This window comes from Jaculus jaculus, chromosome 6 (genome assembly GCF_020740685.1).
Source record: "Jaculus jaculus isolate mJacJac1 chromosome 6, mJacJac1.mat.Y.cur, whole genome shotgun sequence".
NCBI lineage: Eukaryota > Metazoa > Chordata > Mammalia > Rodentia > Dipodidae > Jaculus > Jaculus jaculus.
Window position 1 is genome coordinate 44,884,408 of NC_059107.1, and position 137,622 is coordinate 45,022,029.

General features: G+C 44.8%; 1 protein-coding gene and 1 non-coding gene across 4 annotated transcripts; one reads left to right on the top strand and one right to left on the bottom strand.

Moving 5' to 3' along the window:
• Window positions 1-2,238: 2,238 nt before the first annotated feature.
• On the top strand, window positions 2,239-74,271 carry St3gal5 (ST3 beta-galactoside alpha-2,3-sialyltransferase 5). Of its 3 annotated transcripts, none has more exons than XM_045153350.1 (7): window positions 2,239-2,346; window positions 43,523-43,646; window positions 47,294-47,405; window positions 59,720-60,063; window positions 65,303-65,489; window positions 67,676-67,834; window positions 72,882-74,271. In XM_045153350.1, the coding sequence occupies exons 1-7, from the start codon at window positions 2,268-2,270 to the stop codon at window positions 73,128-73,130; spliced, it is 1,254 nt and encodes a 417-aa protein (XP_045009285.1). In that variant the 5' UTR covers window positions 2,239-2,267; the 3' UTR covers window positions 73,131-74,271. The 3 variants fall into 3 exon arrangements, with proteins under 3 accessions (XP_045009285.1, XP_045009286.1, XP_045009287.1); XM_045153351.1 differs by lacking the exon at window positions 2,239-2,346 and adding an exon at window positions 31,577-31,595; XM_045153352.1 differs by lacking the exons at window positions 2,239-2,346; window positions 43,523-43,646; window positions 59,720-60,063.
• Window positions 42,264-42,399, bottom strand: LOC123461915. The gene has a single exon (XR_006637960.1). It is a non-coding gene; the product is annotated as a small nucleolar RNA SNORA70 (small nucleolar RNA).
• Window positions 74,272-137,622: the final 63,351 nt, after the last annotated feature.

Genomic DNA, 137,622 nt, shown 5'->3' on the forward strand with positions numbered 1-137,622 from the left:
ACCCCCACCTAGGGGGAGAAGAGAGACACCTCCAAACCAGCTGCTCTGTGCAAGCTGTAGGACAAGTGATAAGACTATTGGTTCATGCAAATGTGCCTGGCTCAGAGTGTAGGATCTTCCTTTTCAAACAGAGAAGGGCACTGTTATGCAGAAGATAGACAACAGAGTGGGGAGCTGAAGGAAGGGGTCCGAAAAGACAACCTAAGTCTTGTTTCTGTTTGCACAGCCTGACGATTCTGGCTCCAGTTTTCATTTTCATGATAAAGCCTCTACTTTCTTCACTGACAGCCAACCCTGAGCTCAATCATGGGATCTTTGAGAGTCTCAATAAGTGATAAGCAACACTGTAGCTGTGTTTTGGAAGCTGACTCCTGACAAGCCAGAATGCCCCTTTGTGTTTCTACACCCTTGCAGCTAGACAGGCTGTCCTGTCCTGTCCAGCCATTTCCAAGCCCAAGGCATTTTCCCACACCTGTGCACCACCAATGACGGATGTGTTCAAAGCTCTCAGTTGCATTATAATAAAGTTTACAATGAGCTTTTGATCGCCCTCTTTTGGACATTCCTAGAGGATCATGGAAAGACACACCCTAAAAGGGAGACCTGGCCCTTAACCCATGGGTATGTCACCTACCTCAAAATATTCAAAACACCTTCTTTAGAATCCACTAGGCAGAACGGCCTGTGCCACTATCTCCCTTTGGGACACCCGCTGCAATCTCTCATTGCGGTGTACGCTTTGCTTGGCTAAGCATAAACCCTATCTCTTGACTGGATTCCTTCCTAGAGAAGACAAACTTTGAGACACCATGCCAGTATCAGAGGTACAGGACCTCAATGCAGTGTGTCTGTCACCAAATTCTAAATAACTTCATTGGTTTCACCCAAGAGTAGACAAGTCCTAAGGCACAGGAGCATCGCAGGTGCATAGTCAAGTTTATGAAAGCAGTACCAATGCTTCAAGCTTTATTTCCCCAATTTTGAGATTTTCTAATACTTCTGCTTTTTTGTTTGTATTTTATTTATTTACTTGCAAGCAGAGGGAGAGAGAGAATGAGTATGAATAAGAATGAATACACCAGGGCCTAATGCAAATGAACTCTAGACACATGTGCCGCTTGCCGCTTTGTGCACCTGGCTTAATGTGGGTACTGGGGACTTGAACCCAGGCCATCAGGCTTTACAGGCAAATGCCTTTAAAAGTTGTATGAGGGCTGGAGAGAGGGCTTAGCGGTTAAGGAGCTTCTCCAGGTCCCACATAAGCCAGATGCTCATGGTGGTGCATGCATCTGGAGTTCCTTTCTAGTGGCTAGAGGCCTGGGCACGCCCATTCTCATTCTCTCCTTCTGTCTGTCTCTAATAAATAAATAAATAAAAATAAGATCAGAAAAAAAAAGTTGTATGAGCCGGCTGTGGTTGGCACACTCACTGTGGTGAGTTCGAGGGCAGCCTGGGACTGCAGAGTGAGTCCTAGGTCAGCGGGGCTAGAGTGAGACACTGCCTCGAAAAAACAGAAGCAAACACAAACAACTAAACTTGTATGACAGTTCCTCTCCAGAATGGGATGGGGGGAGGGTCCCAGAAGAATAGAAATGAGCGCCGCACACCCAGGTTCTCTTGGCTCTGCCATGAAAGGCCCCCGGTGACTTTATGCAGCTCACTTCTGTCCTCTGGGTATCGTTCCCTCCTCCGTAACAGTGGTTGGTGCCTCGGGTAATTAGTAGGATCATTTTCCCCGACCTCTGGTACAACAAGAGGCGATTCCTCAAGCCCCAAGACACATCCAACCTGTCCCTCGTGCTTGCCCCGCGGCCCCCGGGGACACCCGACCCGGGGACGTTCTGAAGACGCGGGCGCAGCGCGTGACGACGTCCAGCCTCCTGCGTTCCCTGCCCGCGCGCTTCCTGCTCGGATGCGCAGCCCCAAGGCCACGGCCACCGCGCCTCCCTCCGTCTCAGCGCACAGACCGGGCCGCGGGGCCGCCGGGCGCGCGAGTCGAGCCCCCGCCGGAGGCGCCGCGCTCCCCGAACGCCTCCGAGCCGCGGGGCCGCGCGCTCGGGGGCGGGGCCGCGGCGGGGCCCTCCTGCGCTCCGATTGGCCGCCCGCGTCCTCGTGACGCGCAGCCCCGCCCCCCGCCCCTCCTCCGCCTCCGAGCTGGGGAGCGGACGGTCCCCGGGGCTGAATGGGCGCGAGCGCGGCGCCGGGGGCGGGCCGGGGCCGGGGTGCGGGGCCGGGGACTGGCGTCCGGCCAGCGCCCCCGCCTTAGTATGCCCACGAAGGCGGCGGGCAGCGCGGAGCGGCGGCCTGGGAAGCCGCCCATCCCGGCGGCGGCACCTGCCTGCCGAGGTAAGTGGCGCAGCCCACCCCCGCGGTCGGGAAGGCGCGGGCTGGGGGGCGGCGGCCGCGGTGACTTGCCCTCGGCCCACTCGTGGCTGCGCCGGGCGGCTCCCCCCCCACCAGCTCCGCCGCGTGCACCCGTTACCGCACCCCACCCGGGGGGCGCGGGCGGAGGGTCGTGGCGCCGAGCCCCGAGGGGGGGGGGGGCGCGCCGCAGCCCGCGCAGGTGTGGACGCGGCGGCGAAGAGCTGAGGACCAACGGCCGGGATGGAGGGGCTCCGGCGAGGTGGTCCTCGCCCTCTGCGGCGGCGGCTCGGGGCTTTAATTCATTGCTGGAACCTTCGGAGGCGGCAGAGCTGAATCCACTCGGGGAGCCAGCGAGATGGGCCGGGCAGGGGGAGGCGGTGGGTCCTGGGCAGGGTCACCAGCAGCTGCCCCCAAGCCCCCCAGCATCCGAGAGGAGCACGTGCCACAGTGTGGCGGCGTCTGCTGGCAGAATTTCGCCGGTGACCTTCCCCGCCCCCTCTCTGCGGCCGGTCCTGTGGTGCAGACACGTTTTGGCGGCCGTTTGGGCTCCTTGGAAATTGTCGGCCGCGGCTTATCACAGGCGTGCATTCATTGTGAGCCGTGTTTTGCAAGGTTTTCAGAGAACATCTCCTAGGAGCTGTGCGCACGCCAGCTGCGTGACCTTGGCGGACACCAATTTCCCCGGTGAGGGGGGCTTGCTCTAACGGTTTGTTCTGCTGATGTCTGAGGTTCTTTCCAGGCACCCTCCTCTCCCCTTCCCCCTGTTCATAATTCTGACCATTAAAAATATATTTATGAGTGAAGAGCTTTCTGCAGAATCACTAACTGACTTGGAGATGATTTCTTTTTAAAGTATCATTACGTCTTAATTCATGTATATGGCCTTTGCGACATGGAGTGTCATTTTATTTAAAGGAAATGGGAAAATGGTTTTATGTGCCATGATTCGTCTGGCAGCCATAGTTGCCTGCTCCTTGTGCCAAGGGCTGTGCTGGGCTTTGGACTCGGACAGAGAAAGGAGACGTATCTCCTGCCCTCTGGTGTTTAGCTAAGCTTTCCCTTGGTTTATGATGGCTAAGACTCTTCCACCTGCAGACACGCGTTTGAAATTGGGCAGAGGGATCTACCTCTGTTGAATGAAGGGACCCAGGTAGGACAGGCTGTGGTTTCTCTGGTGTAATCCCAAAGTTTGACAGCTCACAGGGGTGTCTCCTGGTTACAGAGCAGGGAATCTGCCTGACTTCCAACCATCAGCTGGACAAGAGATTAGTGTCAACTTCAAGAGCCTTGTGACCAGAACGTTGGCTCTCTGTCCTGTTTCTCTAAGGTGGAAATGATGCTGGTGAAGCCAGAATGGACATGAATGATTTTTTTAAAAGAGGATTTCATGTAGGCCAGGATGGCCTTGAACTCAGTATACAGCCTGAGCTGGACTCCTGATTCTCCTACCTCCACTTTCCAAGTGCTAGGATTACAAATTTGCACCATAATTCCTGGCTTGCAGTGAGTGTGATGGAAATGCATGAAATGGTATGTTCTAAAAGCACACATTTATGACAATTTTGAAAATTTGTTCAGTTTTGCCACACACACATTTCAAATTGCCCCTGTCATCAAAATAGTAGTGACTTTCTAGAGATATTTAAGGCAGAATAAGAAGAAACTCCTTGCTTCTTGTTTTTTGCTTACCATACTTTGTAGCATCAAGGGAGGGTTAAGGATGTCACTTGGAAAATGCATGGGAGATGGAAAAAGGTGTGTCCTTCTAGATCCTGAGGAGGGCTTTAATCCCTGCTGCCTGTGAAAACAGGAGGATTGGGAACACTCATGTTCTTAATCTAGCTGGAAAGTTTTGGCATAAAAGCAACTGGGAATATACGTGTTAATGATGATACAAACTCCCTAACCACTGAGGAAGGAGAAGCGTGGACTGGATCAGTGTGGGTGGTGTAAATTAGCAAAGGCATCCGGAGAGGGTGTGAATCACAAGTCTGGTGTGAGAGGAAGCCATAAATACGGATGGTGGCTTGAGGACTCTCTTGGGAGCACACACAGGGAGCAAGTGAAGTGTAAAGAAAGGAACTCAAGTACTCAGGGGCACTGCCAGTACCTGAATACCAGACAGATGTTTTTCTTTCTTACGTAAATGTAGTACTTGCAGTCTTGCATGGTGGTGCACATTTTAAGTTCCAGCACTTGGGAAATTGAGGAATGAGGAGCCGGAGTTCAAGATCACCCTCTGCTACATGAGATCCTGTGTGTGTGTGTGTGTGTGTGTGTGTGTGTGTGTCTGTCTGTCTGTCTGTCTCTCTCTCTCTCTCTCTCTCTCTCTCTCTCACATACACACACACAGTGTAGGTGCTGGAAAAGTAGACATACCCAAAGTGTACTAGTGAATTTTCCATACTGAACATATCCATGCAAGTGAACACTCAGATCAGAAACAACACAAAGTGCATGCTTGAAAAGCTGAATGACCCAGGTTCAATTCCCCAGTACCCACATAAAGCCAGATGTGTGTGTGTGTGTGTGTGTGTGTGTGTGTGTGTGTGTGTATTTCTCTAATTTTTACCCATAGCCCCAGGAGTTTGGTACCATTATTCCATTGTACCAACAGGGTTATTGAGGTACAGAGGATATTGGGAACTAATAGATTCTCTAAGGCAGAGCTGGGATTCAGACTCAGACCTTAGGGGAGTCAATGAGGCCTTGTCTTTGCAGCACGTAGTATACTCTCACCACTTAGTCTGAATTCACAACATTGATCTGAGATGGTTTTGTCCAGGTTTGTACATGCCCTTGTGCCACATCATTGTCACTTTGTCTCCATAGCAGCCTCCTACCCTGTGCTGACTCATGAGGGGCTACCCCTATCTCCAGTCCAGCCATGAGAGTTTTCTTCAGAGTTCCCCGTAGGAAGTCCCCAGTGGCTCCCTTTTATTCTTCGGGGCAAAATTTCAACCCCTGTGGCAAGGGACTGCCCCCTTTTCCAGCTGCCTGTTAGCGTACAGCTCTCTCGGGCGGGTCCCTTTGCACTCAGTGCTGGGACTTCCCCTGTGCCTGCCTGTGCCCCATCCTGTGTGGATGGACCTGCCTCCTGCATCCCACACGCACCTATTCAGACCACTCCTTCTGGGAAAACTCTTCTTTTTTCTTTAAAATAATTGTATTGATTATTTATTTGCAAGGAGAGAGAGGGAGGAGGGAGAGGGAGGAAGAACGGGCACTCCAGGACCTCCTGCCACTACAAACCAACTCCAGACACATGCACCACTTTGTTCCTCTGGCTTTATGAGGGCCAGCAGGTTTTGCAGGCAAGCATCTTTAACCTCTCAGCCATCTCTCCAGCCCCATCCCTTTCTGCGTTATCTTGTCCTCAAATCCAAAATGTCTTGTAACACTCGCCCTTATGCCCAACATACAATATGTCAAAAAGGTGGGAAAAAGGTGACAATAATTGCATTGGTTATATACTTTCTGGTCTGTTATTTTTTTGGGGGGGACTTTGTATGTTGTGTGTGTGTACATGTGTTTGCCTGCAGGATGCACATGAATGGATGTGTGAGGGATGGAGACAGATATTATGATATTATTCTTCAAGAACACCATCTGCTAATTTTATTTATTTATTTTTGAGATAAGGTCTGTCATTAGCCGGGGCTAGATTGAGACCCTGCCTCCAAAAAAAGTAAACAAATAAGTAAAAATTTCTAAAAAATGAGATTACAAGCACTTTAGAAGTGGGGCTGTTGTTTGTGTTGCTGATTGTTGTATGCTCAGACACACACTGCATGTATGGTGACAAACTTGAGTATCTGTTGGGGAGCCTGCCCAAATGCTAGCTTAAAGTTTTTGGCCATAAGTTAAAAGGGCTGCATATTCAGTATAAAAGGAAATTACATGTTTTAGTTACTCCTCTTACAAACTTAAGTATGTTGCTGGTTTTATAAATAGGAACACACTAGGCTTGGTGGTTAAGTTGTTTGCCTGCAATGCCTAACAACCTGAGTTTGATTCCCCAGTACCCATGAAAAGCCAGATAAACAAAGTGGCACATGCATCTGGAGTTCATTGGCAGCTGCTAAAGGCCCTGCCATGCACATTGCCTCTGTCTCTCTTCTATTTCTGCTTGCAAATAAATAAATAAAAACTTTATTTATTTATTTGAGAGCGACAGACAGAAAGAGGCAGAGAGAGAGAGAAAGAGAAAATGGGCACGTCAGGGTCTCCAGCTACTGCAAACAAACACCAGACGTGTGCGCCACCTTGTGCATCTGGCTAACATGGGTCCTTAGGCTTTACAGGCAAGTGCTTAACTGCTAAGCCATCTCTCCAGCCCAAGTTTTTTTTTTTTTTTTTTTTAAGAGGGCTGGAGAGATGTCTTAATGGTTGAGATGCTTGCCTGCAAAACTTAAAGATCCAGGTTCAATTCCCTAGAACTCATCTAAGCCAGATATTCATGGTGGCACATGTGTCTGGAGTTTGTTTGCAGTGGCTAGAGGCCCTGGCGTACCTATATTCATTCTCCCTCTCTAATAAATAATTTAAAAAATAATTTAGTAAAAAAAGAGCTGGGCGCGGTGGCACACACGAATCCTGGCACTCGGAAGGCTGAGGTAGGAGGATCATAGCTATGAGTTGGAGGCCACCCTGAGACTAATTCCAGGTCAGCCAAGACCCTACCTTGAAATACCAAAAAAAGAAATTGGAACATGCTGGGTTTAAGGCGGCCCAAACCGACACTTATTTTATCTTCTTCTCTTTCAGTCCTTCAGTTGCCACACTCTTTGTGGTCACTCCTTCCAGTACTTTTCCCTGGAGCTTTGCTGCTTCCTGATTTGGGGCTTTATCTTCCTGGTTCCTCTGTTATTGTAGGACAGGTAGGATTTTGATTGGTTATTGGTCATTGTCACCACAGCCTTGCAAATCTTCTACCTCCTTGTCCCCATCCACCTGGTTGGCTGCTCCCTAGTGTTTCTGAGGTCCTGTTTGGTAATGCCATGCTCATACTCCATCACCTTGCAAACCTGACCCTTGTCTTTCTTTCAGGCATAAAGAATGGTGGGTATTTTAGAGTTTGCTTGCAGATCTGCCAATCATCTTATCCCCTGTGTTTTCCACTCTACTTCAGCTTAGGGGAAGACCCCCATGTTGGAACCTTATTTATGATGGTCTCACAGTTGCTTTTGTGAACTGTGCATCCCACTGGCTTTTGCTTTCCTATGAAGTATTGTTTTTCTAGTCCAACTACTTATCTTTCCTTTAGAGGGGACTCTTCCATTAAAAAAAATTTCCGGGGTTTGCTTTATTTGGGGCGTCCATGGGGTCGCCACAGACTTGTTCTCCCATAGCAGAATCTGCAGGGATAATATGCTGTCATGTGCTGTCACCACAGAGCTCTTACATAAGGCATTTGTTAAGGCTCAGTGGGACTCACAGGGGATGGGGCAGTCCTAAGAGCAGCATTTTCTGTTCCCCCCAGCATCCTGTCTCGCCCCCTGTGGCCACTTTCACTCTATTGGGTGCCCCCACCTCTGCCACTAAATCTTCTCCAGAGAGCTTGAGAGATCTGTAACTGCATACAAAGCCTTTTGTGTGTTGCCCCCTCCCCCACTCCATCTGCCTGAATTTATGCCACAGGCCAGATCTGATTTGGTGCTTTAAGAACAGTCCCTCCCAGTGTTATCATCAAATTCAGGGGCATCTTTCTTTCCCATGGCTCCTGCTCAGCTCCCTTGTTTCATTCCTGGCTCTCAGCAGCTCAGTGACCCCTCACAACCATGATCTGGTGGCCTCATGATCCCCCACTGCCTGGGCCTGATTCACCTCCGTGTGCTCTCACTACTCCCATTCAGAACCTCTGGGTGGGGGCTCTGGTGTGTCTTCTTAGCTGAATCTTGTGACCGTTTTTCCTTAGGTCCCCTGGGGGACCTCAGTATATCTCAGGGCATTTGCCATGCCCTTCCATCCAGAGTGCTTCCCTGAAAGCCTGCTCCCCCTTGGAGGACTCATCCACATACCACCTCCTTGAGGAGGCCTCCCTTCCCAGGACATACAAGCTGAACTACATCTCCACTATACTGGTTTTGTGAAGTACTTGAGCCTGGTAGGAGTCTCACATGCTAATTCTTACTCACCAACTCTGCTGTTCTCTCCAGCGCTAGCTTTATCCCTGAGATTTAAACTTACTCGACTCACATAAGTTCTATTCTTTCAGCAGAACTCTACCAGTGGGTATGGAAAGAAACAGATTTGGTAGAAAAATAGAGTATTTACTTAGTTCCTAGGTATCTCCCATCAAGTTACTTATTAATTTCCAAAGGGAAAAGAGCAACTTGATGATGGAGAAGCCTGGGCTTAAACCACTTTCGTCGGCTGAGCATGCTAACTGGGGCTGGGCCAGCTGGCATCATGTGCCTTCCAAGAAAACACACGCTGCTCTGATACTTTAGCCCAGGGTGCATACCAGGACCCCAACCCTGAGGAAACATCAGGTGAACCCGAAATAAGGGACATTCTACACAATCCTTGGCCTATACTTTTACAAACGTTAAGGTCATGAAAGATAAAGGAACTGTTTCAGATCAAAGGAGGCAAAGAGACAACGGCCGACCTACGTGTATTCCTGGACTGCATCCTAGAACTGAAAATAAACATTTGTTGTTAACATTTTTGTTCAGAAGTGTTATTGGAACCACTAGAGAGATTTTTAAATAAGGTCTTTATTATTAGATTCCAGTATTGAATTGATGTTTATTTCTGGATTTTGATCAATAAACTTGTATAAGGAATACCCTTGCTTTTAGGAAATAAAATGGAGTATCATCATGTCTCTGACTTACACTCATCTACTTTAACTACTTAAATAACTAATATGCATATGGTGTACTTGTAGAATGGCAACACAAATGTGACAAAATGTTAACAGTTGGGGCTTGGGGTGGAGGGTAGAGGAGAATGCTTCATATTCTTCTTGCCATTTTTCTGTAAATAGGGAATTATTTCAGAAAGAAGGTTGAAAGCTTTATAGCCTCGAGTTAATTGAACTGTGGCAGTCTAGCAGCGGGAGCTATGATGGGGCTTCTGGGTGTCTGCTGCGTCTGTGGTCATGTCCCATACCATTGAGCTCTCCTCAGAATTGACTGTGCCCCCCTTGGCTGCATCAGCAAACAGGGTGAAGACCACTGATGGTGTGGCTTCACCCCACTAGGACGGTTCTTTCTCCCACACCTGTCGGTGTTGCTGTTTCAGGAGGCTTTCTTCAGGCATTTGTCAACCAGTTGTGACCACCCCCACCCACCATTTCCTGACCTAGACCAGACCCACCACTGTCTTGCGGGAGAGGCTTCCCAGGTGGACTGTTAAGCATTGAAGGGTGCTTAAACATAGTACACAGATCAGAGCACTTGAAGTGCTGTGCTTGAGTCCTAAGTAACAAGGAAGGTTACTAGCCCTTGGAGGATGCATCTTGCTATTATTTGCCTCAAACATGCCCAGCTGTGCATGGTGGCTTAAACCAGTAATGCTCAAGGCCAGCATAAACAACATAGGAAAACACATCTCAGATAAACAAAAAGACATGTCTGTCCTCACGGTGAAAGAACCTCAGGTTGTATGTTTGAGCAGGGATCCCACATTTTCTTTGTTCTGAATGGTGACATGGTTCCTTTTCTAGTCTCTACTTTTAAAATCCAGTTTGAGCAAACTTGTGTGCTTCTGCCTGGGCTCTCCTGTGGAAGCGGGTAGAGGGGGCTGGTTGTTGAATTAAGGAGGATCTCCAAGTTAGGACTTGCATGGGTTTGTGGGTGGATCTTCTTATCAGTTCCCAGAGTTCCTCTGAAACTGCCCAGTCCCTGCCCGCAAAGGAGGGAAAACAGGGATGTGGATTCTGTTCCTCTTTTCTGTCTTTTTCTTTCAGCTGTCACACATCAGAATCTGCCCCCACCTCCCACGACTGGCTGTTACACTCCTGTGTCTCCCTACTCTTTCCCTTTTTATAAATTTTAGTCTTCCACTTACTCTCACTTCTTTTTCTCCCTAAGTGGCCCCAACATTTTAATACCTAGGGAACAAGCTAAGCTTTCTGTTTCCTATTTTTGAAAAGTAGATGCCTGACAATTCTAACATCTTTTTGGAGGAAGTAGAAATGTTCTTACCCAGCACTGCCTTTTGCAGATTAGGAAACATCCTCCAAGAGGTTAAGTAACAGTTCTTATCAAACTGCCAAACAATTGAGCATTTTAATTCTTTTTTTTCCCCCCTTATAGGAAAAAGAAAAGCAAAAGCAAAAAACAAACAGATCCAATTGTTCTTTTGTTTCCCCCAGTGCTGGGTGGGATAGTCACTGGATTTCGTTTAACCTCCCTTCCCTCAAAACACACACACACACACACACACACACACACACACACAGAGTCTTGTTTGGAAAAAGATTCCAAATCCTGTTCTTCATGGAAAATATAGCCTGGACTATTTTTTAAAATAAATTATTTATTTGCAAAGGAGAGAGAAACAGAAAGGAGAGAGAGGTGAGGAAGTGGGCACACAAGGGCCGCTTGCCACTGTAAATGAAGTACAGACACAAATGCCACTGGCCTTATTGAACCCAGGCCTTCAGACTTTTGCTTGCAAGCACCTTTAACCACTGCGCTCTCTCTCCAACCCTAGCGTGAACTCAATAAACATGTGGTGGTCGCTACATTTCAACACTTGGTATTCACATAAGTCATGGTGAATTCACAGGATCTTGCTCACAGGGCCCTCTATGAGACTGTGGTGACTGTAGGGTAGCTGTTGGCAAGGATCTAGTGGCAAGCTGCTGATCAGTGCATTCATTCATGCATCAGTGCAGTCACCCAACAGGTGCTTGTTAAGTGCCTTTTAAACACGACACTATTTTGGGCTGAGTTATAGCAGTGAACAAAATGGACAGAGCCCTTCCTCTAAGAGTCATATTTTATGTGTGGAAAGTAGAAGATAGGCAAATGTGTATCAGTAACAGTGAGTTCTGTGAAGTAAGATGAGGCAGGAAAGCAGATAGGAGGGCTGGGGGAGAAAGTTGCTTATCAAAGGTCTCCGTGAAGCACAGCAACTTCTGCATGAAAACCAGTTCCTAGAAGAATAGCTGCCACTTGGTAAAACCTTGGAGAAATACCATTTATATCTGCTGGGCATGTTCTAGTTTTGGAGAATTTTTATGTATTCCAAGGATTTAGAGTTAATTGCTTTAGTACTTTCACATTTGTAAAAAGCAGAGAACTAGTTATAGATTAAAATGCATAGCTCAGAATCACTGAAATGCTCGCTGCTTGGCCAGTGGCGAGGACTCATAGGGTCTAGATGCACAGAGCAGTGATTTTACTCCACAGAAGATAGACATTCACAACTGCTGAGTTTGTAGAAGAATTGACTGTGTTCAGGCTGGAACCTGTTGTTAACTGTTTGTTTTCTCTGCTGTGGAATGCATGGTGAAGAGCAAGATTTCTCAAAGTGCTGCACCCACATAACATGAGGGAACTTGCTTCAAAAAGCATATTTAGCATCCTCGTCTGGTCCTGCCAGGTGTTTCATCTGGGAATGAAGAGTGAGGACATGTGTGCTTTACAGCCTCCACAACTGGTTCTTGTACACAGTCAAGTTGCAAAACCATTGGCCAAGATGACAGACATTTATAATTACTTGTGCTAGATAGAATCTACTGAGAGATGGCTGGGTTGTCTTAGCACCCAATATCCTCACCAGCATTTCCTATGGTTTGGATATCGTGGATGAAACTTCACATGCTTAAAAGTCACACAAGGGCTGGAGAGAGAGCTCAATGGTTAAAGATGCCTGCAAAACCTGATGGTGGGGATTCAGTGCTTGATGGTGGGGGTTCAATTCCCCAGTACCCACATAAAGACAGGTGCACAAAGTAGCACATCATGTGGAGTTCATTTGAAGTGGGAAGAGGCCCTGGTATACCCATTCATATTCTTTCTCTCTCTCTGCTTGCAAATAAATAAATGAAAAAAATTTTTAAGTCAGCCAAGACCCTGCCCATCCGATAGAGACAGGAAAAGATATTGTAGAGAGACAGTTCCCACTTTGGGAAGTGAGGGAGTAAAGGTGCTTAAAAGGAGTTGGGCATGAGAATGGGTGCTTTCTTTCCACCTCTGTAGCAGCTGTTAGTGTATCTCATTGCCTTGCTCACCTGAGTGTGCGCATTCAGGCTGGTGTATAATTATTGGCTTACATATCTTCTACAGGTGAGGGCATGACTACTACCCTGATAAACCAAGATTTCTTGAAATTGTACATTCCAACCCAAGCAAGGAAGGTGATTAGGTACAGAAACACATGTATCATCAGTTTTAATTCTTGATTTCAGATTTTGCATTTAAATCTGATTAATTATCCTGGTTGACTTTAAAGCAGTTATTGAGATTTTAATATATGTGATGACTATTCCAGGGGTTAAAGCTAGAGGTACTTTTATACCTCAGGGGTTTTTGGCAACATCTGCAGACATTTTTTAAAATGTAACTTTTTATTTTATATATATTGTAACAGGTTATACTCTTTTATTCCTTTGTTCCAGCTCCCATTACCCTGGGGTGCTCTCCTGAGTAGTGTTATGGTATCCACTATGGGATCATGAAGGCCTCAGTCTGTTCCAGTAGGGTGAGGATGGGAGTTTGGGGACTTTGTCTCGGGGTATTCCTGCCCACCCCATGGCTTTTATAATCTTTCTCTTTCCCTTCCACAATGTTTCCTGAGCCATGGCAGGCCTGTCGGCATTCTGATTTAGTGTTGAGTTCTCTATAACCTCCGAATTTCTGGCTTGATAGGTTGTGCTTGATCACCATGTCTGTCACTGTTGACCTGGAATTTGTTGTCAGGCTAGCAGTAAGAGCAGTATTCTGTCACCACTCCTTCTCCAGTTTCTGCTAGACATATCATGTGGTCAGCAATCACCTATCTTCTTGTCTTATTGTTGAATTTTGGTTCATCTCCATTTTCTCTGCCATCTGTAAAAAAAAAAAAAAAGCAGATTCTTCAAACAAGGGTGAAAGCAGCTTGGGTTAAAGGGTTATACAAATTTATTTGACAGGTGTTTTGCGTGTGTGTGTGTGTGCGTGCATGCCAGTCCATTCTTCTTTTCCAAAGAGCAGTGAGCCTTCTTTCTGAAGTAATGTGTTTCTAGACTGGGGACATTTTTGATTGACACACAGAAGGAGGGGTATAGTTTAGAGATGCTACTAACAGTGAGTTCAGAGTCAGACTGGGCTACCTAGCAAGACCTTGGGCATGGTGGTGTATGTCTGTTGTTGCAGTCCGGTTTGTATTGCTGGTAGAAATCACCCAACCAAGAGCAGCTTCTGGGAAAAAGAGATTTATTTTGGCTTACAGGCTCGAGGGGAAGCTCCACGATGGCAGGGGAAAACGATGGCATGAGCAGAGGGTGGACATCACCCCCTGGCCAATATAAGGTGGACCATAGCAACAGGAGGGTGTGCCAAACACTGGCATGGGGAAACTGGCTATAAAGCCCATGAGCCCGCCCCCAACAATACACTCCCTCCAGGAGGCGTTAATTCCCAAATATCCATCAGCTGGGAACCTAGTATTCAGAACACCTAAGTTTATGGGGGACACCTGAATCAAACCACCACATTCCGCCCCTGGCCCCCATAAACTGATATCCATACACAATGTAAAATACAATGCATTCAGTCTGACTTTAAAAGTCCCCATAGTTTTTAATCAATTCCAATGATGTTCATACATCCCCATAGTTTAAGATCTTTTAACTGAGCCATAATACCAAAAAATAACCTCAAAAAACCCATAATGGCACAGAATAAATATTCACACTGCAAAAGATGGTATTGGGCATAGCAAAGAAACATTCAACCAATACAAGATTTAAAACAACCAGGGCAAACATCAAACTCTGTAGCTTCAAGTCCAGCAACTCTAGCCAGTGACAAATCTTCAAGTCTGATAATTCTAACCAGTAACAAGTCTCTGGCATTCCAATTCCACCCCTCCAGCTAGGCTACTCACAGTCCTGGAAAACTTCATTGGGGCCGGCAGCTCCTCGGCAGCCATCTCATGGTCCCGGCATCTCCACTGGGTCTCCACTGCAAGCCACGGTTCATCCTCATGGCCCCATGGGATCTCTATGCAGGCAACCAACAAACCTGCTTCACACTGCCCATGGCCATTTCCAAAACACAAGACCGTGTTGCAAACTCAATGACCCTTTTTCCAGCATTTTATACTCCACGATACCAGGTAGGTGCCAATTTGTTAATCCAGGGGGGAATAAAGCAGACTTTGAAGAACAGGGCACTCCTTGAGCACCCAGACCCCTTCAAAAGAGTTGACATTCTTCTTGTTGCCCCAGCGCAGGTCAGCTAGCCCAGTCTCAAAAGTTGTAATCTCTCAGTTGCAGCTGAACGGGCAAGAGTTCACCCAAAGATTTTTCTTTCTGTGCTACATCCCTCTGCACACACCAGTTCATTTCTACGCAAAGCAACCCTGCACAACTTCTCAGGACACAGGCATAAGAGCAAGCTTCTCACACAAACTGCTAGCCCAGTCCAAGCAAAGCTCTTTCTCACCCTCATAAGCCAAACCTCACAGTCCATAGTTCTTACTGCCTTCAGGTCTTGCAGCTCAGACCAGAATAGTCCATCAAGCTGTACTTACAGCACTGCAAGGTATCTCTTAGGCCAAGGTTTTAACTCCTTCCACATTCCTTTTGAAAATCAGCTACAAAAGGCTGAAGCCACATAGTCAGGCGACTAGCAGCAACCCCACTCCTGGTACCACTTTACTGTTGCAGTCTGGTTTGTATTGCTGGTAGAAATCACCCAACCAAGAGCAGCTTCTGGGAAAAAGAGATTTATTTTGGCTTATAGGCTCGAAGGGAAGCTCCACGATGGCAGGGGAAAACGATGGCATGAGCAGAAGGTGGACATCACCCCCTGGCCAATATAAGGTGGACCTTAGCAACAGGAGAGTGTGCCAAACACTGGCATGGGGAAACTGGCTATAAAGCCCATAAGCTCCCCCCCAACAATACACTCCCTCCAGGAGGCGTTAATTCCCAAATATCCATCAGCTGGGAACCTAGTATTCAGAACACCTAAGTTTATGGGGGACACCTGAATCAAACCACCACATCTGTAATCCCAGAACTCGGGAGGCTGAGGTAGGAGGATTGCTGTGAGTTTGAGGCTAGCCTGGACTACATAGTGAACTCTCCATTTTTTCCCTCCAATTCTGCTTATTTTTATTTATTTATTTATTTGAAGGCGATAGAGAAAGAGAGAGAGGGAGGAAAGGAGAGAGAGAGAGAGAATGGGCGTGCCAGGGCCTCCAGCCACTGCAAACGAACTCCAGACGCGTGTGCCCCCTTGTGCATCTGGTTAATGTGGGTCCTGGGGAATCGAGCCTCGAACTGGGGTCCTTAGGCTTCACAGGCAAGCGCATAACCACTAAGCCGTCTCTCCAGCCCTCCCTCCAATTCTGACCCATAGTAACCACTCTTTCATTCTCTTATCTCTTTGTTTTGAAGCTCATTCTTCTTTTTTTTTTTTTTTTCCCCCTTACACATAAGTGAAATCATGAAGCATTTGTCTTTCTCTGTCTGGCTTATTTCACTCAGCATAGTGCCCTGCAAGTCCATCCACATTGTAACAAACAGCAGGATCCTTGTCCTCCAATCCCACTCCAGTTTGCCTCTTTCTTTGAGGTACATGCAGATAGAGGCAGATAAAGAGCGAGAGAGTGGGTGCACCAGGGCCTCCAGCCACTGCAAATGATCTCCAGATGCATGTGCTACCTTGTGTATCTGGCTTATGTGGATACTGGGGAATGGAACCTGGGTCCTTTGCCTTTGCAGGCAAGTACCTTGACCACTGAACCATCTCCCCAACCCCCATATTTTTCCTAATGTTTGCTTTTCCTTCTTCCCAACCCCTTTAAGATGGATTTTCCCAGGTTGCTAAGTCCCTGCTTTGTCTTTCCATGGTGATCTTACCTCTGCGGGGATCTTCTTAAACTGTTTCCTCATCCAAGTGGCCCTCAGTCATCATCTTGTGTTGCCTGTATACTCCTCCCACCTCCTTCCTCACTTCCAGGCCATAATTTTACTAGAGGAGCAGCCTGCCTGCTTCTGAAAAGTCCCCTGCCAACTTTGTGGCTAGGAGTAGCCATGGTGTTTCTGGCCAAAGATGACAAATGGAAGGTGTCAGGGGTTTCTCAGAAAGGGTTTCCCGGCCCCGACCCAGGGACCACCCCTTTCTACCTCGCCCTCTTTTCCTTCCTGCCTGGAAGATGGAGCTGAGGTGGGCCACATTCTAATGTTGCAAGAGCAGAAGATGGCACAAGCAGGGGAGGGACACCCCTGACGTTACAGAACGGCTACAGCAGCCCTGGTCTGCTAACCCAGACTTCCTGTACTGGGGGAAAACAAATCCCTGCTCTGTTCAAGGACGTGACAGTCAAGGGTGTATCATTTGCAGCCAGGTGCAACCTCTGACAGTTCTCCAGATCAGCGCCTTCTGAGGCCCTCCCTGCCCATGGTATTGATCAACCTGGTGGTGGCCCACAGGTGTCCGAGACTCAGCCAGGCCAACTAATCTCATCATCACAGTCACATTTCTTCAACCTCTCCACACAGGGCTCCTTCCTCCCTTTAACTTGCCCTCTCCCTCACCCCACTTACCCCGCCACCCTCTGACTGCAGCTCCTTCAACTCCCAGACTGTCAGGACAGCAGCCAGCAAGCAGCCTTTGCTCTCCATGTCATTGGGTCACCTTCCTTGTGGCCTTTAGGGTCTCCCATTGAGCTTTCTAGAGTACTCGCCTCACCACCCACTCTTCCTTGCTGCTGCTACCCCAGGTGTTCTTTTGTTTGTTTTGTCTTTTTTTTATCATTTTTTAAATTTTTTTTATTTATTTATTTGAAAGTGACAGACACAGAGAGAAAGGCAGAGAGAGAGAGAGACAGAGAGAGAGAGACAGAGAGAGAGAATGGGCGTGCCAGGGCTTCCAGCCTCTGCAAACGAACTCCAGACGCGTGCGCCCCTTGTGCATCTGGCTAACGTGGGACCTGGGGAACCGAGCCTCGACCTGGGGTCCTTAGGCTTCACAGGCAAGCGCTTAACTGCTAAGCCATCTCTCCAGCCCAATTGTTTTGTTATGTTTTGTTTTGAGGTAGTCTTATTCTAGCTCAGGCTGACCTGGATTCACTATGTAGTCTCAGGGTGGCCTTCAACTCACTGCAATCCTCCTACTTCAGCCCCCTAAGTGCTGGGATTAAAGTTGTGCACCACCCACCACACCCATTGTTCTTTATTAATTTTTAAAAATTTATTTATTAGCCAGGCATGGTGGTGCACACCTTAATCCCAACATTTAGGAAGCAGGTAGGAGGATCGGCATGAGTTTGAGACTACCCTGAGACTACATAGTGAACTCCCGGTCAGTCTGGGTCAGAGTGAGACCCTACCTCAAAACAAACAAACAAACAATATATATATGAGAGAGAGCACAAGAGAGTGAATGGGTGTGCCAGGGCTTTTAACCACTGCAAATGAACTCCAGATGCATGTGCCACTTTGTGCATCTGGCTTTACATAGATACTGGGGAAATGAACTTGGGTCCTTAGGCTTTAAAGGCAGGCTCCTTCACCACTAAGCCATCGCTCTAGCGCACCCCAGGTGTTCCTTCTTCACATGATTCATGCCTTCCCAAGAATTTCTGCAAGGGATCATTGTTATTATCCAGGGCCTTCTGTACTACTTCTCATGCCTTGACCTCCCTGTCTTAGCTGCCTTCTAGAAGAAGGGGACCCAGGCTCATGGTTTATTGAGGGAGCTCCTAGAAAGGAGAGACTGGATTGGGGAAAGAACTGAGCCAAGCTGGACTCTTCCACACCTGGGAGCCCAGCTTGTTCTCACATGTGGTCTCACCTTGAGGCTTTAAAGAGATGGCAGATCTTGGGCTGGAGAGATGGCTTAGTGGTTAAGTGCTTACCTGTGAAGCCTAAGGACCCCGGTTCGAGGCTCGGTTCCCCAGGACCCATGTTAGCCAGATGCACAAGGGGGCGCACGCGTCTGGAGTTCGTTCGCAGAGGCTGGAAGCTCTGGCGCGCCCATTCTCTCTCTCTCCCTCTATCTGTCTTTCTCTCTGTGTCTGTCGCTCTCAAATAAATAAATAAAAATTAAAAAAAAAAAAAAAGAGATGGCAGATCTTCAGAGAAGTGGGCAACTGGGGGCTGTTAGCAGCCACCACTTACCATGGTCTGCCAGTAAGACCACAATGTCACCTTCCCTCTTGCCTGCACCCCAAACAAGAGCCTAGGCCTCTGCTGTGCTCCTCTATTCCATTTGTCCAAGGGCATGTTGTCGCTGCCCTTGGAGGCAGGGTCCTGGCATTTGCTGCCATTGTGACCCACGAAAGAAAGGGAAACTGCAGGCCACCCTGGGAAGAAGAAGAGGAAGAGGAGCATGATGGTGTTAACATAACGTCCCACATAGCCTCGGGGGTTCTGATTAAGCCTCATACTTGATCTCTCAAGATCATACTTAATCTTTCCTGTTGGAGCTAGAAGCTGTCACACAGTTGTTAGGAAATTTTAGACACATTCCCAACATACTCTTTTCCTGAGGTAAGCTTTTCTTCTCTATCTCTTTTTCATGTGAAACTCAAGGGTTTATTTTGGCCCATAGTTTTCAGGAGAATTTTCATCATGGTATGGAAAGCATGGTACCCACAGAGGCTACACGCCACATTGTCGCATATCAGTAGGCTGGCTAGCTCTGACAAGTGGAGCTGATTTATAAAATCCCAAGGCCACCTCCAGTGACACACCACCTCCAGCAAAGCTCTACCTCCCAAAGACTCCATCAGCTGAGAGATCAAGTATGAGGCTTAATCAGAACCCCCGAGGCTATGTGGGACGTATGTGGGACGTTATGTTAACACCATCATGCTCCTCTTCCTCTTCTTCTTCCCAGGGTGGCCTGCAGTTTCCCTTTCTTTCATGGGTCACAATGGCAGCAAATGCCAGGACCCTGCCTGCAAGGGCAGCGTGGCATTCAGCAGGCTGGACTTCTACCTGGCCTGCTGCCGGACCCCGCGCAGCGCATCTCAGCTGCGCTGCTCTCCTGCAGGCATGTTAACTGATGCGCTGCTCTCTCGGGTCCAGATTGCTATTTGAGATGATACGTGCCCCAGCATGCTCTCATTACTTAAAAACATATGCACACCAAACCACCTGTTGTTGCAAGTTCTACCCTTCCTGGGCAACCCCAACTGGAAGGCCAGATAGGGAGGTAGAGAAATGTGGGTTGGCATTCTTAGCGCCTCTGCTTACACAGGTGTGTCCATTGGCGGGTTACAAACAGATAGTAACCCAGAGAAGTGAGTGTTTTTAAGAATTCTGTGAGATCCCTTATAGGCTTATTGTTCCTGATGTATGAGTGCTCGTTCCATGTTCATGCCAGTAATTTTTCAAATAGCTAGTTTGGCACATCGTCATATAGTGCTTCATGGTAACTCTTCTACTCTAGACTAAGTGTTGGGTGTCAGGTTTTGAAATAATAACTGGTGATAAGTTCTATACAGTGTAATCACTTGTTCAGGTTCTCTTCAACCACCAGAGTCAGGATTCTTAAGTTTCAGTGCCACAAGGGTTCCTCATGTTCTTTAGTAACCACATCCTTTACTCTACTACCAGCAACCCTCAGTCTAACTCCTGGCAACCACTAACTTTCCCTTCATTTCTCAAATTTTGTCCTTTCAAAAATATTATATAGTTGGGGCTGAAGAGATGGTTTAACAGTTAAGGTGCTTGCCTGCAAAGCCTCAGAACCCAGCCAGGTTCAATTCCCCAGTGCCCCTGTACAGCAGGATGCACAGTGGCACATACATCTGGAGTTTATTTGCAGAGGCTGGAGGCCAGGTGTGCCCATTCTGTCTCTCTACTTGCAAATAAATAAATATTTTTTTTAAATTTTTATTTATTTATTTGAGAGTGACAGACACAGAGAGAAGGACAGAGAGAGGGAGAGAGAGAGATTGGGCGCGCCAGGGCTTCCAGCCTCTGCAAACGAACTCCAGATGCATGTGCCCCCTTGTGCATCTGGCTAACGTGGGTCCTGGGGAATCGAGCCTGGAAACGGGGTCCTTAGGCTTCACAGGCAAGCATTTAACCGCTAAGCCGTCTCTCCAGCCCTAAATAAATATTTTAAGAATATCATATAACTTGAGTCACAGAGCATAATTTTAAGTTTCTTCTAATTTGAACTACTATGGTAAACAATACGATAATCAAAATCTGCCTCATTTATCCATCATTGATTAAGGACTCTTCCACTCCATCCCATGGACATAGAGACAGTGGCAGTGTTTTTCCCTGCCCCACTCTGTTCTGTCTCCTAGCTGTCCTGGATGACACATGTAACATAATAATTGATCTTCAAGAAATATCTGTCTAGGGCTGTAGAAGTGGCTTAGTTGTTAAGGTGCTTGCCTGTGAAGCCTACGGATCCAGGTTCGAGTCTCCAGGTCTCATGTAAGCCAGATGCACATGGTGGCGCATGCATCTGGAGTTTGTTTGCAGCAGCTGGAGGCCCGGGAGCGCCCATTTTTACTCTTTCTCTCTCCCTCCCACCCCTCTCTCTGTCTCTTAATAAACAAAAATAAATAAATAAAATAAATCTTAAAAAAAAAGTTTATCTCAATTTAAATGGAGGGGGAAAGGCCTTCAATATGAACAATTCCTTCATCAAACATGCAGGCCCCTAGGAATCTCTTACATTTTCAAAATTTATTTTATTTATTCATATGCAAGCAGAGAGAGAGAGAGAGAGAGAATGGGCATGCCAGGGCTTCCAGCTGCTGCAAACAAACTCCAGACGCATGCACCACTGTGTATCTGGCTTTACGTGGGTACTGGGGAATCAAACCCAGGTCGTTAGGCTTTGCAGGCACTTGCTTGCCCCACTGAGTCATCTCTTCAGCCTTGTTATATTTTTATATGTGAGTAGGAAAGTATTTTCAAAATAAGCCTCTTCTATGAAAAGTGGTCAGTGAAGCCATGGTTTGGAGGCTGTTGCACAGCAGCCCAGTGAGGAGGGCGTCAAACTGATGTGATCTGGGAGCCCTAAGCACTCAGGAGATGAAGGAGGGAGCCACAGGAGGGAAGCCAAGCTAGTCCTTCTGGTGGTCTGTTCCTGAAAGCCTTGGAGGAATGCCTGCAGCTGTTCAGAAATCCTCTGAAGAAACTGAATGTTGATTCAGTAGTTCCCGGATGCCTCTCAGGTGTTTCTTACCATCCTAGGCACTGTGAATCCAGGAGTGTGCAAAGCAAGGACCCCTACTGTCAGGGACTCTATTCTAGTGGGAGAGACAAGAGTTGAGGATTACAGAATCAAAGGAAAGCCAGAATACAGGAAGCTGCATATACACAGTTTTAGTTTGCGGGGCCTGTGTGCCTTACTCCAGCCCAAGCATTGTGTACACTATGTAAATCAATTAAATTTACGACTATTAGTTGAATTGGTCACAAAAAGGGTATGGAGACTGGCCGTGGCTGAGCAGTGGCTTTAGTGTGGGGAGGTACTGCTTCTCCTGTGCTGCAGTAGCTTGCCAGTGGGGAAGAGTGGGTGCCTTCTGAAGTCTGTTGGCCTTGTGCATCCAGCATGTACTTGCCAGCTAGGAGTCCCTGCAAAAGATGCTGCGCCTGAGCAAACTGGACCTGCTGAGTGACCATGACCGTTGGTTTGCCTCTATGTTTTTACCCAGCTCAGCAGACATGTGGTCCTTTCCTAATGAAGTTTCTTTTGAAAATCTAGTAACTTAGTTTCTGCTTTTTCACTCTTAAATGTTTTGGTTTATGAGATATTGTCTCTAACATACCATAGAGATAATCCAGAGCGCCTAACAATGTTTTGTTTGGATGATGTTCAAATATTTTTTCTTCTTTAAAAATATTTTAATTATTCATTTATCTGAGAGAGAATGGGCACACCAGGGCCTCTGTAGTCCCTGAAAATGAGCTCCAGATGCATGCACCACTTCACGCATTTGGCTTTACATGGGTACTGGTGAACCAAACACTAGTCTTTAGGCTTACAAAGCAAGCACCTTAATCATTGAGTAATCTCTCCAACCCCTCAAATACGTTTTCATAGCTTAGATAACAATTGTAGTTTAAGGATTTTCTCCCAAAGTGAAAAGTTCCAATTTTTCAGACTAAAACTAGGAACATGTAAAGTTTAGGTGGTATTAAAAAGCATGCAAACACTCAGGAGGCAGAGGTAGGAGGATTGCTGAGAGTTCGAGGCCACCCTGAGACTACATAGTGTATTCCATGTCAGCCCGAGCCAGAGTGAGACCTTACCTCGAAAAACAATAACAACAAAAAGCATGCAAAAAGAGAAGCCAACTTGTAGTTGGACCATCTGCTTGTATATAGATGTACCTTCTTCCAGACATTCTTATACTTGTAATTACTTTTGGCTACATAAATAATCTTCCCCTCATTCTTGTCATTTTTATTAGTTAAAAGTTTAATTGCCATTGAAATATATGGTACACTGTTATTCCAACAGCTAATAAAATACACCTATGACTCAGTGTTTATATAATTGAACTTTTATTGCAATTCCTCCTCTAGTATGTTAAAAGCACAAAAAAAAAAAAAAAAAGATTAAACCAGTGCAGGTGATCCCACAAGCCCCTTCAAGGGTGTGCCCTAAGTGATCTCAGGACTCCCCACCAGACCCCATCTCTTAAAGGCTCTACTACCTTCCCAAAGGTCCACTCTGGAAATCAAGCCTTTAACACGTGGACCTTTGGGAAAGGCACTTATCCTAAGTATACCATAAACCCCAAGTTGCCTGAGGAGACATAGGAAAGTCACTTTGCCATTTATCCATTGTCAGGTGTACTTCTGTGAAGAACACCAAGGTTGGCCCTCATTTTGTGATGCTGGGAAGTATGGAGTCCAAATGGCACCTTGTAAACCCTATGATGACAAATGTTGGCAGAATCTAAGAGGATTTGATGATTCTTTGGGGGAATTTGTCTTGTCTCACCTTGAATCCCAAATCCATCCAGGAACATGATAACATGTATATTTATTACATTTTTATAAAATTACTTTTTACTATTATATTTTTCTATGCCAAGGATTGACTCATTTGGTAAAGTACTTGCTCTGTGTGGGTGGTTAGAGTGTAAAATGTTCCTCTTAGACTCATGTGTTTGAGTACTTGATCCCCGGTGCTGTTTAGGAAATCTGTGGAGCCTCAGGAGGTGGAGCCTTGCTGGAGGAAGTGGTCACTTGGGATGGGCTTTGTGGTGTTCTAGTCCAGCCCTGCTTGGGGATCTTTAGCTTATCTACTTCCTCCATGCTGATATGAAGATGTGACACTGGCTGGCTGTTCTGCCATGCTTTTTCATTATTTCCCCTCAAAACTCTAAGCTGAAATAAACCTTTCCTTCCACAAGATGCTTCTGGTAGAACAAGAAAGTAACTAGTATACTCCAAGTCTGAGAATATGAATTCAGATCCCAGCACCCACATAAAGGCTGGAATTGATACCACATGCCTATAGTCCCAGTGCTGGGGCAGTGGAGGTAGGCGGAACCCTATGACTTGCTAAGTAGCTAGTCAAGCTGAGTTGGTGAGCTCTGGGTTCTGCACGAGGTCCTAGTTTGAAAAGTAGTGGGGGGAGCAACTGAGGATCATACTTGATGTTGACTTTCTTTTTTAAATTCTTATTTATTTTTGCACGTGTATGGTGGGTAGGGGCATGCCAGGATCTCTTGCCACTATAAACAAATGCCTGTCTAGTTTTACATGGGTAGCTGGAGAATTGAAACCAGAGCCAGCAGGCTTTGTAAGCAAGCACCTCTAACCATTTAGCCATCTCCCCAACACCTTGATGTTGGTTTTTGACCTCCACATATGTGCACCCATCCACATAGAAACATACAAAATCTATGAGTATTGTACGTCTGCACTATTACAAGCCAGCACTGTACAAATTGCAGTGTTCATGTGAATCCTCTAGGGAGCTCATGAAAGTGGAGATTCTAGGTCAGCAGGTTTGTGCGACTGTTTATGTTTATCCTGCTCCCAGACACACTGATGTTGCTGCAAAGTGGTCATGTGGTTTGTGTCATAATTCACCAGTCTTTCATTTGGGTGGATTTTTTAGCTGTTTTTTTTTTTTGTGGGGGGGAGGGGAGTTCAAGGTAAGGTTTACTCTAGCCCAGGCTGACCTGCAATTCACTATGTAGTCTCAGGTTGTCTTTGAACTGACGGTTCAACCTTCTGAGTGCTGGGATTAAAAGTGTATGCCACCAAGCCCAGCAGAAAAAAGGACGCTGGGGAAGAATGGTGCGCCAGGGCCTCTGGCTGCTGCTGCAAATGAGCTCCAAATGCATGTGTCACTTTGTGCATCTGGGTTTACATGAGTTTTGGGGAATCAAGTTTGGGCTGTTAGGCTTTGCAGGCAAGTGCCTTAATAATTGCTGAACCATCCCTCCAGCCCCATTTTAACTGTTTATTTGATTTTAAAATAATTTTTGACTTTTATTTTTATTTATTTATTAGACACAGAGGGAGAGAAAGAGAAAGTGACAGAGAGAATGGGTGCACGAGATTCTCTAGCCACTGTAAACGAACTCCAGACACTTGTGCCACCATGTACATATGGCTTATGTGGGACCTAGAGACTCAAACCTGGGTTCTTAGGCTTTGTAGACAAGTGCCTTAACTGCTAACCCATCTTTCCAGCCCTATTTTTAAATATATTGTATTTATTTATTTATTCATTTGAAAGAGAGAGGAAGAGAATGGGCATGCCAGGGCCCCCAGCCACTGCAAATGAACTCCAGATGCATGCATCCACTTGTGCATTTGGCTTACATGGGTCCTGGAGAATGGAACCCAGGATCCTTGGTTTTGCAAGCAAGCACCTTAACCGCTAGGCAATCTCCCCAGCCTATTTATTGTTATAGTTCTTGTTGTCTTAATTTCTGTTAACATTCACTTTGGGTTTTACTCTTCACTGATACCGAAAAATTCTTTTCATGGACATTTTCTTGATTGATGACAGGCCACAGACTGATAATGTAAATTTCATTCCATTTAAGACATTTCTTTTTTTTAAATTTTTTTGTTGTTGTTGTTCATTTTTTATTTATTTATTTGAGAGCGACAGACATAGAGAGAAAGACAGATAGAGGGAGAGAGAGAGAATGGGCGCGCCAGGGCCTCCAGCCACTGCAAAGGAACTCCAGACGCGTGCGCCCCCTTCTGCATCTGGCTAACGTGGGACCTGGGGAACCGAGCCTCGAACCGGGGTCCTTAGGCATCACAGGCAAGCGCTTAACCGCTAAGCCATCTCTCCAGCCCTTAAGACATTTCTTGAGGGTGTGCTATGTGCTAGTTTCTGTCCTTGGTACTACGGGGCACAAGGTACACCAAGTTCTAGTCTGCAACCCAGGCTTTCTGAAATTGCATAAAGACATTTAGTTGTGGGAAACAGATGAAGAAATGCTGCCAGACTGGTGTTGTGTTTGGAAATGAGCCCATGGGCAGGAAGGATATGCTCAAGCTGACATAAGGATGAAGCTGGTCACCAGGCAGCTGGCTGGAATGAGATTCCTCGCCTAGGTGCATGTGCAGGGCCCTTGGGCAACAGTGTGGCCACACCCAGCCTTCTAGTGGAGCTTCTTTGTGGAGGGTGACACACAAGTTTGTCTCATGGAGTCACAGAAACTAAGAGGAGATAAGAGGCTAGTAAGCAAGTAGGTGTTATAGAAAAATGGTTTTGAGGGGCTAAAGAGATGGCTTAGTGGATAAAGTGCTTACCTGCAAGGCCTGAATTATCCAGGTTTGATTCCCCAGTACCCACATAAAGCAAGATGCACAAGGTGGTGCATGTATCTGGAGTTAAGTTGCAGCATCTAGAGGCCTTGGCATACCTATTTTTTCTCCATCTCTGTTTCCCCACCTCTGCTTCCACCTTCCTCAAATACTGTAAGCCAGCATCCAACAGAATAGCAAAAAATCACTGTGGTTAATTCAGGCAGAGGAAGCTTTCATACATGGCATTGATTACAGAAACATTGAATAACTCTAAGGCTTTAAGAAAAAAGGTTGTATGAGCCAGTGGTCTGGAAGCCACTTCTGGACTGAAGCTTGTGTTGATCACAAAGCTGCTGAAAGTGCTATGAACTCAAGGCCCCTTGACATCCATGGCCACTGCTGGTGTCTCATATAGACATCTCTGTTGATTCTGCCACTCTCAGAGGCTCCACAAAGGGAAATAAATATTCTTTCTTCTTGTCTTCCAATCTGTTCAGCACATCCCAGAATCACAGGTTTAACAGGTAGCCAGCTGTTCGGGAGAGAGTCTGGGAGATGTAGTTTATAGGTTTATAGTCCAAGGCACGGAGTAGAACGTGCTCCAGAGGCCCTGTCCAGCACACCAGTAGAGGGTACAAAAGTGGAAGCCTGGATTCTTTCTTGTACTCTCACTATTCACACCTTGGTGTGAATTGATGTCATTCTAGTCATATAAACTCTGGGATCTCAGAAATCTCAACTTTATATGTGTACTAGCTGTAGGTCTTCTCTTAGTTCTTACTACTGGGCTGATCATGTGTTAAATAACTGTTGTAGACAGCTTTAGGTTCACTGAGATGAACTTCCAGACCAGGCACAGTTATGGAGGAAGGGATTTATTGAGGCTTACAGATCCAGGGGATGTTCTGTAATGGCAGAAGAAGCTGGCCTGCTTTCACAGGTCCAAGCAGAGGGAGAGAGAAAGCCACAGGCCAAAAACCAAAAAACCACACAGCACACTTCAGGAACTCCAGGTAATTAGGTACTTTGTATATCTTTAGATTAGAATTTTAAAACCACCAGCACACCTTAAGATCTGCCCAGTGACACCTCCTTCCGCCAGGTGGCTACAGATCTTAACTACAAACTAATAAAACACGGAATATATTGGGGGCCATCTTTTCAAACTACCACATTCTGCCCTTGACCCTCAATAGATTCAAAACCTTCCTATTGTAAATTGTATTCAGTCTAATTTCAAAGGTCCTACAGTCTTGACTAACTTTTAAGATAGTTCCAAAGTCCTATCTGAAATTTAAAATTGTCTCTTAGCTGTGAATTCTATAAAATCAGATACTTTCAACATATAAAGGCTCAGAGTAAACATTTTCATTTGGTATAAGGCATAGTAAGGAGAGACTAAAACAATGCAAACTTAACCATCATCAAACTTCTGCAGTTCAAGTCCAATATAATCAGAGATGGACAGTCTCCAGATTTTCCAATTTTGTCCTTCCTGCTGGGCAATGTAAAAGGAAAACTTTCATCCCAGGCCAACAGTGTACTTCATGGTAGCCCTTGTATAGTCCTCGTATATCCAAAACATCTTTGGGTCTTCATGCAAACCATGGTCCATTTTCCAAAGGCTCTTTCAGCCTGTCAGGGTCATCATGCCCTGCCTCATGCTGCATCTCAGCAGTGGCTCCTGGAACCATGTGTAATTCATGACCACTCCATGCATTTTTCATGTTTCCAAAACTAATACCAGGTGTGCAGGACACAGTCATACTCTTAATTCAGAAATGAAATAAATCATGACTTTGAAGAGCAGATTCCTTCTCCAGTCAACTGTTTCCAAAAGAGTTTGCATTTCTATCATAGTCTTTCCTCAGGCATCCTCTCCATTTTTTTTTTTAAGTATTTTTTAATGTTGTATTTTTATTTATTTGAGAAAGAGGGAGGAGCAGATAGAGATAGATAGTGGGTGCACCAGGTCATCCATCCACTGTAAACAAACTCCAGAAGCATGGCCCGCCTTGTGCATCTGGCTTACGTGGGTACTAGAGAATTGAACCTGGGTCCTCAGCTTTGTAGGCAAGTGCCTTAATAGCTGGGCCATCTTCCTTAAGATTGCTGATGTGTTGACAATAGCAGCTTCAGTGGCCTAAAGTCCATCTCGGTATCTGTAATCTTAACTTGCTTGAGGTTTTCCAACTTAAAATCTTAAATCTCTCAATCTCATATCTTTAGCCAAGCACATTCACCCATTACAAACTTAACCTTGATCAAATTCTCTGGGCCTGGGCAGCAGAACTCAGCCAGCACTTATGCTGGTAACCCAGTTCCAACAAAGTCCTCTGCAGCCTTTCCTTCTTTCCCCATAGAAAGCTCATAAACCATACCTCAAAGTTCAATGCTTTCTGCACTTAGCATTTAAACATATTTTAATTTTTAAAAATTTATTTGAGAGAGGTAAAGAGGGAGGGAGGGAGAGAGAGAAAGGGCACATCAGGGCTTCTAGTCACTGCAAACAAACTCCAGATGCATGTGCCACCTGTGTATCTGGCTTACGTGGGTCCTGGGGAGTTGAACCAAAGTCCTTTGGCTTTGCAGGCAAGCACCCTAACTGCTAAGCCATCTCTCCAGCCCTGTACTTAGCATTTTCAGACTCTCATCAGAATACTTGATTATACTTGGATTACCACTGCAGAAGGTGTCTTCATTTACAACTACCAGATCCATGCCCATTATTCCAAAACAAAAGTTCCAAAAGACAAAAATCCACATGGTCAGGTTCATCTCACCCCACTTCTGGTACCAATTTCTGTTGTAGACAGCTTTAGGTTCACTGAGATGAACTCCCAGACCAGGCACAGTTATGAAGGAAGGGACTTATTGAAGCTTACAGATCCAGGGGAAGTTCCATAATGACAGAGGAAGCTGGCCTGCTTTCACAGATCCAAACAGAGGGGGGAGGGAGAGAGAGAGAGAAAGAGAGAGAGAGAGGGAGGGAAGGAAGGAGGGAGGGTGAGTGCCAGAGCAAGCACATGAGCTCAAGCCACAAGCCAAAAGTCAAAAAAAAAACAAAAAACACATATCACACTTCAGGAACTCCAAGTGGAATTAGGCACTTTGTATATCTTTAGATTGGAATTTTAAACTCACCCCCACACCTTAAGACCCACCCAGTGAAACCTCCTCCAGCTAGGTGGCTGCAGATCCAAACTACAAACTAATAAAACACTGAATATATTGGGGGCCATCTATTCAAACTGCCACAGTAACCATTGAGTTGGGGGTAGAAACTTTCCAGGGTCACAGTTGTTTTAACTTCTCGCTTAAGAATTCTTTGATTTTTTCAACAAAAGTTTCCTGGTAAGGTCTTTGCCACTAAGTTTTAAAACTACCACAAACACGATGATACTTTGTGTTAAATATACTTACAGTCTAGAATTGGTAAAAGTTTTTGCTTCACAGTTAAAATTGGAGTTGAGGAAGAGATTACAGTAATACAGTAAGGAAACCAGAAAAAAAAAAAATACTTGAATCTCAGTTTATTTATTTTTGAGACCAAGTCTCATTGTGTAGTACAGGTTGACCTTAAACTCACAGTCCTCATGTCTCAGCCTCCTCAGTGCTGGGATTATAGGCATGCACCACCATTATGAATGCCCATTGAAGATGTGTTTCAAAGCATCTCCCACCACCTCCATTGCAGTAAGGTTTGCATTGCTCCAAACAACACCAGACCAAAACCAGCTTGTGGGAAAAGGGGGTTTATTTTGGTTTACAGACTGTAGGGGAAGATCTATGATGGCAGGGGAAAACGATGGCATGAGCAGAGGGTGGACATCACCTCCTGGCCAACATCAGATGGACAACAGCAACAGGAGAGTGTACCAAACACTGACAAGAGGAAACTGGCTATAACACCCATAAGCGCACCCCCAACAATACACTGCCTCTAGAAGGCTCCAGTTCCCAAATTGCCACCACCTGAGGACCTAGCATTCAGAACAGATAAGTTTATGGTGGATACCTGAATCAAACCATCACGTTCCACCCCAAAGAAAATAACAAAACTAGCCAAGTATGGTGGTACATGCCTATAATCCCAGCACTAAAAAGGCTGAGATAGGAGGATCATTCATTCAGGATGATCATTTGTGTCATCCTGAGATATATACAATGAGACCCTCTCTGAAAAGGGAAAGAAAGAAAGTAGAGGGCATATGCGGAATAATGAGGTAAGAGTTGCCTTGAGGGTTAAAGGTGTACAGCTCAGCAGAGCACGTATGCAGCATAGTGATTCACCAGCTTCATCCCCGGCACCAACGAGAGAGGGAAAGGGGAAGAGAGATTGAGAATAATTAGTTTTTCCATTAGAAAAACTAAATTTAGTAAGTACATTATTAAATACATAAATTGGTCATAATAGTAATTGGTACCTATATGAGCTGGAATATAATTTTGTCTTTTTGGTACAAAACACATCTCTCATATTAAAGGGCACAAGAGATAGTTTATTCTGAGGCAAAATGAGTAATCAGGGCTTGGGAGCACAAATTCAGGTGTCCCAAATGACATGTTCCAATATGGAAGCAGTTACAAGAACTTTTTATAGTCATAGAGCAAAAGGAAAAAAAAAGCCATCGATTAAGGCATTCACCAAATTTATTGGTGAGGCATGATAAAGGCAAGTTACAGCAGAGCAGGGAAATCTTGGCTGTAGGTGCCACTTGCTCTCTTAGGACATTCTTAGATTTTGGGTTGGTGGAATCAAGTGGTCTGCTAAATTAGTACATTCCAAAGATTTTGCATCATAGTTAAAAGGATATTAAGTTAGAGAAGCTAGGTGCTCAATGTCTATTAAAGGGAGGTGGGCTGGAGAGATGGCTCAGCAGTTAAAAATGCTTGCTTGCAAAGCCTAACAGCTCTGGTTCAATTCCCTAGTACCCCTGTAAAGCCAGATGCACAAAGTGGTGCATGTGTCTGGAGTTCATTTGCAATGGCTGGAGGCCCTGGCAAGTCCATATTCACTCTTTCTGTCTGCCTGTTTCTCTCTGTCTCCTGCTCTCAAATAGTAATAATAAAAAAGATAGCCTAACATAATTTTAGTTTTGGACTTACAGCATTCTAACACTCCACAAATATGAAGTTCTGATGGTCAGTTGGCCTTGTAGAATCTTCAGCAAGTGTGGCTCTTTTTCTGGGAACTTCAGTTTATAGCTTTTCATTAATTAAAACTGTTTAAATAAGATATCTTTTTCTTTTATCTTACCACAGTCCAGGAGTGAAGGCTCTATTCTACGAGGTTGTCCAGGGACCCAAGCTCCTTCTCCGTTGTTGTCTCACCATATCTTGGGTAATGTCATCCCCTCCATATGGTTCAAAGTGACTCGTCATGTTTCTGTATTTCACTCAGCAGCGAGAAGCATAAAGGAACAGGGGGAATGTGCACCTAGGAGGTGAAAATAGGGATTTTGCTTGTTCTCCTTGGTTAGCACTTAATCACCGGCCTAGGCTTCAAGGAGTCTGGGAAATGTAGTCTCTATTCTGGGAGGCTGTGTTTCCAGCTAAAAGTCTAGAGTTCTGTTGAGAGGAAGGGGAAAACTGATAAAGGTAAAGATATAGTAATTTCTACTATAGCTCTCCTTGCCATGATATTTACAAATTGAAAAATAGAAAATAAAACCGATTCAAAATAATGGGGAGAGGAAGTTGTGAATACAGCGCAATAGCGCAGTACAGCGTGAAAATAAATAAATAAAAATAACAAACAAAAAACCTTGTACTTGTGAGGCCCTGATTTAATAGCCAGCACTGCGAGAAAAAACGATGAATTGGTAAACATCCCCATACAAGTGGGTTTTTTAGTCTTTTGTGTGCACATGAGGGTGGATGCATGTGTGCGATGGGGTGCATAAAAGGTCAGAGGACAGCTCCAGGTATCTCCTTGCCTTCCACTTTGAGGCAGGATCTCTTGCTGTTCACCACTGTGTACACCAGGCTAGCTGGCCTGGAAACTTCCAGGATTCTGAATCCACTCCCATCATATCATAGGACAGTTGAGATTACAGATGCGTGCTACAAGGTCTGGTTTTATGTGGATTCTGGGGGTCCAAACTCAGATTATCCGGCTTGTATGACAAGTGCTTTTTCTCAAGGAGCCTCTCTCCAGTCTCAAACATGTATTATTTAAGGAAACATTTCCTTTAAAGTTGTCATAATTGTTCTTTTTTATTGTTATTCAATGTAGGGTCTCACTCTAGCCCAAGCTGACCTGGAATTCACTCTGTAGTCTCAGGGTGGCCTCGAACTCATGGTGGTATTCCTACCTTGGTCTCTTAAGTGCTGGGGTTAAAGGCATAAGCCACCATGCCCAGCCCCCGTCTCCATTTTTTTTTTCTCTTGGTGTGACATGTATGGTTTTTTTTAAAAAAATTATTTCATTTAAAAGAAAGAGATGGAGGAGGAGGGAGAAAGAGAGAGAGAGAATGGGCATACCAGGCTAGGGCCTCCAGCTACTGCAGACAAACTCCAGATGCATGTGCCCCCTTGTGCATCTGGTTTATATGGGTCCTGGAAAGTCAAACCTGGATCCTTTGGCTTTGCAGGCAAACGCCTTAACTGCTAAGCCATCTCTCCAGCCCACATGTATGTTTTTAATGTAACTCAAATTCTTTTAATAGAAAATGCCAACCTACCAAAAATGGGAAATATCATAGCATGAACTTTTTTTTACTATGAATTACTCATCATATTTTTTATTTTATTTTTATCTTTATCCTTGGACATTCTTTTTTTCTCAATTTTTATTAACATTTTCCATGATTATAAAAAATATCCCATGGTAATTCCCCCCCCCCCATTTTCCCCTTTGAAATTCCATTCTCCATCATGTCTCCTCCCCATCTTAATCAGTCTCTCTTTTATTTTGATGTCACGATCTTTTCCTCCTCTTATGATGGTCTCATATAGGTCAGGCACTATGAGGTCATGGATATCCAGGCCATCTTATGTCAGGAGAGGGCGCGTTGTAAGGAGTCCTACCCTTCCTTTGGCTCTTACATTCTTTTCACCACCTCTTCCATTTTAGACCCTGAGCCTTGGAAGGTGTGATGGAGATGTTACTCAGTACTCCAGTTACTTTTTTCCAGCACTATAATACCTTCTGAGTCATCCCAAGGACACTGCCATCTGAAAAGAGAAAATTCTCTACCCAAAGTGAGAGTAGCATTAATATAAGGGTTTGAATATTAAGAGAAGTGCTTACTGGGCAGTTTGATGAGCATAGTATACACATTTATCCAGACATCAGCAGATGTTACACCCCTAGGGTTCATGACTACCCCTGTTTTAAGTTTTCAGTATCAAGGATGTTATTCCCTCCCACGAAGCAGGCATCCAGTTCAATTGGAGGGCAATTGGTTTCCACCATGATAGATGTGCCACTATTGCACCCGTTGGCTCATTTGGCCTTGCTGGCCAAATATAAGGCCAGCCGTGTCCACTGTTGAGTATCTTCACTGGTGATATCTTTCTCCCATTGAACTGCATGTAGAATGGCTTCTTCCAGCTTTCTGTCAGCTGGTCTACATGGAGGAGGTTATCAGCTCAGTTCTAGCAGGATTTCTCAGTGGCCTTGCAGCCCAGGTATGGGGAGTCTTCAGCAATAGGGTCTTACCATCTATTCCCTTGGTGGGAAACCAAGGGCCTCAGCAATGGCCTATAATGTTTTGGGGGCATCAGGGACCTCCCTGGCCAACAACTTATTAGAAGGTATCCCATCCCTGGCACTGAAAATTTTCTAGCAACGATCTATGGCTCCTGTGTGTTCCATTGTCCAAAAAAGTAGGTTTCCTATGATTTATTTGTATCCTTTTAGATTTTGATTAGCCCTCCATCCACCTTTCCTTTACTCAGTCTCTTCCCCTGACCTTACTTTATGTCTTTTCACCCCCATTAATCTATTCTTCTACTTACATATATACAATACCAACCAATTAAGTACCCTCCTCTCTTCCTTTCTCTTCCCTTTATATCTCTTCTTTAGCTTACTGGCCTCTGCTACTGAGTTTTTTCCTTCTCACACAGAAGTCCAATCATCTGTAGCTAGGATCCACATATGAGAGAGAACATGCGGCACTTGGCTTTCTGGGCCTGGGTTCCCTTGCTTAGCATAATCCTTTCCAGATCCATCCATTTTCCTGCAAATTTCATAACTTCATTTTTGTTTACCGCTGAGTAGAACTCCGTTGTATAAATGTGCCATATCTTCACTATCCACTCATCAGTTGAGGGACATCTAGGCTGGTTCCATTTCCCAGCTATTGAGCGGCAATAAACATGGTTGAGCATGTACTTCCAAGGAAATGAGATGAGTCCTTAGGATATATGCCTAAGAGTGCTATAGCTGGGTCATATGGTAGATCAATCTTTAGCTGTTTTAGAAACCTCCACAATGATTTCCACAATGGCTGGACCAGATTGCATTCCCACCAACAGTGTAGAAGGGTTCCTCTTTTTCCACATCCCCGCCAGCATTTATGATCATTTGTTTTCATGATGGTGGCCAATCTGACAGGAGTGAGATGGAATCTCAATGTAGTTTTAATCTGCATTTCCCTGATGACTAGGGATATAGAACATTTTTTAAGATGCTTATACACTATCCATATTTCTTCTTTTGATACCTCTCTATTTAGCTCCATAGCCCATTTTTTAATTGGATTGTTTGATTTCTTATAACTTTTTGAGTTCTTTGTATATCCTAGATATTAATCCTCTATCAGATATATAGCTGGCAAAGATTTTTTCCCATTCTGTAGGTTGCCTCTTTGCTTTTTTCACTGTGTCCTTTGCGGTGCAAAATCTTTGTAATTTCATGAGGTCCCAGTGGTTAATCTGTGGTTTTATTGCCTGAGCAATTGGGATTGTATTCAGAAAGTCTTTGCCAAGACCAATATGTTGAAGGGTTTCCCCTACTTTTTCCTCTAGTGGTTTCAGGTCTGATGTTAAGGTCTTTAATCCACTTGGACTTAATTCTTGTGCATGGAGAGAGAGAAGAATCTATTTTCATCCTTCTACTGATACATATCCAGTTTTCCCAGCACCATTTACTGAAGAGGCTATCTTTTCTTCAGTGAGTACTTTTGGCATTTTAATCAGATATCACGTGGCTATAGCTACCTGTACTTACATCTGGGTCCTCTATTCTGTTCCATTGATTTACATATCTGCTTTTGTGCCAGTACCATGCTGTTTTTGTAACTATGGCTCTGTAGTATAGGTTAAAATCAGGTATGGTGATATCACCAACCTTATTTTTGTTGCTCAGTATTATTTTAGATATTCAAGGGTTTTTTGTGATTCCAAATGAATTTTTGGATTATTTTTTCTATTTCTATGAAGAATGCCATTGGAATTTTGATGAGAATTGTATTAAATGTGTAGATTGCTTTTGGTAAGATTTCCATTTTCACAACATTGATTCTTCCAATCCAGGAATAAGGGTTGTTTTTCCATTTCCTAGTGTCTTTGCAATTTCTCACTTGAGTGTTTTAAAGTTTTCATTGCAGAGATCTTTTACTCCCTTGGTTAGGTTTATTCCAAGGTGCTTTATTTTCTTTGATGAAGTTGTGAATAGGAATAATTCTCTGATTTCATCCTCTGTGTGTTTGTTGTTAGCATATATGAAGGCTACTGATTTCTGTGTATTTATTTTGTATCTTGCTACATGGCTGTAGGTGTTTATCAGCTCTACCAGTTTGCTGGTAGAGTCTTTAGGGTCCTTTATATATAGAATCGTGTCATCTACAAATAATGATAACTTGATTTCTTCCTTTCCAGTTTGTATCCCGTTTATGTGTGTCTCTTGCCTTATTGCTTTGGCTAAGACTTACAGTACTATATTAAATAAAAGTGGGGACAGTGGACACCCTTGTCTTGTTCCTGATTTTAGTGGAAAAGCTCCCAGTTTTTCCCCATTTAGTAATATGTTGGCTGTAGGCTTGTCATAAATAGCCTTTATTATATTGAGATATGTTCCTTCTATTCTCAGTTTCTGTAGGACTTTTATCATGAAGGGATGTTGGATTTTGTTGAATGCTTTTTCTGCATCTAATGAAATGTTCATGTGATTTTTGTCCCTCAGTCCATTTATATAATGTATTACATTAATTGATTTGCGTATCTCGATCCATCCCTGCATCTCTGGGATAAAGCCTACTTGGTCAGGGTGAATGATCTTTCTGATATATTCTTGTATTCTCTTTGCTAATATTTTGTTGAGAATATTTGCATCTATGTTCATGAGAGAGATTGGTCTGTAATTTTCTTTTTTTGTTCTATCTTTGCCTGGTTTTGGTATCAGGGTGATCCTGGCTTTGTAGGAGTTTGGTAGGATTCCTTCTTTTTCTATTTTATGGAAAAGCTTAAGAAACAGTGGTGGTAGTTCTTCCCTGAAGGTCTGGTAAAATTCAGCAGTGAGTCCATCCGTGCCTGGGCTTTTAGTTTGGAGCTTTTTGATAACTGCTTGGATCTCCATAGTTGTTATAGGTCTATTTAAGTGATTAATCTTTATTTAATTTAGAAAGGTTATATAAATCAAGGAAATCATCCATTTCTTTCAGATTTTCATACTTCGTGGAGTATATACTTTTATAGTATGTCCCTATGATTTTTTGAATTTCTCTGGCATCTGTTGTGATGTTACCTTGTTCATCTCTAATTTTGTTAATTTGTGCCTCTTCTCTCTTTCTTTTGGTCAGATTTGCTAAGGGTTTATCAATCTTGATTATTCTTTCAAAGAACCAAGTCTTTGAAGAATGAACATTGATTCTTTGGACTTTTTTGGGGGGGGGTTTCTATTTCATTAATTTCTGCCCTAATCTTTATTATTTCTTCCTGTCTACTGATGTTTGGTTTGCCTTGTTCTTCTTTTTCCAAGGCTTTAAGGTGAAGCATTAGGTTGTTTTCTTGAGTCCTTTCTAATTTCTTAATATAGGCACTTAAAGCTATAAATTTACCTCTTAGGACTGCCTTCATTGTGTCCCAGAGATTTTGGTATGTTGTGTTTTCATTATCGTTTGACTGTATAAATTTTTTGATTTCCTTCTTGATTTCTTCACTGACCCATTCATCATTTAGTAGTGCGTTGTTTAGTTTCCATGATTTTGTGTATGCTCTATAGCCTTTCTTGCTATTGATTTGTAGTTTGATTCCATTGTGGTCAGATAGAATGCAAGGAATCATTTCAGTTTTCCTGTATTTGTTAAGATTTACTTTGTATCCTAATATATGGTCTGTTTTAGAGAATGTTCCATGTGCTGCTGAAAAGAATGTGTATTCTGCAGCATTTGGATGAAATGTCCTATATATATCTGTTAGGTCCATGCCTTCTATGACCTCATTTAGTCCAGATGCCTCTCTGTTTATTTTTTCCCGGGATGACCTGTCAGTTGATGAGAGTGGGGTGTTAAAGTCACCCACTACCACTGTGTTTGGTGTTATCTGTGACCTTAGTTCCGATAGTGTTTGTTTGATGAATTGGGGCCCCCATGTTAGGTGCATATATGTTTAGGATTGTAATGTCCTCCTGTTGGAGTGTGCCCTTAATCAATATAAAATGGCCTTCCTTACTTTCTTAACTAACGTTGGACTGAAGTGTACCTTGTCAGATATTAGGATAGCAACCCCTGCTTGTTTTCTAGGTCTATTTGTTTGAAACACCGTTTTCCAACCTTTCACCCTAAGTTAGTGTCCATCCTTTGTAGAAAGGTGGGTTTGTTGGAGGCAACAAATTGAAGGATCCTGCTTTATAACCCAGTCTGCAAACCTATGTCTTTTGGGTGAAGCATTGAGGCTGTTGATATTAAGAGATGTTATTGAAAGGTGTGTATTTATTTTTGCCATTATTTTATAGTTCTTCCATTTTTTCCTTTGCTCTTTTGTGTTAACTAGTATTTGAGTATGGTTTATTTTTTCCTGGTTCCTTATATGTGTGCTTTTCTTTTTCTTTAGCGTGGAGGATTCTTTCAAGTATTTTCTGTAGAGCTGGTTTTGTCTTCAAATACTCCTTTAGCTTGCTTTTGTCATGGAATGTCCTTATTTCTCCGTCTATTTGAATGGATAGCTTTTAAGGATAAAGTAATCTTGGTTGGTAGTTGTTATCTTTAAGAACTTGGAATACATCACTACACGCCCTTCTGGCTTTTAAATTTGTGTTGAGTAATCTACTATAATCCTGATAGGCTTGCCTTTGACTGCTTTCAATATTTTTTCTTTGGTTTGTGTGTTAGTAGTTTGATTATAATATGGTGAGGAGAGGTTATTTCCAGGTTTTGTTTGGCTGGAGGCTAAAGGATTCCTATATCTGCATTGGCACCTCTTTCCCAACTTAGGGGAAGTTTTCTTCTATGATTTTGTTGAAGATGCCTACTATTTGGTGTGAAATTCTTCTCCTTTTACTATGCCCTGAATTCTTATGTTTGATCTTTTCATAGTGTCACGAATATCTTGAAATTCCCATTCATACTTTTCTATTAGTTTGTCTTTTTCTTTGTTGGACTGTATTAGATCTGCTACCTGGTCTTCTAGCTTAGCTATTCTGTCCTCTCCTTCATCCATTCTACTGGTGAGATTTTCTAGAGTTTTTATTTCATTAACTTTATTTCATTCAATTGGCATCCTGTGTCGTCTTTGCTTCCTTTGATTTCTTCTTTGAGTTCTTTGAACATATTTATAGTTATTCTTTTGAAATCTTTCTCAGGCATTTCCTCTAACTCGTTCTCACTGGAGGTCATTTCCAATGTATTAATACTTTTTGGTGGGTTTATATTGTCTTGATTTTTACTGTTTCTTGTGTTATATATATATTTGCATCCTAGATTATTTAATGATTGGATTTCCTAGTTAGCTGGGTATTATTAGATGTATCAATCTATCTGATGTTATTTATCTTCTTGGTAGGAGCTTAAGGCTCTAGGTGCAGCTCTCAAGACTCTCAGAGTATCTACAAAAGTGACTCTAGGTGTTGGGCTTGCCTGCTATGAGAGTATTCAAGTAGGCTGAGTGGAACCAAATACAGATAGTTTCTAAAATTTAACTAAACAATGTGCACTTCCAATAAAAACAGCATTGAGTATTTATGCAAGAGTAGGTATTATGATTACCAGATCCTCTGTCTGTCCCTTAGGCTCACCCACTCTCTTAATCCTGACAACAAAGAGATTAAGATTTCTGGTCTGTAGAGGCTTCCAAGTCAGCTTGTGACCAGGTGAGACCCTTCCCTAATGTATAATAGAAGAGGAAACAAAGCTGCTATGAATCAAGAAGCAACAAATAACAAGCCCAAAATAGAGCTTATTTACTAATGTCAAATCTGACCATTCATCAGATTTAACATATGATTTATCCTGATATGGAAGGTGCAATTAGCACTTCTCGTTCAGGCCTATATACCAGGTTTATTAGGCAGGTACTGACCTGGTGTAATCCCAGTTAGCTTTTGGGGTGATTTTGGTCTCTGCTCCTGCTTGAATTCCGCTGTAGGTTCAAGTAGGCGTGGCTGCGTCCCTAGACCGCTGGTCTGTTCATGGAGCTGGGCACTGGTGGTGAGGAAGGGGAGGCTGCTGATGCTACTCTAGTTCTCTTGCTGGTCCACGTGTTCTTCTACCTTGTGATCTGCTCCTTCGTTGTTCACTGCCGCTCTCCCTTCACATTTCTTGAGTTTGCGGAGAGCTCCAGTGTGAGTGGAAAATCCCCTCGCCTGGCTTTTCCTGCCGCTCAAGCCAAGCCTGGCGGCTGGCTGACCTGCCACCGCTGCGGTTCCGCAGACCTGCTGGAGCCGCTTCTGCTGGCCTGTGTGGGCTCTGGATGCTCTGGATCTCTCCTACTTCTCCGCTGCCATTTCAATTTCCTATATACCTCACTTTTTAGTAAAAGTGTATATTTTGCTGTTTTGTTTTGTTTGTTTTTCCCCCCAGGCTCCTTTGGTGTGTTACCTATGCCGCCATCTTAACTGGAAGTCCCATAGCATGAACTTTTTTTTTTTTTTTTTGGTTTTTCGAGGTAGGGTCTCACTCTGGCTCAGGCTGACCTGGAATTCACTATGTAGTCTCAGGGTGGCCTCGAACTCACGGCGATCCTCCTACCTCTGCCTCCCAAGTGCTGGGATTAAAGGCGTGCGCCACCACACCCGGCTGCAATCACTTTTCTTAGGGTTCACAGGCAAGTGCTTAATCACTAAGCCATCTCTCCAGCCCCTATCCCCCCATTTTTAATACAGAGTCTTTCTGTGTCTCTGTAGCCCAGGCTAAACTTGAACTCACCATCCTCCTGCCTCAGCTTCCCTTGTGCAGAGGTTATAGGCATTCATCTCCTGATAGACATTCAGCACTTCCTTCTCCATAATTTGTGACATTCATTAATCTACTCTTTGTTTCCTTTATTTTGTCATTTTAATAATTTTAGGATTTGTACAGGATGTAACCTTTTAATATCAACTCTTTATAATGCTCTCTAGTTTCATCTAGTCATTGCTTGTATGAAGAACTCATTCCTGGGCTGGAGAGATGGATTAGCAGTCAATGCACTTGCCTTTGAAGCCTAAGAACCCAGGTTCAATTCCCCAGATCCCACATAAGCCAGATGCACATGGTGGCGCATGCATCTGTAGTTTGTTTGTAGTGGCTAGAGGCCCTGGTGTGCCCATTCTTTCTCTCTTTCTGTATAATAAATGAGTTAAAATAAAATATTAAAGAAAGAACTCATTCCTTTTTATTGTCTTACTGTATCCCACAGGGTGACTATATCACTTTAAAATATCTTAAAAGCTCAATCCACTGTGGTGCTTTGATTCATGTTTCCCCCATAAACTTAGGTGTTCTGAATGCTAGGTTCCCAGCTGATGGAGATTTTGTAATTAATGCCTCCTAGAGGCAATGTATTGTTGTGGGCAGGCTTATGGATGTTATAGCCAGCTTCCCCTTGCCATTGTTGGGCACACTTTCCTATTGCTTTGGTCCACCTGATGTTGGCCAAAAGGTAATGTCCACCCTTTGTTCATGCCATCAGTTTTTCCTGTCACCATGGAGCTTCCCCTTGAATCTCTAAGCCAAAAGCCAAAAGAAAACCTTTTTTCTCACAAGCTGCCCTTGGTTGGGTGATTTCTGTCAGTAATGTGAACCTGACTACAACAGTAAAGTAGGTACTGAGAGTGGAGTCATTGCTGCTAGAAACTTGACCATGTGGCTTTTGGCCTTTGGGGACTGTTTTGTAGGAGGAATGTGGATGAATTTGAAATTGTAGCCTAAGAGACAGCTTGCAGTGCTGTAGGTACAGCATGATGGACTATTCTGGTCAGAGTTGAAAGACCTGAGTGCAGTAAGAACTATGGACTGTGAGGTTTGGCTTATGAGGGTGAGAAAGAGCTTTGCCTGGACTGGGCTAGAAGCAGTTTGTGTGAGAGGCTTGCTGTTATGTTCTTGTCCTGAGATTTTGTGTAGGGTCACATTGTGTAGAAATGGACCAGTGTAAGTAGAGGGATGTGGCACAGAAGAAAAGGAAATCTTTGGGTAAAACTGCTGCCAGTTCAGCTGCAATTGAGAGATTACACCATTGAGATTTGGCCAGGTGACCTGCACTGGGACAACAGAATGAATATAATCTTTTTTTTTTTAATTTATGCAAGCTTTATTAGGAAGGAGGTTAATGGAATAAAGAGACCTACAGCAACATCTTAAACCAGTACCTGTAAGCACACCACTTGTCCCTGACAGTCATGAGTAGGCATTAAACTTGAAACCTTACTTCTTTGTGACATGGCTCTTCTGGTGGCCAGGAAATTGAACTTGGCTCTGTACAGGTCCTCAATCACATGTTCATTATCCTGGAGCTTGGTGCAGATTGACATGGTAACTGGCCCAGTTTGAACCCTGGCCACTGTGCCCTGATGCTTCCCAAAGCACCCCTCAATGCCCATCTGGAGCTTAGTGTATCTTGAGATCAAAGATGTGGACACTCACCAGAAAACTATCTCCAAGGTCCCTTAGGGCAATCTGTACAAGCAAAAGGTTACGTCCACAACCAAAGAAGCTGCTATTCACAGCCATTGCACACCAGACCTCATGAGGAAAGAAACTGGCGATTGGCTTAATTGGCTGCAGAAGAATGCTGTCTTTTGAAGGAGCCTGGATGTGGAAAGAGTGTACTGTTCTTCAAAGTCTGCTTTATTCCCCCTTAGATTAACAAATTGGCACACCACCTGGTATTGTGGAATATGAGAAATGCAGGAAAGAGAGGGTCATTGAGTTTGCAACATGGTCTTGTGTTTTGGAAATAGCCATGGGCAATGTGAAGCAGGATTTTCTGCATGGAGACCTGATGGAGCTGTGAGGATGGACATGGGTTGCAGTGGAGACCAGTAGAGAAGCCGGGACCATGAGATGTCTGCTAAGAGAGCTGCTGGCTCTGGATGAAGTTTTCCAGGACTGTGAGTAGCCTAGCTGGAGGGACAGAATTGGAATGCCAGAGACTTGTTGCTTGGTTAGAATTATCAGACTTGGAGACTTGTTACTGACTAGAGTTGTTAGACTTGGAGCTATAGAGTTTGATGTTTGCCCTGCTTAAATCTTATAATGGTTGAATATTTCTTTTCTATGCCCAATGCCATTTTTTTTTCTTGCAGTGTGAGTGTTTATTTTGTGCCATTATGATTTTTTGGAGGGGGTTTTGGTATTACAGCTCAGTTCAAAGACCTTGGACTATAAGGATGTTTGAACATCACTAGGATTGATAAAACTATGGGGATTTTTAAAGTTGGGCTAAATACATTATATTTTATATCATGTATGATTATCAGTTTATGGGGCCTAGGGGCAGAATGTGGTGGTTTGATTCAGGTGTCCCCCATAAATGTAGGAGTTCTGAATGCGAGGTTCCCAGCTGATGGAGATTTGAGAATTAACGCTTGGGAGGCATTAATTGTATTGTTGGGGGCGGGCTTACAGGTATTATAGCCAGTTTCCCCTTGCCAGTATTTGGCACACTTTTCTGTTGCTGTTGTTCATCTGATATTGGCCAAGAGGTGATGTCCACCCTCTGCTCATGTCATCGTTTTCTCCTGCCATCATGAATCTTCCTCTTGAGCCTATAAGCCAAAATAAACCTTTATTTCCCACAGGCTGCTCTTGGTCAGGTGATTTCTGCCAGCAATGCGAACCTGACTGGAACACTCACTTAATACTTCTCCCTTTCTTCTCCTGCTGTCTTCCCCTGTCCTTTTCCCAGGAATGCCAAGTGAGTACCACTTTGTGAAACCAAAAAGTGATTGTTCGAGGACCTCCCTGCAATGGTATACCCGTGCCCAGAACAAGATGAGAAGACCTAGCTTGTTGTTCAAAGACATCCTTAAGTAAGTACAATCTCATGACCCTGACACTGTCTTCTCTGAATTAATAGTATAGATTAATATTAATAATTAATAATAATTAAAATTAATATTAATAGTATATTCATAGAATAGGTAGAAAAGTTCAATAAGAGCCTTAAAAATGGCTGGTGCTAGAGAAATGAATTTGTTCAAAGGATCATATCAAGCCATGTGTGACTGAAAATGCTGTGTATAGATGGAAGGGGCTGATGCATTCACCTGGACTTTATGTGAACAGTGTCCAGTAGTTAACAGTCTCTGTATCTGAACTTGGATCCCAAGAAAACAGCTTATAGTGCTGCTTTCTTCATGTTGTTACATAACAAAAGAAGGCTTTCTTCATTGGCTATTTTTTTTTTTTTTGCATTGGCTATTTTAAGTTAACTTAAGAATGTGTAGTTAAATTTCCCTAAAGACACTTGAATACCACTAAATACTGAACACTTGAAGAGATGGCAGGTGTTTTTTCCAGTTCACCCTGATATCCTGATAGGTGGTAGAAGTAATAAAGAAGGAACTTGGCAGGTTTCTTTGGTATTAGCCAGACCAACCTGAAAATTCTAAAGATATCTAGAAATAGAAAATCTTCAAACAAAAAAAAAAAAATAGGAATACAAGCTGAACATAGTGGTACATGTCTGTAAAGGCAGCATTTGGTAAGTGGGGCCAGAAAGTTCAAGGCCAGCCTGTACTATATGAGACCCTGTATCAAAAAAATAAGACAAGAAGGGAGGGAAGGGGGCTGGGAGAACAAAGAGAGAGGGAAGAAGAGAAAGAAATGATAGAAAACTAACCATAAAATTAGTTTCCCATCTATCTTGAATACCTTAAGAGATATGGAAGGAAAAAGATGAGGAAAAGAAATTTGTGAATAAAGATATGTCTCATTTGATCTCAATAAGATAGTGTTTACTAAGGTCTGTAGCATGTGTAGTACTGTGTCGGGTGCCTGCTTCATGGCCTCATACCAGGCAGACCTCAGTCCTGTCTGAGTGTGGTGTACAGGAGGTTTACTTATGCTGAGAAGTACAGCACATTGAGACAAATGATGTGCTTACTAGAATTACTTTTCAAATTTTTCCTTCCATTAAAAAATAATAAGAGCTGTAGAGAATGCTAAGTGGTTAAGGTGCTTGCTTACAAAGCCTGATGACTTGGGTTTGATTCCCTAGTACCCACGTAAAGTCAGATGCACAAAGTGGTGCATGTGTCTGGAGTTCATTTGCAGTGGCAAGAAGCCCTGGCATGCCATTCTCTCTCTGTTTCCTTGGAAATAAATAAATAAAAATGTTAATCATCATCATCATCAGGCTTGGGCTTAGCCCAGTTGCCAGCATGCTTGCCTAGCACTTCATAAAACTGAGCAGGCTGGCACATACTATAATCCTATCTCTTGGGAGGTGGACACAAGGGGATTGGGGTTTCAAGGCCACCCTGAGACCTGGCTATTAAAAAAAAAAAAGGAGAGAGAGCAAGCAAGCTAGCATGCAAGCAAACTGGAGTGATGGCTTAGCAATTAAGGCACTTGTCTGCGAAGCCTAAGAAGACATGTTTGGATCTCCAGGTCCCGTGTAAGCCAGACACACAGTGATGCAAGGGCACAGTGTTGCATGTGCATGTCTGGAGTTTGTATGCAGTGGCTGAAGGCCCTGATGTGCTCATACTCCTCTGTTTTTCTCTCTCAAATAAATTTTAAAAAATAGGGGAAAAAGGAAATCAAAATTAAAGGATATCATGAGCACTAAATATAGAACACTGGGGTTGGAGAAAGGAATAGGTCATATTGAATTCACAGGATTAAAAATTCAAGATAGGAAAGAGTCTCAGTGAAATGCCTTCTTCCTCCTATCCACATTGCTTTCTACTTTGACAGAATGTTGCTGATTCTCGTGTATGTGACAGTGCCGTGTGGTCATCCGTCCTCCCTTTAGTCAGCCCATTTTCATATACCACTGGTAGCATCCTCTTCACTTTTCCTGGCCTGCAAACTTGTCTTCTCCCCTTTTCTTACTCTCTCAATAAATCTGTCATAACTTTCCCTTCTCTGTGACCATGTTTTTCAGTTCTTTGCTGAATGTGAACCAGAGCTTGAGGCTTGAGAGCCATGGGCTTGGGGCTCTAATTCCATGCAAAGCTCTTCCACAACAACAGTACAATCAAATCCCAAGGAAATGAAGACACATGACCAGGTTTTCATGGAAAGATGGTGAAATAAGAATTCAAACACCTTGCATCAGCTCAAATTTTTTAGTATTTTACATCTACTGTGGACAGTGTAGTATTCTAGGGGCTTTACTTTTAAAACTACACCATCTTTGAAAACTGCATTTCTTCTCCCTAAAGATTATCCCTTATCTTGGTTTCATAATAACATATTTTTTTTAAGTAATGGTTCTTAAATTGTGGTTTAAACATTTTTTAAAATGTATTTGCAAGCAGAAAAGGAAAGGGGGAATGAGTACCCGGGCCTGTTACGCTGTAAATGCACTCTAGCGCACGCGTTACTTTGTGCACCTGGCTTCATGTGGGCCTGGGAAATTGAACCTGGGCTATCAGGCTTTGCAAGCAAGCACCTTTAACCATGGAACCATCTCTCCCGCCCCTGGTTTAAACTTTTTTCCTTTTAGTATTTTTTATTTCTTTAGTTACAAGCAGAGAAAGAGAAGACAGACAGACAAAATTGGCATGCTAGGGCCTCTAGCTGCTGCAAATACTCCAGATGTGTGCAGCTCTTTGTGCATTTAGCTTTACGTGGGTACTGGGGAACCAAAACTGCCTTGTTAGGCTTTGCAGGCAAGTGCCTTAACCACTGAGCAATCTCTCCAGCCCCATTAAACATTTTTTGTTTTTTTCAAGCTAGAGTCTCATTCTAGCCCAGGATGACTTGGAGTTCACTATGGAGTCTCAGGATCTCAGGATGGCCTTGAACTCATGGCGATCCTCCTACCTCTGCTAGGATTAAAGTGTGCACCACCACGCCCAGCTTCCATTAAACATTTTTTCCATTAAACATTTTTAATCTATAATTTATCAGAGTTACTAGAGAACTTACTAAAAATGACTTTTAGATCTCAAAGTAGATTCGTTATTTTCTCCAAACCTGTCTCTCCCTCCCTCCCTCTCTCTCTCTCCCTTTTTGTTTGTATAAGTGCATGAAATTTTGTACTTGTCTAAATTTATCAGATCTATATAAACTTCTTTTTGTTGTGCTTAAGGGTAAGTGTTGGTCTTTCATTTCTATCACTTTGATTTCATGGTAGAAGAATTATGAGTAGATTTTTTTTTTCTTTTGTGTTCTTCTTTTTAAAGGACCAACAGAATTTTAAAGAAGCAAAAAGTTGAAACTAAGATTCTATAGTTCAGTCCACAAATATGCATTGTGATTTAGATTTTATTATTCATGTTTTCTTTCCATTGCAAAAATGTTTTCCCTATATTAGCTTATAACATAGATGTCATAAATAACGTATTTATTTATGTGTACCCTCCTTTCATCATGTGGTGACCTTAAAGATTATACTTGTTTGTCATGTGACAGACAAGCTCCATTTGAACTAGGGTTCTACTTATTTCACGTTTTTCTCTGGGTATCATAGACTGCATTATGATACCTGATTGGCTTTTTTTAGATGTATGCTGCTTGTGTTTGGAGTGTGGATCCTTTATATCCTCAAGTTAAATTACACCACTGAAGAATGTGACATGAAAAAAGTGCATTTTGTGGACCCTGACCGCATAAAGGTGAGATATCTGTGGGGTATGATTTAAAGAAAACACTGCTAAGTCGACAGTCAAGCTGGGACATTATCTGCAATATGTTACAAAGAAATGGTAATGAGCGTTTGAAAGAGCACTGTAAAGCCATCGCTTCCCCAGCCTGCCAATGTCCCTTCTCTTCTGCATTATTGGTTTGTTTTTTTGTTTGTTTGTTTTTTGTTTTTTGAGGTAGGGTCTCACTCTAGCCCAGGCTGGCCTGGAATTCACTATGGAGTCTCAGGGTGGCCTCGAACTCATGGCAGTCCTCCTACCTCTGCCTCCCGAGTGCCGGGATTAAAGGCATGCACCACCACGCCCGGCTTCTTCTGCATTATTGTTCTCCATTTTCTGTCAGTGGGCTGATAGGTATTTCACTTGGCACATTCTGGGTCACCTGGCATGAGTTCATTCACCCTGATGCTGCCCATGTTCCTAAAACGGTCCATGGAAACTTCATCAGTACCACTTGTCATACTTGGACTTTAGCTTGTTTTTTAAATAATTTTTATTTAATTAATTTGTAAGCAGAGAGAGAGAGAAGAGACAGACACAGAGAGAAAATGGGCATGCCAGGGACTCCAGCCACTGCAAACGAACTGCAGACACATGTACCACCTTCATGCATCTGGCTTATATGGGTCCTGGGGAATCGAACCAGGGTCCTTTTGGCTTAACAAACAAGTGTCTTAACCGCTAAGCCATCTCTCCAGCCCCTTTAGCTTGTTTTTTTTTTTTTTATGTTTATTTAGTTAGTTAGTTAGGAGTGAGAATGTGAATACACCAGAGGGTCTCCTCCAGAATCATGTGCCACTTTGTACATTTGGCTTTATGAGGGCACTGAGAAGTCAAACCCAGACTGTCCAGCCATCAGGTATTGTAAGCCCCAGACTGGGGATTTGGGTTTTCTTTTTTTTTTTTTGGTTTGAGTCTCATTCTAGTCCAGGCTGACCTGGAATTAATTATGTAGTCTCAGGGTGTAGCCTCAAACTGATGGCAATTCTACCTCTGCCTCTCGACTGCTGGGATTAAAGGTGTGTGCTACCATGCTTAGCTCCCAGACTTTAGTTTTAATGTTAAGGATTTCGTAGTTTTTCTTTCAGTTTACACTTCTGTTTCTAAATTATGTAACATATTAAATACAAATTTCAAGGGCTGGGATATTGTTCATTTGGTAAAATGTATGCTTAATAATCACAAAGCTCTGTGTTTGACCCCCAGCACCGTATAACCTGGGTGTACTGGCACATGCCTGTATTACCAGATAATGGGAAGTTTCAGGCTGCAGGATCAGGAGTGCAAGGTCCTCCTTAGCTACATAGTAAGTACAGGCCAGCCTAGGCTATATAAGACTTTGTCTCAGACAGCAACAACACCATGAACAACAAAGTTTTCACTGATGAGTGGTTACTCAGTTGAGTTCAGCCCTTAGCAGAAGTGGTTTTCAATGAGGTGGTTGTGATGATCTCTGCCACAGACAGATGCATAGCCTGTGGGGTCTAGTTTCATCATCATCCTATGTCTGTCCAGAATCATGTCTATCTGTAGACGATGGCCTGCCTTGGCCGGGGAGGGGGGCTCTTGCCAAGCCCTCATCCACTTTAGTGAACCAGTAGAGCTCTTGCCACCTGGCTTGTGCCAGGAACTGTGCTGCAGATGCTCTGGCTACATAGATGACCCTGCCAGCAGTGGAGCGTGTAATCTTCTTATCCGCAGCTGAGGGGCTGGAGACAAAGAAACCAGCCAAAGGTCAGTCACCTCAGCTAGTGAGTGGTGGGTTAGGCCAAACTCCTGACCACTGTGCTCTGCCAAACAAGGAGTATCCTTACAGAAGTCAGAAGTTGGTAGAGTGGGTGCTGAGAGGCAAAAATCTCATTTTTTTGTTTGTTTATTTTGTTTTTGTTTGTTTGTTTTAATATTTATTTGTAAGCAGAGAGAAAATGGGCATGCCAGGGCCTCCAGCTGCTGCAGATGAACTCCAGATGCATATGTCACTTTGAGCATCTGGCTTTATGTGGGTCATTAGGTTTTGCAGACAAGCATCTTAACCACTGAGCCATCTCTCCAGCCCTGTTTACTCATTTTTTTAAATTTTTTGTTTATTTTTATTTGTTTATTTGAGAGCAAAAGCCAGAAAGAGGCAGAGAGAGAGAGAGAGAGAATGGGCATGCCAGGGCCTCCAGCCACTGCAAATGAACTCTAGACACATGCGCCCACTTGTGCATCTGGCTAACATGGGTCCTGGGGAATTGAGCCTTGAACCGGGGTCCTTAGGCTTCACAGGCAAGCATTTAACCACTAAGCCATCTCTCCAGCCCCTTGTTTATTTTTTGAAGTAAGGTTTCACTGTAGCTCAGGCTGACCTGGAACTCACTCTGTAGTTCCAGGCTGGCCTCAAACTCATATCTGCCTACCTTTGCCTCCTTGAGTGCTGGGATTAAAGGTGTGTGCTACCACACCTGGCCCAAGAACTTCAATTTTTTTTTACTATAAATATGTAAGGAGCTAGTATTCTTTTTTAATATCTTTATTTATTTATTTGAAAGAGAGAAAGAAGGAGAGAGAGAGAGAGAGAGAAAGGCAGATAGAGAGTGGTTACGCCAAGGCCTCCAGCCACTGCAAACGAACTCCAGACACATGCACCACCTTGTGCATCTGGCTTATGTGGGTACTGGGGATTCAAACCTGGGTCCTTTGGCTTTATAGGCAAATGCCTTAACTGCTAAGCCATCTCTTCAGCCCCAAGAACTTCAGTTTAAAAAAAATGTTTAATTATTTGAAAGACAAAGAGGTGGGGGGGGGGAGAGAGACTGGGCACACCAGGTCCTCCAGCCACTGCAAACAAACTCCAGACTCATGCGTCACCTTGTGCAATCAAACCTGGGTCCTTTGGCTTTGCAGGCAAGCATCTTAACTGCTAAGCCATCTCCCCAGCCCAAGAACCTCAATTAAAAAAAATTATTTGCAAGGAGAGAGTGGGCACACCAGGGCCATCTGCCTTTGCAAATGAGCTCTAGACATGCACCACTTTGTGCATCTGGCTTTACATGGGTACTGGGGGAATTGAATCCAGGCCATCAGGCTTTGAAAACAAGCGCCTTAACTACTGAGCTATCTCTCTGTCCCCAAGAATTTCAATTTTTACCTAAATGCAAATCTCATTACCGCTTAGTAACAATGAAATTTTAGGCAAGTTAATGAATTACACTAGGTACAGTGGCTTGTACCTATAATCCCAGTACTCAAGAGGTGGAAGCAAGTGGATTTCTATGTTTGAGGCCAGCTTGAGCTACATGATGAGACCCTGGCTCAAACAAAAGCTGCTAACTAATTTGTGTTGAGTCCCAGTTTTATCAGCTGGAAAATGTCAGTAGCAGCAGCTAGGGTCTTCATAAAAGTAGAAAAGGTGATATACACAAGACTTCCTTTGTTGTTGGCCTTCCATTCACTTGTTTCTACCTCAGGCTGTGTATCCTGATTTCCATTCACTTGTTTCTGGACCTCACATTGTCAGCAGTCCAGGGAGGGATAAATAAGTCAGTGAACACCTTGGCCTCTGCAGACCTGTGGAGTCTTCCTCTCCCTGCTGTCCGTCTGTCCTCAGATGTTCCCTGCCTCCTTTCATGTCATCAGCACTCGCACATCAGCTCTGGTGGAGCCAGATATGTTCAGTGTCCTGTGCTCGTGTTTCCCTCTTGGCTCAGTCCTCCTGGCCTTGCAGATATCTCCCCTGACTCCTTTTCAGTTTTAAAAGTCTCCTCAGCTCTCTTGGATCAGGTTATTTTAGTCTCGTATCTCTGTTTTCTCTCTCCTGTTGCCCTCTTTCATGCCTCCTGCCCTTCTGCCTCAGGCGTGTCCTGTGGTAGCAAAGAAGCATTTATAAAAATTGAACCTGACATGTTGTTTCTGTCCTTCATACTTTGGTTTCTTTCCATTACCTTCAGGAACATACTGGACTCCTTAGTCTGGCTTCTGAGATTCTTTGCGACCCACCATCCAGCCCTGCCTGTGTCTGATGCACTGAAGCCCTTTCAGAGCCTGCATTGCTCACCCTCAGCCCTTCACTTTCTTTCTAACATCTTTATTGAGATATAATTCACACATCATAAAATTCACTACTTGATGCAGCATATAATTTACTGTACTTAGTGTATTTACAAAACTGTGCTGCCATCACTGTGATCTAAGTCTAGCACATTTTCATCATCCCAAAAAGCAGATCTGAATCCATTAGCAGTCACTTCCTGTCTCTACCACCTCACTCCTGCCAAGTCCTAGGCAACCACTAATCTGTTTTCTGTCTCTCTGGATTTTTTCCTATTGTAGACATACCATGTGAATGTAGTCCTATATCATGGTCTTTGTTTATTGCCCCCTTTCACTTACCATATTCTCAGGGTTCACCTTCCATTTAAAATGAGCACTAGCCAGGCATGGTGGTACACACCTTTAATCCCACTTGGGAAACCAAAATAGGAGGATCACTGTGAGTTCAAGGCCACCCAGACACTACATAGTGAATTCCAGGCCAGCCTGGACTAGAGTGAGACCCTATCTCAAAAAAAAAAAAAAAATAGCACCAGAAGACTGAAGAGATAGCTTAGTAGTTAAAGTGTTTGCCTGCGAAGCTTAAGGACCCAAATTTGACTCCCCAGAACCCATGTAAGCCAGATGCACATGGTAACACATGTATCTGGAGTTCATTTGTAGAGACTAGAGGCCCTGATGTGCCTATTAATTCTCTCTCTCTAATAAATAAATAAATAAGTTTAAAAAATAGCACTAGGGATGGAGAGATGGCTTAGCAATTAAGATACTTGCTATGAAGCCTAAGGGCCCATGTTCAACTCTCCAGGTCCCACATAAGCCAGATGCACAAGGTGGCACATGTGTCTGGAGTTCAGTTGTAGTGGCTGGAAGCCCTGGCATAGCAATGTGAGGTTACAAACGTTAAGGTCACTTTGTCTTCTTATGTAGAACAGTCTCCCTTGAACCCTTAATCTTCCTGCTTCAGTTTCCTGAGTGCTGAGATAACAGACATATGCTACCATTCCTGGCAAGACATGTTTTAAAGTAGTGTGCCAAATCCTAGAACTTAAATCTAATCTTGATGTTATGGTTGGTCAAATTCAGCCCCCAGTTCATTGTCAGGGCTGGACTCTTCATGAGCCAGCCCCTAGCCCAGGCCAGTCAGCTCTCACTCTGGCTCACCTGAGCCGGAAGGTAAAGCCCACTACAGAAGGGTATAAAAATACAGCTATGAGGGGAGGGCATGCTCTTTTAGCTGCCAGTTTGTCACTCCTGAGCCTCCAGGTTCCGATGAGTCTCTTCTTCTCAGCCCAGCTGGGCAGGAGTGAGGGGAGAAACCCCAACCCGTCTCCATCCCCTCCTTGCCCTCCACATGCTCTCCATTCTTTCTCTTCTTTTCTCTCTAAGTCTCTTTTCTTATTTCCTCTAGGCTCATGTGGGCTCTCAGACCACATGGGTGTATTCATTTTCTTTCCCTTGGTTTTGTATTACCCTAAATAAATATAATAATTTCATAATTTAAAAAAAGTAGTATGCCAAAATGCCCTTTTCAGAAAGGTTCTTGCAGGATGTCTAACTTCCTTCTGGTGAAGTACAGGCCTCAGTGGGTATGGCTTAGCGCTGAGGCCTCGGTGTAGAGGTGTGGCTAGAGATGAGGTAGAAATGGGACAGTGAGAGATCTCAAAAGCCATGTTAAGTATCTTAATTTTTTATCTGTTGCATACCATTGACAGGGAGCAGAAACTTTTCTCTCATATCCTGTCACAGTCAGGTTTGCATTGCTGATAGAAAACACCCAACCAAGAGCAGCTTCTGGGGACAAAAGAAGTTTATTTTGGTTTGCTTGAGGGGATGCAATACGATGGCAGGGGGAAACAATGGCATTAGCAGAGGGTGGACATCACTTCCTGGCCAACATTAGGAGGACAGCCACAACAGGAGAGTGTGCCAAACACCGACAAGGGGAAACTGGCTATAACACCCATAAGCCTGCCCCCAACAATAAACTGCCTCCAAGAGGCATTAATTCCCAAATCTCCATCAGGTGGGGAACCTAACATTCAGAACACCTAAGTTTATGGGGGACACCTGAGTCAAACCACTATACCTCCCCAGGATGGAGCAAATGGCAGTGTGGCCCAGATATCCCACATGGTTGAGAGTTGAAGGGCAGCATATGCTCCAGGTTGTCCCTGTTCCGAGTACAGGGACAAGTTGGTTTTGTTTTATTTGTTGTTTTGTTTTGTTTTGAGGTAGTAACTTGCTATGTAGCCCATGCTGGCCTTGAACTCATAATCCTCCTGCTTTAGTCTCCTGAGTGCTGGAATTACAGATGTATACCACCATGCCTGGTGTTATATGTGGACAAATTTGATTGTGCATGCATATTCACAGAAGAGAGTCTTAGAGCCAGGAAAGTGGTCCCTGTTAGTGTCATTGGTTACACCCAACATATTGCAGTGTGGGTGACACCCTGCCTGCCCTTTCAGACCCTAACAATGTCGGGGTGCACGGGCCTGACCTGAATTCATACTGAAGGAGAGGAAGAGTAGCCACCAAAGTTGTGGGTTTGTATTTTCTATTTTAAAATGTCCTTTAATGTGCCACTTGTTAACAAGACCAGTTGTAGTCTCTGAAGGGATGCTTGAACACATTGAAAGTGCGCTTCGGATGCAAAATTGCACTTCAAAGACATTTGAAGAGAGCTGGGCATATTGTGTCAATTCAGGCTTGGGCTGAGTGGTGGCAGCAATTTAAATTTGGCCCACTCTGCTCTAGAGAGCTAAAGACCACAGATCACCCTGGGGATGGCATTCTGTGCACTGTAGTTAATTGTGGCCCAATTTACTCAGCGTCTCCCTCACAGCTTTCTTTCCAGTGCCACAGACCTCTGCTTACTGTGGTTGCAGTGAGCTGAGTTTGCATCACTGAGCTAATCAGTGAGCCCAGGCACCAGCACTCCACACCAGCTTTTCTGTCCTTGGTGCCACTTTGCCTTTTCTGCAGACCACCCTGAACTGTTGTAGGAGAGAAATCTGAGTCCTCCACACAGGCTGTAGTGCTTTGACTGCTTGATGCTACTAGTTAAATAGATCCCAAATGGTCCAGCCTTTATGTCTTCTGATTGTATCTACAGCAGTTTGTGATGAAACCACATCATAAGATTTACTTCTTGGAAGCATCTACTGAGTCACACCACCATGGCCACAGTTCAGTTTGGAGACACAGCATCAACCAGGACAGTTCCCTGGAGCTTCTTTGTAGTTAGTTCTCAACGCAGGGCCCAGGCAGCCATTGATGCACTGAGGTGTTAGTGTAATATTTTTTTGGTTATTTAAATTGTTGTCTGCTGTTAGTTGTGTTAAGGCTATATATAGATAACTTAAACTATGTCAAGAACTGTGCCCTTGCATGTGCCAGGCACTGGGCATGTGCTTTGGGCATCACAGCAGCCCTGGGAGGAAGAGACCAGTGTGTACTTGCAGGTGTGGGTATGAAAGGTTTGTAAGGTAGCTGACCCTGCAGACCCCATATTTGAAGTTCCCCTGTCTTTAAATTTAGAAGACAATCAGTAAGAGAATGCTGTTGCTTACTAACACTTATGCCCTTACCTGTATTTCCAAGAAACATGATCCTCAAAACTATGGAATAGACATGGCAGTGAAGACTTTGCTGAAGAAATTACTTTGACTTGAATACTCTTTAGCACATTTTCACCTTGTGATTTTTCCATGGCAAAATGCCATTTCATTAACCATTGGAACTACAAGGTGACTATTTAGTCTTCATTGTCAGTGGCCTGTAAGCTCAGCTTGAAGACTTGGAAGAACTAAGGCCTTTGTTTCCTTGCCTAGATTTGGGATAGACACCTTGTGTCTTGTAACACTACTGTCCATTCTGGGCTGGGAGGCTGAGTGAGGAGTTAAGAGTGTTTGCCACTTAAGCGTGAGAGCCTCTAGCTGAAAATCACCAAGTTCAACTCCCCAGAACCCACATAAGAAGCTGCGAATGTACGTGTTTCTGTAACCCACATCTGTGGGTGTGGAGGTAGGGGTGGAAGAAACCAGAGGACGGGGCTCACTGATGGACAGGAACAGCTCTGGACTGAGGTAAACTCAAGGAAGTAAGTGTACGGAGCAGTAAGAGAAGGACACTCTGTTCTCCTCTTTCTTCTACATGCACATCCTTGGGGTACACAGCACACACACATGCATACTCCACAAACACCACACACTCAAATAAATAGGGAGCCTAGGGAGATGGCTCAGCAGTTATGGGCACTTACTTGCAAAGCCTTCAGCCCAGGTTTAATTTTCTAGTACCCACATAAAGCCATATGCAAAGTTGCACACATATCTGTGATCTTGATGCACCTGTGACAATGGGAGACAGAGCCAGGAGAGTCCAAAGCTTGTGGGCTACCTAGTCTAACAGTTTGCAGTCTGGCAGCTCATTTACAGTAGTAAGAGACCCTGTCTCAAAGAAGGTGGAACACTGTCACCTCGAAGTCCTCTGACCTCCACATGCATTATGGCACATGCACCCATGCCCCCCCTACAAATTAACATTTAAAAATGAATAAATAGGGGCTGGAGAGATGGCTTAGCGGTTAAGCGCTTACCTGTGAAGCCTAAGGACCCCGGTTCGAGGCTCGGTTCCCCAGGACCCACGTTAGCCAGATGCACAAGGGGGCGCACGCGTCTGGAGTTCGTTTGCAGAGGCTGGAAGCCCTGGCACGCCCATTCTCTCTCTCTCTCCCTCTATCTGTCTTTCTCTCTGTGTCTGTCACTCTCAAATAAATAAATAAATAATTTAAAAAACAATGAATAAATAAAATTTTAAAAGGCCTAGGTCTGGCTGGAAAGAGCCAGCCCTCCTTCACTTCGCTGCCATGGCTCACAGCTTTGTAGCCATTTGCAGTAGAGCAGAGGGCCACCTCCCTGCTTCCTCTCAATACTCCACTTCCTTAATGTGAGCCACTTGTTCCTCAGCATTTTCTTGTGAGGTTCGAGCCCATGGCAAGTAGAAGAGATGCTGAGGTAGATTATAGTTAGAAGAGGTTATCCCAGTATGATCTGGGCGTTCTGAGCCCAGCATGCATCTTTAAAGGAGTTGAAACAAAAGTGTGTATAGACTGGTGGTGACTTGAGACATCTCTAGTGGCATTTAGCTTGCTTGCTTGTTCACTCAAGATCGATTTCCTGCCCCCGCTATGAATCAGGCACAGGAGGGGCTACACAGAGTGTGGTAGCACTCAGCCTTGTGCTCTGCTCACAGTCTAGAAGATTAAATTTGAAGCCTGAAATTGAGCTCTTTGCCAGGATGAGAATGGAATAAAGTTTCACTCCTTTGCAAATGCAACTTCTGAAGAGAAGATTTGGCAGCTCCAGAGATGTGCACACACTTCCAGCTTGCTCACAACTTTTCTTTCCATTCAGGACTTGATTGGGAAGCTGTTCTGCGACTCTGTAGATGTTCCTTCCAACCCCAGATCCATAAAACCAGTTGCTTGGGATGTGTTTAAGCTCTTAAAAATTGCTATTCATGACTGTGGGGCCAGAAGTCTAGGGATGAATGAATGCAGTAGGATAGCCCTTCTCTTGCACTCACATATGCCAGTTTGGCAACCAGGTCCCACTAGGGGTGTAGCATTGCCTGCTGGCATGCTGGGTCATGGTGAGCCCCTGTATTGAGGGGCACAGCACAATGATCAGTTCCTTGCCTGGCTTTCTGACCAGTTCCTTAGGAAGATGCCAGGTGTGGTGGTTTCTGTTTGCTGTAGTAGAGCTCTATGTCATTTCAGGAGCAGGAGCTGGGGAAGTGATCAGCCCAGGCCAGCAGGCCAGCACAGACCCCTTCTGGGTTTTCTGCCTTGAAACCATAACAGGAACTTGCCTGTGACCACATCTCAGGATGCCACAGTGGGCATGAGGCTCTGAGAATATTGTTTCCCTTTTCTGAAATGAGGTCACATCCTCATAATGCACACAATATGCTCTTCACAGGCACAAATGACTTGTTTAGGCTATAATTTTTAATATTTTAAATGTTTCTTGTGTAATGGGGTAGATGTGTTATTTTATAAATATATTTTACAGGCTGAAGAGGTGGTTCAGCAGTTAAAGGTGCTTGCTTGTTTGCAAAGCCTGCCTGCCCAGGTTCAGTTACCCAGTACCTGTATAAAGCCAGATACACAAAGTGATGCATCTGTAAGGAGTTCACTTGCAGGTGCAAAAGGCCTTGATGTGTCCATTCTGTTCTTTCTCTCACACAAATGATTTTAAATATATTTTATAAAGATCATGTGTGCTCTCCTCACACGTGTTCTCCTCACATGTGCTCTTATGGAGCAGTGTGTCAGGCAGGGCCAGGGTGTGTGAACATGGATGTGGAGATAAAAAGATGACAGGGAGCTGGGCCCCATGAGCAGTTCTCAGGCATCATTTGCAGCACATTCTTCTGGGTTTGCTGCACTCATTTGAGGTCATGTACTTGGCATGCAACAGCTGTTCCTGCTCATACAAACCACTGTCCTGCTGTGGAAATGCACATGAAACCAGCAGTTTTTATGTTTCCTGTAACATTTGTATTAGTTACTTTGCTTGTGGCTGCAACAAAACCCCTGACAGGAAGCAGCTTCAGGAGGGAAGGGTTTACCTCCCCCAGCTTAGTTTGAGGCTGTGCAGCCCCTCATGGGAGAAGGCCTGACAGCAGGTGCATGAGGCAGCTGGTCGCACCTCTGTAGTCAGGAGATAGAGAAATGAAAGCTGGTGCTCAGCTCCTTTTCATTGGTCCTGGACCCCAGCCCACAGGATGGTGTGGCTCATATTTAGTGTGGGTCTTCCTGCCTCACTTAACCCAGTCTAGAAACTCCCTCACAGAAATGTACAAAGGCTTGTCTCCTGGGTGATTCTAGATCCTGTCAAGTTGACAGTATTAACCATCACAACATTTAGGCTAATTGTCTTCCTGACTTTGAGAAGCTCATTAATCTGATAAGCATTTTTCTTACCATGCTAGATGGAAACTTGAAATATGAAGCCTTTTTATTTTCTTTTTCTTGTTAAAATTTTTTTTTGTTTATTTTTATTTATTTATTTGAGAGCGACAGAGAGAGAGAGAGGCAGAGAGCAAGAGAGAGAATGGGCACACCAGGGCTTCCAGCCACTGCAAACGAACTCCAGACGCGTGCGCCCCCATGTGCATCTGGCTAACGTGGGTCCTGGGGAATCGAGCCTCGAACCAGGGTCCTTAGTCTTCACAGGCAAGCGCTTAACTGCTAAGCCAACGCTCCATCCTGCCTGTTTATTTTTATTTTATTTTTAAATTTTTATTTATTTTGTTGAAAGCAGAGAAATAGGGGGAAAGAGAAAGCTAGAGAGGAGGGGTTCACCAGGGCCTCTAGCCACTGCAAATGTACTCCAGATGCATGTGCCACTGTGTGCATCTGATGAAGCCTTTCTTTAATTGTGGTTTTAAAAAAACATTAACAAAATTTACCATGCTAACCTTGGGGATGGTGAGGAATGCTGGGGACCACACAGCGGATGTTCACATGTTAGGCAAGCACTCCTCCTTCGAGCTGCATCCCAGCCTTAACCACTTTGAAATGTGCATTTGACAGTGCTTAGGTATACTCACTCTCCTGTGAAATATGCTCCAAGACTTTCTCATCTTGCAGAACTGAACTCTACCCATTAAACAAGCCCCCTTCTCCTCTCCTTAGTCCCTGGCCCCCTCCACTCCACTTTGTGCTTTTACGAATCTGACTGCCTTAGGTACTGCACATGATTGAAGTCATAGTTTGTCTTTTTGCGGCTGGTTTATTTCACTTTGCAAAATGTCCTCAAATGTTATCCATCTTATAGCATGGGTCGTCAGACTGTTATGAAACGTGCAATACTAAACTCTTTTTTAGACTTGGGGAGTTGATCAGCATTTCATTATGTATCCCAGGCTGTCCTTAAGCTGATAGCTCTGGCTAGCTTCAAACTTTTCACCCCAAATTTATTTGTGTAATGTTAGGTCACAAGCGGGAGGTAGGAGTCCCTTATGCTGTCCTTATAAACTCTTGCACTTTCTGCCCTTACCATGTAATGCTGCCACATTTCTTCCTGTCTCTGAGCATGAACTAATCTTAAAAGGCAAATGTTCCACATTAAAGGACAATAACAAGGGAGCCACCTCAGAAATCACAGAACAGCGTGTCATCTGTACAGGAGCATTTCTGATGGAGAGGTTTCTAAGCCTGTCTCGGTGTTGTTCCCTTCTAGAGAGCTCAGAGATATGCACAGCAAGTGTTGCAGAAGGAATGTCGACCCAAGTTCGCGAAGATGGCAATGGCCCTGTTATTTGAGCAAAAATACAGCATGGACTTGGCGCCCTTCGTGCAAAAGGTCCCCAGAGCCAGCAAAGCTGAGAACAAATATGACCCTCCTTTTGGATTCTGGAAGTTCTCCAGTAAAGTCCAGAGCCTTTTGGACATTCTGCCTGAGCACGACTTTCCGGAGCACTTAGGAGCCAAGCACTGCAGGCGCTGCGTGGTTATTGGGAATGGGGGAATCTTGCGTGGACTAGAGCTGGGCCATGCCCTCAACCAGTTCGATGTAGTGATAAGGTACCTACGTTCAAAACCAACCGTTCTCCTCTAGAATTTGCTCTAGTGCTCTGGGTCAAGGCAGCTCTTGGGACAATGAGGGGTACTAGAATCTTTTCAGAGTCCTTGCCTCAAGGGACTTAATTATCTGAGATACCTAAACACAACACACAATGACCAAATGCCCCAGACTGTGTAGTACTAAACTTAATTTGAGGAGTGTGCTGTGGACCACAGTCACTAGCAAAGGCTCCAAAGAGTGGGACATTTGGAAGAATGAGAGGGTCCAGGTGAACCAACAGAGCAGGAACTCTGTGAGGCAGGGTGACAGGACACAGTGGGAGTGTGATGATGGGGGGACATGTGGCTTTGAGAGGCAACACTGGCCAGAATAGAAAGCCCACAGGAAGCAGTGGACAACTGCCTTAGATTCTTTTGGCTTAAATGTTTAAAAATTGTTTTTCTTGGGCTGGAGAGGTGGCTTAGCAGTTAAGTGCTTACCTGTGAAGCCTAAGGACCCCAGTTTGAGGCTCGATTCCCCAGGACCCATGTTAGCCAATGCACAAGGGACGCATGCATCTGGAGTTCATTTGCAGTGGCTGGTGGCCCTGGCGTGCCCATTCTCTCTCTCTCTCTCTCTCTCTCTCCCTCCCTCCTCCCCCCCCTTTCTGCCTCTTTCTCTCTGTCTGTCACTCTCAAATAAATAAATAAAAATAAACAAAAATATTAAAAAATTATTTTTCTAGCTTGTGGTTGGAGCTCAGTGGTAGAACATTTACTTACCATGCATGAGGCTCTGGGTTCAGTAGTTCAGTGCTTAGCACAGCAAAATTAATTAATTAATTAATTGAAGATGTTTTCAATAGTAAAGAGAAAAGATACTCATTTACTAAAGATAGAAAAAACGTGCAAGAAAAAAAGAAAGAAGCACTCATAGAAAACTAACCGTTTTCTCTTTTCCATGTCTATTCTGGACATGTTCCGAGTGCGCTTGTGCATCTGTGAGGAGTGTCTGAGGTTATTAAATATTCATAGAGGGCATCCTAAGTTATTTAGTGATTCTGCTGCTAGACATGTGCAATGTTTCCATCTTCTTTTTATTGTGAAAATGCTTTTTATATTCTTATTCACGTATCTCTGTCCAGCTCTGATTATTTCTTTAGGGTACTTATTTAAAGTAGAATCCTTGGCTCCAAGACATGGGACTGTTTTGCAGACCCTTGATAGAGCACAGTAAGTTTACTGTCCCTATCCTAGGAATGGTGAGAAATGGATCCTAATTCAGTCCATCTGGTAAAAGTACATGGTGGGTGGGAGGGTAAGAATAAAGCCTGGATTCAGAGATGTCAGAATGACCATGTGAAGTTATCTGGGATGGCACACAGAAATTAGAAATAGTGACAGAATAACTCTGTGAGGCATATTGAGAAAGCTTGAAAACTTTATTTTTGTGGGGGTAGGGGGATTCAAGGTAAGGTTTCACTCTAGTCCAGGCTGACCTGGAATTCACTGCAGAGTCTCAGGGTGGCCTCAAACTCACAGTGTTCCTCCTACCTCCACCTCCCGGCTTTTTAGGCTTTTTTTTTTTTTTTTTTTTTTTTAACTAATGTCAAGAGACACCAAGATTTCTGGTCAGGGAGTCCAAGGTATTTGTGGAACTGCTGTCAGAACTAGAGTAGTGAAGAAAAATCTCTAGTTAGGTAGGGGCAGTGACAAAATTCATGTTACCCATTTTGATCCTAAAAATGTTCTCTTTGTAATTTGGGACAACTACCCTATGCCTTTGTTTTCTCATCTATAAAGTGGAAATAATGACAGCTTATCTGTTGCAGGATTCCTGTGGAGGCAGAGTGCACTGGCGGGTGTAAATCGCTTAAAACTGTGGCAGGGCTGCAGTAGCAGCAGCTCAGTAAACCCATAGCTACTTTTGGAGAGTGCATGAAGCCGGGGATGGGGGGGTGGGGGGGAGAGATTTTAGAAAAGATAGGCATTTGAAAGAGCCAAGCAAGCTGGGTGTGGTGGCACACGCCTTTAATCCCAGCACTTGGGAGGCAGAGGTAGGAGGATTGCCATGAGTTCCAGGCCACCCTAAGACTATATAGTGAATTCTAGGTCAGCCTGAGCTAGAATGAGACCCTACCTCGAAAAACTAAAAAAAAAAAAGAAAGAAAAAGAAAAAAGAAAGAAAGAAAAAGAGCCAAGCAGAAGAAATAGGGAAGAACTGAGTTTGAAACAAAAGGGGAATTGCAGGCTACTGAGAGCAGGAGTGGTTTACAGTGTGAGGCTCCACATGGCCCCAGGGCAGCAGGGTGGCAGCATGTAACAGCTGCCAGTCCCTGGGTGCTTTCTGATGCCTGCCATCATAAGCTTGTGTCATAGAAAAATACCCTAAAAGTATTACAGGATCCAAGGTCCAATATGGTCCTAAAAACTACAAGGTTTAGAGGCTTCTAGGCCCTTGTCTCTGGCCCTGTTTGAGCAGATAAATGACCCACCCTTGTACAGGCAGCACTTGGAGGAGGTAAGGCTAAGACCCCCACATTCACGTAGCGGTAGGACGGGGCTGTGGAGAGCCAGTGTTCGAATTTTGTGCCTTGAGATCTAGGAGAGAGACAGCTGGGAGAGGAGGTGGCATATGACACTTCAGAGGGGAGACAGGTGAGTTCTGGATAGGAGTCACATCTAGTGGGGGACAGGCTAGTACAGCTGGGAAGGCCCAGGGATGGCTGGTCCAGGCTTGGGTGTGAGGACTTAAAGCATAGGGACTGGGAGGAGGCCACTAGACACTAGACACAGGAGAATGGCAACTGAGACTCAGTGTAGGGAAACATTGGTTAAGAAGCTTTTTTTATTTTCATAATGTTTAGATTTCAACCCATTCCAAATACACCAGAAACGAGGCAGGAATTGTACAAAGAATTCCCACTTACCGTTCTTCCAGATTCCTTAGTTGATTACATTTTATCCCATTTTTTCCTGTCATTTTCTCTTTATTCAAGTGTACCTTACCTCACAAATGGCTTCCTCTTGGTAAACCAGTTGGTCATAGTTGAAAAAAGTATTGTAAAAAATGCATTGAGCTGGGCATGGTGGCGCACCCCTTTAATCCACTCAGGAAGCTGAGGTAGGAGGATTGCCATGAGCTCAAGGCCTCCCTGAGAAAATTCCAGGTCAGCCTAGACTAGAGTGAGACTCTGCCTCAAAAAAAATCAAAAAGAAAGAAAAAAAAAAAAGCTTTAAACCCACCTAACCTGTTCAGCATCCTAGCTGGGTCACAGCACAAGGTGCTAGTCATTCCTCTCAAGATCACATGAATGGCAGAAGTGTGACTGTTGCTCAATCTCATAACAAAATTTGCCACATCATTAGCCTAAGGGAAAAAAATCAAAATCCGAAATTCAGAGTCAGTTTCCTTTTTTTTTGGGGGGGGGGGTTGTTATTGTAACATGCTGTGGGTTTTTTGTTGTTTTGTTTGTTTTTGGTTTTTCAGGGTAGGGATTTCCTCTAGTTCAGGCTGGCCTGAAATTCACTATGTAGTCTCAGGCTGGCTTTGAACTCACAGTGATCCTCCTACCTCTGCCTCCCCAATGCTGGGATTAAAGGTGTGCACCACCACACCTGGCCAGAGTCAGTTTTCTACTGAACACATTGGTGGCATGTCATCATAATGTTGAAAAATGTTAAGGTGAACACCAAAAGTCAGAAACCACCTGTACTGTTACTCTTTTCAGTACCCTTGAAAGTTATACGGAGCAAACCCTAAATCTATCAGCATGCATTCCCTAAGAACAAGGCACAATACTCAGAATTAAGACACTTATGCCACACAATGATTGTATTAATTCATTACTTTAACATAGACCCGATGTACAGACTTGAATCACATTTTGCCATTTATCCCAATTATGTCCTTTAGTTTAAAAAAGAGAAGAAAAGAAATCTGGTCCAGGGTCATGCTTCTGCATTTAGTTGTCATGTCCAGCAATCTGTTTTAATGACCAGGGGTTAGAAGTGGCCATGCAATAGAAAAGAAGGGTTGCACACAGGTGTGATAATACATGAGAAGAAAAAGACTTGTTTTTGTTGTTGTTATTATTTTTTTTTATTATTTCTTGATATTTCAAAACAGTGTAACTGGCTGGGCACAGTGACAGAATCCTGTAATCCTACTTACTCACAGGCTTTGAAATTCTGGCAAGAACTTTTAATTGAAGTAAATGGGACATTTTCATGGAAACTTCACTGAGATCCAGAAAATGTCCAAAATGTAATATTCTTAGATTGCCTTAAAATATCTGGACAGGATGGAATTCTTTTTTTTTTTTACTTAAACTTTTTATTGAGAACTCCCATAAGTATAGACAATAAACCATGATAATTCTCTCCCATACCTCCATTCTTCCCCTCTCAAATCCACCCCCAATTGAATCCCTTCTTCTTTCTAATTAGTCCTTTTACATCGATGTCATCTATGATCTTTTCCTCCTGTTACGAAGATTTTGTGTAGATAGTGTCAGGTACTCCAAGGTCATGAACACTCAGGCCACTTTTTGTACCTGGAATACAGCATTGTAAGCAGTCCTACCCTTCTTTTGACTCTTCTGCCACATCTTCTGCAATAGACCCTGAGTCTTGGAGGGTGTGATAGAGATGTTTCAGTGCTGAACACTCCTCTGTCATTTTTTCTCAGCATTTTGGTGATTTTTAGTTACCCCATTGGTCACTGCCATCTGAAAAGGGAAGTTTGTCTAACCAGAAGTGAGTAGTAGTAATAAATGGGCATAAACACTATAAAGTGCTTACAAGGCAGTTTGGTGGGCATAATATATGCATTTAGCCAGATAACAGCCGGCATTACTCCCATAGGGCTTGTAACCTCCCCAGCCATAAGCTTTTGACTAGGTTTTCAGTACCAGACATGAATTCCCTCCTGTGGAGCAGACCTCCAGTCCAAGTAGAGAGTGGTTGGTTTCCCCCATAACAGACATGCCGCTATTGCACAGTTGGCATATTTGGCCTGGCTGGTCCAAAGACGAAATTCTTAAATTGACAGTTTAGGGTTATATTTGTTTTTTCCATCATGAACTGAGGGCTGTGTCCATCCAGTACTCAGGAGAGAAATGTGTGGGTTATCAGGCTGCTGGGAGGGAGGCCTACCCCAACCACATCCTAACCTATAGCTATTGGGTTGCTGCATGCTACGATAAGATACTTGATGGCTGGCTTTGTCAGCATGTCTTCTTCCTTTTCATTTGAATAGGCTAAACAGTGCACCAGTGGAGGGATATTCCCAGGATGTTGGAAATAAAACTACTATAAGGATGACCTATCCAGAAGGTGCACCACTGTCTGATGTTGAATATTATGCCAATGACTTGTTCGTTGCTGTTTTATTTAAGAGTGTTGATTTCAACTGGCTTCAAGCAATGGTAAAAAATGAAACCCTGGTAAGCACTAGAAATTCAGCTGTCAAGTGGGCCCTAGTAAAAAGTGACAGAGTTTCAAACTGTAATTATGCAATGTTATTTTTAAGCACATTCAGTGGAATGCGTATTATTGTGTTGGCTTTCAAATGATAGCCACCTTTTCAGAAATCTTCACAGAACTCTTGGCTACAAATTGCTTTCAGAACCTAATTAATAATTAGTTTGTGTGGGCTGGTGAGATAACTAAGCAGTTAAAGGCACTTGCTTGCAAAGCTGCTAGCCCAGGTTTGAAAGCAATTGTCTGGAGTTTGTTTGCAGCAGCAGAAAGCCCTGGTATACCCATACATGTGTGTGTGCACATACACACACACACACACACACACACACACATGCATACATTTTCTCTTTCTCATACACGCTCACTCTTGCAAATGAATAAATAAGAATATATATGTGTATATATATATATGTATGTATGTGTATATATATATTTTTTATTTTTTCAAGGTAGGGTCTCACTCCAGCCCAAGCTGTCCTGGAATCACCATGTCATCTCAGGGTGGCCTTGAACTCATGGCAATCCTCCTACCTCTGCCTCCCAAGTGCTGAGATTAAAGGCATGCACCACCATACTCAGCTAAGAATATATTTATTTATTTATATATTTGAGAGTGGTAGACAGAGAGAGAAAGAGACAGAGAAAGAGAGAGAATGGGTGCACCAGGGCCTCTAGCTGCTGCAAATGAATTCCAGATGCATGCACCACCTTGTGCATCTGGCTTATGTGGGTCCTGGGGAATTGAGCCTTGAACCGGGTTCCTTAGGCTTCACAGGCAAGCGCTTAACTGCTATCTCTCCAACCCTAAGAATATTTTTTAATTATTTTGTGAAGCCAGGTGTGATGGCACATGCCTGTAATCCCAACACTTAATAGGTAGGAGCAAGAGGATCAGGAATTCAAGACCATCCTCAGCTACATTGCATTTTTGAGGCCACCCTGGACTAAATGTGACCCTGCCTCAAAATAACGCAACAATTAAAAGTAGACATGAGAGTTATGGTCATTACCTAAAGGAACAACAACTTCAGGACCACGGTTTGTTTTACGGAGGTTGAGCAGCACCTTATTCTCAGTGTGGAGCTGATGGCTTTTGGTTAGTTTCAGAAGTGAGATTTGTTTGGATTTTTGTTGAACATATTCAAGAGAATATATATATAACATCCCAAGTACATTCTCCAAAATGACTTAGTATTGGTCCTATTATTGGAATACATGCAAAGCATTCAGAGGAGATGGCTCTCATCTAGTCATATTCCTGTTGGTAGTCTTCACAATAATGGATTACATTACTTTGTAGTATGGACATAAATTCCAGAGCTCAGTTATCAAGCTGATCACAAATAGCTGTGTACAAAACTATAAGAACATGCTGGGCATGGTGACGCACACCTTTATCCCAGCACTCGAGAGGCAGAGGTAGGAGGATCGCCAAGAATTTGAGGCCACCCTGAGACTACAAAGTGAATTCCAGGTCAGCCTGGGCTAGAGTGAGACCCTGCCTAGAAAACAAACAAACAACAAAACTATGAGAACATACTACACTTGTCACATATCCTCTATGTGATGGAGGATTTACATCTCCAGAGCTGGGTTCTGTGCAGGTTACTGTGGTCTTCTGGGTTTTCCATTAGGTAGAAGGTCTAACAGAAAAATGAGGTTCAGAGGTGGCTTGCAGTCAATCAGTTGCCAAGCAACTTTATGACCTAGGAAATAAAGTCAGCTGACAGAGGCTGCAAGGTAAAGTACCCATCTGCCAGGGCATGCACATAACTTAATGTTCACAAGTTGAACTATTAACTTGGCTTCCCCTGGGAAAATAATGGTCATAGATTTTAAAAACAACCCCCAAAAAGTGGCTTCCTAACTGAAGCCGCGTTTCCCAGAGAAATTTGTTCCTCCAGCAAACAAACTAGTCTTAGACTTCTCTTCTTGTCCAGTGCCACCTTTGTAAAGTGAATCTTCCGGGACTTTTGTGAGTGATTGAGGCACGTGCATTTCCCTGCGTCCAAATGACCATACTTTAGGATATGGGGTATGAAGCTGGGTGGCCTTTGTGTAACTCACGGTGATTGCTTTCTCCCTCTCTGCTGACAGGATAACTGTGTTAAATATTCCTAATGATCACTTGCTTGCTTGCTTTCCTTAGCCATTTTGGGTGCGACTCTTCTTCTGGAAACAGGTGGCAGAAAAAATCCCACTTCAGCCAAAACACTTCAGGATCCTGAATCCAGTTATTATCAAAGAAACTGCCTTTGACATCCTTCAGTACTCAGAACCTCAGTCAAGATTCTGGGGCCAAGATAAGGTATTTTTGTTAGCTGTTTCTGTGGCTGAGGGGAGATGTGTTCAAATGTTCTATGTGCTCAGCTGTGTACCCAGACTCCTTTCCAGTGGTGAAGCCTTGCCACAGATTAGAAACTCTGTGTGCATTTATCATTCCACACTGTGGGGCCAGGGATCCTCAGGGTCTACTTAGCCTTCTCCCTCTGGGCTTCTGCTCTTTAGTGTAGCGGGCACTTATGCCACTGAGATTTTAATTATAATCATTTTAAAAATACTTTCTTATTTATTTATTTAACAGAGAAAGAGGGGGAGAGAGAGAGAGACAATGGGCACACCAGGCCCCCCAGCCACTGCAAATGAACTCCAGACACGTGCACCCCCTGTGCATCTGGCTAACATGGGTCCTGGGGAATCGAACCTGGGTCCTTTGGCTTTGCAGGCAAACACCTTAACTGTTAAGCCATCTTTCCAGCCCTTAACTAAAGTATTCTTAATCCAGGACCCCATTTAACTGCAGATTGCTAAAAGGTACTTTGTTAGTCTGTAAAAAAGTTCTTCATGTTTTAACTCTATGAGCTTTTCAGGTAAAAATTGGTACTTATCAACACTTTATAAATGATGGTAAAAGAAGTCAGTCTTCTAGAACAGTGCCTTTCAGTTGTTGCTTGGGCCTCAGTTAGTTGGTCAGAGTTAGGGAAGTTTCAGACTTCCCGGGGGTTTATGTTACAACCTGACTTGAGAGCCTTTGTGCTCTTAGGCTGCACACTGAGTCATCTTCATCCTCTAATTAGCATGTGCTTCATGGTGGGGAGGGCAGAGATACCTATAACTTGTGGCCTGATGACCTGAAAAGCTAGATCTGTGTCTCTGAAACTTGTAAGACCTTTAGGGAAATATTTCATAGCATAATTTAACACATGTGTGACAGGAAACATGCCTAAAATACAAAGAGCTCTCACTAGATCTGGAAGACAATGATGAACCAGAAAGGAGGAACAATGGAATTAAGACTTAAAAATTAGGCTAGGTGTGGTAGTGCATGCCTTTAGTCCAGCCCTTGGGACACAGAGGTAGGCCTAGGACTACATAGTGAATTGTAGGTCAGCCTGAGTTAGAGACCCTACCTTAAAAAAAAAAAAACAAAACAAAACTTAAAAATTAAACAGACATTTGACAACAGAAGAAAGTAAAATAACCCAAAAAAAGATAAAATATTCACTGTCACCAGTAATTAAGGTAGTAAATATAGTAAGTAAGTAAGATAGAACCACCATAACTTTTTAAAAAATATTTTTTAAAATTTATTTGACAGAGAAAGAGGGAGGGAGGGGGAGAGAGAGAGAATGGGCGTGCCAGGGCCTCCAGCCACTGCAGACAAACTCCAGATGCACGCGCCCCCTTCTGCATCTGGCTAACGTGGGTCATGGGGAATCGAACCTGGGTCCTTTGGCTTTGCAGGCAAACACCTAAACTGCTAAGCCATCCCTCCACCACACAGTGACTTTTTTTACCCACTTTTTATGGTTTTGGGCTTTTGAGACTATGTATCCCCTCCCTGTTGACCAGGAATTCTCTGTGTAGACCAGACCAGCCTTGAACTTGCAGTTATCCTCGTGCCTCTGCCTCCCAGTGCTGGGATTACAAACATAATCACACTGAGTTTTGTTTTCCTACTTTCTAGCAAAATTTTAAAAGTTTACCAGTGTCCTTATTTGGCAGGAATGTAGGGAGGGTAAGTCGATCCTTTACTTGTAGGTGAGCCTAGCAGTCAGTATGCATTATTTTAAAACATGGGTTGTCGTAGTTGAGTGGCACACACTGTAATCCTGTGAGGCAGAATGGTTATAAAGTCAAGGCCAGAGTGAGAACCTGTCACAAAAGGAATGAATAGTCTTTAACCCAGCATATATGCCCTTCTGGCAAGAAGGAAGTATGACCTCAGGAGGCATTTTGTACCAGTGACATAATTTGGGGAGTTTCTTGTCATTTCTGAGCTCCCTTCACAGATTTACTCCATGAACTGTTGGTTTCACATACTTTCCCCAAACATGCGTTGTGGGTCCCCTGTGTGCAGGGTGCCCTATGACGTGCTGGAGACAGAACAGTGCCTCGCAGCTCTGCAGGATGGCATGGCAAAGCTTTGCTGGTGCTCACTTCTCCTGGTTTCTCTTTCAACATTCAGAATGGCCCTGGGGTGCCTTTGTAACCAGTGAGGGGGCTGCTGAGAGAGATAGAAAGACACAAAGCAGAAAGAGATTTAATAATTGGTGGGATCCATGGAGGTTCCCTGAGCTACCTGAATCTATAAGCTCACATGGGAGCATGATTCATCCAATTTAGAGAAAAAGAACATATTTTATGGAAGCTACAGGCTCAAGTAAGATGCATTAAAAGGTGGTATATTTACATGTCAAAAACTAAACAAGGGCTGGAGAGATGGCTTAGCAGTTAAGCACTTGCCTGTGAAGCCTAAGGACCCCGGTTTGAGGCTTGATTCCCCAGGACCCATGTTAGCCAGATGCACAAGGGGGCAGACACGTCTGGAGCTCGTTTGCAGTGGCTGGAGGCCCTGGTGTGCCCATTCTCCCTCTCTCTCCCTCTCTCTCTCCCTCTTTCTCTCTGTCACTCTCAAATAAGTAAGTAAAAATTAAAAAAAAAAAAAAAAAAAAGAAAGAAGAAACAAAAAATACTTCAGGTTGAACATCCCTGATCTGAAGATACAAAATCTAAAACTCTTACAGCAGTAACAGTATATCACAAGTGAAAATTTCAATCAAAATGCAAGGCATATTTGAAAGAAGAATACCATGTTTAGACTTGGCTCTATTCCAAGAGTATCTGAAAATCTTGGAGTCCCAAGCACTTCAGATAAGCCATGCTGAACTTGTGACTAAATCAGCAATAGCTTTCAGGGAAGACAGCTAAGGGCTGTTTGTATTTTTCCTGTGCTGGCTGTACCCAAGACCAAGGTACACATCCAGAAGGCACAGTGCCAGAGTTGCACACCCCAGAAGGCATGTCAAGATACAAGGCAGATAGAGGAATGCTGGCATAGTAAGAATACAAAACCAGTTGGGCATTGGGCCTGCTAGGTCAGAGTCAACAGGATATTTTTTTAAAGGAGCAATTATTGCTAGGCAGGGTAGCATTGCCTGTAAGCCATCATTGGGGAGATCGAGGCAGGGGGATCAGGGAATTGAAGCTAGCCTGAGCTATATGGCAAGACCCTTTCTGAAAAAAAGCAAGCAGACAAACTAATTAATTTAAAAAAAATTAAGTCACAGCCCAGGAGATAGTTTCATTCGTAAAGTGCTTGCCTTATAAGCATGAGGACCTGCGTTCAATCCCCAGAACCCACATAAAAATGCAAGTTATGTGGTACTCACTTGTAATCCCAGCACTGGGGAGGTAGAGGTAGGCAGATCCCTAGAGTGCACTGGACAGCCAATCCAGCCTAACTGGTAAGTTTCATGCCAGTGGGAGACCTTGTCTCAAAAAGATAGCATTCCTGAGGTGGTCCTCTGGCCTCCTCACACATGTGTATGCACACACATATAAAAAATAGAATTAGAGCTGGAGAGATGGCTTAGCAGTTAAGTGCTTGCCTGTGGAGCCTAAGGACCCCAGTTCAAGGCTCAGTTCCCCAGGACCCACATAAGCCAGATGCACAAGGGTGCACATCCCTCTGGAGTTCATTTGTAATGGCTGGAGGCCCTGATGCGCCCATTCTGTCTCTCTCTTTATCTGCCTCTTTTTCTCTCTCTCACTCTCAAATAAAAAATAGAATTAAAGTATCAAAAAGGAACAAACATTAAAGTCCACGATTTCTACTTATTCAATCAGGGTGAAAAAGAAAAATCGTGGGGCTGGAGAGATGGTTTAGCAGTTAAGGCAAAGCCAAAGGATCCCGATTCTACTCTCCAGGACCCACGTAAGCCAGATGCACAAGGGGGCACAAGCATCTGGAGTTTCTTTGCAGTGGCTAGAGGCTCTCTCCCTCCCTCTTTCTCTCCCTCTCAAATAAATTAATAAAATACATTTTTAAAAACTGGCTTAGCAGCTGTGTAACTGCAAATGTTCTGGAAATGTTGGTGGCCAGAAAAACAAATGGTGGGACATAGCTGCAGGATGGATGTAAGAGAACTGCGGACTCTCCATACTTAGGGAAAACACGTCTCATAGGAGAGATGGGCTCCGAAGCTATGCCCTGGGAAGGACCGTGGAAGGTCCTATTTCTGAGGAGCAGGCATCATAGACCTTTGTCATACATGAAAAGAAATAAGCTTGCTTGAAGGCTCTGTCCATCATGAAGAAGTTTAGAGGGAAGAAGCTTTAGAAAGAACACCTTTTATTTTTGTTTTTTTATTTTATAGTTTTTAGAGGCAAGCTCTCACTCTAGCTCAAGCTGACCTGGATTTCACTATGTCGTCTCAGGGTGGTCTCGAACTCATGGCGATCCTCCTACCTCTGCCTTGTGAGTGCTGGGATGCGCCACCGCACTTAGCTCAAAACACCTTTTAACCTGATAACCTGATAACCTGAAAACCTGTTAGACAACCTTTTGAGGGAATATTTAAAAATGCTTCTATCACAAACCATGGTTTTGGTCTGCTTTGGGTTTTGTTTTTTGAGACCATCTCACGCTGCAGCCCAGACTGGCCTCAAACTCGTGGCAGTCCCCTTGCCTTGGGCCTTCTAAGTATGAAGTGGCTCAGAGATCATGCTTTAGAATTGAGATTTCTTAGCTGGACACGCCTTTAATGCCAGCACTTCGGAAGCAGAGATAGGAGGATCACCGTGAGTTCAAGGCCACCCTGAGACGACACAGTGAATTCCAGGTCAGCCTGGACTAGAGTGAAACCCTACCTCCAAAAACCAAAACAACAACAACAAAAATAAAAAAATTAGAATTGAGATTTCCTAACTTGAATGGAGTTAGACTTTGGTTTCTGTGTATACAAAGTTCCAGCCCCAGTGCAGCGCGTATGATTGTATAGGACATTCAGTTACCTGCACAACAGTGAATTGCACTGCAACTTTTTGTTTAAACCGTGGTCGTTGTTTTTCAGAATATACCCACGATTGGTGTCATTGCCATTGTCTTAGCCACACATCTGTGTGATGAAGTCAGCTTGGCAGGATTCGGATATGACCTCAGTCAACCCCGAACACCTTTGCACTACTTTGACAATCAGTGCATGAGCGCCATGAACTGGCAGGTCATGCACAATGTGACCACAGAGACCAAGTTCCTCCTGAAGCTGATCAAAGAGGGCGTGGTAAAAGACCTCAGTGGGGGCATCCACTGTGGATTCTGAGCATAGCAAGGCCCACTCGGCAATGTGCTGGGACCCCAGGACTGTTCTATGCAGCCTTCTGGTCAGACGGAAGATACTTTGAAATGCAGCTGGTGTTTTTAACTTTTCACTTGAAAACAAAAAAAGTTTAGCCTTCCCACTTCTTCCTATTTATTTTGAAGTCAGTGTTTGGTTTTGCACATTTTATAAGGTAAGAAAGGAATGGGAAACTTTTCAAAGAGAATCTATGGAATGATGTTTTATTGTATCTGAAGAGAGTAATTTAATGTGTAAAAGTTCTGCACGTCACATAGCCGGTGATGGAGTGGAAGGAGAGGGGGTTCTGCTCCCTTGGTGGTGACCTGCTTCTGCTTTCTGCTGCTCTTTGCGGAGTTGGTGGCAGGTGCTTCCTGGACGCTGAGCTCCATCTAAACTACTGGCAGCTGCACCTGCACGAGACCTGGGCCAGCTGGACAAGTTCATGGCTCTTCACTATTCGTCTGCCCTGTCAGAGTCTCACAGGAATTAGCCAGGGGAACAGTCCTGGAGATTGCTGGTGGGGGCAGGGCAGAGACAAGAAGGCTCAAGTCTACTGAAAACTCTGAGTCTTTGTTGGGCTACAGAAATCAGTCTTCCTAGCAAGACAGTTTTTGAACTTCTTGAGACTTTACAGGGTTTTTTGTTTGTCTGGTTTCTTTTTTTTGCTACCATGTCAAAGCACCTAACTCTTTTTTTTAAGATGTTCTGCTAAAGCCGGGCGTGGTGGCGCATGCCTTTAATCCCAGCACTTGGGAAGCAGAGGTAGGAGGATCACTGTGAGTTCAAGGCCACCCTGAGACTACAAAGTGAATTCCAGGTCAGCCTGAGCTAGAGTGAGACCCTACCTCGGGGGAAAAAAAAAAAATGTTCTGCTATCTGTCTGAGATAACTTACCAAAATAACAAAACCACCATTATCCAGGGTTATGGAGGAATGCAGGCTTCCAAGGAACAATCACATTTTCTGAAGCACTAAAATGAAATCCTCCCACTGTTGTAAATTAACTTATTTTAAAAAAAAATTGTGAATGCCAGCATGACAAAAGTGTGGACCAGGCAATGTGCTGGTCAAAAAGAAGAGGTTAGACAGAAATGAAATAAAGAATAAAATCTGCCAGACATGCTGACACATGCCTTTTATCCCAGCACTTGGGAGGTCGAGGTAGGATTGCCATGGGTTTGAAGCTACCCTGAGACTATGAATTTCAGGTCAGCCTGGCCTACAGTGAGACCCTACCTCAAAAAAAAAATAAAGGAATAAAAATTTTTGAGGATCCCGGTTGTCTAATTGATTTGAGTGCGCATGAGTGCTCATTCATTCACTCACTTTAGGAAACTTGTCTTTAGTTATGTGCAGAGTGGCCCTTGCTGTGAATGTGTAGTGAGAGATAGAGTTGGGGTGCCTTATTCTGCAGGCCGCTTGGTAAAAGCCAGGGATCCCTCTTAGGAGGTGGGAGGTGTCTGCTGCCTCTTCTCCAGGCTCAGCTTCTGTCTCGTCTTGGCTTGGTCTCTAGTGTCAGAAAGTCTGCACTTGTCTTTCTGCTTCCTGCCCATCTCTGCTGTGCTTTTTGTTCTCCAGCCCTGTTCCTGCTTAGCCTCCCTTGCTCTCATTCCCTACTGCCCTCCACCTCCAGGGAAGCTTGTGCCCAAGACATCTAACATCTGCTTCCTTCGCATGGGTAGGTGGGGCAGCAAGGGGCAGGTCATGGCATTTGACAAGAGTCCCGGCCATCTCTCTATCTCCAGGACTCGAGGCCCACCTCAGGCTGATCATAAGTCTTTTCATGCATATGTGGGTTTTGGATTCTACTCCATAACATACTATTTGTTTGAAATGTCAGAAACTGTTTTAAAAATTGTCACTAGATATCTGACTTCATTTTGAAAACACCCAGGAAGATGGTACATGTTTTCTGTGGGGCTCAGATAAGGAGGAGGTGACACCACACAGTCCCAGCCCAGGGGCTAAAGAAGCATATATAAATACACACGCACACACACACACAAACACACGCACACATGCCTCTCTACATACATAGAATCACTGGATCATTGATTTTTAGGCAGAATGTACAAAATGTTGAATGACTTTTAGATATGTTAGTTTTTCCTAAAGAGACTATACTGTCCAGGAACCTGGGATGGCCTTGGAAAAATGCTTTGAGGGCCTGGGATGAGTGACTCATATTTGGAGACAAAGATGAACTTGGATCTTACAAAACAATGATATGTATTCTAGGTAAGCCATTGGTTTCTTCAGTGCTCCTTTGGAGAAAATGGAAGGCAATGTCTGGTTCCCTAGGTCATGGCGTGGGGCGGGGGGGGGGGGTAGCTGGAGCTCACCATTTGTTGGCCCCAAGAGATGAACTACTTTTGCCTGGCCATTTTGGGGTGTGTGTGTGTGTTGCTTGCATACATGTATACGTGTTGGTATGTTTGTGGGTGCATGTATATAGAGGCCAGAGGTTGACATCTGGGATCTTCCTCAGTCACTCTCCACCTTAAATTTTTGAGACAGGGTCTCATTGAATCTATAGCTTACTGATTTGGGTAGACACTGATACCCAGATATTCCCCAATGTTAAGATTACAGACAGCTACTGTCATGTCCAGCATTTTATGTAAGTGCTAGGGGTCCAAACACAGGTCTTCATGCTTGCAGAGCAAGCACTTTACCCACTGAACTAGCTTCCTAGCCAAAGACCACTCTATGACTGGACTACTTTTATTGAATGAGGGCTCTTGGTCACCAGTAGTTTGGATGGCAGATGTGGCCATTTAACAACAGCATCAAGCAATAATCAGTCCATGGTCTTTTTTTTTTTGCTTTTTCGAGGTAGGGTCTCACTCTAGCCCAGGCTGACCTGGAATTCACTATGGTGTCTCAAGGTGGCCTTGAACTCACAGCGATCCTCCTACCTTTGCCTCCCAAATGCTGGGATTAAAGGTATGCACCACCACGCCCAGCCAGTCCATAGTCTTAAGTCACTAAAAGGTTTTCGAAAAAACCAAGGATCATTTTGATTTGGCTACATTGCACCACTGATCCCTCATAAGATATCCAGGTCATCATAGAATTTGCCTTTTGTGCTGGAGAGATGGCTTAGCAGTTAAGCGCTTGTCTGTGAAGCCTAAGGACTCCTGTTCGAGGCTTGATTCCCCAGGACCCACGTTAGCTATACACAAGGAGGCGCACACGACTGGAGTTCATTTGCAGTGACTGGAGGCCCTGGTGCACCCATTCTCTCCCTCCCTCTCTCTCTCTCTCTCTGCCTCTTTCTCTCTCTGTCTGTTGCTCCCAAATAAATAAAAATAAACAAAAAAAATTTTAAGAATTTTGCCTTTTTACATTTCTCAGGAGAACCTTTTAGGCCAGTGTATTACTTTTCTCATTTCTGTGACAAAAGCAACTTGAGGAAGGAGGGGTTTATTTTGGCTCATGATGTAAGGGTGCAGGCTGTCCTGGTGGGGAAGGCATGGCAGCAATAGCTTTTAGCAGCTGGTCAGGAAGCAGGGACAGATAGATGGATGCTGGTACTCAGCTTGCTTTCTTTTTTTTGTTTTTTTTTTGTTTTGTTTTTTTTTGTTTTTCGAGGTAACGTCTCACATTCAGGCTGACCTGGAATTCACTATGTAGTCTCAGGGTAGCCTTGAACTCTCGGCAATCCTCCTACCTCTGCCTCCCAAGTGCTGGGATTGAAGGCGTGCACCACCACTCCAGGCTTGCTTTCTCATTTTTATCACACCCAGAACTCCCCCATGGAATGGTACTGCCCACATTTACATAGATCTTCCCCCCTCAATTAACCCAATCTAGAAGTTCCCTCATAAGTATGCCTGGGGCATTGTCTCCTAGGTGTTTTTACACAGCATGGGTTTGTGTTCATGAAGCCACATACTTACCATTACCTGCAACTTGCACTTAATGGAAGACTGAGCTAAACTGAGATGGGTTAAACATACATGCATAAATGTTGACTAAAAATTAGTGTTCTCCAGAATCACAGTGAGGTCTTGCTACTTTAAATCCCTTTATCTGAATGATTGGATCTTCCTAACTCCAAATATTAAGTTCATTCAGCAAAGAGGAAACACATCCATATTAGCATGATGGGATTCAACTACCAAAACAATGCACTCTTAGCTACTTGCTGAGCAACACATTTTAGGGCTGGAGCTGTAGATAGTTGGTAGAGCGCTTGACTAGCATACAACCCAGGGTTTGATCTATTAGAGGACATATATTCAAACTACTACATTTTGCCCCTGGCCTCTAATGAACTTAGGACCATCTCACATTGCAAATTGTATGTAGTCCAAAGGTCCCATATTCTTTGTTAGCCTTAAGATAGTCTCTTAACCGTAAGTCCTTTAAAAATCACAGAATAAACGTTTCTATAGTTAAAAGGCATAATAAAGGGGGAACAGACCAATGTAAATTCAACAACCATTAGGCACTTCATAAACCACATGGTGGTGTGTGTCTATGATCCCAGCACTCAGGAAGTGGAGGCAAGAGGATCAGAAATTTAAGGTCATATTCAGTTGCACAGCCAGTTTGCAGCCAGCCTAACTTACACGAGGCCTTTTATATATATATGTATGTATGTATGTATATGTATATGTGTGTGTATATATATATGTGTGTGTGTGTATATATATATATGTATGTATATATAGAGATGGCTTCTATATTATATGTATATAATATATACATATATAGATGGTTGAACAGATGATAGATATAAAATAAATGAAGATGGCTGGGGAGATAGCTCAGTGGATGTTTGGAAGAAAACTTATTTTTGAGAGAGAAAGGCAGATAGAGACCAGGTGCACCAGGGCCTCCATCCAGTATGAATGAACTTCAGATGCTTTCTCCACGTTGCGCATCTGGCTCGTGGATACTGGGGAATCCCTTGAACCCGGGTACTTAGGCTCCATAGGCAAGTGCTTAAACCACTAAGCCAAATCACCAACCCTGAGAAGAATTTTTCGTTTTCTTTTCCCGCTCTCTTCCCCTGTAGTAAGCCTCACCTGGGATGAAGTTCTAGACCAGGTGCAGATACAGAGGAAGAGATTTATTTGAAGAAGCTTATAGATCTAGGGGAAGTTCCATAATGGCAGAAGAGGCTGGCCTGCTTTCACAGATCCAAGCAGAGAAAGAAAAAGCTACAAGCCACCACAAGCAAACAAACAAACTTTAATAACTCCAGACAAAGCTCCAGCACTTTGCATATCTTTAGATTGGAGTTCCAAATCCACCCCACACCTTAGGGCTGGACCCTAGGATCTGCTCAGTGACATCTCCTCCAACCAGGTGGCTGCAGATCTAAATTACAATCTTTAGTAAAATCCTGACTATATTGAGGGCCATGCATTCAAACTACCACATCCCCTTGTGCCCTCCTCTCCAATTTATCCTCCTTTCTGCTTTCATGCTAATGCTACATGTTTCCTTTTGTTCTTTTCCCTCTTTCTTATCACCTCTTGCTCCCCTCTTATGGTCTCCTTTATACTTTTTTTTTAATGTTTATTTATTTCCTTGACAGAGAGAAAGAGGTAGAGAGAGAGAGAGAATGGGCACACCAGGGCTTCCAGCCTCTGCAAACGAGCTCCAGACATGTGCGCCCCCTTGTGCACCTGGCTTACATGGGTCCTGGGGAATCGAACCTGGGTCCTTTGGCTTTGCAGGCAAGCACCTTAACCGTTAAGCCATCCCTCCAGCCCATCCTTTATACTTTTTTATTTATGAGAGTGAGGCAGGGGAGAGAATTGGCACACTGGAACTTCGAACCACTGCAAATGAGCTCCAGACAAGTGCACCACCTTGTGCATCCAGCTTACATGGGTTCTGGGGAATCAAACTTGGGTCCTTAGGCTTCTTAGGCAAGCACCTTAACTCTTAAACCATCTCTCCAGCCCTGGTCTCTTTTCTTGATTAACCCATATGCAGTCTTCCCTCCCCTTGTTTAATACATGCAAACATTAAAAGTTAAGATCCACATATGAGAGACAACATGAGACATTTTTGTTTTTATAAGCTTGGGTTATCTCACTGTCATAGTCCTCTCCACACTGTTGGGATGAACCTCCAAGCAAGACACAGTTTATGGAAGGAATGGGATTTATTTCAGGCTTACAGATCCAGGGGAAGTTCCATAATGGTGGAAGAAGCTGGCTCCGTTTCCCAGGTCGATAGAGAAAAACCACCACAAGCAAGCACATTTGGGACCCTGGGAAGAGCTCAAGTACTCTGTACCTTTAGGCTGGAATTCAGATCTGCCCCTAGTGACATCCACCCCCCACACACACAGCAGGAGTCTATCTGCTAGGGACAGAAGCTGTAAACTCAGTTTTACTAACACCAAAGTCTATTAGAGGACATATATTCAAACGACTACATTTTGCTCCTAGCCCCTAATGGATTTATGACCATCTCACATTGCAAATTGTATGTAGTCCAAAGGTCCCATAGTCTTTGTTAGTCTTAAGATTGTCTCTTAACTGTAAGTCCTATAAAATCACAGAGTAAACATTTCTAAAGTTAAAGGGCATAGCAAGGAGAGAACAGACCAGTGTAAATTCAACAACCACTAGGCAAACAAACACCTGCAGTTTAAGTCTATCTTGCAATTCTCCATGTTTTTTAATTCTGCCCCTCCAGATGGTCTTAGTAGTCGGGGAACACTTCCATGCCAAGCCAACAGTACTCCATGGTGGCCATTGTACACTGTTGGTCTTTCTAAAACATCTTTGGGTCTCCATTCAAGCCATGGTCCATCTTCCAGTGACATCACCAGTCTGGGTCATCACACCCTGCCTCACCTGTGACTCAGTAGCAGCTCCTGGAACCATGTACACCTCATGACTCACCCCATATTTTTTCTGCTTCTGAGTCCAATACTACATGTATAGGACACAGCCATGTTGTTAATTCAGGGAGGAAATAAATCATAACCTTGAAGATCAGGTTCCTTTATTTCAGTCATGTCCTTTCAAAAAAGGTTACATTTTTACCATTTACTCTTACCTCATGCATCCTTTTCATTGTTTCAATGTAAAGCATTTGTGTCATCTTCCTTAAGATTGTTAATGTGTTTTACAATAACACCTTTAGCAACTTAAAACCAGCCTCTGTGCCAATAAATTTAAACTTGTTTAAATTTCTCCAATTTAAAATCTTATATCGCTCAGTCCATATCTTTAGCCAAGAACATCAGTCCATTACAAATTTAACCATGATCAAACTCTGGGCCTGAGCAGCAGAAATGCAGCCAGCCCTTATGCCAATAGCCCAGTTCCAACAAAGTTCTCTGCAGTCTTTCCTTCTTAGAAGGTTTATAATCAAAGTCTCCAAATGAAATTCCTTGTGCACTTAGAAGTTTCAAACTCTCCCCAAAATAGTCCATAAAGCTTGGCTTGCCACTCCACTTGCATCATCAGGCCCAAGTACTAAATCCATTTCCCTTCCTCCAGAATAAAAGTTCCAAAAGACTAAAATCCACATGGTCAGATTTATCATGCACAAACACCCCACTTCTGGTACCAATTTCTGTCATAGTCGGCTCCATGCTGCTGGGATGATCCTCCAAACAGGACACAGTTTATGGAAGGATCAGGATTGATTACAGGCTTATAGATCCAGGGGAAGTTCCATAATGGCTGATGAGGCTGCCCCCCTTTACCAAATCCACACAAAGAAAAACCACCAACAGCACCACAAGCAAGCACAGTGGGGACCCCAGGCAAAGTTCAAGCACTCTGCTTACCTTTAGGCTGGAATTCAGATCCACCCCCAATTACACCCTTCCCCCAGGCAGGAGTCTGCCTGCTAGGAGCAGAAGCTGTAAACTCAATAACAGCCCAGTCTGTTACAGAACATATATACAAACTACCACACTCAGTATAATTCTGTCAAGTTCCATCCATTTTCTTGTAATTTCCTAACTTCACTTCTCTCTACAGCTGAATTATAACTCTGCAGTGTATAGAGTTACTCTTTGATTCCATATAGTAAGCCCTTGCCCAATGCAAGGTTGAATGAAGTATCATTAACTTTTCCCACCCCACTTCTGCCTATAGCTGATGGGTGTCACTTTTGCCTGCAGACTTTTCCTGTATTGTGTGCTCCGTGATTCCAGGGGACTTAGCTAAGGACAGGTTAGAAAAGTCAGATCTTTTGTCCTTCCACTAAACTTCCCAGACTGCCAGTATGGCCACTGTTCATCACACAGGAGACTGCTGGAATGAGAAACCAGCTGGCCAACCTCTGGCTTCACGAGCAAGCATTTCCTTTCATGTGTGTGAACATAACCTGACATGTCTCATCTGTTCCAAGGACCCTGCCCATTCAGTAGTAGGCCAGATGTCCTGGTTTTGCTTCTGGATCATGTGCTCACCTTGTTTATCATCCACTTCTCCCTAGGGACTTGTTTTATGCTTTCAGAAGATTTAAAATGTTTAGTCACTTTCAATGGTATCCAGCCCTCTTCCATCTCAGCCTGAAGCTACTTCAAAGTGTTTCTAGGTCTTTCCCCAGACTTCTGAACAAAAAGGCCAGTTTATTAGATCTTTCCCTTTCTTCTGTCTGCCCCACTCTCCCTTACTCACTTCCCATACTGTATGGTTTGGTTCTCTTTCCCCAGCCAGAAAGACTCCTTCCTCTTCAGGAAGAGGGAAGGTTTCGGATGATGGCCCTGTGGAGATTAGAAGTCCACAGATTAGAAGTCCACAGCCCTGTTCCTATTTGTTAGAGTCCCAACTTCTTTCAGAAACAGAACTGTCCTTTTCATTGTCCAATCTTGAGTAAGGACTATTTAATACTGACATGTAAAACAGAAAGAAGAAACACTTATTTAGATCAATTTTCATTCCTATAGTCTGTATGGTGCCTCTGAATAAAAGAGAGAAGTGAATGCCAGGCATGGCAGCACACGCCTTTAATCCCAGCGCTTGGGAGGCAGAGGTAGGAGGATCGCCATGAGTTCGAGGCTACCCTGAGACTACATAGTGAATTCCAGGTCAGCCTGGACTAAAGCAAGACACTACCTCAAAAAAAACAACAAAAAAAGGTGACTTAAGCAGAGCCTGGTGGTACACACTTTTAATCCCAGCGCCTGGGAGTCTGAGGCAGAAGGATCACTGAGAGTTCAAGGCTAGCATGGACTACAGAATGAGTTCCAGGTCAACCTGGGCTAGAGTGAGAGAGTTTGCCTAAAAGGAAAAAGAAAAACAGTCCAAAGACAGAGAGAGAGAGGTGACTTCCTTAGTGACACAAACTTGCATCCCAGTAACCCAGCAGCTGTCCCACCAGGTATTAGAAAATTCAAACTTCATGAATGTGGACTGATGCAACTCATTTCAAGAGAGAAGAGGGTAAGAAAAAAAAAAAAAAGAAAGAAAGAAAAAAGAATAAAAAATAAAATTAAAAAAGAGAGAAGAGGGAAAACTGGGCATGGTGGCGCACGCCTTTAATCCCAGCACTCAGGAGGTAGAGGTAGGAGGACCGCCGTGAGTTTGAAGCCACCCTGAGACTCTGTAGTGAATTCCAGGCCAGCCTGGGCTAGAGTGAAACCCTTCCTCAAAAAACAGAAGAAGAGGGAAATGGCTTGACATATTTGTCCTAGAGGCCACACCAAAGGGTGTCCAAAGAATGGCATGCTGGCAGCTTATCGCCCAGAATCCTGTGTTCTGTCCATCTTATTGTCTGGTTTGAATCTGCCTGTCCCCACCTGAGAGTGTTCTGACTGGGCCAGAACAAAACCCCTGTGAGATCTGTCTATGGAGAATATACCTCCCATTTCCCAAAACTGGGAACTAAAATGAAACCCAGTGATGGCTACATTTGTGTATTTGAGAGAGAGAAAGAGGCTAATAGAGAGGGAATGAGCATGCCAGGACCTCCTGCCACTGCAGACAAATTCCAAACACCTGCTCTACTTTGTGCCTCTGGCTTCACATGAGTACTGGGGAATGGAACCCTGGGCATCAGACTTTGCAAGCAAGCGCCCTTAACCACTGAGTCATTTCCCCAGCTCTGCTTTATTTTCACACACACTCAATGTACCAGATCCTGGCATTCAGAAGTGACTGTGTGTGGAGGCCCTTCTACATGACGTCCACCTCTCCTGCTCGGGCTGCTCCTCTCAGCAGGCCATCTGTTAGGAAGGCCCTATGTGCAAACTCGCAGAACAGAGGAGGCCCTGCTCCCAGTTCCAGACAGACACTCCCCCGGGGATGCATCTTAATACCTAGCAGGGCTGCCTCAGAGACTCTACTCTGGAGCTCCTCGTACTAGCCCGTGTTCGACTCAGTCAGAATGGCCACCATTAGGCCCCGCGACCTTAAAATCACCATGAAGTCCTATGTAGCTTGTGAACAATATGAATTCTGGACTCAGGCTTACTATTCTAGAACTTCCTTTTTTTTTTTTTTTTTTTTTTTTTTTTTTTTTTTGGTTTTCCAAGTAGGGTCTCACTCTAGCTCAGGCTGACCTGGAATTCACTACGTAGTCTCAGGGTGGCCTTGAACTCATGGTGATCCTTCTACCTCAGCCTGCCTCCCGAGTGATGGGATTAAAAGCATGTGCCACCATGCCCAGTTCCTATTCTAGAATTTCTATCTAGAGTAGAAAAATAGTTAAGTAAACTTGACAAAGGTTGTAATGAGGGTCTTGGTATTAGGATTCCTTTAGGAAAACTTCATGTTGGGGGTAAAGGTGGGTCACTTACATGAGCCCTGACATCAAAGACTCATCTCTCACAAGAAATACTATCTGCATATTTCCTGATAGTTTCATCTTTTTTTGCATATATGTGTGTATATATACGTGCATGTGTGTGTAGGTGTGTGGGCACATGTGTATGGGCTCACGTATGTATGGCTGCACACACACATGCATCTACATATGTGGAGGCCAGAAGACAGCTGAGATGTGATCCCTCAGCTATCATGTCTTTGTGAGGCAGAGTCTCACTGCCTCGGAACTCACCAGTTAGGCTAACCCAGCTGGCCTTTGATCTCCAGAGACACCCCTCTCTGCCTCCATCCCCCAACTCTCCCCCCCACTTGGGAATTACAGGCACCTGCCACCACCTCCGTTATTTTACGTGAGTACTGAGGCTCAAACTTAGATCCTCATACTTATAAGATAAGCACCTTACCAACTGAGCTACCTCGCCAGCTACCGTTTCATCCTTCTTATAAGTCATGACAGTTCTATAAGCAAGATGGAGGAAAATTGAGAATTTCTCTCCCAAATTTTGGCCAGAACTATAAATAAATTAATTTATCCATTTCTCTTTATAGTATGTTGTCTCCTCTCCCTCTCTCACTCTTTCTGTCTTTGTTTTTTCTTTTTGTTGTTATTTTGTTTTGTTTTTTTTGGGGGGGGGTTGGGGTTTTTTGTTGTTGTGTCTTTTGAGGTAGGGTCTCACTGTAGCCCAGGCTGACCTGGAATTCACTATGTCGTCTCAGGGTGGCCTCCAACTCATGGCGATTCTCCTACCTCAGTCTCCAAAATGCTGGGATGAAAGGTGTGTGCTGCCATGTCCAGCTATAACTGACAATTTTTCGAAAAGGGAAAACAGCCAGGTGTGATGGCACACGCCTTTCAGACCAGCATTCGGGAGGCAGAGGTAGGAGGTTCACTGTGAATTTGAAGCCACCCTGAGACGACATAGTGAATTCCAGGTCAGCCTGGGCTAGCGAGAGACCCTATCTCGAAAAACCAAAATAATAATAATAATTATTATTATTAATAAAAAAATTTTAAATTGTCAATTATTTATTTACTTGGGTATGTGTTTGTGGTGTGTCTGTGTATTCACATACATGTGGGCACATGTGTGCACATGTGTTAATGTGCATGTTGATACTAAAGATCAATGTCAGCTCACTTTCTCTTTTTTTTTTTTTTTTTTTTTTTGAGGTAGGGTCTCACTCTGGCTCAGGCTGACCTGGGATTCACTATGTAGTCTCAGGGTGGCCTCAAACTCTCGGCCATCCTCCTACCTCTGCCTCCCGAGTATCACTTTCTCAATAGCTCTCTCCACCTTATTTTTTAAGAGAGTTGCTCTTACTGAACACAGAGCTCACCAAAATGGTGAGACTAGCCAGCCAGTGAACTCCAGGGACCCTGTGTCTCTACCTCCCCAGCTCTGGGACTATAGGCATAGATATCTAAGTCCAGCATGTGCATGGGTGCTAAGGTTTCAAATTCAGGTCCTCGAGCTTGTGTGGCAAGCATTTTGCCCATGGAGACCAGACCTTATGTTGTCTTTTCTTAATGCAAGCCTGCATTTCGGCCCAGAGCTAGGCCTTACAGCTAGGGGCAGGGAGTGAGGGAGCTTCAGTAGCAGTAATGTTAGAACTCTGAGGAAGAGCGCCAGCCAGGGTAAATACTAACTAGCATGTTGGTAAGTCTCGTCTGAGGGCAGAGGAGTGGTCAGACAGAGCAGGAGGACTGGAACCAAGCCCATGGCAGAACAGCATTTGAACGGAAGTAAAATACGAAGACACACTTCATCAACCCACAACCCAACACACTATCAACTCCTAGCATGGCACATTGTACTTGACCCAAACAAAAATGGTAAGTGTGCAGGCTGGAGAGATAGTTTAGTGGTTGAGGCATTTGTCTGTGAAGCCTGAGGACCCAGGTTCAATTCCCCAGTACCCATGTACAGCCAGAGGCACAGGTGGTGCATGTATCTGGAGTTCATCTGCAGTGGCTAGAGGCCCCTGATGTGCCCATTCTTTTTCTCTATTTGCCTCTCTCTCAAAAGTAAATAAATAAAATATTTAAAAACTGATAAGTGGGGTGGAAGCTGCGGCTCCGGCTCCAGCAGCAGCAGCATCGGCTCCAGCACCAGCAACAGCAGCTCCAGCAGTGATGGATCCAGCAGTGGCAGCAGCACCTTCAGCAACAGCAGCGGCGGTTCCAGCAGCAGTGGTGCAGGTCTGCAGGGCCACAGTGGCCAGGCTTGGTTTGCCCCACAGGAAAAGCCAGTGCCCAGCTCCAGAAAGCAAAACAGCTGTCTAGCAATCCAGCCAGCCTACTTGACTGAGACCAAAATCATCCAAAAAGGTAAGTGGGATTACACCAGGGAAGGGTCTCACTTGGTCACAAGCTGACTTGGAACCCTCAACAGACCAAAAATCTTAACCTCTTTGTTGATAGAGGATCTGGTTGTTATAATACCTGCTCTTGCATAAATACTCAGTGCTGTTTTTGATTGAATGTGTACAGTGTTTAGTTAAATTTTAGAATCTACCTGTATTATGTTCCACTCAGCCTACATGAATACTCCCATAGCAGGCAAACTCAACCCCTAGGAACACTTTTCTAGATACTCTGAGAGTGTTAAGAGCCACACCTAACACCTTAATCTCCTACCCTGAAGATATATAACATCAGATCAATTGATACAGCTAAGAATACGCAGCTAATTAGAAAATCCAAGCATTAACTTAATCCAAGATGCAAAAAATATATACATTATAACACAAGAAACAACAAAAATCAAGACAATATCAATCCACCAGAAAATATTAATGCATCAGAAATGACTTCCAGTGAGAACAAGTTAGAGGAAATGAAAGATTTCAAAAGAATGATGGTAAATATGTTCAAAAAAGAAATCAAAGGAATTAAAGAGGAAATCAAAGGAATCAAAGAAGACATAGGACACCAATTTGATGAAATAAAGAAGTCAATATGAGACATAAATAAGGAAATAGAAATAATAAAGGAAAATCAGTCAGAATTACTAGAATGAAGAACATAGTTAATGAAATAAAAAACTCTGTAGAAAATCTCACCAGTAGAATGGATGAAGGAGAGGACAGAATATCTAAGCTGGAAGACCAGGTGGCAGATCTAATACAGGCCAACAAAAAGACAAGTGAATAGAAAAGTATGAATGGGAATTTCAAGATATTTGGGACACTATGAAAAGATCAAACATAAGAATTCAGGGCATAGTAGAAGGAGAAGAATTTCACTCCAAAGGGATAGTAGGCATCCTCAACAAAATCATACAAGAAAACTTCCCCCAAGTTGGGAAAGAGGTGCCAATGCAGATACAGGAAGCCTTTAGAACCCCAGCTAGACAAAACCTGGAAAGAACCTCTCCTCGCCATATTATAATCAAACTACCAACACACAATCCAAAGAAAAATATTGAAAGCAGTTAGAGAGAAAAATCAAGTTACCTACAAAGGCAAGCCCATCAGGATTACAGCAGATAACTCAAACTTTAAAAGCCAGAAGGGCTTGAAGTGATGTATTCCAAATTCTGAAAGATAACGACTGTCAACCAAGATTACTTTACCCTGCAAAGCTATCCACTCAAATAGATGGAGAAATAAGGACATTCCATGACAAAAAGCAGGCTAAATGAGTATTTGAAGACAAAACCAGCTCTCCAGAAAGTACTTGAAAGAATCCTCCATGCTGAAGAGAAGGAAAAGCACACATATAAGGAACTTGGAAAAAACAAGCAATACTCAAATACTAGTTAACACAAGAGAGCAAAGGTAGAACCAGAAACACACACACACACACACACACACACACACAAATGGCAAACATAAATACACACCTTTCAATAATATCTCTTAATATCAACAGCCTCAATGCCCCAACCAAAAGACATAGGTTTGCAGACTGGGTTAAAAAGCAGGATTGTACAATTTGTTGTCTCCAAGAAACTCACCTTTCTACAAAGGATGGACATTATCTTAGGGTGAAAGGTTGGAAAATGGTGTTTCAAGCAAATGGGCCTAGAAAACAAGCAGGGGTTGCTATCCTAATATCTGACAAGGAAGACTTCAGTCCAACGTTAGTCAAGAAAGATAAGGAAGGTCACTTTATATTGATTAAGGGCACACTCCAACAGGAGGACATTACAATCCTAAACATATATGCACCTAACATGGGGGCTCCCAAATTTAGCAAACAAACACTATTAGAACTAAGGTCACAGATAACACCAAACACAGTGGTAGTGGGTGACTTTAACACCCCACTCTCACCAATTGACAGATCATCCCGGGAAAAAATAAACAGAGAGGCATCTGGACTAAATGAGGTCATAGAAGGAATGGACTTAACAGATATATACAGGACATTTCATCCAAATGCTGCAGAATATACATTCTTTTCAGCAGCACATGGAACATTCTCTAAAATAGATCATATATTAGGACACAAAGCAAATCTTAACAAATTCAGGAAAATTGAAATAATTCCTTGCATTCTATCTGACCACAATGGAAACAAATTACAAATCAATAGCAAGAAAGGCTATAGAGCATACACAAAATCATGGAAACTAAACAACACACTACTAAATGATGAATGGGTCAGTGAAGAAATCAAGAAGGAAATCAAAAAATTTATAGAGTCAAACGATAATGAGAACACAGCATACCAAAATCTCTGGGACACAATGAAGGCAGTCCTAAGAGGTAACTTTATAGCTTTAAGTGCCTATATTAAGAAATTAGAAAGGTTGCAAGTAAACGACCTAATGCTTCACGTTAAAGCCTTGGAAAAAGAAGAACAAGGCAAACCAAACATCAGTAGGCAGGAAGAAATAATAAAGATTAGGGCAGAAATTAATTAAATAGAAAACAAAACAAAACAAAAAAACTCCAAAGAATCAATGAAACAAAAATGAAAGGATAATCAAGATTGTTAAACCCTTAGCAAATCTGACCAAAAGAAAGAAGAGGCATAAATTAATAAAATTAGAGATGAAAAAGGTAACATCACAACAGATGCCAGAGAAATTCAAAAAATCATAGGGACATACTATAAAAGTATATACTCCACAAAGTATGAAAATCTGAAAGAAATGGATGATTTCCTTGATTTATATGACCTGTCTAAATTAAATCAAGATGAGATTAATCACTTCAATAGACCTATAACAAGCATGGAGATCTGAACAGTTATCAAAAATTTCCCAACTAAAAAAAGCCCAGGCCCAGTTGAATTCACTGCTGAATTTTACCAGACCTTCAAGGAAGAGCTAACACCATTGCTTCTTAAGCTTTTCCATAAAATAGAAAAAGAAGGAATTCTACCCAACTCCTTCTATGAAGCCAGCATCACCCTGATACCAAAACTAGGCAAAGATAGAACAAAAAAGAAAATTACAGACCAATCTCCCTCACGAACATGGATGCAAAAATTCTCAACAAAATATTGACAAACAGAATACAAGAATATATCAGAAAGATCATTCACCCTGACCAAGTAGGCTTTAGCCCAGAGATGCAGGGATGGTTCAACATACACAAGTATATAAATGTAATACATTATATATATGGATTAAAGGACAAAAATCACATGATCATCTCATTAGACACAGAGAAAGCGTTTGACAAAATCCAACATCCCTTCATGATAAAAGTCCTACAGAGTCTGGGAATAGAAGGAACATATCTCAATATAATAAAGGCTATTTATGACAAGCCTACAGCCAACATATTACTAAATGGGGAAAAACTGGGGCTTTTCCACTAAAATCAGGAACAAGACAAGGGTGTCCACTGTCCCCACTTTTATTTAATATAGTTTTGGAAGTCTTAGCCATAGCAATAAGGCAAGAGACACACATAAAAGGGATACAAATTGGAAAGGAAGAGATCAAGTTATCATTATTTGTAGATGACATGATTCCATATATAAAGGATCCAAAAGACTCTACTAGCAAACTATTAGAGCTGATAAAACCTACAGCCATGTATCAAGATACAAAATAAATACACAGAAATCAGTAGCCTTCATATATGCTAACTAACAACAAATACACAGTGGATGAAATCAGAGAATCACTCCCATTCACAATTGCATCAAAAAAAAAAAAAAGGACCTTGGAATAAACCTAATCAAGAAAGTAAAGAATCTCTACAATGAGAACTTTAAAACACTCAAGCAAAAAATTGCAGAAGACACTAGGAAGTGAAAAATATCCCTTGTTCCTGGATTGGAAGAATCAATATTGTGAAAATGGCAATCTTACCAAAAGGAATCTACACAAATGCAATCCCCATCAAAATTCCAATGGCATTCTTCATGGAAATAGAAAAAAAATCCAAAAATTCATATTCAGGGCTGGAGAGATGGCTTAGTGGTTAAGTGCTTGCCTGTAAAGACTAAGGACCCCGGTTCGAGGCTCTACTCCCCAGGACCCACGTTAGCCAGATGCACAAGGGGGCGCAGGCATCTGTAGTTCCTTTGCAGTGGCTGGAGGCCCTGGCACGTCCATTTTCTCTGTATCTGCCTCTTTGTCTCTCTGTCACTTTAGAATAAATAAAAAAAAAATTTAAATTCATATTCATATTCAACCTCGAATATCTAAAATAATATTGAGCAACAAAAATAAGGCTGGTAGTATCACCATGCCTAATTTTAACCTATACTACAGAGCCATAGTAACAAAAACAGTATGGTACTGGCACAAAAGCAGACATGTAGATCAATGGAACAGAATAGAGGACCCAGATGTAAGTCCAGGTACCTATAGCCACCTGATATTCAATAAAAATGCCAAAAATACTCACTGGAGAAAAGACAGCCTCTTCAGCAAATGGTGCTGGGAAAACTGGATATGTATCTGTAGAAGGATGAAAGTAGATCCTTCTCTGTCTCCATGCACAATACTTAAGTCCAAGTGGATTAAAGACCTTAACATCAGACCTGAAACTGCTAGAGGAAAAAGTAGGGGAAACCCTTCAACATATTGGTCTTGGCAAAGACTTTCTGAATACAACCCCAATTGCTCAGGCAATAAAACCACAGATTAACCACTGGGACCTCATGAAATTACAAAGATTTTGCACTGCAAAGGACACTGTGAATAAAGCAGAGGCAACCTACAGAATTGGAAAATATCTTTGCCAGCTATATATCTGATAGAGGATTAATATCTAGGATATACAAAGAGCTCAAAAATTTAAATAATAAGAAATCAAGCCAATCAAAAGGAAGAAATATGAATGGCATATAAGCATCTAAAAAATGTTCTACGTCATTAGTCATCAGGAAAATGCAGATTAAAACTACATTGAGATTCCATCTCACTCCTGTCAGATTGGCTACCATCATGAAAACAAATGATCATAAATGTTGGCAGGGATGTGGAAAAAGAGGAACCCTTCTATACTGCTGGTGGGAATGCAATCTGGTCCAGCCGTTGTGGAAATCAGTGTGGAGGTTCCTAAAACAGCTAAAGATTACAACTACATTGAGATTCCATCTCACTCCTGTCAGATTGGCTATGATCATGAAAACAAATGATCATAAATGTTGGCGGGGATGTGGAAAAAGAAGAACCCTTCTACACTGTTGGTGGGAATGCAGTCTGGTCCAGCCATTGTGGAAATCATTGTGGAGTTTCCTAAAACAGGGAAATGGAACCAGCCTAGATGTCCCTCAACTGATGAGTGGATAATGAAGATATGGCACATTTATACAATGGAGTTTTACTCAGCGGTAAAGAAAAATGAAGTTATGAAATTTGCAGAAAAATGGATGGGTCTGGAAAGGATTATACTAAGTGAGGTAACCCAGGCCCAGAAAGCCAAGCGCCACATCTTCTCCCTCATATATGGATCCTAGGTACAGATGATTGGGCTTCTTTGTGAGAAGGAAAAAACTCAGTAGCAGAGGGCCAGTAAGTTAAAAAGGAGATATAAGGGGAAGAGAAAGGAAGGGAGGAGGGTACTTAATAGGTTGGTATAGTATATATGTACGTAGAATGATTGAGATAGGGAGGGGATATGATGGAGAATGGAATTTCAAAGGGGAAAGTGGGGGGAGGGAGGGTATTACCATGGGATATTTTTTATAATCATGGAAAATGTTAATAAAAATTGAGAAGAAAAATACTGATAAGTGAAGGCTCAGGGTGCTGACCAGCTTGACATGAAGGTCAGGCTAAAGGGCAATTTGGAGCCCCTGGGCCATGTTAATGGGGGAGGGCCTTGACCCAACTTATACTGAAAAACAGCATTGAGGTGGGGGTGGGGGGTAGAAGGTCTGTGGGAACTGGGGACTAAGCATGAGAAAGCAAGGAATTTGACTTCACTGTGGGCTACCCCGCAAACAGGTTGAGACTGGGAGTCTAACGGTCCACCAGTCCTCACTACCTGGTAGGCTGCTTTTGACCAGGATTCTGTCAGTTATTTTTCTAGCTTGTGCCATGGGGAGTGACTGGACAGCGAGCAGAGGCCAGAGGCCACGGAGTGAAGGCAGTCTACCTCTGCATCAACAGCCCCGCGTGCTTAGGGCAAGTTGCAGCCCCTCTGCCAGCTTTTCATTGTTACCAGGCCTTGCCAGTCAGTGTCCCAGCTCACTTTAATGAAAACGAGACGCTGACTACTAGAACGGTCTTCAGTGCCACCTAGTGTCACGAGGCCGTGTGTGCCGCTCTCAACCTTGAGCCTCCGGCCCTGCTACAGGTTCCTGGCCTTGTGCCTGGGCTGAGCTCTTTGGGTCAAGTCCTCTCTGCCCCGTTAGTCGTGGGTTTCCCCCTCGCATGTCTCCACCTTTGATCCTCTTCTCTCTGACTTCTATCTCCATGGGTCAAATTTTGGTACTGCCTCTTTAAAACTATTTTATTGAATTTATTGACTTGAGAGAGAAAGAGACAGAGAGAGAATGGGCGTGCCAGGGCCTCCAGCCACTGCAAAAGAACTCCAGACACGTGTGCCCCTTTGTGCATCTGGCTAACGTGGGTCCTGGGGAATTGAGCCTTGAACTGGGGTCCTGGGGCTTCACAGGCAAGCGCTTAACCACGAAGCCATTTTCCCAGCCCAGTACTGCCTTTTTTATTCATTTGTAAGAGAGAGAGGGAGATAGAGAAAGTGAGCATCAAAGAGAGAGAATTGTGGCACCAAGGTCTCCAGCCACCGAAAATTAACTCCAGATGCATGTGCCACCTTGTGCATCTGTCTTACTAGGGTCCTGGGGGATCAAACCTGGGTCCTTAGGTTTCACAGACAAGTGCCTTAAGCCATCTCTCCAGCCCTGTTAGAACTTTTGTTTTGATTTGTTTTGCAAGGTAGAGTCTCACTCTGGCCCAGGCTGACCTGGAATTCACTATGTAGTCTCAGGGTGGCCTCGAACCCACAGTGCCTCCTCCTACCTCTGCCTCCCGAGTGCTGGGATCAAACACGTGAGCTACCACGCCAGGCTACTCTCTCTTTTTAAATGCCCCTCTCTGTTTATGCATTGCTGGTTCTTTGTGTGTTGTCCAGCAGGGACTGATATGATTATACAAATTAAAAGAAAAAGAAAGTGGGTGAATTCAGGTCAACCTGGGCTAGAGTGAGACCCTACCTCAAAAAAAAAAAAATAAATAAAAAGGTGTTATTAAACTTCTAATGTCTCCATGCTAGCAAAGAATATTGAATTCTCTACTATACAGTGTCCCCAGTTCAAAAAACAGATAGCTTGTAAAAAATTATTTATTTATTTATTTATTTATTTGAGAGAAAGAGGCAGATAAAGTGAATGGCATGCCAGGGACTCTAGGCACTGCAAATGAACTCCAGATGCATATGCTGCCTTGTACATCTGGTTTATGTGGGTACTGGGGAATTGAACCTGGGTCCTTAGGCTTCTCAGGCAAGTGCCTTAACTGCTAAGTCATCTCTCCAGCTTAAAAGAAACAGATAGCTTTTTCTTTACCTTTCACTTAAAAAAAAAAAAAAAAGAGCCAAGGGCTGGAGAGATGGATGACTCAGCAGTTAAAGCACTAGCCTGCAAAACCTAACTATCTGAGTTCAAGTCCTTAGTCCCCACATACAGCCAGATGAACAAAGTGGTTCATGCATCTGGAATTCATTTGCAGTGTGGCTAGAGATTCTCTCCCCAGAATCTCTCTCTCCTTGCAAATAATTTTTTTTTTAAATGAGAGTTCTGAAGCAATTTCCTTTACTGGACAGACACCAGCTTCCTTGACCAGCTCTAGATGGATAATACCACATGAGTGTGCGTGTGTGTTTGTTTGTTTGTTTTTGGTTTTTGAGGTAGGGTTTTACTATAGTCCAAGCTGACCTGGAATTCACTCTGTAGTCTCAGGGCGGCCTCAAACTCAAGGTGATCCTCCTACCTCTGCCTCCCCAGTGCTGGGATTAAAGGTGAATGCCACCATACCCAGCCCCCCAAGTGAGTTTTTGCCTTGGCATTTTACCCCAGGTTTTCTTTTAATTGTTTATTGATTTTTTTTCTAAATACTGTTGTACTCTTAGACCCCCTCATCCTGCACCCCAATTCTGCTGGTAGTCTTCTTTGGTGGAGTTATTGGTATTCATTATGGGGACCAAGAGACCTCAGTCAGTTTCGGGGGTGGCCCAGTGCCTCAGGCTATTCTCACCCACCCTGAGGCTCTAACAATTTTTCCACCTCCTCTTCCTCAATGTTCCCTCAGTCTTGGCAGGCAATATAGGGATCTGAGTTAGTGTGGCTTTCTCTCTAGGTTCTGGATCTCTGTTTTGATGAGGTTTGAGTGACCACAGTGTGTGTCACCATCTTCCTGAAACTGGTTATCAGGCTAGCCATGAAAACAGTATTCCTGTTACTGCTTCCTCTGTAATGACTTCTGGGCCCAGGCAGATGAGGTAGAGGTGACCATTTCATGGTAGACAGTCAGCTCTCTATTCTTTTTTTTTCCTCATCCTCCTCCTCCTTCTTTTGGTTTTTGAGGTAGTATCTTGCTCTAGTCCAGCATGACCTAGAATTCACTATGTAATCTCTGGCTGGCCTTGAACTCATGGCAATCCTCCTATCTCTGCCTCCCGAGTGCTGGGATTAAAGGCATGCAACCACACCCAGCTCTATTTTTTTTAAGATTTATTTTTATTTATTTATTTATTAGAGACAGAGAGAGGGAGAGAGAGAGAGAATGGGCACATCAGGGCCTCTAACCACTACAAACAAACTCCAGACACATGTGCCACCATGTGCATCTGGCTTACGAGGGACCTAGAGAATCGAACCTGAGTCCTTAGGCTTCTCAGTCATACACCTTAACCGCTAAGCCATCTCTCCAGCCCAACCCCATATTTTTATAGCTTCTCTTCTTTCTGCAGCTTCACAGGCTTTCTCAGATGAGATGTATTCACTGGGAAGTGTTTCTCCCCCATGAAGGTTCTTGGATGCTGAATAAGATGGAAACTGTCAGAAACATCAGCCACATTTTTCCACTGATAGTGTAAAGAGAGAAAATGTTATATTTCTCTACATTTCTTTATACCTAGAGAAATATAGAAGTTACTTCCTTGTAGGAGGCTCTGCTGATGGTAGACAAAGAGGCTCTGCTAATGGCAGGTAAACAGAGGCTCTGCTGGGCTGTATAGCATTTCCTGGAGCCTGCATTGTTGAGCCAACTCCTTAAGATAAGTAGGACTTCTGGTCACAGGCCTACCTTGCACCCCCAGGTGGCGCTTCCTATAACTGACCAACAGATCTGCTTAAAAGTTCCTTTTTTTCTTTACTTTTATGGTTGTAATTTTCACATGTAAATTGTGATTTAGGGTTTAACTCCCATCCTAGTTTTTTTTTTTCTAACATCATGTGGTTATTTCCAATAAAAGCTGACAGTCCGAACAGTTCAGGGCTGCACTCTGAGAATCTAGGGTGCAGACTTGGATACTAGGCTTTCTTTATACTTTTATTTTTTACCCAGTAAAACTTTGCCACAAATTCCATGAGTCAATGGTCTTACTTGTGCGACACTGGATGGTAGAACTTCTCTCCAGTGTGAATTCCCTGGTGCTGAATAACACTTGAGCTCTGTTTAAATCTTTCTCCTGGTTCATCATAATTATTGTGATAGAAAATGAGATTAGAACTACAAAAGAAACTTTTCCCACAATGAACACATTATGGGGTTTCTTCTCAGTTTCTTGTGGTGTTGAAATCAATTGAACACTGCAACTCTTGCCTTGGGCACATGTAGAGGGTTCCTCACTGAGCTTCTTCCCAGTCTCCTCATGTCTGCATCAGGCTGGGTACTCATTCCCCATTTCTGCCATTGCTGGGCTGCTTGTGTTTGTTCTCAGAGGGTGTTACTTGGCTGGGTCTCCAAGAAATACCCCATTTGGTTTGCCTAAGCTCTTGGTGACTATAGCCAAATGTAGCCATCAGAGGGTCCACTGCGTGCCTCTGAACAAAGGTCTCAGTTCCTAGAGCCACACAGCTCAGAATTTTCACACTGGACTGGATCACCCTGTGCCTCTATCTCCTTGTCTGATTTTTAAAAATTTATTAATTTTATTTATTAGCGAGAGTGGGGGGGGCAGATAGAGAATGAGCACACCAGGGCCTCTAGCCACTTCAAACAAACTCCAGGCACATGCACCACCTTGTGCATCTGGCTTACCTGAGTACTGGGGAATGGAACCTGGGTTCTTAGGTTTCACAGGAAGACACCTTAACCACTAAGCAATTTCTCTACAACCCCCTTGCCTGATTTTTAAAAATATTTTATTTCTATTTCTTTAGGAGAGAAAGAAGCAAAGAGAGAGAGAAGCAGATAGAGAGAAAGTGGACATGACAGGGCCTCCAGCCACTGCAAACAAATTCCAGACACATGTGCTACATTGTGCATCTTGCTTACATGGGTACTGGGGAATTGAACCTAGGGCCTTTGGCTTTGCAGGCAAGTGCCTTAACTGCTAAGCCATCTCTCCAGCCCCTTTGTCTGATTCTTAACCAAACATAATATATTTTTTTCTCTCTTAGTAAAACAGTTATATTTGTTTAAATGTTCTTAAATTTAGTTATTCTGGGCTGGACAGATGGCTTAGCAGTTAAGGCATATGCCTACGAAGCCTAAGGATCCAGGTTTAATTCTCCAGGTCCGACATAAGCCAGATGCACATGGTGGCACATGCATCTGGAGTTTGTTTGCAGTGGCTGGAGGTCTTGGAGTGACCATTCTCACTCTCTCTATCTCTTTCCCTCTCTCTGTCTCAAATAAATAAATAAAATTGATAAAATGTTTTAAAACTTTTAGTTAAGAGAAAGACTACAGGCATGCCAAGGCCTACTGCCTCTGCAAATGAACTCCAGATGCATGCACCTCTTTGTGCCTCTGGATTTACATGGGTACTGGGGAATTGAACCTGGGCTAGAAGGCTTTCTAAGCAGGTGTCTTTAACTTCTGAGCCATCTCCCCATCCTCCTCCTCCTTCTTTTTTTTTTTTTTTGGTTTTTTGAGGTTTGAGGTAGGGTCTCACTCTAGCCCAGGCTGACCTGGAATTCACTCTGTACTCTTAGGCTAGCCTCGAACTCATGGCACTCCACCTACCTCTACCTCTGCTGGGATTAAAGGCATGCACCACCACACCTGGCCCTTCTTTCAATTTTTCTTTGGTGTGTGTGTTTGGAAGTTTGATTATAATATGGCGAGGAGAGGTTCTTTCCAGGTTTTTTCTGGCTGGGGTTCTAAAGGCTTCCTGTATCTGTATTGGCACCTCTTTCCCAATTTGGGGGAAATTTTCTTGTATGATTTTGTTGAAGACACCTACTATGCCTTTTGAGTGAAATTCTTCTCCTTCTACTATGCCCTGAATTCTAATATTTGATCTTTTCATAGTGTCCCAAATATCTTGAAATTCCTACTCATACTTTTCTATAAGTTTGTCTTTCTCTTTGTTGGCCTGTATTAGATCTGCCACCTGGTCTTCTAGCTTAGATATTCTGTCCTCTCCTTCATCCATTCTACTGGTGAGATTTTCTACAGAGTTTTTTTTATTTCATTAACTGTGTTCTTCATTGCTAGTAATTCTGACTGGTTTTTCTTTATTATTTCTATTTCCTTATTTATGTCTTGTATTGCCTTCTTTATTTCATGAAATTGGTGTCCTGCATCTTCTTTGATTCCTTTGATTTCCTCTTTAAGTTCCTCTTTGACTCTTTTGATTTGTTCTCTGACTTCTTTGAACATATTTACAATCATTCTTTTAAAATCTTTTTCAGGCATTTCCTCTAACTCGTTCTCACTGGAGGTCATTTCTGATGCATTAATACTTTTAGGTGGATTTATATCGTCTTGCTTTTTAGTGTTTCTTGTGTTATAATGTATATATTTTTGCATCTTGGATTAAGTTAATGCTTGGCTTTTCTAGCTCGCTGGGTATTCTTAGCTGTATCAATTGATTTGATGTTATATATTTTCAGGGTAGGAGCTTAAGGTGTTAGATGTGGCTCTTAAGACTCTGAGAGTATCTACAAAGGTGCTCCTAGGGGTTGAGTTTCCCTGCTATGGGAGTATTCAAGTAGGCTGAGTGGAATAAAACACAGGTAGATTCTAAAAGTTAACTAAACACTGTACCCATTCAGTCAAAAACAGCCCCAAGTATGTATGCCAGAGTAGTTATAACAACCAGATCTTCTATCAACATAGAGGTTAAGATTTCTGGTCTGTTGAGGGATCCCAGTCAGCTTGTGACCAAGTGAGACCCTTCCTTGGTGCAAACCCAGTTACCTTGGATGAGTTTGGTCTCAGTCAAGTTGCTGTCTGGGTCATCGGGCTGCTGTTCTAATTTCTGGAGCTGGACACTGGCTTTTCCTGTGGGGCAAACCAAGCCTGGCAACTGTGGCCCTGCAGATCAGCACCCCCGCTGCTGGAACTGCTGCTGCGAAAGCTGCCTCTGCTGGGTCTGTCAGCAGCTCAAGCTGCTGCTACTGGGCCCACTGCTGTTGCTGCCTCTGCTGCTGCTGCTGCTGTAGCTGCCACTTCTGGAGCCACTGCTGTTGCTGAAGCTGCTGCTGCTGGGTCTGCTGTTGTTGCTGCTCCTGGGTCTGCTGCTGCTGGGTCTGACGCTGGTGCCACTCCTGGGTCTGCTGCTGCTGGGGCCGCTGGTACCGGTTCCGGAGCTGCTGATGTTGCTGCCGAACTCTGCTCCTGCTTGGGTCCCGCTGTCGGCTCAAGTTGGCGTGGCCGGGTCCCGGGCAGCTGCTGTGTTCGCTGGAGCTGGGCTCAGGCGGTGGGGGAGGGGAGGGAGCCGCGGCTGCTCTGGTTGTCTCGCTGCTCCAAGCATTCTTCTACCTCGCGGTCTGCTCCTCCGCTGCTCGCTGCCGCTCTCCCCTCACGTTTCCCGAGTTGCGGAGAGCGCGGTGTGAGGGGAAAATCCGGCACCTGGCTTTTCCTGCGGCTCGAGCCGAGCCTGGCGGCTTTCTGGTGCGCCACTGCCGCCGCAGTTGGCGGAGCTGCCGGGGCCGCTTTTGCCAGCCTGTGCGGGCTCTGGATGCTCTGGATCTCTCCTACTTCTCCACTGCCGCTTCAGTTTCCTATACACCTCACTTTTTAGTAAAAGTGTGTATTTTGCTGAGTTTTTTTGGTCTTTTTTCCCCCCAGGCTGCTTTGGCGTGGTACCTACGCTGCCATCTTAACCGGAAGTCCTTTCAATTTTTATTAGCTGTTCTAGAGTGTTCAATATACATTCACAACTAAACTCAATCCACATATAACATGCTATTCTCCATTCCTCTCCTCATCTAACATTGCTGTCTTTCATTTCATTTATCCATATGCTATCATCACTTCAACACATTGTTGATATTACTACTTTGAATAGGGTAAATTAATTAAGAATAAGGAAAATAAAATGGACTGAATAAGATGGCTTAGCAGTTAAGACACTTGCTTGCAAAGCCTACCAACCTGGGTTCAATTACCCAGTACCCATGTAAAGCCAGATACACAAAGTGGCACATGTGTCTGAAGTTTATTTGCAGTGACAGGAGGCCATGGTATGTCCATTTTATCTCTCTTTCTCTCTCCCCTCCCTTGCAAATAAACAATAAATATTGTTTAAAATAAAAATAAAATATTTTATTTTTCCTTCCTTATTTCCCTTTGGTACTCCTTCTTCCTTTATGTAAATTCAGATTTCTGACCTAAATCATTTCCTTTGCTCTGAAAAGTTCCTTTTAATATTATTCACCAGACAGGTCTTTGTGCTTCAAACATAGTCAGATGCATAATTCTCCCTTATTTTTGAAGGATAGTTTCTGTTTGATAAAGATCTTTAAAATTTCATTTTTAGCAGGGCGTGATGAGGCTCATATTTAATGCTAGCACTAGAGAGGCAGAGGTAGGAGAATCGCTGTGAGTTCAGGGAAGCCTGGGACTATAGCAAATTCCAGGTCAGCCTGTGCTAAAATGATAACTACCCTGACAAAAAAAAAAAAAAAAAAAAAAAAAAAAAACCACCACAACAAAAAAAACCCAAAAACTATTGTGTTGTGTGTAAATGTGGGCACACTCATGCCATGCTGCACACCGTAGAGTCAGAGGGCGACTTTCAGGGGAGTTGGTCCTGGTCTTCCACCTCATTTGAGACAGGGTCTGTCACTGTTGTTCAACAGTCTGTTGTTTAACATTCTGTTTGAGAGATTCTGTTAACTTCTTGTCTCTAGCTTCTTTCTTGCCATAGACACATTGGGATCACAGAAGCCTGCCACAGTTTCTGGCTTTTACATGGGACCTGGGGATCTGAACGCCGGTAGTCTGAGTTTCATGGCAAGCACTTTATTCCCCACCCTGATTAAAAAAAAAAAAAGAAAAAGAAAAAGAAAAAAATATGGCTGTTTTTTGTTTCACTTAAATATTTTACTTGCTTTCATGGCTTCTTTTTCTAATATATTATTTTTATTTATTTATTTGACAGAGAGAGAGAGAACAGGCACACCAGGGCCTCCAGCCACCGCAAACGAACTCCAGACATGCCCCCTTGTGCATCTGGCTAACGTGGGTCCTGAGGAATCAAACTTGGGTCCTTTGGCGTTGCAGGCAAACACCTTAACCATTAAGCCATCCCTCCAGCCCTTTTGTGGCTTCTTTTTTGTGGTACATGTGTGTGTTTGTACATGTGTGGGCACATGTGTGTGCTGGTATACATGTGGAAGCCAGAGGGCAACCTTGGCACCGTCTACCTCTTTTTTTTTTTTTCCCTGAGGTAGGGTCTCACTCTAGCTCAGGCTGACCTGGAATTCACTATTTAGTCTCAGGGTGGCCTCGAACTGATGGTGATCCTTCTACCTCTGCTTCCTGAGTGCTGGGATTAAAGACAGTCACCACCACACCCGGCTTTGTCCACCTCTTTTTAAAAAAATTTTTGTTTTATGTTTATTTATTTATTTGAAAGTGACAGACAGAGAAAGAGGCAGAGAGAGAGTGAGAGTGAGAGAGAATGGGCAATCCAGGGCCTCCAACCACTGCAAACGAACTCCAGACGCGTGTGCCCCCTTATGCATCTGGCTAACGTGGGTCCTGGGGAATCGAGCCTCGAATCTGGGTCCTTAGGCTTCACAGGCAAGCACTTAACTGCTAAGCTATCTCCAGCCAGTCCACCTCTTTTTGAGACAGGTTCTCTTTGGGCCTAGAGCCCACCAGCTATGGTAGCCTAGCTAGATAGTAGCTCCAGGGTCCCCCCTGGGTTGTATGTTTTCTGATGAGAAGCCATATGTAATTAATAACCCATTTCTTCTGTAGATAAGGTGTTTTCTCTGGCCTCCCTGACCACCCGTTGGCTTCTAAGTTCTTTCATCACTTACTGTTTGTGTTTTTCTTTTGTTTGAACATGATAAGCCAGGTGTAGAATTGGGTTTGTTGTTGCTGCTGCTCGTCCTGCCTTAGTGTTTGTTATCTGAGTCTCCTGGACCCAAGATTTGGCATCTGTCATTAGGTTTTGAAAATTCTCAGTCATTATTGGCACTAATAATTCAAATATTCCTATTGTTCCTTTCTTTCTTTCCTCTCTTCTGGTGTCCCAATTACAGGTAGGTTACACTTTGGCAATTGTGCTAGGCTTCTCACATATCCTGATCTTTCCTTCCTCCCAGTGATGTTCCCTTTGCCTTCCGACTGATGTGTGAGAGAGAGAGAATTGGCACACCAGGGCCTCAGCCACTGCAGTCAAACTCCAGATGCTTGCACTACCTAGTGGGCATTTGTGACCTGGCACTTGCCTCACTTTTGTGTGTCTGGCTCACGTGGGATCTGAAAATTCAAACATGAGTCCTTAGGCTTTGCAGACAAGTGCCTTAACCACTAAGCAATCTCTCCAGCCCTCACTGATTCTTTTCTTAGCTGGGTCAAGTCGGTTCATGAGCCCCAGAAACACTCAGAGTTCCCAAGCCTGTGCCTACCGTACTCACCTGTCTTGTACGTGATCTCTTCTTTTCCATTACAGCCTGTGATGTAAATTGCAGGTGTCAACTTGAGTGGGCCTCAGGATGCGCACATTAAACATAATTTCTATGTGTTTCTAGATGAGATTAGCATGTGAATCAGTACATTAGATTGCCTCTCCACTGTGACATCTAACTGCCAGAGGGACTGAGTGAACTAAAGATGGAAAAGGAGGAATTCAGCCCCCTTTTCCCTGCCTCACTGCTGGGCCTGACCATCTTATCTCATCTTCTGCTCTTAGGCTGGAATTTACATTACCAGCAACCCTGGTTATGAAGCCTTCAGATGTGGACTAAATTCCACCCCTAGCTTTCCTGATCTCCAGCTTGCAAGCAGAAGATTGTAGGAGTCTGCTTCCATAACTGCATTAGCCAATTACTCACGATAAACAGATATTGTGGGTTCTGTGTCTCTGGAGAACCCTGACTACTACAGAACCCTTAACCTATTAAGCAGTTTCAGTGTTTTCAGTGCCCTGTCTAGTAATTCCAAACTCTGTGATGAATATGTGTTTGGCTTAGGTGCTTGCTTCGACCCTCCACACTGATTTTCTTTGCCTTTTTAGCATCTTTTGCACTTTCTGTTGAAAACTGGCCAGGATGTGTATGTTTATGGTTCCAGCAGCTTCTGCTCCTGTTTTGAGTTGTAATTCTCTGCTTTTGTCTCTCTCCCCAATGCTAGGAGTGGTGGGTTAACCTAAAAACTCAGTTCTCAAAAGCCAGATGTGGTGGTGCATGCTTTTAGTCCCAGCTCTCAGGAGGCAAGGGCAGGAGGATTGCTGTGAGTTCAAGACCACCCTGAGACTACATAGTGAATTCCAGGTCAGCCTGGGTTAGAGCGAGAACCTAGCTAAAAACAAAACAAAACAAACAAACAACAACAAAAAAAAAACAACCCTCAATTATCTGATAGGTCTATGAAGAACAGTTGGTTTTCATTTTGATCTGCTTTTTTTTTCCAAAAATATATTTTTATTTATTTATTTGTGAGCAGAGAGAGAGAATGAACAGGAATGCCAGGGTCTCTAGCCACTGCAAATGAACTCCAAATGCATGTGCCACTTTGTGCATCTGGCTTTACATGGGTAATGAGGAATTAAATCCAAGCCAGGCCAGGTTGACAGACTTTGCAAGTAAGCACCTTTAACCACTGAGCTATCTCCCCAGCCCTCAGCTATTTTCATACTACAAGAATGGAGTGAGGACTTCGTATTTATAACTTCACCCCCACCATTTTGAGCAGAGAAGAAAAGGAATGTGAAATTATGAAGAGGAAGGGGGAGGAAGAGCCAGATTCCTCCTGGGTGCTTTTGGAAAATATAGGATGATGAAGTGTCTTTATGTGTTTTGGAGAGGCGGAGTGTAGCTCATGGAGTAGGAAGGATAAAAATGGACAGCAGCAGGACCTGTGGTCCCAAATTGAGGACCAGAAGGCAGCATGGCTTTCCCACAGGGCTTTCTGAGCCAGTGCTTTTAACCTCAGAGACCCTAAAAGCTGAGCATAGAGGTTGGATACAGCCAGACTGGATTCCCATGGCATATCAGTGGTTCACAGGCTCAAGTGTCAGGGTGTGGAGTATTGAAACTATGCCTATGAGCTATCGAAATCCCTACTGGGCGCTGTGCCAGGCACTTCACAAACATTATCCTTAATCCATACCATAAACATGTAAAAGCAAGTGACAGCCTCACTTCTCGGATGGGAAAACTCAGCTCCCAAAGAGAAAGGTTAGGTACCCAAGCCACACTGAGCATAAGTCTGGAGGTTAATATCCAGTCCTGGGTATGTGTGATGACCAAACCCAACCCTCAATTCTCTATCACATTACCCTGTCTAAGAATTGAGTTTTGATGCCCTTCCCTTCATATTGACATCATTAGTGAGGGTGAGATGGGAAAAGGCTTTCTTGTCAGGATGGCACCAGGCCCCCTGAGAATGACCACACCCACGGGGAGCAGGCTGCGGACATAGAATCTGTGTCAGGGCATCAACAAAAAGGTTGCTGGAAAGCCAGACGTGGTGGCGCACGCCTTTAATCCCAGCACTCGGGAGGCAGAGGTGGGAGGATCGCCGTGAGTTCGAGGCCACCCTGAGAGTACATAGTGAATTCCAGGTCAGCCTGGGCCAGAGTGAGACCCTACCTCGAAAAACATTTAAAAAAAAAGCTGCTGGAAGACATAGAAAAATATGAGTGCAGTCCAGATGTGGTGGAGCACGCCTTTAATCCTAGCAACGAGGAGGCAAAGATAGGAGAATTGCTGTCAGTTCAAGGCCAGCCTAGAACTACAGAATGAATTCTAGGTCATCCTGGGCAGTGAGACCTTACCTTAAAAAAAAGCCAAAAAGAAACAAAAGAAAGAATGAGTGCAGGACTACAGAAAGAAACAGCATACAAAGCACAAAATTATCAACAGCTGCACGTGGCGGTGCACGTCTTTCATCTCAGCACTCAGGAGGCAAAGGGAAGACAATGGCTGTGAGTTTCCCTGCCTGCGACTACAGAGTGAGTTCCAGGTCAGGCTGAGCTAGAATGAGACCTTACCTTGAAAATACCCCCCCCAAAATTATAAAATATGAAGTAAGAGTGAACTATAAATGGAAGTGTTGGAGGCCTAAACAGAAATATAGTAATAAGCATAATTAGTATATGTACAGAGTGAAAGTATAGCAAGAAAAAAAAAAACTAAGTATTTGGAAATATTGGAAGACTCCCTCCCAAAGTGACTGGGTTTGTAAGAGATTATGGATGGAAGAACCAGCACAAGCTGACTGCATGCCAAGTACAGGGCCTGGCATTTTACACTGTGCCATGTGTTCAATCTTTGTGTCCACAAAAGTCCTTTAGTTAGCCGGGCATGGTGGTACATGTCTTTAATCCCAGCTCTCAGGAGGCAGAGGTAGGAGGATCACCATGAGTTCGAGGCCACCCTGAGACTTCGTAGTGAGTTCCAGGTCAGCCTGGACTATAACGAGACCCTACCTCAAAAAACCAAAAATATTTTTTAAAAAGTCCTTCAGTTGAGCTGGGCATGGTAGTGCACACCTGTAATCCCAGCCCTCAGGAGGTGGAAGCAAAAGGATCAGAAATCCAAGGTTATCCTCAGCTACCTAGTGAGGTTAAGGCCAGCCTGGAACTAATAACTGGTCACATGAGACCCTGTCTCAAAAATAAAAAAAAGTTGGACTAGCAGGATGGCTTAGTGGTTAAGGTCTTGCCTGCAAAGCCTAAAGACCCATGTTCCACTCCAGATCCTACATAAGCCAGACACGCAAAGTGACACAAGTGCCCAAGGTGGCGCATGCATCTGGAGTTCAATGCAGTGGCTGGAGACCCTCATGTGCCATCCTCTCTGTCTCTCTCTTGCACTAAGGAAAGGGAGGGCAGGGCTGGAGAGACGGCTTAGCGGTTAAGGCATTTGCCTGCAAAGTCAAAGGATCCCAGTTTGACTCTCCAGGACCCACGTAAACCAGATGACCACCCTAAGGCTACATAGTGGATTCTAGGTCAGCCTGGGTTAGAGGGAGACCCTACCTGGGGGCAGAGGGACCACTAGGGAAAAAGTAGCAAGGGAAAGTGACATGCATGGCACGGGGAAGAGCATCTGCCTAGCTCCACAGTTCACACCTGTAACTGGTCACGAAACCTTGACTTGTAGGACACAAACACATGGAAGTTTTCCAAATGTAACCTTGGAGTTCAGATCTGGCGCCCCGGACACTTCTGTTGAGAACTGAAGTGACTGAGCAAAGGGGATCCCTGACACAACAGCACCCACCGACGGATTAGACTTCCCAGTCTACAAACGTTCACGCCATAGAGTCAATGAACTGGGGAGCAAAACTTAAAAAAAAAAAAATTCTAGAACCTTAACCTGGAGATGGGCTGGGGAGATGGCTCGGTAGGTCACTTGCTTGCAAAGCTTGGTGGCCTGGGTTCAATTCCACTGCACTCAACATAAAGCCAGATGCACAAGGTGTCACATGCAGCTGGAGCTTATTTGCAGTGTCAAGAAGCCCTGATGCCCCCATTCTCTCTCTCTCTTTCTCTGTTTCTCTCTCTCTCCTTGCAATATATATGTGGCTGTTGTTTTTTCTTAAAGAAAAGTAGGGCGCTGGGTGTGGTGGCACATGCCTTTAATCCCAGCACTTGGGGGGCCTGGGCTAAAGTGAGACCCTACCTCAAAATAAATAAATAAATAAATAAATAAAACCAAGAAAGTTAGGCTAGGGAGACAATCCTACTGTCAAGCCTGACAGCCCAAGTTTGAATCAGAACCCACATAAAGCCAGACATATGCAGGAACATCTAGACTCCCACCTTGCCTAGCAAGAGAAAGGAGGCAGAGATAGGACAGTCTTGACACTCATGGGCCAGTTGCCCTGAGGAATGTACCTGACAAGACCCTGCCTCCAAACAAGGTGGAGGGTGAGGACTGACGCCTCTGCCTTCCACCCATGCGCTGTGGCAAGGCATATCTGCATTGACATACACACATACACACAATTTTTACTTTTATTTATTTTATTTTTTAAATATTTTTATTATTTTTATTTATTTATTTGAGAGTGACAGAGAGAGAAAGAGGCAGAGAGAGAGAGAGAGAGAGAAAATGGGCACACCAGGGCCTCCAGCCATGCGAACAAACTCCAGACGCGTGCACCCCCTTGTGCATCTGGCTAACATGGGTCCTGGGGAATCCAGCCTCGAACTGGGGTCCTTAGGCTTCATAAGCAAGCACTTAACCGCTAAGCCATCTCTCCAGCCCACAATTTTTATTTTAAAAATATTTTTATTTGGCCGGGTGTGCTGGCACACGCCTTTAGTCCCAGTACTCGGGAGGCAGAGGTAGGAGGATCACCGTGAGTTCAAGGCCACCCTGAGACTGCATAGTGAATTCCAGGTCAGCCTGAACTAGAGTGAGACCCTACCTCGAAAACCAAAAAATATATATACTTTTTTTTATTTATTTGCAAGGAGAGAGAAAACAGGGTCTCCAGGGTCTCTTGCCATTGCAAAAAAAACTCCAGAGGCATGTGTCACTTTGTGCATCTGCTGTTTTATTTATTTAGTTTTGATTTTTTGAGGTAGGGTCTCACTCTAGTCCAGGCTGACCTGGAATTCACTATGTAGTCTCAGGGTGGCCTCGAACTCACCTACATCTGCCTCCCAAATGCTGGGATTAAAGGCATGCGCCACCACGCCTGGGTCTTTTAAAATTTTTGTTTTGCAAGCAGAAAGAGAGAGAGAGAGAATATGGGCACATCAGAGCCTCCAGTTTCTGTAAACAAACTCAGATGCATGCACCACTTCATGCATCTGGCTTTACGTGGGTACTGGGAAATCAAATCCGGGTCCTTAGGCTTTGCAGGCAAGTTGCCTTAACTGCTGAGCCATCTCTCTAGCCACCCATTTTTTTTTTTTACTATTTTTATTTGCGTCTGTCTTTATATGGGTGCTTATATATGCCATATATAAGTATATGTTATATGTATAATATGTACTTATATATATATAACTATATGTATATCATACATACATAAGTTACATGCAAATATTGCACTGTTCTATTTATTTAAGGAAATTGAGCACTTGCAGATTTCAACATCCAAAGGGCTCTGGAACCAATCTCTTGTTGTGAATGTATATGTTAGGGAAAGTACCAGCCTGTTCTCCAGGGACCTTCAGGTGACTCCAATAGCTCAAGAGCCACAGATCACCCAGCACCAGTTAAGAGTGAAGGCTAAGGGGGTCCAGTGGTTAAAGGCACTTGCTTGCAAAGTCTGCTGACCTGGGTTTGATTCCCCAGTACCCACATAAAGCCAGCTGTATAAAGTGGCATATATGTCTGGAGTTTGTCTGCAGTGACAATGAGCCCTGGCATGCCCATACTCTCCCTCCTTCCCTTTGTCTCAAATAAATAAATTAAACAAAAAAAAGGGGGGGGTGAAGGTCTAGTGTCAAGGAGCCAAGATCAAATCCACTTGATCCACTTGAGCAAGTTATCAACTTCCTTCAGCTACAGTGGAAGATGAAATGAGATCTTTGGGGTAAAGCACTTCACAAAAAAAGCCATTAGTATTAATAGCTGTCACTATGAATCAGTTTCTGACATCTAAGGTTAGTCTAGAAAGGATCATGCACAGTTATGTGGGCTTTAGGCTAATGTTGATTTCATTAAAATAGAGGTAATCTAGTTGTCTTTGAGTTGTTATGTTCTCTACAAATCTTGCTATTCTGTTTGTAATCAGAGAAAGATATGAGCAGTCAACTTCAATTCACTTTAGCTAATAAGCTATTAGTGCAACTTGAAAATATTAAACTCCCTCTCAAAACCATTTGCAAATGTAATTAATTAAATTGTCTTAAATGCTTTGAATTACATTATAAATTAACACATTACATTTCCTTTGCAAGTGCTTTAGTTGTCAAACAAAACCAACTTATGACCTTCGCAAAGAAAATATCTTCAACTCTTAAGTTGTAAATCTAAGAAACAAAATTAATTAGTATAATGAGGCACCCTCTTCAAAATTCCAATGACAGTCACAAAATCGGAGTTACATTTCCTTTCCTCTTTCACTTAAAATCTTGTTGAAATTCTAATGCCATTTAAAATTGGAAGGAAACAGCTAAGGGTGGTGGCACATGTTTTCATCCCAGCACTAGGGAGGCAGAAGTAGGAGGATCACTGTGAGTTCCAGGCCACCCTGAGACTACATAGTGAATTCTAGGTCAGCCCGGGCTAGAGTGAGACCCTACCTTGAAAAAAAAATCCTGGGGCTGGAGAGGTGGCTTAGCAGTTAAGTGCTTGCCTGTGAAGCCTAAGGACCCTGGTTCAAGGCTCGATTCCCCAGGACCCACGTTAGCCACATGCACAAGGGGGAGCACGCATCTGGAGTTCATTTGCAGTGGCTGGAGGCCCTGGCATGCCCATTCTCTCTCTCTCTCCCTCTTTCTCTCTCTGTCTGTCGCTCTCAAATAAATAAATAAATCAAAAAAAATTTTTTTAAATCCTGGAAGGAAGCACTGCTGTTCTGCCCACCCATGATATGCTGGAGGCTCTGGAATGAAACAGTGTGTGTGTGTGTGTGTGTGTGTGTGTATGTTTATATGTTTTTTATATATGTTACATATATATATATATATATATATATATATATATATATATTTTTTTTTTTTTTTTTTTTTTTTTTTCCTGTAGTAAGCTCTCACTCTAGCTCAGGCTGACCTGGAATTCACTCTGTAGTCTCAGGCTGGCCTGGAACTCAGGGTGATCTTCCCACCTCTGCCTCCCGAGTGCTGGGATTAAAGGCATGCACCACCACCATGCTCTTGCTTTTCTTTCTCTCTTTTCTTTTTTGTCTTTATGTCTCTCCTTCCCTCTCCCCCTTCTTCTCTCTTGCTATGATGCTCAGACTGACCACAACCTCTAGCCTCAGCTGCCCCAGTATCAGGGCTGAAGGCACTTGCCACCATGTTCAGCTCAGTGCTTAGCTCCTTACTGAAGGTTTTACCATAGCGTGAGCCCTGCACCAATGTCTTCACCTATCTTATTTCACTTATTTAATGGTCCTGGAGAAAAGTATTTAAGGCAGATTGCAAAAGGTTACTTGTATCTAGAGCAGATAACAACTCTAAAATGGACAATAAAAGCAACAGAAACACACTAATACAGAAACAGGCAAACAGACCATTCTCAGAAATATGAATACAAAATAAGTACTGTAACTGTAGGTCACTCTGTAGAGTGTTTATCTCACAGGCACAAGGCCTCTGAAACAGTATTTTAAAGAAACAAGCACACACGCTGGGAGATAGCTCAGCTGGCAATGCATTTACCACTGACCTGAGTTCAGATCCCCAGCACCAATGCAAATGCCACATGTCTGTAATGCCAATATTGAGGGGGCAGAACCAGGAGGCTCCCCAGGGCATGCTAGCTAGTGTAGCTCTGGGTTTAGGGAAAGATTGTCCTCAAGGAATAAGATGGAGCGTGGTCGAGGAAGACAACGAATATTGACTTCTGGACTTTATGTGCACACTTGCACCTACACACATGTGTGTCCACACACGTATAACCACACATGCACATACCATACATACTTACACATGCAACGGAAAAGAAGCAAGCACAGACCACATCTAACTTTTTTTAAATTTTATTTATTTATTTGACTGAGAAAGAGAGAGAATGGGCGCGGCAGGGCCTCCAGCCACTGCAAACAAACTCCAGACACGTGCGCCTCCTTGTGAATCTGGCTAACGTGGGTCCTGGGAAATCGAACCTGGGTTCTTTGGCTTTGCAGGCAAACGCCTTAACCGCTGAGCCATCCCTCCAGCCCCGCTTCGATTTTTAACATGGAAGATCTGGTGGGTAGAGGTTTAACTTGTTTTATGTTGTCATATATGAGCCTAAGCTTTCCTACAGTAGAAAAAAGACCCCACAACCCTTGCCATGCGCCACCTCCAGCAAGCCCGGTGCCGCCTTCTCGGAACTGGTAACACTGGGAGGGCAGTGTGGTGTAACCATTCAGTGCTTTCTGAGCGCAGATCCAAGAAAGGATTGTAGACCTGGATACCACTGAGTCCAGAGAGTCCTAGTTGGACCAGGCCCTTTATACAGTTGCAGTAACAGTAGGGGACATTCCTTTCTGATAGAATCAGCTTGGTGACCCGTTCTACCATAACCTCTTTCCAGCTCTCAGTGGCTTGCTGGGGAGGTGGTACTCCACATTCCTCATCATGACCCCCACTTGCCCAATTATCTTCAAAGGGAGTCAGTCACCCCGCTCCCTGCCAGAGCTGTGCCCTGTTGGCTTCAGCTTCCGGGTGGAGGTCACTCCAAGAACCCACATTGTCCCACGGGGAACGTGGCACAGCCAGCCCATAGTTCAGAGGGGCAGGAACTTTTCCTGAAGTAATCACTTGCCTTTTGTTTCTGATGTATTTTCCTCCCTCTTGGCCAATCTGCCCTTCCTGCTTTTATTTTCCAGAACCTTAGGTAAAGCTGTGGGGATTGGGCTGGGTGGGGGAGAGGAGAAGGCTGCAGAGAGTGCTGGGGGCCAGCAGGTAGCCCAGCCAGGCTGAGAGGGGCAGTAAGCATGTGAGTGGGCATAGTCCGAGGCAGGCCCAGTGCCGCCCATCTCCGTAGGAAGCCGTCTTCCCGAGGCCTGGTCACATAGAGCTCCAGTGGCCCTGACATACTGAAGCTTTAATCACTCCCCGCCACCCCTTTTTCTTTCTTCCTTTTTTTATCCCCTCTTTCTTTTTAAATTTTTTTGTTTTTGTTATTTTCATTTACTTATTTGAGAGTGACAGAGAGAGAAAGAGGCAGAGAGAGAGAGCTAGAGAGATAGCTTAGCACTTAAGCATTTGCCTGTGAAGCCTAAGGACCCCAGTTCAAGGCTCGATTCCTCAGGACCCACCTAAGCCAGACGCACAAGGTAGCGCAAGCATCTGGAGTTCGTTTGCAGTGGCTGGAGGCCCTGGCACACCCATTCTCTCTCTCTCTGCCTCTTTCTGTCTGTCTGTCGCTCTCAAATAAATAAATAAATAAAAATAAAACAAACAAAAATAAATCTTTTTATTTAAAAAGAGGCAGAGAGAATGGGTGCGTCAGGGCCTCCAGCCACTGCAAATGAACTTCAGACGCATGCACCGCCTTGTGCATCTGGCTTACTTGGGTCCTGGGGAATCAAGCCTCGAACTGGGGTCCTTAGGCTTCACAGGCAAGCGATTAACCACTAAGCCATCTCCCCAGCCCACTTTTTTTTCTTTTTTCTTTTTTCATCCTTTCTTTCATGCGTGTGTATGGAGTGTGTTTTGTTGTGTTTATCAGGGCACACATGTACACACAGATGTGTGTGGGTACCCATACACATGTGTGCAGGCATGCTTGTGTAGGTCAGAGATGGAAATCGAGTGTCTTCCTCTGCTATTCTCCACCTTTTTCTTTGAGATAGGGTCTCTTGCTGAACCTTTGGCTCACTTATTCAGCTGGACTAGCTAGACAGGGAGCCCCAAGTTTCCCTGTCTTTGCTTGCCCAGTACTGGGATTACAGATGGACTTGGCATTGTACATGGGTGCTTGGGGTCCAGACTTGAGCCATCTCCCTAGCCCCACATACCCTTTTCTGGTATCTTACTGGAATCTTGGGTTCTCCACAGCGTGGGGAAAAAAGCATGCATCCTCACCTCCCAGAGCAAGTGAGAAGGCACTTTTTTAAAATAATTAAATTATTTATTTGAGAGAGAGAGACAGAGAATGAGGCAGTCAGACAGACAGATAGATAGATAGATAGATGATAGATACAGAACGGGTGTGCCAGGGCTTCCAACCACTGCAAACAAACTTCAGACGCATGCATCACCTTGTGCATCTGGCTTACGTGGGTCCTGGGGAATTGAACCTAGGTCCTTTGGCTTTGCAGGCAAGCACCTTAACTGCTAAGCCATTCCTCACCAGAACAACCCACCACCAGAAGAACTTTCTGCAAGGCCTGGAAGACTGGACTCAGGTTGATTTTTTTTGTTGTTGTTGTTTTTGATTTTTGGGGTGGGGTTTCAGTCTAGTCCAGGCTGACTTGGAATTCACTATGTAGTCTCAGGGTGGCGTCGAACTCATGGTGATCCTCCTACCTGTCTCCCAAGTGCTGGGATTAAAGGTGTGCGCTACCACATCAGCCGAGTTGGGCTTTAATGAAATGTGAAAATGCTATTTCCAGCATCTCTGAGTCCTGTCGTATTTCCCAAGATGGCTCTATGTGGAGGGGTGGGAAACACTGCAGGCCACTTACAGCTGAGGGACCCCGAGCAGTTTCTGCCACTTCTCTGACACCCAAGCTTCTCATCTGTTAAATGGGAATGAGCTTCCCACCTACCATGGTCCCTCCTGGGTCCAAGAGTGCCGGAAGAATCCGAGGAGGTGAAGGCTATGTGGCTGCTGCCAGACAAGCCCATTAATTAGGCTCATCTTCCTCCTGTACCAGGGTGGGGTGCGCTTGCAAATCTAGCCAGCAGAGGGCGCTGCCACATCATGCACGCTGTTCTTCAGCCAGCTTGGTGGCTGTTACTGAACAAGAGGTGGTATCTGGCATCCATCCCCCTTTCCAGTGGAAGAGTCGGGACTCTTGAGCCCATCAATTTGTGGGCACAAGTGACACATTCCCAGGCTCTCTGTCCCTTTAGGCTTCCACCCGTGTATCCTCAGCTTCCTTAGCACTGCACCTTTTCTGCTAGCCCAAGGGTGACTTTTTGGTGGTCACAAACCAATGGAAGTGTGAGATACTTTGCAAGTTCTACCTGGATCAACGGTGTACCAGAGGACACCCCTAACTCCAGGAAGCCTCTACCTGGACACAGGCCTTGAAGGTCCAGTCCGACAGAGGCCAGGTCATGAACAGCAGTCTGTCTACCACAGATCCCCCCAACATATTGCTAGCACAGCATTCTGGTCACCCATCATCCCTACAACTCAGTTCCCCAGTTTGCTAGAGGGGGAGACTGGTACCCCAACTGTGATTCTCACCAGAACAACCCACCATCACAGCTCCTGAGTGGACCGAACCCTCTCATCACAGACCGCCCCCCCCCAACATCTCTCAATCCTAGGAAGTGAGGTCAAAATGTTAAATTCCAGCCAGGCATGGTGGTACGTGCCTTTAATCCCAATTTTGGAGGCTGAGATAGGATTATTGTGAGTTTGAGACCAGGCTGGGACCTCAGAGTAAGTTCCAGGTCAGCCTGGACTAGAGTAAGACCATGCCTCGACAAAACAAACATTAAATTGCCAGGGGAACTGAGGCACAGAGAGATTGATTCGCCCAAGTCCTCAAGAAACTGCGGTACCAAGACTCAGGCTCAATCTCTGGGCTCCAAAGACCACATTACTACCATGACATTGTCAAGGCTCCTGGCTCTGGGCACTGGGGGCTCAGGATGGTGAAGAACCTCCAGCCCGTCTGGGGAAGCCATAAGGTGGTCACAGGCCAGACACTGTTCACACTGCAGCTGGTATCAGGTGAGCCCGAGCAAGTCACTCTGGTCCCTGAGTGAATGCCCAGTGCAGACTGTGGATTTGTGGCAGCCCTGAAAGAAGGTGGCTTGGAAAGTGGGGAGGTGTAGGCCCTGACCTGTAAGCACAGATCCTGATGGGACAATGGAGGGGGAAGGAAAGGAGGTGTGAGCCTGGAGTTCAGGCCGTGTCCACTCGCTTAGCCATCTCCTTGGCTGTCAAGAAGGGTAATGCCCATTTTGTAGCTGGCTTGAGTCATTCTGTTCTTGTCACTGAGGTCACCACAGGGGGGTGATGCCACCTACACCCAGATTTGCCACCAGTGAAAATCCATCTTCTAAATGAGAGACACGGCTTTGCATGAGAGATTAAGCCAGACCTGTAGGGAGAGTGAAGAGGGACCAGAGCCTCACAGGGGCCAAAATAGGCCAAGGTCAAGAGGATGGGAGGCTGAAGGCGCGGGGAGGTGGGAGTCTTGAGCAGCCTGGGAAAGAAGTCTTTGGTGCAGCAGCCTGTGTCAACTCTGCTAGGGTAAGAACTGAACCAAGGTCAGGGTCAGAACAGTGATCTCAGGAGTTCAGTGAAAGACGCTTAAGGGCACCTGACAGGAATGAAACTTGCGCAGTGGGGTGGGACTCACGGGGTCAGGAGCTGTGCGCCAAGCTGAAGACACTTTCTAACCACCAGCCCCACACCTCTTTCCTAGTTTTAAGGTGGTCAAAACACACCTGGGTGTTAATTGCTCAATGACTTCCCAGCCAATCACCTTGGGTGGCCTTGGGTGAGTCATTCAGTTCCTTGGGGCTCTAGTTGCTCAGTGTGTGGGGTTAAAAGATTACCTCATGGGGCTGCTGTGAGGATTAAGTGAACTGTAGGTAACCCTCAGCATATGCTGGTTTATAGTGAATGATGTTACTACTTCATATAAATAATGACAGTTGCCATTTAGTGAGCACTTGCTATGCACCAGACCCGAGCGCTCCCTTACCTACATCACTGTCAACCCCAAGTAGCTTAGGACTTTTCCTCCAGTCACAGAGTTGAAGAGGGAGCGCAGTAACATTTACCCTCAGTGTCCAACAGCTGTGGAGGGGGGTCTGGGCCACACAAGTGTGTGTGGTTGATGGCTCCAGCGGTTTCTGGAAACAGCTTTGGATGTGTGAGTGCCTGGGACAGGATTGTGGGTGCAATGACCCCCATACACACACAGGGGGTCCGTGGGGTTCAATGGCTCACACACACACTCACACACCCAGGCAGGAGAGCCTATGGGGTTCAATCACACACACACACACACACACACACACACACACACAGAGGCAGGGGTCTGCTGGGTTCAATAACATACAGACACACTCACGCACACCCAGACAAGGGTCTGTGGGGTTCAATCACACACACACACACACACACACACACACACACACACACACACACACACACACAGGCAGGGGTCCTGGCTGGAGGCGGAGGCGGGAAGCAGAGTGCAACGCGTCCCCGCCGCCCGCCCGCCCGCCCGATCCTCCTGGAAGCCCGGCGGGGCTCGGCGCGCACAGACAGAAGTTGTGTACACAGGATTTTAGTATTTCCTCTCCGGCTCCAGCCCCAATTTGAGGGCCTGTAAAAGCTTGAACGGCGTCCAGTGCGGCGTGGTTTGCCCGAGCCAGGCTGCCGGCGCTGAGTCAAAGCCCACACAGGGACGCGGGCGCCTGGGGTGGGATGGATGGGCCGGGGGCGGGCGGGGCGCGGGCGAAGGCCGGCGGAGGCGCCGGCTCCGGGGCTCGGGACGGGGGGTGCGCGGGGCGCGGCGCGGCGCCCACACCCCGGCCCAGGCGCCCGCCGGCATCGGCTCCGAGCGAGCCCCGGGGACGGCGTGCGTGGTGGGGAGACGTGAAAACCCGACTGCGGAAGCCTCCTTGCGTTCCCCCTGAGCCACCAAACTTTCTCTCTCCCTGGGGCAGAGACAGTGACAGGGAGGGGGGAAGCCCCAGGCAGGCTGGCCCTGATGTCGTCCTGGAGGGGCGTGGAGCACTCCAGTCCCCGACACTTCCTAGACCCCCAAGCCCCGCCCTCCGGCGCGAAGTCAGCAGGTCCCTGAGCTGTGTGTGTGTGTTTGGAGGCAGGGTCTCTTGTGTGCAGCCCAAGCTGGCCTTGACCTCACTGTGTAGTCAAAGTTGGCCTTGAACTCTGGGCACTGTCTGTAGGATTATAACTGTGTGCCACCATCACGCCCAGTTTAAACTTTACTTAATTTTGTTGCTGCTGTTGTTGTTTTTCAAGGTACGGTCTCACTGTAGTTCAGGCTGACCTGGAATTCACTATGGAGTCTCAGGGTGGCCTTGAACTCACAGTGATCCTCCTACCTCTGCCTACCAAGTGCTGGGATTAAAGGCGTGCACCACCATGCCTGACTAAACCTTACTTATTTTTTCTTAATTTTGTTTAATCTTTTAAACCATATTGTAAATTGCACCCTGTGAATCATGGAAGTTAGAAAACCACAGAATCATATGCAGAGTCATTGTAAAGACACCCAAGTGTGACTCCCTCTAGAGAAACCTACACCCATGTCTTGGACATTTGCTGTCTTTTTTTTTTAACTCGGGAGGCAGAGGTAGGAGGATCACCATGAGTTCGAAGCCACCCTGAGACTCCATAGTGAATTCCAGGTCAGCCTGAGCTAGAGTGAGACCCTACCTCGAAAAACAAAAACAAAACAAAAAAATAAAAATTATATATAGATAGATGGATAGATAGATAGATAGATAGATGCACACACACAAGCAGAGAGAGAGAACAGAGACAGAGAGAATGGGTGTACCAGGGCCTCCAGCTGCTGCAAATGAACTCCAGATGCATGCACTACTTTGTACATCTGGCATTCTGTGGGTACTGGGGGACAGAACCCAGGCAATTAGCCTTCACTGCATAGCCATCTCTCCAGCCCCCATATGCTCTCTTTTGTCTTTTTCCTAAGTCTCTGTCTCTCTCTTCTTTCCCTCTTCCTCTTCCTTTTTCCTCTCCTTTCCTTTCTTTCTCCTCCTCCTCTTCTCTTTGTCCACCTCTTCTTTCTCTTCTAAATCTATCATCTACCTATTATCTGTCATCGCTCTCTTCCCAGCGGAGCTCAAATCTAAAGCATGCACTCTCTCTTACCTCTACTTAAATAAACTCACTACCTTTGCTTCACTCTGACTTGTCCTGAAGTTCTTTTTTTGGGGTTTTTTTTTTTTTTTTTTTTTTCGAGGTAGGGTCTCACTCTGGTCCAGGCTGACCTGGAATTAACTCTGTAGTCTCAGGGTGGCCTTGAACTCACAGCGATCCTCCTACCTCTGCCTCCCGAGTGCTGGGATTAAAGGCGTGCGCCACCACGCCCGGCTTTGTCCTGAAGTTCTTTATTGTGATGTAGTCAAGGATTTGCCTTTATTCTGAACTCAGGTCCTGAGGGAGGAGGGATGTTTTTCAGGTTACTGGTAGCAGTGCTGTGTGGTTCTTCTTGACACTGGGGGCTGTAAGCAAGGTGCACCTGCTCTGGTGAGGGAAGGAAGGCCAGGCCTCTCCTAGGACTACCTTCACAACAAGCCAGTGAAGGGTCAACAGACATCTCAGGGCCCAGCGTATCTTGGGAAAGGCTAAAAAAGGAACTGTGGGTGAGGAGGGCTGCTGTGGGAGCTCTGAGCACACCAGTCCCAGGGGTGGGTTCTATTCCTTCTAGGGACCAGTTACACCCTGAGCACAGCGACTTCCACACTCAGTTCACATCAGACAAGGCCTGGGCCTCCCCTGGCAGAAGTACCAGGAGCGCTGCAGACACATTCTGTATGCAGCACGCTACAGTCCCCTCTGCACTTGTGGGATCCCAAATCACTGAAAACCAACCCTGAATACTCACGTGTAATGTTTGGAGTTAAATCTTCCCTGAGCAGAACTCATTTGGTGACTTCAAGTGAAACAACACATTTTAGTCTGTCTGCTTCCCAATGGCTGGGAAGAGCCATACACTGCATTAATGAATATTAATAGTAATGGGTTTGCTGACAGAGGCTGCCCCCAGGCTGAGAAGGAAGTAGGTTATACAATAAACACCATGGCAATAAATGACTTTTCTAACCCTCCTTAAGTAAAACCAAACTTCAAGACCGTCTGGTTCCAAAGGTTTCTGATTAAAAAAGAAAAGTCATGGACCATCAAAGCGGCGATGGTTGAGGTGGTTCTGCTGGCATTCCTCAGACAGAGGAGACCCTGTGGAGGGTGGGGCCCGCGGTCGGCCTCAGTTTCTGGAAGCAACCTTATGGGAACATTTTGCAGGACTAACTGGTTTGGTGGCTACCTATATGGATGCTCGAGTGCAACGTGGTCCCTAAACAAATTTCATTAGGCCTAGCTGAAGAAGTGTTTGCCTTATTTTGAAAGAACTATAGAACTACAGACAAGTGCAGAGAAGTGTATGGGGACATCGTGTGCCCCCTCATCCAGCTGACAGCCTAACACTGCCTTAATGTAGCGTCAAATCCTGGAAGCTGCATTTGCTCAGTCCTTAGAATGAATCCTGATTTTTACCACATATGCATGCGTGCGTGCATGCGTGTGTGTGTGTGTGTGTGTGTGTGTGTCACATGCATGTGTTGCTCTTTGCAATTTTAACACATGTAAGCTGTGCATAATTTGCTTTTGGCACTCTTTAACGGGGTCCTTTGCACAGCAGTTTTCCATGTTAATGAGGTCCAAGCTATCAATGTTTCCTTTGTGGCTGGTACTTTTGGCTACGGGTATAAGAACTCTTTGAATAGCTCTACAGCCCAAAGATACTCTCCTCTTCTCAAGTTGAATAGTTTTGCATCTAAGCCCATGTACCCATTTTGACTTAATATTTATATAAAGCGAAATTGAAGTTCTTGGGGTTCACCTCCATTGCATCCACTGGCTAAAGACATGCTACAAGCTGGTTTGATCATATTCAATTTTTGTCAAAGAACAACTTTTAGAAGTAAACGAGGCCCAGAGAAATTAGGTGACTTGCTAACGTCACCCAGCTCATCAGGAATGCTGCTTGAAACACCTCTGTTGCTCTCTGTCTTTCAAGGCCCTGGCAGGTCACACTCTGGTCCCCTCTGTTGTTGAAGTGGAGTGCATGACTGGCGCTAGTGAACTATGAGTAGGAATTGTGAGTCTTTCCCAAATCAGACTGTAGCAAATCCTAGATTCAACTATAGCAAGTTAGAAATGGTAGCTATAAGCCAGGCATGGTGGTGCACACTTTTAATCCCAGCACTCGGGAGGCAGAGGTAGGAGGATCGCCGTGAGTTTGAGGCCACCCTGAGACTCCATAATGAATTCCAGGTCAGCCTGGGCTAGAATGAGACCCTACCTTGAAAAACCAATAAAAGAAAGAAAGAAATGGTAGCTATGCCCATCGGCCTGGATCCCAGAATAGAAATGGAGCCCAGGGGTATCATAAATAGACCTTCAATATGAACAAAGAATAAACACTTGTGTTTATTTAGGTTGCTGGAGGATTGAGAGGAAAACAAATGTTCTTACTCTCACAAATCACTCAACCTAGAACATTCCTGCCATCAGGTTTGTGAAAGAGGGTGGCTCTCCTCACATTAATCCAGGACTCCTACTGCGGGTACTAGCTGGACCCCTCTAATTCCACCTAACTCTGTCATTGTCTTTCTGGAGATTGGCATGGTTAATCTCAATTGTCAACTTGATTGGACAAAGAATCGAGTAAGACACACAGCTCTTGGATAGCGCTGTGAGGCCATGTCCAAGAAGGATTGACTGAGGGGAGAAGACTGTTGACCCCCAGAGTGGGCAGCCCTTCCAGTGGCAGCCCAGGCATAAGGAAGTCCGAGGAAAAGCAGCATAGCTTTTGCCTGCCTGCCTTGCCGCCCTGCTGCTGAGGGTTTCAAATGCCACTGCGCTGCCGTCCTTTGCTGACACTGGGATCCAGCTTCTTCAGCCTTCCAAGGTGGACTAAAGACCAGCAGCTCCCCAGGAATCCTCCAGGCCTTCAGCACCAGATTAGGACTGCTGAGGCATCCAGTCTTGTGGACTAAGCAGCTACCAGATTCTCCACCTTCCCTGCATGCAGACAGCCATTGTAAGCCTACCCATCTTATTTCATTTAAACCCATCTGATAAGTCCCTCTATAATACCTATTCATTCTATCAGTTCTGTTCCCCTAGAGAGCCTAATGTGTGGAAAGAATCAGATCCCATGGGGGGGGGGGTGCTTAGTTTACCCACTTATTACAGAGACTGTTACCAAGCATGGGGAGATATATATTAATTACCTTTCTTGTTATTGGGACAAAATACCTGACAAAAGTCAGTTTAAGGGAGAAAGGGTTTATCTTGGTTTACAGCTCAAGATTACAGTCCTCCGTGGTAGGGAAGGCATGCAGGAAGCTGGTTATATGTAGACCACAGAGAGGAAGAAGAGGCAAGCCCAACAGACTGGCCTTTTTTCTTTTTTTTAAAGAGAGAGAATTGGCTCACCAGGGCCTCAGCCACTGCACTCGAACTACTGAGGCTTGTGCCACCTAGTGGGTATGTGCGACCTTGCACGTGCCTCATCTTTGTGCCTCTGGCTTAAGTGGGATCTGGAGAGAGATGGAACATGGGTCTTTAGGCTTCGCAGGCAAGTGCCTTAAGTGCTAAGCCAACTCTCCAGCCCCTCTTTTTTTTTTTTAATGAGAGATAATTGGCATGCTAGGGCATCAAGCCACTGCAATCAAACTCCAAATGCATGCTCCCCCTTGTGCACATGTATGTCACTATGTGTCTGGTTTACATGGGACCTGGAGAGTTGAACATGAGTCCTTAGGCTTTGTAGGCAAGCACCTTAATTGCTAAACCATCTCTCCATCCCTGGCTTTCTTCTTTTTATCCAGTCTTTCCCCCAGCCTATGGAACTGTGCAGCCCACAGTTCAGGTGAGTCATCCCACCTCAGCTAACTTAATCTAGATAATCCCTCACAGGCATGCCCAGGAGCTTGTTTCCTAGGAGGTTCTAGGTCCTGTCAAGTTGATAATCAATATAGATCATCACAGAAGGGATGAACAGCCAGATGAGAGAGACGCAGAGGCAGGTCCATGAAAGGAACATGGAGTGCCCATGTCCAGGCCTAGCCAGCGTTCCTCTGGAACCTGCAGATATCCCACTGTCTGGAAGTTCTCCAAACCCTGTTCTTTTCAGTGTCTTATGACCACTTTATTCCCTAAGTATCACTAATTGCATCATTGGTGATCAACTCAACCTTCACCTCCTAGTTCCTTCCCAGAGGCTGAGAGGTAAAACTGAAAGCCTCAACCCTCTGATCCTGCCTGGATGGTGCATGGGACCAGCTCCCCATCCTGCTGCTCCGACACAGGGACTGACAGCTATCATTCAATTCATTAGCATACATGACATTTACCACTCCTGAGATTCCAGGGCTTCTAGGAGCTTTTCCAGGAATCAGGAAGAAAATCAAGCATATATTTTAAAACATCACAGTTCCATTTGTAGCATGACCCTACCTATCCATATTGATTCAGATGCCAATCGGGATTTAGAAGAATCCTGGTCCCCGTGCTCCAAGGTAAGTGTACTGCCTTAGGCGCTTTCATGATGACCTCCCTGTCTGGTCTCAACAACGCCTTCCATAAGGGCAGGTCAGCAAGTTAGATGCTTCCATGAGCCCTCTCTGCTGCCGCCAAGCAGCTGTGGTCCCAGGCCTCCTGAACCAGCTCAACCTGGAAAAGGCCGCAGGGAGTTCCAGATGCATGAGCTCTCACATGACCGTGGTTCCAGGCATCTTCCTGCAAGGTAGGAAGGCTTCCAGCCCAGTGGCTTTAGCTGAAGATGAAGTGTTTTTGCTTTCTTCTCGCCCTGGAATATCTCTATTTATCTATCTCTCATGTGATGTGGGTATGCATGTGCATGTGTGGAGGCCACTGGTCAATGCTGAGTTTCTTCTGCGAGGTAGGGTTTCACTCTAGCCCAGACTGACCTGAAACTCACTCTGTAGTCCAGGCTGGCCTTGAACTCACAACGATCTTCCTACCTATACCTCCCGAATGTTGGGACTAAAGGCATGTGCCATCACACCTGGCTTCCACCTTATTTATTTTATATTTTTATTATTTAAAAAAATTAAATTTATTTGAGAGAGAAAGAGGCAGAGAGAGAGAGAGAGAGAATGGCCACACCAGGGCATCCAGCCACTGCAAATAAACTCCAGCTGCATGCGCCACCTTGTGCATCTGGCTTGCATGGGTACTGGGGAATGGAGCCTTGAACTGGGGTTCTTAGGCTTCACAGGCAAGTGCTTAACCATAAAGCCATTTCTCCAGCCTTATTTTTAAAATTTTTTAAAATATTTATTTATTTGTAAGCAGAGAGTGAGAGACATAAAGAGAGAGAGAGATGCAATAGTGGCATGTCCGTCATGGTGGAAACCAACTGCCTTCTAATTGGACTGGAGGCCTGCTCCATTGGAAAGTGGGGGGAGGGAGGGTATTACCATGGGATATTTTTTATAATCATGGAAGTTGTTAATAAAAATTTGAAAAGAGAGAGAGAGAGAGAGAGAGAGAGAGAGAAAGAGAGAGAGAAGGACACACACACAAGAGAGACACACAGAGGGAATGGGCATGCCAGGCCTCTGGCCACTGTAAACGAACTCCAGATGCATGTACCACTTTGTACATTTGGTTTATGTGCATCCTGGGGAATCGAACATGGGTCCTTTGGCTTTGCAAGCAGGTGCCCTAACCACTAGGCAATCTCTCTAGCCCCTCTACCTTATTTTTGAGGGAGACTCTCACTGAACCTGAAGCTTCCCAATGCAGCTAGACTAGCTAGCCAGTGAGCCCTAGGGATCCTCCTGTGTCTGTCTCCCTAGTGCTAGGATTACAGACATGCACTATATTTGGCTTTTATGTGGGTGCTGGGGATTTGAACCTAGGTCCTTATGCTTGTAGAGCAAGCACTCTAGTGACTGACTCATCTCCTTAGCCTCCAACCCTGGCCCCTTGAGGGTACTAGTTTTAGCCCTCAGGACATTTGGAAAGATGGGCTAGGTGTGTCACAAGCTAAGGAAAGGTCTGGGTTCATTCCCCCACCATCTTCATCCTCATTTCTCCACGTTTCTTATAGACTGGGGCTCCATCTGCCCCCCTCAAGCTGAGAGGAGGAAGGAACCCAAAGCCTTGATGGTATCCATGACGCTCTGACGGGGAGCCAAAGTAAGTCCTGGACTTGGTGCCTTGGACTTCAGACCCAACTTGCCACTAACCTGAGGAGGCAAGACGCATCACCTCTCTGCACCCCAATGTCCTCAGAGTTAAAAGAGGGGGGCTAACACTTAGTTTACCTCCTGGAATTTTGATCAAATAAAAAATGTGAAATCACATTTTTAAAAAAACCAAACCAAAGCCCAATGTTAATGAAGTGTTCCGAATACCAGATTGCTATGTGACATGGGGAACTTCTGAGCCATCACCAATAAAAAGGGAAGCATGCCATGGTGTCCCAACTGGTGCTATTCCATGAGCATCTGCCTCCGGGAGAGCCCCTCCAGCCAGAAGCCCCTCTTCCCAGCCTGCAGATTGGAGCACCCTGCTGGGCACTACAGATGGCAGACAGATCCCATGCAGAGGACAAGGGAACAGAGATGCAGGAAAGCGTGCAAGCAATTCCAGGTTTAATAAGCATCTGTGAGCATTTTGCAGAATACATTGGAAACATCAACTCTTGATGAAAATCCACTGGCACACGTTAAATGTATTAAGCAATGAATCGCTTTGGAGAGTGTATTTGTTAGGATAAAATTGGGTTGTTGTCGTTGGCTGAGGATGTAGCTCAGTGGTAGTGTGCTTGCCTAGCATGTACCAGGCCCTGGGTTCAATACTCAAAACCACATTAAAAATTTGGTTGTTGTGACAGACACCTTAAAGCTTCCCAAATTTTATCTCCATCATGACACGCAGAGAAGATGACAGCAGCCGCAAAGCTCACGGGGGTAAAAGAGCACAGCTGTGTCTCAGTCCGCTTGGCTGCTACAAACCAAACCCCATGACAGAGATTGATTCCCCACACTCCCGTAGACTAAGAAGTCAAGAGCTGGGGATGCAGCTCAGTGGTGGAGTGTGTGTGTGCATAGCATGATTGCGGCCCTGGTTGCAATCCCCAGTGCCACAAAAGCAAAGCAAAACAACAGGAAGAGGAAGAGGAAGAAGTTGTTGTCCCATCAAGCCATCAACAGATGTAGAGCCTGGTGAGGTCCTGCCTTCCAGTTCACGAACAAGGCCTCCTTGCCGTGTCCCCGGGTGTTGGAAAAGATGACCTCTAGTGTATTCAGCTCCTTATAGGGACATTAATTCCACTCATGAGCACTCACTCTACCCTCATCCCTAAACATAACCTCAAATTACCACCTTAGATTTCAGCCTATGGATTTGGGAGGGACACACATATTTAGACCATATCACCTGACCAGAACTCCATTGCATAGCCACAGGTAGTCCCAGGATGGATGTGATCTTTATTGTTTTGTTTTGGGTTGGGTTTTTTTTTTTAAGGCAGGATTTCCATCTAGTCCAGGATGACCTGGAATTCACTATATAGTTTCAGGGTGGCCTTGAACCCACGATGATCCTCCTACTTCTGCCTCCCGAGTGCTGGGATTAGATGTGCGCCATCACGCCCGGCTCTGCTGTCTTTATTGCAGTGGTACATGCCCAACTGAAAATCCATTCATATAAAAGAGAAATGGGGAGTGAATGCAGTTTCTGCCTCGGAAGAGGCAAAAATATAGATATGCTAGAAGGGTGGGAGGAAGGGAAGGAGAAGGAAGAGGAAGAGAAGAAGAGGAGATGAGTGAGGGGGAGCAAATGGAATATAATTGACCTTCTAGGAGAGGAAAACGTTTTTGATCAGTGACATTCTTTAGGACGCTCATGACATATGGTTGAATGAAAACTCCAGGTTGAATAGCAGCATGATTATGACAATTTACATACATATATCTCAGTGAGTGTGGAGGCCCAGAGGTGACAGGAAGTTCACCAACATAATAACTTTGGTTATCTGCATGTGGTCAATTCTTGGTGGTTTTTCCATACATTTCAATGTCATTTTTCTGTATCATTTCCTACTTTTCCAAGAAATAGAAAAATTCAGAAAGATGATTTCTTGCTTTCCTTCCTTTTAAGTAGCCCTCCTCCCCTGTTTGGCCTAGAGGAGATTTGATGGGCAGTGTGCAGTGAGTCCTGCTATGGACCTGTCAGCCGTGGGGCGTGCTAAGGGCAGGGCAGGAAAGAGTGGCAGGGCCAGGGTCTGGGTAGACAGCCAGGATAAGCAAGACGACACAGACATGAAACCACAGCAGGGACTGGGATGGTGGGGGGAGGAGGAGCCATGCCAGGACCAGGAGAACAGAGGTGGGGACTGGAGAGTCAAGCCAAAAAGCAGGGTGACAGGCTGGAGGGATGGCTTAGCAGTTAAGGCATTTGCCTGCAAAGCCAAAGGACCCAGGTTCGATTCCCCAGGACCCACATTAGCCAGACGCACAAGGGGACACACGCGTCTGGAGTTCGTTTGCAGTGGCTGGAAGCCCTGGCGCGCCCATTCTCTCTCTCCCTCCCTCTTTCTCTGTCAAATGAATAAATAAATAAAATATTTTTTTAAAAAGCAGAGTGATCACAGTGAGGTGCCAGAGACATGTTCCAGCATCTAGGCAAAGGCATGCTCTAAGCATCCGGGCTGAGGGTTCTGGTCCTGGTGCTGGTGACCCCAAAGGTCGGGGACGGGGATGCAGAAAGAAGGCTCGTCTCAGTGATGAAAGCGAGCCAGTGCAGGTGTCGACCTCTGTCTCCCTGATCAGGCAACAATGGTTGTGCTAGTCAGCGTTCTCTAGAGGAGCAGAACTGATAGAACAAATTGTATTAAAAGGGAATTTAAACCGGGCGTGGTGGCGCACACCTTTAATCCCAGCACTCGGGAGGTAGAGGTAGGAGGATCGCTGTGAGTTCGAAGCCACCCTGAGACTCCATAGTGAATTCTAGGTCAGCCTGGGCTACAGTAAGACCCCACCTTGAAAAAACTAAAAACAAAAACAAAAAAGAGGAATTTAAACTGGATGTGGTGGTGCGACGCCTTTAATCCTAGCACTCAGTTTGAGGCCAGCCTGAGAGTACATAGTGAATTCCAGGTCAGCCTGGACTAGAGTGAAAGCCTACCTTAAAAAACCAAAAAAAATTTTAAAAAGGGGGGTGGTGGATTTATTGGATTAGCCTAGGGCAGTCTAACAATATCAGTTTGCCGACCAGAGTGTCGAGGAGCCCAGTAGATGCTCAGTCCACAAGGCTGGATGCCTCAGTAGTCCCAATCCAATGCTGAAGGCCTGGAGGCTTCCTGGAGAGCCACTGCTCTTCAGTCCAAGCTGGTCTTCAGTCCACATGATCCAGCAGCACTGGCAGCCCAGCGGGTAGGAGGAAGGGGTCTTTCCTCAAAGAGCTTCCTTAGATACAACCCCCCCAAGATGGACACCCCCCCCCCTGCTCTGGGGAAGGGCTCACTCTGGGGGAAGGATTCCTCCTTCGGTTAATCCTTGCTGGAAGCAACCTCAGAGACCCACTCATGAGGAATGTCTGTGGATTCCTAAACAATCAAGTTGACAACAAAACTTAACCGTCATAATGGTGAAGGGCTTTATCTTGCTACCAGTTCAGATGTGTATTAGCTCTCTGGACTATAGGGGGGGGGAATGAAAGATTCAGATACTGAGGGGAGCTGGAGAACTACTAAAGCGGTTGATGAGTAATGTCCCGCCAAAGCGCAGGAGCGTCATAGCAGAGCGCCGTGTTCCAGGAGCTCTTCCTTCTCCCACCTCTTCTCTCCCCTCTTGGTAGAAAGAAAAGGTTACCCACAATTCCACCCTTTTCATTTTGGCTGATCCACTACTAAACTGTTTGTTTGTTTTGGTTTTTCAAGGTAGGGTCTCCCTCTAGCCCAGGCTGACCTGGAATTCACTACGAAATTCCAGGGTGGCCTCGAACTCACAGTGATCCTCCTACCTCTGCCTCCTGAGTGCTGGGATTAAAGATGTGTGCCACCACGCCTGGCTTACTAAACTGTTTATATACACAACCTTTTTGTGTAGCTGTAATCAAAAGGTACATCCTGATTTTAAATGCCTTTTCCACTTGGCATTACAGCATAAGACTTTCCCATGATTGTTTTTTGTTTTTTGTTTTTTTGAGGTAGGGTCTCACTCTGGCCAAGGCTGACCTGGAATTAACTATGTAGTCTCAGGGTGGCCTCAAATTCATGGCAATCCTCCTACCTCTGCCTCCTGAGTGCTGGGATTAAAGGTGTGCGCCACCACACCCGGCTCATGATTGTTTTTAATGTGATTTAAAGAAAAAAAAAATGAACACAAGGGCTGGAGAGATAGTTTAGTGGTTAAGGCACTTACTTGCTTGGGAAGCCTAAGGGTCCAGAGCCCACATAAGCCAGATGCACATGATGATGTGTGCATCTGGAGTTTGTTTGCAGTGGCTGGAGGCCCTGCTGTGCCCATTCTCTCTCTCTCTCTCTAATAAAGTAAATATCTACATTTTTTAAAATAATTATTTTAGGGCTGGAGAGATGGCTTAGCGGTTAAGCGCTTGCCTGTGAAGCCTAAGGACCCTAGTTCAAGGCTCGGTTCCCCAGGTCCCACGTTAGCCAGATGCACAAGGGGGCGCACGCGTCTGGAGTTCGTTTGCAGAGGCTGGAAGCCCTGGCGTGCCCATTCTCTCTCTCCCTCTATCTGTCCTTCTCTCTGTGTCTGTCACTCCCAAATAAAAATAAATAAATAAAAATTTTTTTAAAAATAATTATTTTAATAAACATGATTTCATTGTAGAAATTACAGAGAACCAACAAGAAAAAAAAAAAACTTAAAAATCTCTCATTCCAAAATCCATCAGAGATATCAGAACTTGTCAGGCAGTAAGTAGCCAACCAGGAGGGTCCCCTACTAGTACCATAGCTCTGGAACGTTCCTTAAGTGACAGGATTACCTATAAATTTGTTCAAAAAGGTCATCCCTCCCCTCACCCGAAAGGTGCGCAAAAGCTACGAACAAGGCTCTTCACAGAAATAGACATTCAAGTGGTTCATAAATGTGAAAAAAAAGAGTTCCCTATCACACCGGAAAATGAAAATTAAAACAATGAGATGTCTTCCCCTTCCCCCGGAAGATTGGCAATGATTCAAGTGTGATAACGTCCAGGGCAGGCAAGGAAACGGGCATGAATGGTTACAACCTCTTGGGAAAATAATCTGGGGCTGTTTATGAAAATGAAAAATGCTCAGTATGTACAGTTGATGGCTCAACCCCACTTCCAGGCAAAAGCACCAGGCTATAAAGACGTTTACTGAAGCATTCAGTCATTTGTCAGTGAATATTTATTAACGAGCTACTATGGGCCATGCAGTCTGGATACCTGGATGACCATACAGTGTTGAATGAATCAAATTCACATCCCTACTGTGAGGTTTTCTCTCCAGAAGGAGGCGACAGTCAGTCCTGGGAGTGAGACAATTTAAATTGAAGACCTAAACCTAACAGAGAAGGTGGCATGTTAGTTACTTCTGAAGTTTTTTTCTTCGTGTGTGTGTGTGTGTGTGTGTGTGTGTGTGTGTGTGTGCATGTGTGAATGTATAGGCCAGAGGCTGACATCCAGAGCCTTCTCCCATTACTCTTCGCCTTATTTAAGATAGGGTCTCTCACTTGAACCCACAGATTTCGTTTTGGCTAGTCTAAGTAGCCAGCTTGCTCCAGAGGCCCCCTCCTTTGGCCCCCTGAAAGCTAGGACTGCAGGCAGGCTGCTATGCCTGCCCAGCGTTTACATCGGTGCCAGGGAGCTGAATTGAGGCCCTCCTGCTTACATGACAAACAGAGTGTCCATTGATCCATCTCCCTGGCTCCTTGTGTCCCTTTGATAAAAGCAACTTAAGGAAGGTTTTTTGGCTCCTAAGTTGAGTCTATCACAGTAGGACGGCGTGGCAGCCAGTCACCTGCTCACCGCTCCTCGGTCAGGAAGCTCAGAGATGAACACCAGTGGCTTGCTAGCTTTCTCCTGTTTCAGAGCAGGAGTTAGCCCGTGGGATGGGGCAGCCACACTAAAGACAGGTTTCCCCTCCTCAGCTTAACCTCTCTGGAATCTTCCTCCCAGACACATTCAGAAGCTAGGCTCCTAGCTGATTCCAACTCCCATCAGCATGACAAGCACACCTTTAATCCCAGTACTCGGGAGGCCAAAGTAGGTGGATCATTGTGAGTTCGAGGCCAGCCTGAGACTTTGTAGTGAATTCCAGGACAGCCTGGGCTAGAGCAAGCCCCTACCTTGAAAAACCAATAACAACAACAACAACAACAAAAAAATTTAACACAGATATTAACCTCACCACGTGACATTTGCTCACAAAACTGCAGAAGAGGGAACTAGGCATGGGTCTATGTGGGGTAGAGCATTCCAGATGGGAAGAAAAGCCAGTGTAAAAGTGTACAAGCAAGCTGTATGTAATAGTCAAAAACCATGGGGACAGTAACAGGTGACAGTTAGGGTGGGACCAGGAACAAGTGATGCAGAGGCCCGGAGGTTACTGGAAGGGCTTGGATCAGGCCCTCTCTGGGATGGAATCTGAAGCCAGGTGCCTGCAGGGGCAGGGAGGGGCTGGGTCAAGAGTCTGATGAGGGCTAAGGGCTATGCCCCAGACACAGCAAGTAGACATCCCTAAAGGAGGGTGGCTGGGAGGTGCTGGCCATCCTGAAGGCCTCCCTCACTGTGGGTGGGCGCTTGGATAAGCCCCTCGAGGCGGGAAGTGGAGCGGACCCAGGGAGCCAGAGGGCGGCAGGTGACAGAGCCCTGCGCAGCTGCAGATGGGCAGCTGTGTTTCCTCAGAGAACAATGGGTGCCCTGTGTCCTTGAGCTCACCCAAGGCCAGGGAAAAGCGGATCCCTGTGTTAATTAAGTCTCAACCATGGCAAGCGAACACTTGCTGACCAAGGCCCCAGGCTCAAAGGAAGCACTCAGGCAACAAGGCCAGGTTCCTTGGAACAGTACTCAGGCCTGGAAAAGGAAGCAAATCCTTGACTAAGGGTCCGGCCAGAGGAAGGATACAGCCCTGGGAGGGGTCCCCAGGGCTGGGGAGAGGCCAGGCCAGCTGAGGCCACTGCCGAGTGAGAAAAGCAGATGGACCCAAATGCCTCTTTCCTCCCCTGGCAAGGGGTGCCTGGTAGGGCAGGCTTATCATGGTGAATTTAGAGTAGAAATTACTCACATTTTTAACTGCCTGGTGGTGAGTGGACAGAAACTGTCTAGCAAGCTAGAAGTGTGGAGCTGGAGGAAGCATTACCATCCCATCTTTTACAAAGGGAGAAACTGAGGTTCCAAGAGGGAGTCATTTGCCCAGGGTCACCCAATCAGTGAGTGGCAGGCCTGAGAACCAGTGCCAGGGCTCTGGCAACCTGTGACAGACTGCAGTCACCAGCATTTGCACAGCGAAGAGAGAATAGGCAGAGAGGACCAGACACAACCCAGGAAAGGCACAATGGCCGGGACAGAGGAAGGACAAGGAGGGTTGGGTCTGAGGAGAGGGGGCTTATGGGGCAGGAAAGGGAGTACAGATGAGAGAGCGAAGCAGAGCTTTTTCTCTTTTCTTTTAAATTTTTTTGTCTTATTTATTTATTTGAGAGCAACAGAGAGAGAGAGAGAGAGAGAGAGAGAATGGGCATGCCAGGGCCTCCAGCCACTGCAAAAGAACTCCAGACACGTGCACCGCCTTATGCATCTGGCTAAAGTGGGTCCTGGGGAATTGAGCCTTGAACAGGGGTCCTTGGGCTTCATAGGCAAGCGCTTAACAGCTGAGCCATCGCTCCAGCCCAAGCAGAGCTCTTTGACAAGGCAGGCTCAAGGGTGCGGCGCAGACCTGGAAGAGATGCCACCACCGCCTCTGAACAGCTCTGGGCTTGGGAGCATCGGGATATGTCCTGGAGTTCCCTTGGCTGTGTGGTCAATGAGGCTCTGGCTCCTTCTTCACTTAACGCTCAAAGCACACACGACCTGCTTCATCCCCTTCCCCAGGATCTGTGGTATAGGCCGGGCCCCGGAATGGAGTAGGGAGGACTCTAGATGTCCACTCCGTAGCTAGCCCCTCTCCGGGAAGAGAGCGTGGGGTGCTCTCACAGCCCAGGCCCGCAACAGACTGGGAAAGCCCTGTCTGGACAAAGACGCATTTCACCATGCTATGAGGAAGAGGAGGAGGATCCAGGGAGTCGTGGAAGTTGAGGTCTAGAGTCTGGAGAGATGATCTTCATCCAGACTCAGGGTGAACAACCATTTCTAATTCCTCTCGAGATGCCAGGCGTTCTGTTTGTCTGTTTTTCTGTTTTTATTTTATTTTATTTTATTTTATTTTTTAGAGAGAGTGGTGGGAGGACTGGGCAGCGAGGGCCTCGGCCACTACAATTGAACACCAGATGCTTGGGCCACCTAGTGTGCATGTGCTACTTGGTGCCTGCCTCGCCTTTGTGCGTCTGGCTTATGTGGGCTCTGAAGAGTCAAACACAGGCCCTTTGGCTCCGCAGGCAAGCGCCTTAACCACTAAGCCATCTCTCCAGCCCTGTTTCTTTGTTTTTAACAACGTTGGATGACATTTTTGCTTCACATAGTCCTCTGCTCAAAAGCTATTATCAGCCTAGTGGGATGGCTCACTGGATAAAGTGTTTGCCATGCAACGCTGTGTACTTGGGTTCAGAACTACACACCCCACCTAAAAGTGGGAAGCTGGGGCAGGCTTCTATAGTCCCAGTGGGAGAAAGGAGGTGGAGGAGGGAGAATATCCTGGAAACTTGGGGCCTGGGAGAGATGAACACCTAGAGATCCTGAGTCAGACCAGGTAGAAGATAAAGATCAACTGGACAAGTTGTCCTCTAACCCCCACATGCACGTGAGTGCATGTGCGCACACACACACACACACACACACACACACACACACACACACACACCCCAGTAAATACTATCTGTTTAAAAGTAATAAAACACCAGTCTTTGAGGAGCAGGACAGAGCCCCCTTAGCAGGGAACAAATGATCTTTAGACTCCATGTGGTAGGAGAGTCAATGTGGGGAGTTTCAATCTGAGCCCAGAGCAAGACAAGGCTGTTTGGAGAACTGGCTGGGTCATTGTCTAGCTAGGAGGAATCTTAGAGGTCATGAGCCTTTGCCTGCATGTGCTCATGAGTGTCTCCATGGTATTGAAGGTCTGGCCAGGATGGAGCTCAGGCCCATAGGTTCCCAGGAGGGCTCAAGTTGGTCTCATGTCACTGGAGGCTTGGTTGTGGATGTCCCCTCATTCTGCCATGAATGCCATGCTGCCCACCAAAAGTGCAAGCCCCTGGCACGTTAGTCCCTGCCATGTCTGCTCTGGAGGGAGAGATCATAAGGCCAGGGAGGGACATAAAGCCAGGACCTGTGAGGTCATCCAATGAAGCTAGAGCCTCTTGGCTAACTTCAGGTTAGGATCCTGTCCCCTCCTGTCCCCTAAGCCAGGGAAGGTAGCCTACATGAACGGTATCAATGCTGAGGTCCCCAGGCCCAGCAGGGCAAGGTATCCCATGGATTTTGAGGACAAAGCCTGCACTCCTCCAAGGTTGATCCTTGGCCACCCTCTTGGGACACCAACTCTGGAATAGCTTTTCTTCTCAGGGATTCTGTTCGGCCTTGAATTTGGAGACTGCCCAAAAGATAGCAAAAAATCAGATATTCCATTTATATGAGGAACCTGGAAGAAATAAATTTGTCAAATCATGCAACTTTGTCAAATCATGCAACATTATGAATGTATTTCTTGCTAACGAATAGTGTGCTTATAAATGGCTAACATGATAAATATCATTTTGTGTATATTTTACCACAGCAGATTTGTCTTTGTTGTTTCAAGGTAGGGATCACTCTAGCCCAGGCTGACCAAGAATCCACTATGTAATCTTGGGCTGGCTTCAAATTCAGAGTGATCCCCCTACCTCAGCCTCCTGAGTGCTAGGATTCAAGACATAACATCTCCATATCCAGCCAGAACAGATTTTAAATTAGTAAAATAAGTTAATTAAAATAATAAATTCTTGCACTACTGGGGATTGAACCTAGGCCTCATGCTTGCAAGGCAAGATACCCCTGAGGAGTATGTCCTGCCTCACAATAACATCTTTTTTCAGAAATGTATATTACGTATTTATTTTTTTGTTGTTTTTATTTATTTATTTGAGAGTGACAAACAGAGAAAGATGCAGAGAGAGAGAAAATGGGCACATCAGGGCCTCCAGCCACTGCAAATGAACTCGACGCATGCACCGCTTTGTGCATCTGGCTTACGTGGGTCTTGGGGAATCGAGCCTCCAACAGGGACCCTTAGGCTTCACAGGCAAGCGCTTTACCACTAAGCCATCTCTCCAGCCTGCAATACCATTTTTTTTTAAAGATAACCGTTTAAATAAGTTTAAGTCACAATGTCAAATGAGTTTTTATTCTGCATGACCTTGTGAACCTTTATGAAGGGGGCTCATGCTACTGTGGTTCCCAGTGGAGAAGACCTTTGAGCCCCATGTTCTTAAAAGGCCTATCCTTATTCATCTTAGTGTTGTTCACCAAATGGTAACATTTGGATTTCTAGGTGTCTTCCCTCCCCAGGAAGAGACAATAATCTTTGTCAAACCCCTTACCTTGAGTTTTATTTTTTTAAAAATATTTTACTTATTTATTTGAGAGATGGAGACAGACAGAGGAAGAGGCAGAGAGAGAGAGAGAATGGGCATGCCAGAGCCTCCAGCCACTGCAAACTAACTCTAGACCATGTTACCCCCTTGTGCATCTGGCTTACGTGGGTCCTGGGGAATCGAACCAAGGTCCTTAGGCTTTGCAAGCAAATCCCTTAACCACTAAGCCATTTCCCCAGCCCTTGAGTTTTATTTTTAAAATAATAATCAGCGTTCAGCTAACGTGAAGTATTCAAAACAAGTGGAGATAGTTCTATTTTGGGAGTGACTTGAAAGTTTTGTTGTTGTTTTGTCTTAGACAGGGTCTCGTGTAGTCCAGGTTGGCCTCAAACTCAATAGTAGACCTTTAACTCCACATCCTCCTGCTTCTACCTCCCAAGTGCTAGGATTACAGGGGTGTATCACCCTGCCTGGTTTATGTGGTGCTGGAGATGAAACTGAGGTTTTTGTTTGGTTGGTTGTTTTAATTTTTATTTATTGATTTATTTGAGAGAGGGCGGGGGAGAGAGGGAGAGAAAGAATGGGTGCGCCAGGGCCTCCAGCCACCGCAAACAAACTGCAGACACGTGCATCTGGCTTATATGGGTCCCGGGAAATCGAACTGGCGTCCTTTGGCTTTGCAGGGAAATGCCTTAACTGCTAAGCCATCTCTCTAGCCCTTGTTTTTTTTTTTTATTGTTCTTTAGATAGGGCTTCACTCTAGCCCAGGCTGACCCGGAATTCGAGGCCACCCTGAGACTACATAGTGAATTCCGGGTCAGCCTAGACTAGAGTGAGAACCTACTTTGAAAACCCACAAATAAACAAACAAACAAAACAGTTATTTTGCAAGGTGCAGTGGCGCATGCCTTTGATCCCAGCACTTGTGAGGCAGAGATAGGAGGATTATCGTGAGTTCGAGGCCACCCTGATACTACATAGTTAATTCCAGGTCAGCCTGGACCAGAGTGAGACCCTACCTCGACAAACAAAAAACAAAAAACAAACCAAAAAAAAACAAAAATTGAGCCAGGCGTGGTGGCGCACACCTTTAATCCCAGCACTTGGGAGGCACAGGTAGGAGGATCGCTGTGAGTTTGAGGCCACCCTGAGACTACATAGTGAGTCCCATGTCAGCCTGGGCCAGAGTAAGACCCTCCTCGAAAAAAAAATTATTTATTTGAGAGAAAGATAGAGGCAGGTAGTATATGGACACACCAGAGCCTCTTGCCACTGCCAACAAACCCCAGACATATGTGTCATTTTGTGCATCTGGCTTTATGTGGGTGCTGGGGAACTGGGCCCAGGCCCTCAGGCTTCGCAAGCAAGCACCTTTGGCTGCTGAGCCATCTCTCCAGCCCCAAGTTCTTTATTTCTTTTAAAACAAAAAAGAAGTATGTGTGTGACCACATGCATGTATATTGCATGCCTGTATGTGCATGTAAGAGAGGAATTCTCTAGAACCTTTGGGTTGTAGGCCTGGAAATGCAATCCCAGAGGATGAAAGCATGTTGTCTGGGGGCCAGATGGCTTTGAAGATGGTTTGGGGCATGGTCTTGGCGCTGCTGGTCTGGTAGGGAGGGGCCAGTCTCTGCCTGTCCCTTTCTCTCTACTGTGTCCCATCTGCTGCCTCTGGAAAGGCCTTGAGAACAGTCACGTGGGGGCGGGAATGAGGCTGGTCCAGGAGATGCTCCAAACTCCATGGAGACAAGACCTAAGCCTTCACTCAGCAGAGGCAGGGGAATGGCTTAGTCACTCTTTTTTTTTTTTTTTTTTTTTTTTTTTTTGTGCTTCCTTCCTTCCTTCCTTCCTTTCTTTCTTTCTTTCTTTTGAAGTAGGGTCTCCCTCTAGTCCAGACCGACCTGAAATTCGCTATGTTGTCTCAGGGTAGCCTCGAACTCACAGCTATCCTCCTACCTCTGCCTCCCAAGAGCTGGCATTAAAGGTGTGCACCACCACGCCTGGCCAGCCACTCTTGACTCTTGGTCTGATCACTGGCCACTCTACTTTATAGCTTCATGTTTTCAGGCCTGGATTTGGTGGTGACCAGGGTGGGGCTGGGTAGAAGAGGACATCAGAATAAAGGGAAAAAAATAAAATAAAAGACTAGATTTGAGCACCAGCTGAAGGACTACTTCTGGGTGAGTCACAGCCCAGAAATGTAGTATCAGGGAGTGAAGTCAAGAGGGAGGGGGGATTCTAATTGTCGGGAACATGATGAACTGTCAATAAATAAATAACATTAGCCCCATGAATGAGGGTGTTAAAGGCAAGGTCCTGCTTGTTTGTGAATTTCTAAATGTTAAAAACTTTATCACAAGTAGCAAAAATAACACATCCACAAGCCAGTGCCTTGTGGAGGGCCAGGCTTCAGGGACTGTTAAGAAAGGTGGCCACGTTTCCCGGAGGGAGCAGCCAGGGCCAAGTAGAGATCAGCCAGGCGGGGCAGCATAGGGAGAGATGACCAACAGCTGGACCAGAAGACCAAAGGCCGCGGTTCCAGGATGTCAGTCCTCTGAGAATTCCCAGAGCCCTGGGCTGTGAGGGGTTTCTCGGCTTGCTTCCCTCAGGATATGGGGCTGGGTGGAGATGTTCTTATTTAGACCTGAAAGCTGCGCATGGGATGGGAGCGCATGGGCTTGGCCATGCTCTGGGTGAAGTCAGGGCTTCTTCCTCAGCCCCAGGGTCTGAGACTAAAAGAACCAGAGTTCCCAGGGGAGCCAGGAGCCTAGCTGGATATTGGAAACTTAGAGCTCAAAGGAACTTTCTTTACCACTTCAGCAAGCACAAAGATCCAGAAAGAACTTTGTTTCATATGCACCGCAGAGAAAAGAAAACAGGCATTATTGAGAAAGAGGGGCTCTAAAGACGTCTTGGGACAGGGACAGGACTCGGTTGCATGCCCAGAAGGCCATCCTGGGGCCATGACAGGCTTGGTGGAGGCTGGGGACTTTGGAGACACTGGAGGAATGGGTGGACCACCCGTGATGGGCAGCTGCTGTCCGTGGGTAGCTAAGGAGTTTGGACTTTAACCTGGAAGCAATGGGCCCAGAGAAGGACTCTGGAAATAAGCCTGTGTTACCCATAGAGACAACAGATGGCAAGACAGACCATGGCTGGGCAGGGGGTGGGTGCAGCTCAGTGACAGAGTGCTCGCCTAGCACGTATGAGGCTGTGGGTTTGGTCTCCAGAACTCCCTCTATAACAGACCAGAGACAAGGAGGCCAGTCAGAAGGCAGCCACATAGATAGCGCCATGAGCAATAATAAAGCTGGACTCCCACATCTCCTCGGCCATATCACCCTCCTTGTACCCTGAGGAGACTGGCCTGCTCCAGAGAGGCTCTGGAGCTCTTGAATGTGAATCCAGGCAGCGTTAGTCCTTCCAGAGAAATTGGCCACAGTCCAGTGACATCAGAGGCCACAGGGAGTGTGTGGCTG

What these genes read in the sequence shown, in the direction of transcription:
- St3gal5 (XM_045153350.1), top strand. Translation starts at nt 2,268, where the DNA reads ATGCCCACGAAGGCGGCGGGCAGCGCGGAGCGGCGGCCTGGGAAGCCG. An exon ending in TGGACCCTGACCGCATAAAG is followed by an intron (nt 47,406 to 59,719) that starts GTGAGATATCTG and finishes GTTCCCTTCTAG; the next exon opens with AGAGCTCAGAGATATGCACA. An exon ending in CAGTTCGATGTAGTGATAAG is followed by an intron (nt 60,064 to 65,302) that starts GTACCTACGTTC and finishes TCATTTGAATAG; the next exon opens with GCTAAACAGTGCACCAGTGG.